The 144,179-nt window shown below is 37.2% G+C and overlaps 1 protein-coding gene across 3 annotated transcripts; it reads right to left on the bottom strand.

The window, feature by feature from the left end:
- Window positions 1–53,379: 53,379 nt before the first annotated feature.
- stai (stathmin) lies at window positions 53,380–110,287 on the bottom strand. 3 transcript variants are annotated; one of them, XM_083142330.1, is made up of 8 exons: window positions 110,084–110,287; window positions 94,243–94,304; window positions 70,079–70,248; window positions 68,505–68,696; window positions 66,013–66,153; window positions 62,424–62,564; window positions 57,896–58,051; window positions 53,380–54,696 (listed from the first exon to the last, which is right to left on the bottom strand). In XM_083142330.1, the coding sequence occupies exons 2-8, from the start codon at window positions 94,262–94,264 to the stop codon at window positions 54,616–54,618; spliced, it is 903 nt and encodes a 300-aa protein (XP_082998456.1). In that variant the 5' UTR covers window positions 94,265–94,304; window positions 110,084–110,287; the 3' UTR covers window positions 53,380–54,615. The 3 variants fall into 3 exon arrangements, with proteins under 3 accessions (XP_082998456.1, XP_082998455.1, XP_082998457.1); XM_083142329.1 differs by lacking the exons at window positions 94,243–94,304; window positions 110,084–110,287 and adding exons at window positions 86,680–86,754; window positions 87,112–87,234; XM_083142331.1 differs by lacking the exons at window positions 57,896–58,051; window positions 62,424–62,564; window positions 94,243–94,304; window positions 110,084–110,287 and adding exons at window positions 86,680–86,754; window positions 87,112–87,234.
- Between the last annotated feature and the right edge of the window lie 33,892 nt (window positions 110,288–144,179).

Genomic DNA, 144,179 nt, shown 5'->3' on the forward strand with positions numbered 1-144,179 from the left:
TAAAATGCACACACTCTATGTTAACAATAATATGTATGTATTACTTAATGAAAATTCTCATTTATACTGTAACTCGATCCGACGATCCATTAGTCTGAACACCTCCATCACGTCGTCGTAGAATCGGGAGTTTCTGGTCAATGTCTTTAGCAGCTCCTTTTCAATGGATATCAGTCCCAAGTCAGATTTCCTTGCCTGAGTCTGTGTGCTTCGTTGAAATGTGTGAATCCTCTTCAGTGCAGAAAACTGCTTTTCCACCGACGAGCTTGAGGCAGGAACAGTGAGGAAGAATTCTGTTAGTTTGTACACTTGTTCAACAGCTTCATTCAAATGGGTAGTACGCAAGTACGCATGAAGTTCAAACACACTCTTTACTCGATATTCGGCTTCAGAATAAATTACCTATAGCTCAACTTTCAACTGGTAGCAATTGACAAATTTCGCATACAGCTTAGTTAAGCACACAAACTCTTCTTCTGGAAAGGCCATGTCATATTTTTATTCTTATAATTATTTTTCTTTCACTAAAAAGCCATTTGTGGGAAATGCGTAAGATACAATTTGCAAATGCAAATGCATTCGAAAATATTACTCATTATCATGGTTACGATATTTGCGCACATTTTGAAAAGCATATCAAGCACCTTAGACAAAGGAAAAGGTAAAAAAAAAATCTGTAAATCATAACACTAAGTATTACGCGCATGCTTTTAACATTACGGGCAACTGGGATGCACGCGCTGCCGGATCTAGAATTGCCTGACATTCCTCTTTTATCTTTAACTTCGCTGCTTCTAATGAAGGTAATATCCAACATTAAACCATCTCTTTATGAACTTAATAGTTAGCTTACACATTTAAAATGACACCCGTTTTGTTAGCTACACCTCCCGTCAAGCATTGTTGAAACAACACAGGAGTCGATTTTCTTGGTTCTCTTCCGACCGTGCAAACAGACGCAGAGGGGACAGAAATCTCGCCAGACAGCACCCACTCGTAATGCACATTACAGTGCGTGAGAATCGGGGCGCCCTGTCATTGGTTGATAAGATACTACGTAAGCAAACACACCCGCCATGGGCGAGTCCAAATCATTTCTTCCATTCACCCGAACAAGTCCTCTCAAGAGGCCTTACAGAGAAACAACTCGAATCAAAACAAGTCCTCAATACTACCACTAGTAGCCCATATTTAGACCACAATTTTGAAATACAACATTTTACCATTTTTTGGAAATTGCTTTTTTTTTAAAAAAAAAAATGGAGACCTTCTATACTTTAGCATGCTATTACATTTAAGTATATATTTCATAGATATGCATTTTAAAGGCAGGTGCTTGATATATTAATTTTTTCCTCCGAAAATGACAAAATAAAAATGGGGGGGCCCATATTCAGACCTTTTCCTCTACATTTTAATATAGACATTAACACATTTATTGTGATTAAACCACTCACTTCTAGTTAACAAGATACCTTGTAAGATACTCATTTCACAAAACTCAAACGATCAATATTATTTTAAGCTGAGCTAATTTATTTCCGATGAATGCCTGCTTGTGTTTTGTTTTCTTGTCAGTGTTTGGAACATTTCCTTCTCGCGCGCTATTAACACGGACGTAAGTGTCTGTCTGGGCTGACTTCAAGCTCCTCAAGAAGTTAACAGTTATATATGTTCGGGTGCGAAGAATTGCACGAAGCATTGAATCTGTAGTGAAAGCTCTCGCATGCATTTGTCGTCCTCCACAAAGTTGCTGAATCGGCTGCCCAAATGCGTGGTGGGAAAGTAGCGTGCTCGCATTGGTCAATATAATTTTCTACAAGATAGTCTGCAAAACCAGTCAATTTTTCATCGCGTTTCCTCACTCACTCCAATTTTTTTGTATTTCCATATTGCTACACTTTATTCCACATTACGCAAGTCACTTTATTCCCAAGAGTTCAAATTAATGTCACAACTGCAAATGAAATAAATGGCTTCACAATTTAACAGATTTCACATTAGGTCGAACGTTATTGGCTGAAATCTATCACTTCACTGCTCTGTGCGCAATTCATGATTGACATCCACCTGCGAGCGCACCTGGGTCTGCTCCTATCATGTGCCGCTCTGTGCGCAATTCGTGCTCGGAGATTAGCGAATCCTTATCAACATTCATCTCTGGCAAGGTTTTGTGCGCAATTCGAGTTTGCCCTTTTGATGTGGGTCTATTTCAGGAATGGGCCTAATGCTGCAGCATCAATAGCACCCACCTTAATTCGTCACTGGACTCGGGTATGCATTCGGGTCCATGCATTCATGCATGAGATTCGAAGGATTCATTCATTACAAAAATATTGTGTTCAACTAAGTACATCAAACATTTAATACACTTTTCATTTCGGCTAATCATATTTGTCACGTACAAATCTCATCGCTTTGCATAAATACCTAAATATTAATGAACTGAACACGAATGCATATCATCTCTGTTATTTCTTTTATCGAGAAGCCAACAAAAGCAACCACAACTCGGAGACCATAGGCGAAAAACTTCCTTTGGGAAACTCACAGATTATCTTCACATGGCCAAACTTCGCTCTGATTGGCTGTTCCACAAAATCCAGTCGAGGAAAGCCAGTTGCAATTAGAGCATGGCGTATTCCTCAAATCCAGTCAAGCAGACAGGCCGGCGGCCATGGTTTCCACCCAGGTAGCCAGTTCAGAGCCAACTAGGGCATTCCTACTGGAAATCCAGTTCCGTGCGATTCGGCCTTTACAGTTGGGAGGAGTGAATTTCAGTCAGGTGCCTCACCTCACCGATAAGCTTTTCTAACCTCCACTTGCACTGTTTTACATAAACAATTTATCGTACTGTAAAACGAAAACAAGCTGGTTTCCATGTTCTAGAGATTAGAATATTTTCCCATAAAAATAGGTATGCAGGGCTGGAATAGATAGTTATCATTAGACCACGGATTTTTAGGTTCTAAAAAGTGTGCTTTTAGGTTCCTAAAATAGGCTCTAAAATGCCAAAATAGGTTCTAAAAATCCTAAAATAGGTTCTAAAAATCCTAAAATAGGCTCTAAAAATCCTAAAATAGGCTCTAAAAATCCTAAAATAGGTTCTAAAAATCCTAAAATAGGTTCTAAAAATCCTAAAATAGGCTCTAAAAATCCTAAAATAGGTTCTAAAAATCCTAAAATAGGCTCTAAAATGCCAAAATAGGTTCTAAAAATCCTAAAATAGGTTCTAAAAATCCTAAAATAGGCTCTAAAAATCCTAAAATAGGTTCTAAAAATCCTAAAATAGGCTCTAAAATGCCAAAATAGGTTCTAAAAATCCTAAAATAGGTTCTAAAAATCCTAAAATAGGTTCTAAAAATGCCAAAATAGGTTCTAAAAATCCTAAAATAGGTTCTAAAAATCCTAAAATGGGTTCTAGACATCTTAAATTAGGCACGAAGAATCCTGAATTAAATAGGTTCCAATTGCTTCAAAATTCCTGAAAAATGCTGATTTGCTACATCTTCAAAAACAAAATTTTAAAGGAACCGTAAGATATTTTAATAACTATATGTAACAATCAAATATTAATCAAGTATCTATGATTTGCTGCACAATACCAGGGTGACTAGTCTCTGGGAATTCCTTGAATTCCGGAAATTGTCCGTGAATTATTGGCTGCGGGAGTTCTGCGTGAATTTTTCTGCATAGACGCGAAAATTTTATTAATCCAAATATCATTGAATTTATAATTATTTATAAATGCTGACGCATTTCACAGTTTAGCTTTTATTTTTATCGAAGAAGGAAAGGAAAAGAAAGCTGCGTGGAAAAAAAAAGCGAGGGAAATCGACAGAAAATGTGTTTCAAACACTTCAGTCATTGTTTTTTTTATATCAAACCGAGCAAATCTCTCTGTGTGACATAAAAATCCTGAAAAACCTTAAAAAATATATAAAAACCTAAAAAAAAAGGTTTGATTTAGGCGCATAAAACTAAAATAGGTTATTTTACTATAAAACTTCATAAGTTGTTGTCTTTTTTAATTAAACGCTGATGTAACTTGTTATTTGTTATTTACCTCCAAGGGAAAAACTAGGTTAAAAACCTAAAATTCGAGGTCTAGTTATCATTGTGTGAAAAGGAAAAAAGTGTGAGTAAAAACTAGATTAGGTACATACTGATTTATTGAATACGCGTATTTTCCTGGAGCAAATATTTATTTCTTGAATTTGTTTGGATGAGCAATCAGGGGGATAGAACTATTCTCTCAAGAGGTTTAGGGTTCGATCCCATTTTGAGACATATTGCACCTTTGTTAGGATCCAAATTTAAACTGTAGGTCCAGTTGCGATTGACCTATCTGAGGATAGAGTTGATTTAAATCAAACTTTTAAAAAATTTCTCTACATTGAAAGTGGTGATAAAAGAACATTTGAGTCTTCAAAAAATATTAGGAATAACAATATATCCAAAAACCTGCCAGTTGGGAGGGTCGAGAACAATCAAGGCCGCCCGCAGGATTTTTCTAAGGAGGGCAACAGGGCTTAAAGTGGACTAAGGATGGGGTGATGCTTTCCCTAAGTTAAGAGAATTCTCACAGAGCATTCCCAGCACTAGGATAATGTGCATAGGTACTTAATCTAATGTCTTTCACAACGCCCAATGTCCATGTTAGAAGCGGGGAGTTGCGCTCCCTAAAGACGTCTCATTTCAGGACCGTGCCTTATCTACCAAATCAGCGGAGACGATCATCTCTACAGGAATCTACAGGTAAACGAACATCCTTTCTATTGTTATCATGATCCCGCCCCCCGCCCTGTTCAGTCAATAGAAGTGTAAAGTATTGAATGTCGTTCGTGTTCTCCTTATTTCACAGGGGTGAAATAAGGTACAACTCGTAGAGGCGAGTTGCCTTAGGCTGGCACAGCCTAGATTCGATTCCGAAAACCCAGTGTGAGGTTTTATACGATATTATGACAGTTCAAAATTGGTACTTTACAAGAATGTAGGCCTGCTTAGTTTAAACTTTAATCTAAAGTCCTGTTTATAAAGAAGGAGAAAATAACACTATGTAAGGTGTACTCAATATGGCCTACATAGGAATATATCGTGAAAGACATGCACAAATGTGACATTTGTTGCTTTTATGTTCACGTAGAGTGTGTAGGAGTCAGTAAGGATGATGAAGAACCTTTCACTTGTCCAGACTGTGACGTGTAATCCAAGTTCTTCTGGTGACAAATTATGAGAAGTCACTTCTTGTTTATTGGTTTCTAAATGATGTTATTTCTTTGTGTAATCTCATTATGTCGTTAAGTAATAAAACGTAAGTGTATCAGTGTACTTTTCTACCTATAAAATAACATTGTGGCACTTTCTTGACAATTTCTGTTGCATTTTCTTATGTGTACCAATATGGCCTAAACGTTATTATTTGGAACTGCCTCCAATTTTCAGTAAACGCCCAAATGTTTCCTCTTTTGAATCTTGCGATTAGTTTTAACTTTCTGACTTTGTAGACCATTACAAACAGTCCCAAACCTTAGGTAGGCCATATTGGGTTCATGTATCTTATGTGTCGACAGTACCACACAAGGTTCTTTCGTAGTGTCGTGCTGGGTCCCCAACCCAAAAAACTTAATATAATAATTGTTAGAAGTAGCGGTCATATTAAAATAGTCCAAGAAAATGGCGAAATATGAACATAATGTCATTAATATTTCAAAACTTTTCCCCGAGATATCACTTTCCGAAATGTATCTTCCAACCCCCCCCCCCCAAAATTTATCAAATTACCCGTGGCGAAGATAAATTTTATTTTTGTACTTGCGTGTTATACCTAATATATGCAATTATGTACAGTCACGGTCAATAAAAATGGGGCACCTATATCCTGAAATGCTCGCTTCCCTGCAAGGCGTATTGCCTAAACTATACGGCGATAAGTGGATTTTAATAAGACATTTTCAATGGCAACATCAACCACAGCCGTAAAGTTAGGCAACACACATAACGCCTTGCAGGTCAATGGGATTGTTACAACCCAGAAGTGTCCATGACTGTACATGAATAATACTATAATATTTGATAAAATTTCCATTAAAAAACAAACATTCGGTAGCGCAAAAGTTTGCTCTCAAATTATCGCTCGTTAACTGTTGGCGATTTCCTTAAACCCAGAAATTCATGCTTGGTAAATGCACTGCTCTTATATTTTTGAATTGAATATATAAAATTGTATCATGCTTCATCTCGGATATTGTAGGGAATACCTGTAAGTACAGTGGGATCCATGAATATTACCGTGCAAACTGTTCGCGACTATTTTCATTAATTTTTCTTAGCCTTAATGTGCATAATGTGGACTTAAAACGCCAACTCAATCAATCAATCAAATCATTAATTTTTCTCTTACATCCTGTGTGTTTTTAAGCGATGGATTTTTATGTATGCTGGTATAGAAGTTGTCAACAGCTTGTTTTGAGTTTTCTTTTAATTCTTGAAGCTGTTATTGGGTCAAATAAAGTGCACGTTGCACGGTAATACCATGGATCCCAAATACTTGGGTATCTATTTGTTCATTATGGGTGTGTGAAGCATAGGCGCAACCACGATTTTTTGTGTGGGGGGGGCAAGTACCAGGATAAACGTACCAATAATAATAATAATTTTAATAATAATAATGCTAATAATAATAATTATTATTTTAATAATCATAATGCTAATAATAATAGTGTTATTATTATAACATTATTATTCTTGTAATTGTTATTATTGATTTGCTTTATTTTACTTCGCTTCTTGTGTCACTTTTGGCTACTTTGCGAAGATGGGGACGAGTGATGAAATTGATGAATGAACACTCGCTAACATCCATTCCCAAGCAGGGATTCGAACCCGGGACCAACATTATTAGTATTATTATTATTATTAGTAGTAGTAGTATCAAATATGTTATTACCCTTGTAAATTATGCAAAAAGGGGTAGAAGTTGGTGCTAAAGCATTTGTGTTCGAAGAAACACACAAAACGCGAAGTAAAATAAGGTAAAAAATCAATCAATACATAAATTGTCTGAAATGTGCACGCTCCCTTTCTTCAAAACAATTGAAGACTAAAATTGATAAACGCTGTAAGTGCCACAATAATTCAAACACAGTTTTCCACGTTAAACTGTGAAATGTGCCATGCTTTATAATGTGGTAAACGTGAAATGTGGCTGGTAGCCCTCTAAGTGGTTCAAAGGGCGTTCAAAGAAGTCACTAGTGTGCACGTTCCTACGGGCTGATGTGCGGAACGATGCGATTTCCCAACACCTTCGCTTTTGGCACTTACAACGTTTACCACTTTTAGTCCTCAATTGTTCATGCATAAATCCAAATCAATTAAGATAAGTCTTATTTCTCTGTCTCGTAATTAACAATGCATTACAGAGAACAATGATAAATTGCGAACGAAGCGAGCAAGACAAATTTTGGATCTAATCTTTTTGCAGGCTGAAATCATTATTGATTTAATAGGTCGCAAATAATTTCACGGGACGCCAATGCATTTTCCCTTTTACATCTTTTGTGCTTCCCCGATGGTGTAGTGGTAACATCGTCGCCTTGTGATCAAGGGGTCACGGATTCAATACCCGGTGAAGGCACATGGCACAGTGGTTCGGATCCCTCTTTAAACTGTAGGTCCAGTCCCGATTAGCCTTTCTGTGCGTAAAGTGGACTTACAACCACAAATCAATCAATCTTAAAACTTATTTTCATATAGATCATACCGACTCCCGCCGATACCTAGCTACGGTTCTGAACTTGTTAAGACTAAAAAAAGCAGGTATTGATAGCGAAGCGAGCAAGAAAATGTTTTGAAAAGTATTTGTATTTGCATAAAATTTGAAGTTGTGGGCGGTAATGGTCCCCTGCAGGTACGTACACTTGGCCGTCAATGTTTGCCCCCCTTCCCCCTTATAACTTATTTTGGTCCAAGGCTGGGGGGGGGGAAGTTCCTCCTGCCCCCTGAAGAGGCATGGGCATCCGGAAAGGGGGCGGTCTACGCACCCTAAGTACATATTTTACACATATAATTTTACTTTGGTCATAGTAATTTATGTCAACTGTTATAAGAGCGTTGCAGGGAAATGATAACTTGAAACTGTGGTTTTTTGAGGAGGCACACTATTATGCGGGGAAATATGCCTCGTTTGCCCCCACCGGAAAAAAAACTTGATTGCCCCTCCATGGAAAAATCTTGCAGACGTCCATGAGAAGAGAAAGCAAAGATGACTTTAGGGGAGAGGATGAATTCATCTCAGATAGACATCTACAACATCCTGACGAAATTCATAATTTATTTATTTTTACCGACATAAACTCTTTATTTATTGGATTGAAATAATTATTTAGACCCCTGCACTTCGACACGGGAAAGGAAAACAGGCATATAAACTATCGTTTTACAAAATAATGTAATGTAATAATAATTATATACAGTGCTAAGAAAAAGGCCCCGATGTTCTTCTTCAAGTTGATTGTTATTGCTATCGTCTTAGTTAGAACAACTCAAAATACGATGTGGCATGTTCATAAATGATAGTGCATTCATATAGAACACACAGAGAGAGAGAGAGAGAGAGAGAGAGAGAGAGAGATTGATTGAGTTGGTGTTTTACTTTTAAGTCCACCTTATGCGCAGTAAAGCTAATCGGGACTGGACCTACAAATTTAAAGTGGGATCCGAACCACTATGCCTCTCCTTGATTGCAAGGCGACGACGCTACCACTGCACCATCGTGGAGGCCCAAAGAGAGAGAGAAAGAGAAGCACTCACACATACATTCAGTGGCGCCGATTAAGTGGGGGCGAGGGGGCAATCCCCCCCCCACTTTTTGTCACTTTTGCTCCCGCAATATGCTAAACCTTATCTACCAAGGGAAAGTAAACTGTCTTTGCCCCCCCCCAGTTTTGGAACCCAATCGCCACCACTGCATACATTTCATTAGTTAAAATCAATCAAATGTTATTAGTTTTATTCTCACCTAAAACAAAAAAGGGGCCAGTAAGGTGTACTGTTGCGTGACCCCAAGAAAAACAGCATTAATTATCTACATTTTTGGAAAGCTTGTGAATATTAATACATTTATTGGTAGCATGAAATGTACGTGTGAAATGGGATGGGAAGAGAAAGGGGGGTAGTATTAAAGCGCCATTTATGACGGCCTAACAGCCTGCCAAAATTTAATATTTCCCCCCAATTTTCTTGACATGAGCACATTTCTACAAATAACTAATGAACAGCTATTTGTATGGATTCAAAAAACAATCATTAGATAGCACCTATACAATATATATGCCAGGCATGATAATTTTTGAACCTTGTTGAAAGAGCGCATGAAAGTCTACTTTTCGTATCTTGGATAACGCTTTTATCAATTTAGATCAGACTACTTAACGTCTAACGTACTCGCAACACATTATAGCGTCGTGTTTTAAGCAGTTTAAATTATAAAATTAAATTTAAATTAAGTTAGTCCCGGTTAGACTATCTGACAATTAGACTTGGAACAAACTTTGACTTTGACAAACCTTATATCTACTTATGTACCCATCTATTCAATCTACCCTCGTCTAGACACCCCTCCCCCATCATCCCCCCCTTCCACACGGTGCTTTTATTTCTGGAGGTATACGCAACAGCACGCCGTACCAACACCTTTTTATCCGTGATTATTTATGAACATACCACAATGTTTTGGGTAGTTCCAGTGGCGGCGATTAGGGGGGGGGGCGTGGGAGGGGCATTTGCTCCCCCCACTTCTGCCCCCGCTCTATGCTAAACCTTATCTACCACGGAAAAGTAAACTTGAATGAAGCTTTCCGCAAATATGTATGTCTATTTTGTAATAAAACGTGAACATATACCGCATATCCTATGAATGTCCAGGTCGGGACATTCTCTGGATATCCGAGACGGGATATCCCATGGACGTCTTATAGATATCCACAATCTCTATGGATCTGACCTGGACACTTGTGGATATCCTACGTATAGATATCCCTTGGAGATTTGTGCTGTATGGGTTATCGGAGGTCCTTTAGGACGCCAAGAGGATACCAAGCGATCGGGTCTGTTTCTCTTTACACGAAATACATAATGTCACTCCGCCATGATTCTGATTTCCTGCACCTGCAAGCATTTCACAAAATTTGTTCTTCATTTACATTCCAATTCTTGTAAATTACTGGGTACGACGATCTTGCTACTGGTAGACACTTGAGTTCTTTTCAGTTCACGGCTTGCTGCCACTGATAATTCTATTGCCCTTCTCGCCAGGAGTAAGATCAAGTTATTTAGGTGACCCTTCTTGAAGCCTAGAGGCTTCTGTTCGCTTGGTGAGCAGGCATTAATCTAACCTTCACTCTCTCTTCTTCGTTATATTTTAACAGCCCGCCTTTCTATGGGACAGTAACTCCAAATTGGATATTAATTCGGTCAACAAACCTACAGACCATTAGTAACTTATAACAATTAATTGTAGTGATTAGGCTAGCAGGAACTCGGACATAAAATTTATGTTGGGAATTCTACCCGGTTTGTCTTTGTATGTTCTGCAAGCGCTGTCTTGTACAAGCTGTGTAAGTAATGATCTTTTTTATATAAATTGTTACATTGATTTATCCTTATATTTTCTTGTTTGTAACTTTTCACATTGTGCAGTATTTTGTTCTTTGGGCTAAATTTCATGAATCGTTATTTTTAGAGACAATCGCACTGATTTAAGTTTCTTGTCTCGGTTAGTTTTAAATTATAACAATATTTGAAAATTAATCATTAAAATGTATTAATTTCTACCAAGATCGATCGGTGATGCAAAAGGTTTCTTTCAAGACAAATACCGATGTTGCGGCTCCCGTGTGGCGTTAGGTGAGCACTCGATCTCCTGTCAGAACTTCGCCGCCTTGCTCGGTGAAGCAAAATGTTCGGATAGAGATGAAAAATGATGGGAAACATCCATTTACACGTGGTTTCATGTAGCTAATGAAATCCATTCCGCACCATAATTTATTTTGGGATATTTCTTTGGAAAACGTGTTCGTACACACGTAAATATTATAGATTATATTTTCTGAAGCCTAAAACACAATAAATGTTGAATTTTCGGGGTATTTTTCGTTTTTAAAATACAAAATAAGTAGAAATTCGCGAAAAGGCCATTTTATGTCAAATTCGCGTTATCTCGCGATTTTGAATGCATGAAATATGTATTTATGCACTTACATGAACAAAGTTTTGCAACAATAACATTTTTCGGGGTTATCGTATTTGAGAAAAACCAGGGTCCTTACTGGTGACGTGTAACTTGGCTGATGTGTTTCGCAGGGCCAAAATTGTGTGTATGCGTGTGTGTGATAATTAGGGAGAGGATTTATAGGCACATTATTTCTTAATGTGCAAATAGGCACCAAGAATGGCTAAAGTAGGTATTTAAAAAAGCAAGAAAAATAAAAGTAGACTAACTATAAACTTGTAATTAATTTTCTTTGCCAGGACCTACATGATGTGTTTCATTGTTACGTTATTGACACGTGGCAGGCAAAGTGGGGTGAGATAATGGGAACAAGCTTCGAGCGATCAAGCCCATCAGCGGTGCTTGGCGTTCCTCGTTCCGTCCCTCCCGCCGAGAAGAAGTCATGTTAACTCGGCTTCGAATTGGACACAGCCGTCTCAATAAGAGTAACTTGCTGCAAGGACTGGACCCTCCGTTGTGCCGTACTTGTAACGTTCTTTTAAGTGTTCGGCACATTCTTCTCGAATGTATCTATTTTAATTACCCCCAGACCATGGGCGTCGCTAGAAATTTTTGCAGGGGGGTAGGGCAAATTATAAAAGTTGTATAGCAGAAAAATAATACTTATTATTACCACGGTTATAAATGTTATTATACAATAATAAATATTATAAACCAACACAATATTTTTTTTTCGAAATGACAATTATTTGTTATTATTATTATTATGTAAATGGGGAGACTCGATCCGCCAAACGAAATACCAGCACAACTATTTTTCATTATTTCTTTTGCATTTTATGCAGTTAGTATCTGAAATGCATTTTGATATGAACTTTTGCAAGTCTCGTTCAAGAAAAGACTAAATGTTAGGGGATTTTTCTCTCATAAAGTTTGTTGTGTGACCTCTACCTACAACTGTAATTACATGTATTAGAATTTTGAAAACTGTAGAACCATTTGTTCTTTGGATGAAATGGTAGAATATAACCTTCTTCCTGTATTTTTCACTCAATGTTTTCGATCCAATGCATTTTTACTTTTATTATTCTGTTCTAAATAAATGAACTTTTTTTCCTGTTCAAAACAATAAATAACTTTCGGCTTTCTTTTATCTTTAAATGAACGATGTCAATTTCCGGGAGGGTCCACCGACCCGTTCGACCCCCCTCCCGACGCCCATGCCCCAGACATGGGAGACTATATCAGTGTTTTAGCCAATGTTTTGACCTTTTTTCTCCACTGTCTTTAAGGTAGTTTTCTAACCTTACCTTTTTTAATGTGTTGCGTTTGTCCTATGCAGGTCCATTTACAACCTGCATTTTTAACCTTTCCCAAGGGTCTTTTTACACTGATTTTTTAACTTTTGGAGGTTAGGGTTTGATTCCCATCATATTTCATCTTCTATCCGAGCCAGGCGGCGAAGTTCTGACAGGAGATCGAGTGCTCACCTAACGCCACACGGGAGCCGCAACATCGGTATTTGTCTTGAAAGAAACCTTTTGCATCACCGATCGATCTTGGTAGAAATTAATACATTATAATGATTAATTTTCAAATATTGTTATAGCTTAAAACTAACCGAGGCAAGAAACCGTTAAATCAGTGCGATTGTCTCTGAAAATAACGATTCATGAAATTTAGCCCAAAGAACAAATACTGCACAATGTGAAAAGTTACAAACAAGCAAATATAAGGATAAATCAATGTAACAATTTATATAAAAAAAAAATCTAGATTGAATATTAATTCGATCAACAAACCTTCAGACCATTAGTAACTTATAAGGACAATTAATTGTAGTGATTAGGCTAGCAGGAAATCGGACATAAAATTTATGTTGGGAATGTTTGTCTTTGTATGTTCTGCAAGCGCTGTCGTACAAGCTGTACGTACAAGTAATGATCTTTCCCGTACTGAAGGGTGCGACGCATCCAAAATTTATAATTCAATCAATCGATCGATTTCAATGTTTTACATTTTATTGTATTTTCTTATTCTACGTAGCTTTTCTGATACTTTTGGTTAGTCGTGACGATGATGATGAATCGGGAGATTTATGAAGGAACACTTACAAAAGTATCCTTCAGTAGTGAGAACATGAGTCGACCACTGAACACGCTACAACTCCTAGGAAGTTTATCGATTTCATTTCAACTAGCATTAAAAATAACCACTAGGAACTTTTCTAAATTTTCCGTAGCAAATGAAGTTGTAGTGTCAGTTAAAATTCTCTTATATTGTGAAGAAGTTCTATCTACTTCACATGAAGTTAATTTTGAATTGATATTTTAAGTCCACTTTATGCACAGAATCAGGACTTGACCTACAGTTTAAAGTGGGATCCGAAACACTGTGCAATGTGCCCCCACCAGGTATCGAACCCGGGACACCTTCATTATAAGGTGAAATTAATGGGCAAAATTAATGCATAAATTGTAAATACCAATGAATTGTATTCATATTACACTGTGACTCCATTTTAGCGTTGCCACTGGCAGGAAGAGTAAAAACCAAACACCGTTCTTTCCGTAGAAACTTCTTTCCAGTGCATGATCTTCCGATTGTGAAAGCCAGTTCCCTACGCAGCAGTCTTCGATAGCAGAGCTCGCACGAAAACATTCTCATCAAATTCTTACTCATAGAAGTGTTGCCAACTCCAAGGTCTCATTCTTTTTCTTATGTCCTCCGAAAAATTCCCTTCCCGGAAACAAGAGAAATTCCCTTTCAGCAGACGAATAAAACTCAAGGGAGTTCACACACCGAAGTAGCAGAAGTTACAACACCAGAACAACCGCGGAAGGAATAACCGCGTACATGATTAATCGCGAAATGAAAGTTCAGTTTGGGAACAAGAGCCAAAGAAATTGCCGCGAAAATTTCACTTTCGTGTCTTATTCTTTTCGCTATTCTTCCGGTTAACCAAAGGCCTGTGCACAGTCATCACTGCAGGTGTTTCTGAAATATGACTTTAATCAACAATTTGTCCGTTGATGGCTGAAGGACTTGAAAAACCATAGGCATTTAACATAAATTGTTTCTGAATTGAACAAGTGCTTCCATCATCTTAGTTAATCACTCCTGGTAGATTTTTATTTTTCACTCCCTTCATCTTCTTCTTGTAACATCATACTTTACATTTCTTTCTATCCCTTGCTATTTACTTAGCTCTTACTTTCCTTGTCTTGCACTCAACCATAATATAAGCATCCACCATCCATCCCGTTTTCTCCTTTACTATCTTTCTTCTTTTATTTCTCCCTCTGCGTCTCAGCACTTCCTTTATCTCTAATCCGCCCTCTCTCTCCTATTTTCATGCCTCTGTTTAACTCTCTATCTTCTCATGTCTCGTTCATTTCCCTTTCTTTTATATTTCTTATTTGTCCCTTCTCTCATGCCTCTTTTTAACTCTCTATCCTCTCATGTCTCGTTCATTTCCCTCTCTTTTATATTTCTTATCTGTCCCTCCTCTCATGCCTCTTTTATTTCTCTATCTCTCTCGTTACCGGTATCCTGTTTGTTTCTCTCTCTCTCTTCTCATTCTTCTTTTGTTTCATTCTCCTCTTTCACACCACACTTCTTTCATCTCTCTCTCTCTCTCTCTCTCTCTCTCTCTCTCTCCATTGTTCTTGTTTACTTTCTCTCTCTCTCTCTCCATTGTTCTTGTTTACTTTCTCTCTCTCTCTATACTCTTCATTCCCCCTCTCTCTCATTTTTACTGATTCTTCTTTCTCTATATCCGTTTGTCTCACCTCCTCCTCTCATGCATTTCATTTCTCTCTCTGTCTGTTCTCACGTTTCTTGTATTTCTAAATATCTCTGTGCGTGTGTATCCTCTCTCTTTCTCTTTGCGTTTCTGCGTCACCAATTTAATTTTTTCTTTTATACCTCTCTCTCTATTTCTTACTTCTTTTATTTCTCTGTTTCTCTATCTTTCTTTTTATTCCACCTCTCTGTCTCTTGCTTTCCTATTTCTCTCAGTTTCTCTCTCTTTCTTTCCTTCTCTATCTTGTCCTTTCTTTGCCAGCGTTTAAGTGATCGACTTTCGAACTCGGGCGCGGAGGAAAAACCGTGAAACTTAACGCAGGATTAAGCGCGAAAGGAATAAACGCGAACAAGCGCGAAAAGTTTAACCGCTAACGGAATAACCACGAAGGATTAAGCGCGAAAGGAACAACCGCGAAACCAAAATTGAACACCGGAACAAGCGCGAAAGGAACAACCGCGAAATGGACTAAGAGCGAAGGAATAAAAGCGAAAAGATTAAGCGCGAAATGGATTAAACTCGAAACGGGTTAACTGCGAAAATTTCACTTTCGCGCTTAATCTCTTTCGCGGTTGATCAGGCGACCCTTCGAACTCGCCATAAGTTCCCGGGTTTGAGTACCGGTCTGGGTTAGGGATTTCTTTGTAAGTGTTACTTGATATAATCATCACTCATCCTCATCGTAGCGATTGGCCAGAAGTAGTAGAAAAGCGATCACTCTACTCTACTCTTCTACCCGTAGAAATGCATGCATCAATTCAAGACAACATTTGTATTTCAACTTAGAAACTTTTTTGCTAGCGTTCATGATTATACGTGTGACGGTGGCGTATGCTGAGTCTAAGACCTGGAATAGCTATGGAGGAAGGGAGAAGACTAGGCCCATTCTTGAGTTCTTCAAGGAAGTCACGTTGCCATCCCAACGGTAGTCAGGTTGCAAACTTATAAAAATTCAGTTTGCCAACTCCTAAGAATTCAGGTTGCCAACTCCTAAGAATTCAGGTTGCCAGCTCCTAAGAATCCTGATTGCCAACTCCTAAGAAATCAGGTTGCCAACTCATAAGAATTCAGGTTGCCAACTTCAGAATTGCCATTATCTTCTTTTTGAAATAATTCACAGTTTCTAATGGATTTTTCTTCAGTATTTTTACTTTCTAGGCTTCAGGCTTCGCAGATAGCCTAGCTAGCCTGGAATATAGGCTCCTGACGTGTGAAAGTATCTTTTAGACCTCTTCATTAGATAATTTGGCCAATGCTCTTCAACACATCGTCGTCACCATTATTCAGTGCCAAGTTTGAGTTTGCACATGCACAGATCGGCTAATCGGAGCTGGACTTACAGTTTAAAGTGGGATCCGAACCACAATACGACTCCACCCTTGATTACAAGGCAACGACGTTACCACTACGACATCGGGGAGGCCTGTCAACACGAAGGGAAAAACCGTACGCAGCAGGGTGCGAAATCATTGAAGTTTGGTGGAGGGGAAGAAAGACCTTACTCTACCTACAAACTCGCCACCCACATACTACATATACATGTAATGCATAGGCGCCGACTCCATGGGGCTTGGGGTGGGGGGGGGGGCTCGAGACCCCCAATGTTAACGATGTGGGCCAGGGCCCCCTAATAATTTTGCTTAAGAGGATCTAATGTATTATTTTGCTTCTATTGTAAAGTTTACTCAGAATTGTGCCACATGAACTTAACTTTAAATACACATTTAAAATGTTCTACACCATCAATTTGGGGGGCTGGGACCGCTGAACCATCAACTTTGGGGAGGCTATGACCAGAGACAGCAAAACACATGACTTATTACTATATACTAAGTATGCAATTATGAGTATTGTTAAAATTTTTACTAAAAAGACTTTCAAAAGACGATGTGCATGAACTAGGGTAGTGGATGGGACGTTTGGGCTACAAATGGCTGTAACATGACATTCAGAACGAGATCATTGATATATAAGGGAGATCTGTTTTGCGCTCCGTGGTAGCAGATATTAAAAGTCGGGAATATTTTGCTATTATGGTTGACGAAACTTGTGACATATCCATCCGTGGACAATTAATATTCTGCATTAGAACTGTGAATAAAAATTTTGATATATTTTAGGAATTCATGGGCTTTTATGAGATTCCGAACACTGAGGCCAAAACTTAAAAAAGGGAGAGAGTGAGTCATTCATTAATTTATTTCAGTGATCAGAGCCCCCCCCCAATAATTTTGACAAGTCGGCGCCCCTGATGTAATGTTATTAAATGTAAAAATAAATTACTAAATAATTAAAAGTATAGGGTTTTCCAATAAGAACGATATGATTTTAAAATGAAATAAAATAAAAAACTATTTCAGATACAACCAAACTTTTTATATTATGTTGAAGCATAGTTTATTACATTATGTTTTGAATAACACATCATTTAAGTGTCCACCTCGACTTCGTGCACACGAGTGAATTCGATGAATCCAATTTTCGATGACTTTGTGCAATCCTATCTCGTTTTGGAGGGAAAAAATGCTCCTATGATGCCACCATGCCATAAACCACACCATACAGTGACCCTTTGAAGATGCAATGGCTTCTAGTGAATCTTTTGTGGATTGTTTTCACACCAAAATCGACAATTTTGTTTGTTAACATATCCACTTAACCAAAAATGAACTTCATCTGAGAAGATAATTTTTGTTCAAAATTATGAACCGTTTCAAGTATCTCTAAAGCCCAAGAACCAAACGTTCTTGAAGCGTGTATTTAGACATGATGAATTGTGACAGTATACTAAACACAAATGACAACTAGTGTCAGTTATAACAAGAATAGTTATAACATTTGAAGCATAGTTGCCAGTTCATTTCAAAATCATATCATTCTTATTGGAAAACCCTTTACATCATTATTATTATTAAATACATATATAAGGAAATAAATTTGTTACTTTTGCATATCAGATATCTATAAAACAGCAAACTAATTTATTTACTAACTGGTTAAAGATGTCAATAAATTATGAAATAATTGAAGTGCTTTCATTATGTATATCTTTATATTTAGTTTTTGCTTTATGTTAATACAAATCAATCAGATTTCATAGTTATTATTGTCTTGCATTATTGTTTTACTTTTATTGTGCGCATAATTAGATCTCGTAATGATCTCTGAGTGAGTGAGAGAGAGAGAGAGAGAGAGAGAGAGAGAGAGAGAGAGAGAGAGAGAGAGAGAAAGCATTCAACGCTCACAACCACACTAATCTGAGTGTGTTTTCGATATTATTCTTAGTAAAGTATATTTTAAATCAAAAGTAAGTTCTTTTATTTTGTTTGTTATATAAAAAACTCTCCCCCCGCAAATTTTTGGTGGGGGGAATTTTGAGGCCAAGATTGTTGGTGGGGGAAATCCCCCCAATCCCACCCTGGTACGCAGTGAAAGTACAGATGTATTGTTGAACGATGTAAAGTTTCCGACACGGGGGCACTTGGACACAAGCGAGTTTGTCGGGGGCTTCTCATCTTGGTTTAGCTGGAAATTGCCGTTACGTTCATTATAAATATGCCCATGTATTTTAAAATCTGAATCAGTAAAATTGTATTCATTACCGTCAAATGTGTGATAGCCGTTAACTCTTTGAAAACAGACACGGTCGTTTTTACGATAGTTGTATATCAACGGAAATAGACCGTCATTTCTTCAGTAAGCATTTTACAGTGGAGACTGACATAACAAATCTGTGAAGTTAATATAAGTGTGGCTGGAAAAAGAGCAGTGACGGCGCCAGCCTGAAATAAGTGGGTGGGGGGCTACAGATTTTGGACTCAAATTCTCGGGGGGGGGGTAACTAAATACCGACTAATATGTACTTACTTCATACTTTTAGGGTATAATTTTACCGCTTGCATATTTTAAAATCAGAACTCAAGATAAATCAATGAGATGTTGCATTTTGTTCCATCATACACAAAAGTACTATTAGGCACGGATCTTTTGTCAAATAAAATGCAATAATTATATTGTTTCTTTTCCTAAGCCATTATTGAAGAGAACAAAATAAACCATAGGAACTACACTCATTACATTATCAACTCGCTGGATATTCGTATAAATACTGCGCGTAACACTGTTTCTATGTAAACAGTGTGACTAACTTGTTGCTAAAATGAGAAATGAGCCACAGCAAGAAACTACGATAAGATACGTCTGTTTTTTATGAGCAGCCACAACCTTTTTCAAATCCAAAGATTTTGCAAGGTCTTCAAAGGACAGAACAGATAGAGCACTCAACCTCGCAAGCAACAGTTGATGGGGATATGAACATTTCATTAACACAAAGCTTATAAAGTTCGTAAAAGGAAATTTTGAATGTTTCAATCATTGCAAGCAGCTGCTGAAGGTCTTTATTTTGGCTTCCATTCTGCCTCATAGTGTGCCATGACTCTAAACTGTCCAAATCACAACAGTAGGGAGCGTATAAAGATTGTAGCTTTTCATGCTTCAGAAAAGTGGCACTAACTTAATAAAGTAGGCATCAAATAAGCGAAAACACCCTTGAATAGAAACTGTATTAATGATACCATTTTCTCTTCCATGATGAAATAGCTTACTTTTCTTGTTCAACGACTGGAATTCAGAACTTAGGGCTAAAAATGGGGAGGATGTGAGAAATATCGTCTACTTAGGACGTGCCACTCTCAAGGAACAAAAATATTTTCACTACAAATCCACCTCCACTACTAGACAAATATATTGACATAAAATCAATGAATATATGTAGTTGCAACTCTTGCACTGGGTATTTTGGATAGAGAAGTGACTGCTGAAGATTATAATTTTATTTCAGAATATATTATGCTCTGAATATTGATCAGAATTGGATCAATAGTTTTATGAGATGTGCTTCAAAGATTGATTCTTCCGCACGGAATCAAATTTGGCCACTTTGACGGTACTGCAGAAATTATTTTCTAACATCACAAATAATAATTTATTAGCAAGTAGACCTAGGCTTGCGAAGAATGAAATTTCCCCAAGCGTGCTGATTTTTGCATCGTATGCAAGAATATTTACTTGATTGGATTTATATTAAGATCCACTATATACACAGAAGCTAATTGGGACGAGATCTAAGCTTATAGTGGAATTCGAGCCACTTAATGATATGTGCCTCCACCGGGAATTGAACCCGGGACCCCTTAATTTCAAGGCAGCAGTATTGCTGCTAGATAACCAGGGCGGGGAGGTCCAATTTTAATATTTCCAATTCTTAACATTTAAGAATTAGTTACTTTGATTTCTTAACGTCCTATTTCTCCCTCTTCAATATTTGCAACGATAAGGATAGATATAACGATGAAAACAATGAGAGAACATTGATAATGCTCATGCCATTGTCGGTACTCGAATGAGGAACTAACAAACAGAAAAGAACACTGACGGCTCTTTAGACATTGAACGTTGTCCTACTTAAAAAAAAATCATTTTACACATCTGTTAGATTTATTCAGAAATTTAGCAATATGATTTATGGAGCCTACTAATGTACACGTTTAGCTGCATATGCCAGCAATTAAAAAACAATCTCACAGCCACTGAATACGTCGTCCACCTACGAGGAAGGTAACAGATTTCGTAGCAAGTTTGGCTGGCACTCATGATTGGCCCGTTACGTAGTATCAAATGGTAGGCACTGCTATCCAGGCATATCTGCATATACCCCTCCCCTTGATTTTAGAACACATCGTATTAAAATTAACTTTGCGATCTAACGGAACTAGAAAATGTACTTGAACATTGTATTTGCCTCAATGGAATTTTAATAATGGAAAATGTAAACTTAAAATTTTACGTTTTCGGTCAAAATGTGTCTATTGTACTACAAAAATCTTGGGGGGCTACAGGGGGGGCTTCAGCCCCTCTAGCCCCCTGTAGCGCCGTCCCTGAAAAAGAGTAGTGTTCGTTGTAGAACCAAGAAATAATGTAACAAGTGCATTGGTATATAGAGAATTTGTGTGTTGAAGTAAAGTTGAACATACTTGTAATCAGCTAATTAATGACTCAACAAACTAGAAGCATATTTTAAGGCAAAGACACTCATATTGAATAATCTCGAAATTTCAACAAATGAACATTTCACTAGAACTAACAAACGTTGACAGATCCATTTTTGAAATTAGCAGAAGACTCGAGAATAAAATAATTAATAACACAACTAGAACAAACTACTGTACATGAAATATTCTAGAAATCCAACGAATGAAGAGCCGCTTAATGTACGGGATCAATAAAGTTGAAAATGTCAAAGCTTTCAAATATTTAGGTTCTGTAGCAATCACAAGCTGTAGGAAATTCAATCGGACCCTGTTTGGATATAATAATCTCTTCGCCAGTATACCAATAACCAGGAAATCTAAATTAGAAACTCTAAAATACCTGAACAAAAGATTTAAAAAAAAAATTGGAAGAAAATATTTGGACCATATACGTTGAGTGAAGAAAGCAAATAGTGAACTATTAAGTAGACGCATTAAGGGCCTCCGTGATGGCACAGTGGTAACGTCGCCGCCTTATAATCAAGGGGTCTCAGATTCGATACCCGGTGGAGGCAATAGTGGTTCGGATCCGACTTTAAACTGTAGGTCCAGTCTCGATTAGCCTTACTGTGCATAAAGTGGACTTAAAACACCGAATCAATCAAAATCATTCAACAAGTAGACGCCCTGATAAAACAAAAGAACACAGTGAGAGAAATAAGAAAAAAGAAATAGGAAGCCGGCGTAGAAGAATGGAAAGTTGGTGAAAACAAGCAAAAGACAGGTCCAATGGCACAAGATTGTTGAGTTGGCCATTGTAGAGTCGTGTGACGAAGAAGAAGATATTGGCGTTCATTTGTGTCACCAAAGCAAATTAACTCGAGAAGGGTACCGGAACCTTCTCGCCAGAAATAAAGAACTGTGATACATAGTTTATCACGGTTCTGAAGATGTGACGTCAGCTCTCGAGAGCTTGAAAGCATATCCGGAACTGACCTACACATAGAAAAATGTTTGTTACGAAATTATTTCCCGAAACTAAACAAAGGGGACAAAGAAATTATTTTTCACCAGAGCCAAATTCGTTTAGTAATCGTGCATATTTGCTTCGATCGAGTTACCAAAAAATGTAGTCAAGATTACCAAATTTAGTAAATATTACCATATTTTTGGTTTACGATTATGTCTCTTGTTAATTCAAACAAATATATATTTTCTGTGGAGTTACTATCATGAGAAAATCCCTTTTAAGCTACTATTCACCGCAAGGAATGCACAAAAATTACTTCAATTATGATCCTGTCAAAACGCTTCCCTATTATTTTGTGGGCACACCACCTAGCATCAGGGGTGCCCATCCCCCCCAAAAGGTAGAACACCCCCCTTTACGCCGAATTACTTACTCAAATTAGTTTGATCAGACAAAATTTGCGGAACAATATAATACAGACATATTTAAGCAATATATGTTTAATTTACGCATAAAATTAAAAGACGAAATAAAGAAAACTCACGGCTCACTTTCATGTTTGCTAACACAAAACGTACAAAACTGCTCAAGATCACTGCCATTGATAGTGTACCTAACATTCTTAATAGTTTGTCTGCTTGACTAACCTTGTATTAATGCGAACAGCACGTCTCCCCCCTTTCCAAACCGATTCTAAAGGCATAAGAGGTGGTGTTTAATTTCAACCCCATCCCCGCGATCACCCGCCACAGGCAGGTAGAAAAACTGTAGACAATAAGCATAATTAGAAATCAATAACAAGTCAATCAAACGAAACGATCCTCCCATTTTCGAGTGAAGATTGTAATGATGCGATCATTACTGGATCCTTTTTATGTTATAAATTGTGTATGTCTATGTCTATGTCCTGTACGTTTGAGTTCTTGGCCGTTGGGGAGCGGTAAGTTTCCAGTAACGGTTTAGGTCATTAGCGGGGCCTATAAAAGGAAGGGAAGGGAGCAGTCGGCCTCAGATGTTTTGGTGCGATACGGCGAGGTAAAGAGGTGTCTCTTCTCTATGGGGCGAAACGAAGACTTTTCTTGATAATATGAATAGGCGGATACTTTAACTTTCTCTCTTTCTTTTAGTACACACACTTGCTCTTTTCACATTATTCCAATAGTTTATTTCATGTGGGAAACCGGGTACACAACACACATACCTTCAGCCACCTTTTTTGGTACTGAGGGTTATATTTTTTTTTACTCGTGGAGCCAGTGGCTACGCGAGTCTACACTCTCTCTTCGGGAAGGGGTGACAGGGTACACCGAAATGTAATTGTGAATAACGGCCAAGAATTAACTCCTGTAAATATAATATGAATAAACCTATATATATCTAAAAGGAAATGGGCGTTAAGTTGTAATTTGAAGAGGTACGTGTCTATTGCCTAAACTAGCATCCACAGAACTTCAGGTACTGCAAGTTTTGAACCTCGGGACAAGGATTCAAAAATGTATGGTTGTGTATATTGTGTATGTTGCTGAGAATCAGCTTAAAAGCACAAAATATACCGCTACAAGATATATATAGAATTGGTAGCTAAACTTTAAAAATTTGATTTGTCTCCCACAAAAAAAATCCCATGACGCAGGCGCGTCATGAATTTCCCCCTGTGGGCACCCCTGCCTGGCATAACAGCCTTAAATACTTCATTACAATCCAGGTAACGTAATACTCGTAACATCAAGTTTGATTTTGTACCAATGAATGATCTGCTTCATTTTACTTCGCTTTTTGTGCCACTTTTGGCTAATTTGCGAAGATGGGGATGAGTGATGTATGTACACTCATAAACATGTATGCCCAGGCCGGGATTCGAACCCGGGACTCATGGCGTCGTAGCACAATATCCTAACCAAGAGGTCCGGCACCTATGAATGAATAATGGGTTACAAGTTTTTGGTGCGTCAGCACATATGGTTACTTTGCATTCTTCAAAATATAGAGGTAAAGTTCCTTGTGCATACAGCACTGTGCCATGAAGGCATATTTAGGGGATATTGGGTTAGGGCCCCATACATTCTTGATCTCGGCCATTTTGGAGGTGACGTGATTAGCACCACGCTCCGGCCGCCTTTACTTCCCAGGGTTGCTCCCGGGTACCCATTGGTTTGAGGCTGGGTGAGCCCCGGAGCAGCTTCATGCGGGGACAAGGCCGGAAAAATTTCGACCTTAGATCACACACCTTATCCTCGGCTTCATCCTTCAAAATGTACGAGGGAAAAATCTCTTATCTAAAACCCTTAATTTAAAGTTTAAAAAAGGGATGTAAAAAACCCCTTGAGAAAGCAGACCTGCACAGGGCATACAGCAAACACAGTTACTTTCCCTTGAGGGATAAGGTTTAGCATAGTACGGGGGGAAAAGTGGCGAAAAGTGGGCCGCCACAAACAACACATTAAAAAGGTAAGGAGAGACTAAAAACTTCCCCAGAAGCAGTGTAAGACACCCGCTCTTCTCAGAAAGCTAAAAAATTTGTTGAGTCAATTGTTATTATTTTTTGTTTCGTTATCGTATGCATTTTATGGCCCATATTAGACATGCAAAAAAATTAAAAAATGAACATATACGTATTTAACTCATATTTTGACAAGTGTACCTCTATAGGTGTGTTTCACCTACGTTACACAGTGTTGCATTGTGGGATCGAGCAGCCATGATTGAGGCCGGTTCTTATTGTAAACATACGCAATTCAAGCGAGAGGGCGGGAGATTTTAACCTTGTTTACGATGGTACTCTGCAGTTTTTGGTTCTTTAACAGAAACTCACGTTTATCCTCGAATTTTCCGAGAAAGAGCAGAAGGTGCGCTTCAGGGCACGTGACTCGATAATTGTTGATCAGAAGATACCGCGTCGTCTGGTTGGCGAAAGTAAATCGTGCCAACATTAATGAAGAAAGTGAGCATTACAGAGTATGCAGCAGGGGCGCCGACTTATCAAAATTATTGGGGGGGGGGGCTCTGATCACTGAATTAAATTAATGAATGACTCTCACTTTCTCCCTTTTTAAAGTTTTGATCTCAGTGTTCGGAATCACGTAAAAGCCCATGAATTCCTCAAAAATATCAACATTTTTATTCACAGTTCTAATGCAGAATATTAATATTGTCCACGAATGGATATTTCACAAGTTTCGTCAACCATAATAGCAAAATATTCCCGACTTTTAATATCTGCTACCACGGAGCGCAAAACAGATCTCCCTTATATATCAATGATCTCGTTCTGAATGTCATGTGAGAGCCATTTGTAGCCCAAAAGTCTCATCCACTACCCTAGTTCATGCACATCGTCTTTTGAAACTCTTTTTAGTAAAAATTTTAACAATACTCATAATTACATACTTAGTATATAGTAATAAGTCATGTGTTTTGCTGTCTCTGGTCATAGCCCCCCCAAAGTTGATGGTTTAGCGGTCTCAGCCCCCCCCCTCCAAATTGATGGTCTAGAACATTTCAAATGTGTATTTAAAGTTAAGTTCATGTGGCACAATTCTGAGTAAACTTTACAAGAGAAGCAAAATAATACATTACATCCTCTAACGCAAAATTATTTGCGGGCTCGAGCTCCCCCCCCCCAGCCCCATGGAGTCGGTAACATTTCCTCTCAGGTAAGTTCATATGCCACCTTTGTCTGTGACTTTTAGTACAAATGGATCGAACTGGTGTGTTTAATCATACTTGCAATAGTGTTTCCTTGTTTTTTGGTAGAAAGGTGCTGATACTTCCGATAATAATTCATCTTGATAATTGTACTTTTCTACTTGATTATTTATTATATTTCGTTCGTTAACACGAACTGTTATTGTTATTCGATTCATGAGAAAAGGTGCCGGTAGTAGGCTTCGCGTACTGTCAAAAAAAACCACTGCTATCAAAGTATCCCAAATTGATTGGTTGGTTTGGTTTATTTTACTTCGCTTTTCTTCTAGTTTTGGATAATCGTGAAGACGAGGCTGAGTGATGACATGTTGAAACTGATAAAACGAAACTCACAAAGAACACCCATGCTCAGGCTGGGATTCGAACGCGGGACCCCTGGCATCGTATCCCGCTGTGTTAACCACTCTGCCACGGAGACCAGTATATCCTAAATTGTTAAAGCAAGGAGTAAAATTTCTGTTTTCGAGCACCTCAACATTTTAAATTACAGCGCTTCAACAAACCTTAAAATGAACCAAAGACGCTAATGGCGGATCCTTGGATGTAAATATTTCAGTTAATCTTTACTGGATGTAAAGATTAACTGAAATATTTACGAATCTTGACGTCACACAAAACCCACCTATACCAATTATAATATGTTTTGTATCGAGGACATTTAGTCGGGTGTCAAGCTTTCCACCATCTCTTTAATGCCTCACTGAAGTGCACATATTTCTGGAATGAAACAGACGAAATCACCACTTTTGGGAACATGTACTTGTGCTTGGCAACACTGCATCTCAGCTGAACCCAAGAGTTGATGCCATTGGCTTATACACGCTTGACGTCAAACTGACAAACAAGAGTCAAAATAAAAGAAATACACGTAACACAAAAATAGGCGAGTGAAAAGGAAGCCCTACAATCGGAACAAGTCTTCAACCTGTTCGTCGAAGCATTTTGTAGCTCGTTTACAGCACACTCTGGTGGCCGAAACGAAGTGTAGCGCAACCAAGTATATCCTCACGAGCGCCCAAGCTGAAAGTGAAGCACAAACACGGCACGAACCATTATTATTAAAGTACCGTTACATAAGTGGCTTGCGTAGGTAATGCCGAAGCTGGTTAGCTTCCGAGAAGCCATTAAAAGTTGCTGTCGCTTGGGAATGCGATATGGCTGTGTGACAATGTGAGAAAACATTCACGGTTGGTTTACGATTCTTGCAGTGCTGTGAGCTGGGCTAGCACAAGTCGATCGAACATGTAACCAATTGTATGATATCGTGTACAATCGGCGACCAAGATAAGAGCAGGAAATGCTTTTTTCGTTATTCTTCTTCTATATACTTTTTTTAAGGAATGGAATTATATTGACCAGTAGACATGGCCATTCGCCATTCTTTTTCAACAAATCAAGGAAAAGGAAGTACGACTTTTTTCGTCTTCGGAAAACGATGTATCAGCTTCCGTGGTTATCACAGCGCGCTAAGTCGCCAGGAGTCCCAGGTTCGAATCCCGGCATGGTCGTTTATGAATGTTCCTTCATCATCACTCATCCTCATCTTCACGATTAGCCAAAAGTGGCAAAAAAAGCGAAATGATCAGACATTGTCAAAAGAAATTATCTCTTAACACAAAGTTTTGAAAACAAGGTCATGGAGCCAAATAACGTTTTGCGAAACACAAAAGTTTTTCGAAAATTAAAAAATCGAAAGACGAGAAAAATTTGGAAATGAAAAACTTTTCTATGAACAAAAACACCGAAAACGAAAAACTTTCGAGAAAAAAATAATCGAAATTAGCGAAAAACGAAAATTTCACCTTCGAAAACCGAAAAACATATTTTTTGAAAATTGCAATGCCTAGTCGGCACCAGATATCTCTGCTTTAAATTTTTGGACTATTATCATGTTTGCCGTCGGCTCTACTTCGAATAAAATAAGACTTCATTGTCTTAAGGCTGGTTTACATTGGTCGAATGAGCGGGAGAGTTACGAGTAGCTGTTTACACACTTTCTACTCGACTCCAGCAAAGTGGGATAGTAGCTGCATAGGGTGACCAGATATGTGTTGACCAAAAATAGTATAGTCGATAGGTTGAAGGCGCGCATGCATTTTGCTCTTTCACGAGGTCCGCAAAAATCCCGCGCGACTTCTCGACAGTCTAATTATCCTGGAAATTATGCAAAATTAAAACTTCCTTTTTATTTTACACTCATTTTGCACAAAAAAACTATATTTTGTGACTACATAATATCTATTTTAATATTCTAAAGCAAATTTCTTGGTATGTTGATGCATATAATTGGAGGATAATATTTACACACCAATATTGATCAATATTTTGAACAAATTTTAATTATTGCAATTTTCAAGTATCGGCTCAGCCCTAATCATTATCATTAAATTCCAATGAATTTGAAATATGTTTTGCTTGTTGATGGAATATGAAAATGACACTTGAAATTGTTCATAGGAAATTCTTGAGTCAAGGAGTAAATACTTCAGTTTATTGACATCTTGACGTTTTCCGTTCTGTGGATTTTAACACATATTTACGCGTAAAATAATGAATGAAATTAAATAGCAAGGAAAAGAGTATATTCGGGGATTTTTGCAAATTGAAAAGAGTATAAAGTATATGAACCTCTAAAAGAGTATAATACTCTTAAAAAGAGTATGTCTGGTCACCCTATAGCTGCAGCTGTTTGGTGCTCTTTTCATAAAATGAACCCATCGACGTCGATGTTTTAAAAAAGTTCTGAAACGGTTTACACACCTTTTTTTCACGAGAAATGAATACAATAATGCACAAGGACATGGAAAAAGAACTAATTTCTTTGATTTTCTATTTTCGATCATTCTTGGTTGAACATAAATTCCTTATTTTTAATTCTATTCCTCCCACGTCAACTCTCTACTCTTCAACTTCATACACCCGTAGTTTATTTTGTTTGTTCCTATAATCGACACAAATTCCATGGACAGTCACAGACAGGGGTGACCACAGGGGGGTTTTATGGCGCAGACTGCGCCGTCGAGATTTTTTGGGGGTATTTTTTTTTACCTTCAAATAATATAAAATTCAACATTTATATATTTTTCTAAAATATATGTAAAAAGTTTACACCTTAAATCCACCATATTGAATCCATTAGATGAAGAAGAAAAGTATATAGGGGTAGGGGTATTTCTATAATTGAAATTTCAATGGTAATTCAAACTTGTGTCCAATGCTACATTGTTCACGTCAATTAACCATTGCTGCTATACCTAGGTATAGATAGGCCTCTCAATTTGTAGACTTCCAAGGGAATTGTAACGGGTAATATGTGTTATTGGGGACCCCCCCCCCAATATCCAAATCTTACATATTAGGCCTTAAATTGACACTTGGATTCTGGGGGGATTGAGAATTAAGTGTTGGGGGGGGGCAATACATCCAACTTTTCAATATCAGCGTTAAGTCTTCGATTATGGCGGATATTTTAGTTATACCCTGGAGCAAGCGAACGAGAAAAAGTTTCTGCGCAAGTAGTGCCCCGAGACGGCTCCACCAATGAACACGTGAGAGTATTGGGATTGCATGGAAGGGGGCGGGCGGAGCGACTGCAGTTACCAGCCTTCCCAGCAGCGTGTACTGCTTCGCTCTGCCCAGTCAATCCCCCCCCCCTCCCTTCTCTGCCGCTATGCGCGACCTTGCTACAGAGATTTCCGCGACAAGAGTATAGGAGGAATTGAGTATTAAATTGAGGGGAGTAGTATTGATGTACGCTAACGTCGGTCGCTCCATGGGTGGTCTTAATTTGCACGTACTTATAACTAATTTGCACGGGTTTTAATTAATTTGCACGTACTTAGAACTAATTTGCACGTACTTAGAGTACTTTACATTTATGTATTTGCATGTTTATAACTTTTTATGAATATATAATTATTTATTTTATGAAAAATATGTATATAGAAGGTAATTAGAGGTACTAAATGCTATGCATATGGTTTTATATTTATTACTGCAAAGTATGTAATGTATAAAATGTTAATATTAATGTTTATAATATTGAAAATAAGAGTTTATGGTTTATGAACCGCTATGAACGGTGGTAATGGTACGAAAGAAGACGGTCCCGGTACTCGAACCCGCGATATGTAATATTATTAATTAGTACTATGTAATAATGTATGTTATTATGGTATGAAACACGGTGGTCTCAGACGCTAGACAGAATACTGTCTCAGAATCTCGACTCGGCGGTGAAGGTAGACGAGAAAGGAATTTGGGGAAGTGCGGTCAAGGTCAAATGACGTCACAACGTCAGAACCCGATTGACCAATCAGAACCGGTTTTTCCAAGGTTATCCAGTACGCAAGAACAGGAGAAAGGTATGCAATGCCGTAGGGCAGGGGAGGGATTCAACCAGACAACAAAGGATGTCTGAGAATGCGCAGCAATGGTCAAATCTCTGAAGCTATGCGTCGCTTGTAGAACCGGTTTCCGCCGCCAATTAATATTCCGCTCAGGGTTGCCCCAACGCACAGGACGCTTTAGCGCGGGTTTTTTTTATCTGTACTATGAAGAAGGGAGAGCTATCAGTTTTCACCATTTGCTTTTATCACGGGGTAACGAACCTAGGACCCTTTGATTATTGATTTAGGTAGTAAATGTATGTTACTGTGTGCTATTTAACTTAATTTTGAGTTTATTTTTTACCAAACTTTGACTTTATGTCAAACATTTTCACAGCTTATCCTTATTTTTACAAAATAACACTATTTATACTATTCAGGCAACATTTTTTATTAAATCTTGGACTCACAAAGACATTTTTTCAACTTTTAACTTATTATTTTACAACTTTATGTTAATTTTTTACCAAAATAACACTATTTATACTATTCAGGCAACATTTTTTCATTAATTTTGGATTCACAAAGACATTTTTTTAAACTTTTAACTTATTATTTTACAACTTTATGTTAATTTTTTACCAAAATAACACTATTTATACTATTCAGGCAACATTTTTTCATTAAATTTTGGATTCACAGACATTTTTTTCAACTTTTAACTTATTATTTTACAATTTTTATGTTAATTTTTACCAAAATAACACTATTTATACTATTCAGGCAACATTTTTTCATTAATTTTGGATTCACAAAGACATTTTTTTCAACTTTTGACTTATTATTTTACAATTTTTATGTTAATTTTTACCAAAATAACACTATTTATACTATTCAGGCAACATTTTTTCATTAAATTTGGGATTCACAAAGACATTTTTTTCAACTTTTAACTTATTATTTTACAATTTTATGTTAATTTTTTATCAAAATAACACTATTTATACTATTCAGGCAACATTTTTTATTAAATTTTGGACTCACAAAGACATTTTTTACAACTTTTTAATTTATTATTTTACAATTTTATACCTATTTTTACCAAAATAACACTATTTATACTATTCAGGAAAGACTTTTAGTTATATCTTCGACACACAAAGTGTGTTTTTTCAACTTCTGTCTGTTTATTTCACAAGTCCAGGCTTATTATTACCAAAATAACACAATTCAATCTGTTCAGGAAAGACTTGTAGTTACATTTTCGACACACAAAGTGTGTGTTCTCAACTTCTATTTGTTTATTTCACAAGTTTAGGCTTATTATTACTCAAATAACACAATTTCATCTATTCAGGATATTTTGTATTTACAAAGACATTTTTTTCAACTTTTAACTTATTATTTTACAATTTTATGTTAATTTTTTATCAAAATAACACTATTTATACTATTCAGGCAACATTTTTTATTAAATTTTGGACTCACAAAGACATTTTTTACAACTTTTTAATTTATTATTTTACAATTTTATACCTATTTTTTACCAAAATAACACTATTTATACTATTCAGGAAAGACTTTTAGTTATATCTTCGACACACAAAGTGTGTTTTTTCAACTTCTATCTGTTTATTTCACAAGTCCAGACTTATTATTACCAAAATAACACAATTCAATCTGTTCAGGAAAGACTTGTAGTTACATTTTCGACACACAAAGTGTGTGTTCTCAACTTCTATTTGTTTATTTCACAAGTTTAGGCTTATTATTACTCAAATAACACAATTTCATCTATTCAGAATATTTTGTATTTATAAAGAGATTTTTCAACTTTTAATTTATTATTTACAAGTTTATGTCTATTTTTTACTCAAATAACACAATTCTATCTGTTTAGGAAAGATTTTTAGTTATATTTTCGACACACAAAGTGTGAGTTTTCAATTTTTATCTGTTTATTTCACAAGTTTAGCCTAATATTTACTCAAATAACACGATTTGAACGTGTTTTTTTTATTACATTTTGGACACACACACACACACACACACACACACACACAGATATATTTTCCAAGTTTACAGGATTATTCTCTAAGTTTACTCAAATAACACATTTTAAATGTGTTTTGAATTAAACTTTGTACACACGAAGTGTGTTTCGTCAATTCAAGAAAGTTTTCAATTATATTTTGGATGCAAAAGTATGTTTTGTCAAGTTCTACCCTTTTATTTTACAAGTTTAGGCTTATTATTATTCAAATAACCAATTTCATCTATTCAGACAACATTTTGTTTGTTATATTTTACTCACAAAGACATTTTATCAATTTTAAATTTATTATTTCTCAAGTTTATGTAATTTTTTATTCTAATAACACAATTTTAACTATTCAGGCATCATTTTTGTTGCAATTTGGACTTACAAAGAGATTTTTTTAAATCTTTGTATTAAATTTTCTATTTATTGCGTTTTGTATTTCACATTTGATATTACAAAGTTCTAAGGTGTGTATAATATTTCAAACTATTTTCAGGGTGTATTTGTTAATGCATTTGGATAATAACTATTAGGTTTTTGGATGAACTAATGTTAAGAATATTTCAACCAATCAGAAAATGTGTTGTTTTTATTTCCACCAATCAGAAAACGCGTCGGTTTTATTTCATCCAATTAGAAAACGCGTTGATTTTATTTCAACCAATCAGAGAAGGCGTCAGATTTGCTTATGAGGTATAAAAACTGCGTAAAAGCAAGCAGAAGCTATTTTGAGAAGTATTTGTGAAGCATTGTGTCAAAGAAGACATCAAGTTGTGATTATTGGCCGTGAGTTTCAGACAAAGAACTCAAGAGAAGCTATAATTAAGGTAAATGATTTTTATTATGTAGCGTGTTTTTAAATAATATGTAAATGCTAATATTGAAACGAAGAAAACGTCAATACAAACCAAAAAGAATATGCGTAATGTGAACAAGTACTACAACTATATTTCTATTTTTCAGACGCTTCTAATTTTGTATGTGTGACTGAAAGGGACCATTAGTGAAAGATGGCGTCTTCAACCTCCACAAACAAGGCTAACCACACCACGGTGAGTACCTCGCAAGAGATTTTACCATTGGAATGTATATTTCTCCACTAGTTTTTTGAAATAATATATAAATCCAGAAAACAAAGAAACGAAAAAGTAAATACAGAAATGAATATGCGTAATATAAACAAGTACTACAACTATGTTTCTATTTTTCAGGTGTTCTTATTTGTGTACCTGTGAGTGGAAGGATCTATTACTGGAAATAACGTCAACGAAGTAACCGACAAGGGCATGAGTAACATGATTTCAGATGTTATCCATAAGGATTCTGTGTTGGAGATTTTGAAGAGGTATACACCTAGCAAGTATATTATATGCAGGGGTTGTTATCTAAATGTAGGCAACCATTTTTATGAGTGCGAGTGCGTATGCTGTAAAGATGAATTTCTGATTTCCGAATGTTTTTCTATTTGCCAAGGGAAAAGCCGTTTGTATGAATGCCAGCATTGTGTTGAGTGGATGTGCGAGAGAATCCAGTGTTATTTGCAGGATCAGGACAATACAAAACATATTTTTGATTTTTATATTACTAACCATGAGGATGTTGCGGATGCTTTGACGGCACACGAGGTACAGACAAAATACAAAGCTTTTTATAGTGTGTTATGTGAAATTTCAAACAATATCGAACTAGTGAAAACTCTTATAGATTCTATACGCTCAGCAGAGCTTACTTATGGTAGCACAGGATTTTTGTGAGAGTTGAATAAAGAGAGACTGACTAATAACAGCGAAAATGGTGCAATACATTATTGATGTACAAGGATTTATTTATAACAGAAAATTTATATTGCGTGAGATTTGTGTGAGTTCTACAAATTTGGACACTGTGTATTATGCGCTTGTGAGTGTTCCCGATTATTTCAAAGAGAACAAAGAATCGCGCTGGGTTAAAGACAATCTCCATGGATTAATGTATGATATTCCTTGTGGATGTGAAATATACTATGTCCGGAGGGCAGTTAGGAACTTGAACTGTCAAGGTGGTACATTTTTCTGCAAAGGAAAATCCCAAATTATCAAAGATTTGTTTAATATTGATAACATTGTTGATTTACAAACTGTAAACTGTCCATCCCTTAAGAATTTGTATATGTTTCAAGGAGGATTGTGCAAGTATCATTCTGATACTTCTCCCCCAGCTGAACAAGGTTGCGCATTCAGAAATGTTCAAAGACTTGTATGTTGGTACAATAATAAAAATATTAAGGTGTAATGTATTTTAGTGCAAATAATAAAGATTTGTGAAAAAGAAATGTTTTCTATGTTGTTATTTAGTTTTAAAGCCTGCATTCAAGGTATTTTCAAGTATTACCGTTTTTTTTTTTTGAGTGATTGACTTAATACCAGGAGTTATACGAGCCGTATTTTAACTACAATCACTATATGTCTATGAGGACTAAAATCCACTGATTGAACCTTAAAGCTTAGGCTTACTATGTATATTGATTACTCACAGGACAACACGAATCTTACAGAGGATTGTAGGAGGCATAGGCCCACACGCCAGAGCTTTATTAGCCTGCAAGAACAACTTATATGTTGAATTGTGACTGTTTAGAAATAATATTTATAAAGTTTAAATCATTTTCATTAGATTACATATATATTTTGGATTCAAATAAAACACTCAAGTTAAGTTTTTTAAGTTTATTTTTATTTAATATACAAATATAGAATATATCAAATTTACATATATGAAAAATACTCTACCAAAGAGCAAAAGTCACATAGGGATTACGATTTAGCCGATGCTGAAATTCTTCCATGAGGGATTTGTAGTAAGAGAGAAATTTTTGCCATTGGTTAAAGTTGAGGGTGACTCCACCAGAGATGTTGGTGATTTCCACTTTTATGTTTTCTCCACTGCCCTCGAAGGTGAAGTAAAGTTCTTCTATAATGTTTATAGATCTGAACCTGTCTTCTTGTGTGGGGAATCTGTTTTTGTAAGTGTCGAAGATCGCATCTGATTTGTACACGCATGATGGGTACTCTTCTCTATTTAGGACAATGTAATTTTTCATGTTTCAAAATCAATTCAGTGTTTGTGAAAGTACCTCGAATAATGATATCCATGTTGGCAACGATGATGAATCTGGTTTCTGGTTTTATGTTGTTCATTTGGTGGGTACCTCGGATAGATTGCATTTTGGTTTGCTTTCAATAAAAAGTTTTAAAAATATGCAACCAGTGCTACAAAGGGAACGGAAATTATCGACAATTTCTGGATTATAACTAAAATTCAGTTTGCCTTTTACATATCCAATATTTACAGACCAACACTAACTAGACTTCGATTTATATAAATGTAGCGGGAACTATATTTCTGAGAATCAAACTATATTAGGATTATATGTTAAACTTATACAAAACCAGATTATTCTATGTAAGTATATTTATATTGACTGGATTATTTAACAGATCAAACAGAAAGAAGGCAAAATTCACTAAACGTAGGTGATTGCATGAAAATAACTAGGTCAAGGAGTGACCAACAGTGAGCTGAGGTTATATATAGAGGGTCGCTCTTCATAATTCTTACCTTCGCTGGATCGGCGAAGGAACGCACTTGTGGGCGGTAGAACCTGAATGGGCTCCACCAAGACATCGGAGACTCGAAGCAGATGTCTTGGTGGATGAACCCAAGTAGGGTCATAGGCGCTAGGGTCAATTTGGTCATTTCTTCTTGTATGAGGAACCAATTTGGCCAACTCCCAAATTAACTTACATTGCTTATAACTAATTAAATTTGAAGAAAAATTATAATCTCTTAGACTGTAAACATATTTTATATTTAGGCTGCACAAGATCCAATGATAAAATTAAAAAATGGTAACCGCCCAGACAGGGACTCGAACCCTGGACAGATAGGTTAAAACCCTAATGCTATACCAACTAAGCTATCTGAGCACAAGGTATTCTTTTTTTGAAAAGTTAGTTATGTTAAGAAATATCGTTTGAGAACACTTTTGGTCTGGGTCGACAGAGAAGGAGACAGCATTTCCAAAATATTTTCAGACTGGATGTATTTTACCACCACTATAGAGGTCTTTACTATATGTAATTCGAAACGCTAGAGTTCAGTTAGCTTTCAAAATTGAGGTTACATAGTACAATATGTTGAAGATTTTGTGTTTGGCACACTTAACAAGTTACACTATATCTAATTACGGACATATAATACTAAAACTTTGCTAGTAGTTGATGAGTTGACAGTAAATTTGAGAGTTTTAGCATCATTTGTCCTGAAATGGATATAAGTGTAACTTGTTAAGTGTGCCAAACACAAAATCTTCAACATATTGTACTATGTAACCTCAATTTTGAAAGCTAACTGAACTCTAGCGTTTCGAATTACATATAGTAAAGACCTCTATAGTGGTGGTAAAATACATCCAGTCTGAAAATATTTTGGAAATGCTGTCTCCTTCTCTGTCGACCCAGACCAAAAGTGTTCTCAAACGATATTTCTTAACATAACTAACTTTTCAAAAAAAGAATACCTTGTGCTCAGATAGCTTAGTTGGTATAGCATTAGGGTTTTAACCTATCTGTCCAGGGTTCGAGTCCCTGTCTGGGCGGTTACCATTTTTTAATTTTATCATTGGATCTTGTGCAGCCTAAATATAAAATATGTTTACAGTCTAAGAGATTATAATTTTTCTTCAAATTTAATTAGTTATAAGCAATGTAAGTTAATTTGGGAGTTGGCCAAATTGGTTCCTCATACAAGAAGAAATGACCAAATTGACCCTAGCGCCTATGACCCTACTTGGGTTCATCCACCAAGACATCTGCTTCGAGTCTCCGATGTCTTGGTGGAGCCCATTCAGGTTCTACCGCCCACAAGTGCGTTCCTTCGCCGATCCAGCGAAGGTAAGAATTATGAAGAGCGACCCTCTATATATAACCTCAGCTCACTGTTGGTCACTCCTTGACCTAGTTATTTTCATGCAATCACCTACGTTTAGTGAATTTTGCCTTCTTTCTGTTTGATCTGTTAAATAATCCAGTCAATATAAATATACTTACATAGAATAATCTGGTTTTGTATAAGTTTAACATATAATCCTAATATAGTTTGATTCTCAGAAATATAGTTCCCGCTACATTTATATAAATCGAAGTCTAGTTAGTGTTGGTCTGTAAATATTGGATATGTAAAAGGCAAACTGAATTTTAGTTATAATCCAGAAATTGTCGATAATTTCCGTTCCCTTTGTAGCACTGGTTGCATATTTTTAAAACTTTTTATTGATAGCAAACCAAAATGCAATCTATCCGAGGTACCCACCAAATGAACAACATAAAACCAGAAACCAGATTCATCATCGTTGCCAACATGGATATCATTATTCGAGGTACTTTCACAAACACTGAATTGATTTTGAAACATGAAAAATTACATTGTCCTAAATAGAGAAGAGTACCCATCATGCGTGTACAAATCAGATGCGATCTTCGACACTTACAAAAACAGATTCCCCACACAAGAAGACAGGTTCAGATCTATAAACATTATAGAAGAACTTTACTTCACCTTCGAGGGCAGTGGAGAAAACATAAAAGTGGAAATCACCAACATCTCTGGTGGAGTCACCCTCAACTTTAACCAATGGCAAAAATTTCTCTCTTACTACAAATCCCTCATGGAAGAATTTCAGCATCGGCTAAATCGTAATCCCTATGTGACTTTTGCTCTTTGGTAGAGTATTTTTCATATATGTAAATTTGATATATTCTATATTTGTATATTAAATAAAAATAAACTTAAAAAACTTAACTTGAGTGTTTTATTTGAATCCAAAATATATATGTAATCTAATGAAAATGATTTAAACTTTATAAATATTATTTCTAAACAGTCACAATTCAACATATAAGTTGTTCTTGCAGGCTAATAAGGCTCTGGCGTGTGGGCCTATGCCTCCTACAATCCTCTGTAAGATTCGTGTTGTCCTGTGAGTAATCAATATACATAGTAAGCCTAAGCTTTAAGGTTCAATCAGTGGATTTTAGTCCTCATAGACATATAGTGATTGTAGTTAAAATACGGCTCGTATAACTCCTGGTATTAAGTCAATCACTCAAAAAAAAAAAAACGGTAATACTTGAAAATACCTTGAATGCAGGCTTTAAAACTAAATAACAACATAGAAAACATTTCTTTTTCACAAATCTTTATTATTTGCACTAAAATACATTACACCTTAATATTTTTATTATTGTACCAACATACAAGTCTTTGAACATTTCTGAATGCGCAACCTTGTTCAGCTGGGGGAGAAGTATCAGAATGATACTTGCACAATCCTCCTTGAAACATATACAAATTCTTAAGGGATGGACAGTTTACAGTTTGTAAATCAACAATGTTATCAATATTAAACAAATCTTTGATAATTTGGGATTTTCCTTTGCAGAAAAATGTACCACCTTGACAGTTCAAGTTCCTAACTGCCCTCCGGACATAGTATATTTCACATCCACAAGGAATATCATACATTAATCCATGGAGATTGTCTTTAACCCAGCGCGATTCTTTGTTCTCTTTGAAATAATCGGGAACACTCACAAGCGCATAATACACAGTGTCCAAATTTGTAGAACTCACACAAATCTCACGCAATATAAATTTTCTGTTATAAATAAATCCTTGTACATCAATAATGTATTGCACCATTTTCGCTGTTATTAGTCAGTCTCTCTTTATTCAACTCTCACAAAAATCCTGTGCTACCATAAGTAAGCTCTGCTGAGCGTATAGAATCTATAAGAGTTTTCACTAGTTCGATATTGTTTGAAATTTCACATAACACACTATAAAAAGCTTTGTATTCTGTCTGTACCTCGTGTGCCGTCAAAGCATCCGCAACATCCTCATGGTTAGTAATATAAAAATCAAAAATATGTTTTGTATTGTCCTGATCCTGCAAATAACACTGGATTCTCTCGCACATCCACTCAACACAATGCTGGCATTCATACAAACGGCTTTTCCCTTGGCAAATAGAAAAACATTCGGAAATCAGAAATTCATCTTTACAGCATACGCACTCGCACTCATAAAAATGGTTGCCTACATTTAGATAACAACCCCTGCATATAATATACTTGCTAGGTGTATACCTCTTCAAAATCTCCAACACAGAATCCTTATGGATAACATCTGAAATCATGTTACTCATGCCCTTGTCGGTTACTTCGTTGACGTTATTTCCAGTAATAGATCCTTCCACTCACAGGTACACAAATAAGAACACCTGAAAAATAGAAACATAGTTGTAGTACTTGTTTATATTACGCATATTCATTTCTGTATTTACTTTTTCGTTTCTTTGTTTTCTGGATTTATATATTATTTCAAAAAACTAGTGGAGAAATATACATTCCAATGGTAAAATCTCTTGCGAGGTACTCACCGTGGTGTGGTTAGCCTTGTTTGTGGAGGTTGAAGACGCCATCTTTCACTAATGGTCCCTTTCAGTCACACATACAAAATTAGAAGCGTCTGAAAAATAGAAATATAGTTGTAGTACTTGTTCACATTACGCATATTCTTTTTGGTTTGTATTGACGTTTTCTTCGTTTCAATATTAGCATTTACATATTATTTAAAAACACGCTACATAATAAAAATCATTTACCTTAATTATAGCTTCTCTTGAGTTCTTTGTCTGAAACTCACGGCCAATAATCACAACTTGATGTCTTCTTTGACACAATGCTTCACAAATACTTCTCAAAATAGCTTCTGCTTGCTTTTACGCAGTTTTTATACCTCATAAGCAAATCTGACACCTTCTCTGATTGGTTGAAATAAAATCAACGTGTTTTCTAATTGGATGAAATAAAACCGACGCGTTTTCTGATTGGTGGAAATAAAAACAACACATTTTCTGATTGGTTGAAATATTCTTAACATTAGTTCATCCAAAAACCTAATAGTTATTATCCAAATGCATTAACAAATACACCCTGAAAATAGTTTGAAATATTATACACACCTTAGAACTTTGTAATATCAAATGTGAAATACAAAACGCAATAAATAGAAAATTTAATACAAAGATTTAAAAAAATCTCTTTGTAAGTCCAAATTGCAACAAAAATGATGCCTGAATAGTTAAAATTGTGTTATTAGAATAAAAAATTACATAAACTTGAGAAATAATAAATTTAAAATTGATAAAATGTCTTTGTGAGTAAAATATAACAAACAAAATGTTGTCTGAATAGATGAAATTGGTTATTTGAATAATAATAAGCCTAAACTTGTAAAATAAAAGGGTAGAACTTGACAAAACATACTTTTGCATCCAAAATATAATTGAAAACTTTCTTGAATTGACGAAACACACTTCGTGTGTACAAAGTTTAATTCAAAACACATTTAAAATGTGTTATTTGAGTAAACTTAGAGAATAATCCTGTAAACTTGGAAAATATATCTGTGTGTGTGTGTGTGTGTGTGTGTGTGTGTGTGTGTGTGTGTCCAAAATGTAATAAAAAAAACACGTTCAAATCGTGTTATTTGAGTAAATATTAGGCTAAACTTGTGAAATAAACAGATAAAAATTGAAAACTCACACTTTGTGTGTCGAAAATATAACTAAAAATCTTTCCTAAACAGATAGAATTGTGTTATTTGAGTAAAAAATAGACATAAACTTGTAAATAATAAATTAAAAGTTGAAAAATCTCTTTGTAAATACAAAATATTCTGAATAGATGAAATTGTGTTATTTGAGTAATAATAAGCCTAAACTTGTGAAATAAACAAATAGAAGTTGAGAACACACACTTTGTGTGTCGAAAATGTAACTACAAGTCTTTCCTGAACAGATTGAATTGTGTTATTTTGGTAATAATAAGTCTGGACTTGTGAAATAAACAGATAGAAGTTGAAAAAACACACTTTGTGTGTCGAAGATATAACTAAAAGTCTTTCCTGAATAGTATAAATAGTGTTATTTTGGTAAAAATAGGTATAAAATTGTAAAATAATAAATTAAAAAGTTGTAAAAAATGTCTTTGTGAGTCCAAAATTTAATAAAAAATGTTGCCTGAATAGTATAAATAGTGTTATTTTGATAAAAAATTAACATAAAATTGTAAAATAATAAGTTAAAAGTTGAAAAAAATGTCTTTGTAAATACAAAATATCCTGAATAGATGAAATTGTGTTATTTGAGTAATAATAAGCCTAAACTTGTGAAATAAACAAACAGAAGTTGAGAACACACACTTTGTGTGTCGAAAATGTAACTACAAGTCTTTCCTGAACAGATTGAATTGTGTTATTTTGGTAATAATAAGCCTGGACTTGTGAAATAAACAGACAGAAGTTGAAAAAACACACTTTGTGTGTCGAAGATATAACTAAAAGTCTTTCCTGAATAGTATAAATAGTGTTATTTTGGTAAAAATAGGTATAAAATTGTAAAATAATAAATTAAAAAGTTGTAAAAAATGTCTTTGTGAGTCCAAAATTTAATAAAAAATGTTGCCTGAATAGTATAAATAGTGTTATTTTGATAAAAAATTAACATAAAATTGTAAAATAATAAGTTAAAAGTTGAAAAAAATGTCTTTGTGAATCCCAAATTTAATGAAAAAATGTTGCCTGAATAGTATAAATAGTGTTATTTTGGTAAAAATTAACATAAAAATTGTAAAATAATAAGTTAAAAGTTGAAAAAAATGTCTTTGTGAATCCAAAATTAATGAAAAAATGTTGCCTGAATAGTATAAATAGTGTTATTTTGGTAAAAATTAACATAAAAATTGTAAAATAATAAGTTAAAAGTTGAAAAAAATGTCTGTGAATCCAAAATTTAATGAAAAAATGTTGCCTGAATAGTATAAATAGTGTTATTTTGGTAAAAAATTAACATAAAGTTGTAAAATAATAAGTTAAAAGTTTAAAAAAATGTCTTTGTGAATCCAAAATTAATGAAAAAATGTTGCCTGAATAGTATAAATAGTGTTATTTTGGTAAAAAATTAACATAAAGTTGTAAAATAATAAGTTAAAAGTTGAAAAAATGTCTTTGTGAGTCCAAGATTTAATAAAAAATGTTGCCTGAATAGTATAAATAGTGTTATTTTGTAAAAATAAGGATAAGCTGTGAAAATGTTTGACATAAAGTCAAAGTTTGGTAAAAAATAAACTCAAAATTAAGTTAAATAGCACACAGTAACATACATTTACTACCTAAATCAATAATCAAAGGGTCCTAGGTTCGTTACCCCGTGATAAAAGCAAATGGTGAAAACTGATAGCTCTCCCTTCTTCATAGTACAGATAAAAAAAACCCGCGCTAAAGCGTCCTGTGCGTTGGGGCAACCCTGAGCGGAATATTAATTGGCGGCGGAAACCGGTTCTACAAGCGACGCATAGCTTCAGAGATTTGACCATTGCTGCGCATTCTCAGACATCCTTTGTTGTCTGGTTGAATCCCTCCCCTGCCCTACGGCATTGCATACCTTTCTCCTGTTCTTGCGTACTGGTTAACCTTGGAAAAACCGGTTCTGATTGGTCAATCGGGTTCTGACGTTGTGACGTCATTTGACCTTGACCGCACTTCCCCAAATTCCTTTCTCGTCTACCTTCACCGCCGAGTCGAGATTCTGAGACAGTATTCTGTCTAGCGTCTGAGACCACCGTGTTTCATACCATAATAACATACATTATTACATAGTACTAATTAATAATATTACATATCGCGGGTTCGAGTACCGGGACCGTCTTCTTTCGTACCATTACCACCGTTCATAGCGGTTCATAAACCATAAACTCTTATTTTCAATATTATAAACATTAATATTAACATTTTATACATTACATACTTTGCAGTAATAAATATAAAACCATATGCATAGCATTTAGTACCTCTAATTACCTTCTATATACATATTTTTCATAAAATAAATAATTATATATTCATAAAAAGTTATAAACATGCAAATACATAAATGTAAAGTACTCTAAGTACGTGCAAATTAGTTCTAAGTACGTGCAAATTAATTAAAACCCGTGCAAATTAGTTATAAGTACGTGCAAATTAAGACCACCCATGGAGCGACCGACGTTAGCGTACATCAATACTACTGAGGGGGCATCCAATTCTTTGTATTACTCTTGTCTGCGACTGTTGCGCAAATTCTGGTGCGGGGATTGAGAATTATTTGTTTTGCAGGAGGCAATATCCACTCTTCAACATAAACAGTAAGTCTAAAATTGTCATGGAAATTTTGGTGGGAGGATTGAGTATTAAATTTAAGGGGGGGGGAATGAAGCTCTTGATAAAGAGTTAAGTCTTGGATTGTCAAGGGATTTCTGTAGTTGGGGGGGAGTTCGAATATTATATCACAGACAAACACACGTTTTTGGCACCGAACGTTCGAAAAGAGTAACTATCGCGGGATCCAGAAGAAAGTACTGACACACCATTAAATTAATATTCTTGAAAGCCTGCAAAGAAACGGGTGGAAAAATTTTCTTGCTCGCTTCGCTCGCAATAGTTTCTTATGGAGATAATTGCTTTACGTTTTACTCGGGTGAATGTGAAGTTTTATACTATCGCTACAGAGGTGTCCACAGGGGGAATTCATTACGCGCCTGCGTCGTGGGAACTTTTTTGGGGGACAACATTTTATAGTTTAGCTGCCACTTATACATACAACCTCTGACAATAAAGTTCGGTGAATGATCCTGAATATCGAAAGTAGACGAATTCTTAATGAAACCTATCTTACTGTCCTTTGAAGTAGTCCCCTCCCATGGCTATGCACCGTTGAGAACGGCTGTACATGTCCTGGAAACTTTTAGAAAAGTCTTCTTTCGGGATGGTGTTCAAGACCCTCGTCACGTTCCGTTGGATGTCCGGAATATCCTCAAATCTCTGACCTTTCAAAGCGATTTTGAGGCGTGGGAAGAGAAAGAAATCTGGAGGATTCAGATCCAAATTTCTTGCAATGCATTGCTACAGAGGATGAGAGCTGGTGTGCGAGGTACGACGCTGAAACGAAACGCCAAAGCATGGAATGGCGTTCTCCTGCATCACCCGTCGGAAGAAGGCCAAGGCGGAAAAATTGTTGTTCCCTCCGGCAGGAATTCCTTGTGGATCATGCCATCAATGTCAAAGAAAGTGATAGCATCGTCATGATGCGTGAGTTTTACGCCTTGACCTTCTTCCGACGGGGTGATGCAGAAGAACGCCATTCCATGCTTTGGCGTTTCGTTTCAGCGTCGTACCTCACACACCAGCTCTCATCCTCTGTAGCAATGCATTGCAAGAAATTTGGATCTGAATCCTCCAGATTTCTTTCTCTTCCCACGCCTCAAAATCGCTTTGAAAGGTCAGAGATTTGAGGATATTCCGGACATCCAACGGAACGTGACGAGGGTCTTGAACACCATCCCGAAAGAAGACTTTTCTAAAAGTTTCCAGGACATGTACAGCCGTTCTCAACGGTGCATAGCCATGGGAGGGGACTACTTCGAAGGACAGTAAGATAGGTTTCATTAAGAATTTGTCTACTTTCGATATTCAGGATCATTCACCGAACTTTATTGTCAGAGGTTCTATCTTCACACAAAAATGGGAGGATCGTTTCATTTGATTGTTTTCTTGAAAGGTTTCGAATGTTATGCACATGGGCGTCCGGAAGGGGGGGCAAGGGGGGGCCGTGCCCCCCCCCCCTGGAAAACGAAAGTCAATTAAAAATTACATATTTCACACATATAATTTAATTTCAGCCTCAATAATGTGTGTTAATTATTGCACGAACATGATAAATTCAAATTTAGCAATGTTTTTTGAAGGATGCACACTATTTTTGGGGAAAATATGTCATGTTGGCCCCCCCCTGGAAAAAAATACCTTCCTTGCCCCTCCCTGGAAAAAATCCTGCGGACGTCCATGGTTATGCACCTTTCTATTATTGGCATCTCGGCCAGTAGTAAACAATGCCTGGTGTTTTTCGGACACTGCAGACTTCAGCCTTAGTGCTGGATGATTTCAAACACGATTTGTTTCGCTTGCAGTGGCGGAGATTGAGGGAGGGAGGGGGGCGTGGGCGAATTGTCCCCCCCCCCCACTTTTTGCCACTTTTACTCCTGCATCATGCTAAACCTAATGTGGGAAAGTAAACTGTCCTGCCTCCCCCCAGTTTGGGTACTTTGCTCCCCTAGTTTTGGATCCCAATCGCCGCTACTGTTCGCTTCATGTGTTCCTGTGCTACGACTGACTGGATTGTATAATACTGTCAGTTTTCGTTATCTAAAGCTTACTTTTATTGACTCTGTAAATTGAAAGGGGAACATTCATTCCAAAGAGTCTTACAAGACTCTTTGGTACAAGTACAAGTGTGTGGAGTTCACATGTAATACCATTCATTGCTAGGGTAAGTGGAAAAAACACTATGAACTTAAACATGAATATAAAACTAAAAATAATCTTCCCATAAAGTACAAAACTGTGGAAGTTAAATTTGGAAGTGGGCCTTGGCTAAATTACACCAATGATGAAAGTGCTTCAGGTTCAAGTTCAGAACAAGGTTAACAAAATCAGCCTAATGAGATGAGCCACGAGAAACATGACAGGTAATTATTTTATAAGTTTTTTATGCTATTCTTCCTGTTCACATGGCTTGATTGTAAAGTGTTTCTGAAGCTTTGCAATGGAAAACATTATTAACATTGAGTTATTTAACGTCGCTTTCTTACCTTGTGGTCAATCGCGATGGGGAAGATGAGATTGAGAAAGTTAGAAAGTTCAGGTACACACGACATGACGGGTTCAGAATAAGTTATGGATCTACAGAAATGGGTTAAGAATGGATTTCTTAAACCATACAGTGTTGTTGTTCAGTTTTAGATCTTTCCAAATTTTCAGGTCTTATATAAAATAAGTTGACAAATTTCTCTGCAGACCGCACAATGAGTGCAATTAGAGCCATTAAAAACCGACATATCGGCATAAAGGGGGGGACGTTCTACCCATTTGGGGGGGGGGAGTGCATCATAGGCCTTGGGGGGATGGGCACCCTTGTATCGCTACATGTGTGAAATGTTGCTTCAAACTTAACCTGTCGCGGGACTGCAGCAAGTTATTCGTTTGGTCAGGTTGAATTTTCTGTCTTAAGTTATGTAAAAATTTGTGTTAAATGTGTGGATTTTATAAATCTTATTCTCCAATTCACAAACACTGTTTAAATGCATATTTATATAATTTAATTTATTACATTTAAGCAATCAACATGCTAGCTTTCAGTTATTTCGAAAAGTGAACAATTAATAAAATATGGACAGTTCAACATGTTATTGCATTCAAATAAACAGCAACTACGTATTATGTATTCATCCAAACTATTGTGGGGGATTTTTATGAATACATTAAGGTGGGGGGGGGGTATTGCATTCATGACCTTGGGGTGATGGACATCCCTGTTTAGAGAGGAGGTACAGATAAATTATAGTGTTCAATAAAGCTAAAAAAAATAGTTACTGTCAGTAAACATGCTGTCCTAATTAAATACTTTATAGAGATTATAACATGGTTTGAGGGGACGAATGACGTGATTCGGGGCCCAGGGGGACCCCTTTTTGTGATTTGAGGGGGATGGGCTCCCCCTGCTCACAGACACAACACAACACAGACTCTATACTGTCCTCAGAAAGAGTTTACTTGGTCGAGTCGCTGTCCTCCGTGGACAACCACTCGAATGTCCTGACTACTGGAGCGAGTACTGGCTCCAGTGCTCTCCCCAGTTGCTTACAGGGGGAGAGTAGCTCGCTTTACCCTACTCACTCCAGCTACTCGACCAGTGTAAACCAGCCTTTATGTATCGACATAGAGAACTAAGAAATCGACCAAACCTTATAATGTATTGGCACCAGGGTTGTTAAAGGTCCAGGAATTGTAAATAAATCCAATTCAGGTCCGAAAGAGGAAATCAGTAAGCGTAAATGGGTTCACAAAAAGTCCACAAAGATGTTCCATTTAAATTGGTAACTTCATTCTCTGCAGAAAGTGGTACCATAATACTGGGAAGAGATATTATTATGGTCAATGCTGTAAAAAAAATCCAATTCTGGTCCAGACCGTTGGCAAAAGCAGTCGTTGCTTCGTCTCACGTAAGTGTGGTATGCACGTTCGTAGAAAGCGTGATTGGGAGATTTTGGGCTCAAGATATATTGAATATCATTCCAGACCTAACGAAAAACAATTATTCACCTGTGCGCATTGACTAATTTAACTGCTGGCTCAGAATACGCAGACACAATAGTATACATAATATGGCCTAAACCTGAGGTTTTCTATTTTAAAAAGCGAAGTGTGAACAATAGTTAATATATATAAAAAAATTGCAATCAGCTGTCAGTCGCATTTGAACTCGCTGGCTATTATCGAAGAGCCGAGCGGTGGTGCACGACTGTCAGAGAATTCACACCAAAGCGACACATGTCGCTAGAGGATTTCACCAATTGAATGCAACCATGTGTGCCCTGTCATGCTGCCGCAGTGTGAAACCTTGCTGCCGATTGTCTCAATCATAAGCGGCATTTGTCACGTGTCGTTTCAGTCTGAAATCTCCCTTTACTTAGACCAATGACAAAGGGAATTTCAGATCGAAGCTACAAGCGACGTGGAGAATTCACACAGAGATGGCAAGCGACACGAGTGTAATGTTGTAATTGTGGTAATAGAGTTTGTATTGCAAAAGTCCGGTCTTTTTTTAACAGCACTAATCATATAAAAAATGTGGCATGTGAATTCTTCTTTTCCAATTCTTTCTACAAAGTGTTATCGAGAAAATGTCCAAATACAATTAAGTTTAATTTTGCCCATTCAATAAACATTGCCTCTGCAAAGTGAAAGTTGCAGTATGGCTGCAGAGCATAGGGCTACAGGGAGCTGAAGTGTGCACTTGTTACTTATTGCACTTCCCTCCAACTCACTCCACCTGTGTTGCAGATTCGGACGATAGTCTGAATCTAGGGTGCGATGGTGCTCTAGGTGACAGCTGCTACAGATTTCGGGCACAGCCCTAGTCCACCATTGAGTTTAATGATCTATTAGTGTAACAGAATGCATGTGTGCAGTATTAACAGCTCTATAGGTATAAAATAAAAAAAATGAACATGAAATCTCAATAGGAGTTAAAAGTTCAGAGAGAAGCACTGGGAAGTATGCAGAATAACTATCATCACAATGAGAATATGAAGGGCTGGATTTATTCAATGATTGTCTGGAATGTGAACTAGTTCCTCAGCAAATATGACAAGGGCAGAGATAATCACATTGATTGACGACCATGCAATCCAAGTTTGATGTTAGTGTATTTTTGGAGGTCACAATGAAAGTACATGAATCATTTGCCCACCTTAGAATAACAGCAATGATAGAATTAATTCTATGGACATGCACACCAGTGCGCAACATATGAATTCCGTATACATAAATCTAAAATTGTGTACCTGCCAAGTTACACTAACAGGTAATAAATATTGACATTGTTCTCCTTGGAGCCACATTCTACTAGGGAATCTAGCACATGCTCAAAAAACTTGTCCCACAGTGGGCGTATGTGAAAAACACAAAATGTGAAACATGCTGTAATATTCATATTTCATGCTTTTTCCTACCGTTTTGTCACGAAATTATGCAAAATGAACTCTGACACTAAATTCAGAGTTTAATTTACAAACACATTTCTCATGTCTTAATTATCCTACGAGTAAGGCAAAAACCACAGAAAATTGATCATTCCTGTTGTAAAAATGTGAGAAGCAAAAATGGATTTGTCATCGGGAGATGCAGCGAAGACAAAAGCAAAATAATAAAAATATTGCATTTTAAATATTATACAGAAGTACACTCTGTGGCAAAAAAGAATCGCCCCTTGTGATAAAATCTAATATTTTCATTCAAGCCGTATGTTTTATCTTCTTGTAATTATTTTGATAATTGTTCATTCTGTACGTAATTTTAACATTTTCTGATATTTTACATACTCTAACAAGGATGGTAATAATGAAGAAATGAACAAAGAAAGCAGTTTGTTGATTAAATTGTTAAGCTTTATGGCCTTTATTGCCTAACGCTATTGTTAATATGTAATTATAATTTATAATTAATGTAATTTGGGTCACAATAGTAATAATATTAATAATGTGCAAAAATGTAGGAAATTGTTAGAACTCCCTACTTCATCTACATAGTGTGTACTTGAAAATATCACGCACTCAGTGGCACAACCCCCCCCCCCCCCCCAACCTTGGATGGAAGTCAATTCTAGCGGAGGCGATCATTGACGACCAAAAGGACCTGCAGGGGAGGGGGCACAGAGCAGAATTGCCCCCTTCGATTCCAAATTTTATGCAAAATACATTTCGTATTATTTTCTTGCTCGCTTCGCTCGGAAGACCTCAGTTTCGGCAAGTTAAGGGGGCGGCAGGAGTCTGCCATGGATGACGAGCTATCTAAATGAATGAAGTTGTAAAAAGGAGAATGCCATGGCAACCAGTGAAATTATTTGTGCACCATTTAATCAATATTGTTTTAAATTTCAAAAATTGGATCTAAAAATGTTCTTGCTCCCTTTGCTCGCAATATAATTGTTTTCTATAATGTAATGTTTTTAAATAATATGTGTTGTATATATGTATTGAATATGTACATAATTTAGTGTTAGCATGTTGCATATGAATTTTCTTATTTTATGTCACTCCATGTTGTATATGTGTAAAACATATGTTGCACATGAAAGTTATACACCTTGTATTATATGTACAAAAAAAATATCTTTAGGAATGCATTTATCATTCATTTTCTGCCATTCAAAAATACAAGTTTGTGCGCTTGTTTTTAATTATTAGCTAACGTGAAATTGACTGTGTTGAAAAAATATTTCAAAAACGTTTGACCAAACAAATGCTATAGCACCAACTTCTACCCCCTTTTTGCATAATTTGAGGATGATAACGTCTTGGATACTACTACTGCCACTAGTAATAATAATGCCATGACTATTATTATTATTATTGTTGTTGGTAAGTTTATCCTGGTACTTGCCCCCACCCCCCTCAGACAAAAATTCGTGGTTGCGCCTATGCACACACTACCTGTTGTAAATATTACATGGTTGAAATAAATCCACAAAAGAAGAAATACTGCTTCAAAGCAGGGGCAGATGCTTCTTTGAATATTCACATACTTGTGTGAAATTAGTCAAGGGACACCATGAAACAGCTAGAAATATACAAGAGATTTGCTAATTTTTAGTGTATCAAAATAACGAGTTCTGCCTCCCATTCCCACTACATTTCCTGTCGAGTGCAATGGTGTCAAGCGGTCCAGCTCACTGCAGAAAATGTGTGAATCCAAGGTCCTTCGCCCCTCTCGAGACCTTTTTTTTCAGCCCCAATGTTTTACAACCCCATCAGGGTTTATGTGACATCATAAAGATGAAACTTCTGAGTGTCTGCTATTTCCAGCACTGTAAAGCATTCAACGCTCTTGTTTAAAAGAGGAAAAACATATTGAAGAGCATCACAACATAACTTACATAGAATACATAAATGTAATGATGCCTGGCCGGTAGCCAGGAGCGGCTCAGCCCCCTGGCAGGGCCACCAGCCCCCTTGACATTAGGTAAAACTATTTTGTGGAGGCACACGGTGGTTCGGATCCCACTTTAAACTTTAGGTCCAGTCCCGATTAGCCTTACTGTGCATAAAGTGGACTTAAATCAATCCAATCTAATTTCTTTGAGGTGAAGAGTGGAAATGTAAACAGCAAATAGCTATTATTTTGTTCACAAGTTCTTGAGGGATAAATTCACAGAACATAAACAGAAGCTATTAGATATGTTTATCTTGTTTGAGAGTCGAAATCTAAGTACCAGCAAGTGTTTAGAAGATCCTCAGACTTTAGAAAGTACTTGAATAGGGGAGCTTCTTAATCTGTAACTTTCCTGCTCCTGTTGCAGCCTCTCCTTTGACAAATATCTGGGACTTTAATGTCATCATCCACATTCCTTCCACAGCTGCATCAAATGCCAACAATCTATAGTTTTCAGAACGGAGGAGTTTTATTGCTTCGGCCGGGGCACGGTAGGCACTATGATTGAAGTGAATATTGTACATTTCTACTTGTATCGTCAAAAATAGTAAAGTGTGTGTATTAAGGCATGGTGTCAGTTGTAGTCAATTAACACTTCAATAGATGTTTTAGAAGATATAGAAAAATAACTTATTTGCATATTTCTAAATTTTATGTATTATAAAAACAATGCCTCCCCTCAATTTACCTTGATTTAATACTGTTAAAACTTTTGAAAACTGGACTTTGTTTACAAAGCCCACCCTGGAGATCAATTCTAGCAACGGGCCTGAATGGTGCATAAAAAAAATTATAAGTAAAGAAAAGCATAATTTTTCCCACAGTTAAGTGCTGGAAAGAACTGGAAAAAAAGCAACTTTCAATCCATTGTATTTGCTTCATAGTATTTCTTTTCAATTTTTTGGATTCTGCTGTTCAAATCGGACTGAACCTCTTTCCTAGCACATCTTACCTTCACACTAGGGATGACCAAAAATAACAGAATTCCAATAAACTATAAATCTAGATTGGAAATATTACTACCTGGATTTCGGAGAGAGAGTGTGTTTTAACGATTTTTCAGGTAGAATTTATTAATAAAGTTCAGTCTTCCTCATTTTACGATCATATACTCCGTAGGAAAAAAAAAATCAGGATTTTGTCATCCCTACTTCACACGTCATGTACGGACACTACTTATCATCATTATTAATGTTGGAATGGCACCTTTCTTCAGTCTCCTCTTTGGTGCAATTTCTGGTAATTTGAATTTTAAATGTTCGTAATATGGTAGTAAAAATGTTAGCAACCTGAAATTTTTAGTCAGAATTTGCCCTCCCAACTTTTCGGAACTTCTCATCGGACAAAAATGTATGGTAAACAAACTCAGAATTTTTAATTTTTTTTATAGATAAAGTGGACATGTACTTACAGCACCGTGAGATATTATCAGAGATACAAGAATATGAATCTCCTAACACATGGCCTTTGTGTTTACAGTGGATAAATATTCAAAAGCGTACTCCATGATGTCACCTGGGCACTGCAAACGGGTTCATAGGTGCACAGCTATGACCTTGAACCTTGCAAGCACAAGTGCTGCCACCTGTCGAACCATCCGCACACCATTAGACTCCACACTGTCCACATATTATATGTTGTAATTGGGAGCGGTTATATGAATCACCTGCAGCATTATTGGCATTCATCAGGTAAGTTTTATGAGAATCACCTTGTATCATAAAGGAAATATTTGTATAAGTAGTGCAGTTTTCGAACCAAATTTGAGATCATATTCACAATTTTAGTATAAAAATTTAATTTTTATACCACCTTTGATCCTAAAATGAGCATTCTTTTATCAAAATCTTGATCTATTCACCATAAACATGTGGCTCTAAAAGTAAAAAGTAAAGTGTTCCCCTGTTCTTGGCACCATGCCCTCAAGGTGTATAGGGGGTGTGGAGTTAGGGTCCCACACTTTCTTGATCACGGCCGAAGGAAGGGGTGATGTGATCAGCACCATGCCCCTGGCTGCCTTTACCCCCTCAAAGTTTCCTCCAGGTACCCACTTTATACGATGATGGGTGGGTGATGGAGCTACTTGAACAGGTGGAAAAAATCCAGATTCTTTCCCGCCGGGGATTGAACCAGAGTCTCTTGCATGATAGTAAGATGCCTAACCACAGCTTCAAACATGTGGCTCTATATGTTATTTTAAAATGAGGCAACATTTTAAGGCAAAGAGGGAGTTTTGGCATATAGCAAGCCAAGAACACTCAAGGCAATTTCAATGTAGGTTTTGTTTCAGTATTGTCCAGATAAGTGAGATGGAAACTAGGCTTACCGTGCCATAAAACTATCAAAAGGTAACTAAACAAATGCAAATCACATAGATTCACTTGAATGTTCTCTAAAAGGAATTCTAAACAGTTTGGAATATCAGCGACTGCTGTTACAGGCAAACGCTCCAGTGCTTCTTTATGAAAACATTATTGAAAGGGAGTCCACACACATTTTAGTGACATGGACTAGAAATCATTTTGCAATAAATTTAAAAAATCATAATGTTTTGTTCAGGTCACAGGAAAATTAAAAAAATCAATTTTACTGGAATGTTTTATTTTTTGGTTATAAACTAGCATTCTCTACATTTGCCCTGCAAGTAAGTTCTAAGACTAAGCATTTTATTACCAGAATTTGCACGAACAAAATCTTAAAAAGTAGGCAAAATTACAAAACGTTATGCAAAAATAGACATTTGAAGAAAACACACAGAAAAATCAACTCCACGAGAATGACCTCCCCTCACTCATTAGAAAGGGACAGAATTCCCAAGGCAACTAGAACAGGAAACAGGATTTTGGTAGAACATTCCTGAACGACGGGATCGCTAAGGTAAGGGATCACATGGTACAACAATGGGAGACAGCAACTTACAAGAGTTAAACCTTTGTGAATTACATCACATAATTCACAGCACAATTCTGAGGCAAAAAATCTGTGGAAAAACTTATCTACAACTACCAAGATGGAGGCCTCTCATAATGGCACTTAAATTTTGTTTATTGAATACGATGCTTCTATGTTTTTACGTGACAAAAGTGCAACTTTGTTATTTAGTCTTGTGATATTTTGATCTTAACGAAAACAACCTAGAAAAGCATTGTTTTGTGCCACTTTGCATGTTTGCTTTGTCATTCAAAATGTCTGCATAAATGCTAACACACTTTTCCAAAAACATCACAAAGATAGCTGGAGAAACCTACCATATGCATATGAACATGTTTTAAAAATATCTGCCAAACAATACAAACACACCCATTTACTCAAGCATTATGTTGCCATATACTTCAACAAACATTACACTGCCAAATATTATGTGTGCATCATTCATCGAAACATTTTTTATACTGAAACATACCTTCCATTATAAATATTTTCAAGCACTGCAGAACAGTTATGAAACTACCATATGGCAAGAATGATTTGTCATCCACAAAAAGATTGCATTATTTTTTCCTGATTATATTTAGCAAAGAGTATTTACAATTTTCTCTGGTAATCTTGCAACTTTCAGTATTCTTGGCCAATTCCTTTTACGTAAAAAGCAGTTACGACCACAAAAATGCATACAAAGCCACTGCAGTCTGCAGAGTAGGAGTCCTACAGTCCCGGACAACCACACTACAAAGAGCAACTTGGAACACTGAGAACAACGAGATATATGAACTGGATTTAGAGAAATGAATCCTGATTGAATGAGAAAGCACATGACAAGATCAAAGCTTCAGCTTGGGTTTGGCAGTGTTGCCTTGCAACTTTGGCAGTGGCTTCCATTCTAACCGGATGAAGCTGTCTGTTCATCTGGCTCAAGTGCTAAACGTTCCTTGTTTTGGCGAACGACCTCAGCACGGCGTTCCTGCAAAACGTAACAGAAAAGTCAAACCACCATTAAAAAAAGAAGGAACATAAAATTAACATTTCCATTAGGGCTAGAATATGACAGATTAATCAGTATACCACAATAGCGTAAGCACATTGATGTATTGGATTGTTTTACTAATCTATCTATAAATAGCCTCTAGTTTATTTAAAAATTATCCCACTTTTGTTATTTTACAAGCATTACTTCATATGCCCATCTCTTGCAAAACAAATGTCTAAATAGTTCGCACAGATGACGCTCAAGTCTGCTCGACCAAAGAATGGACTTGAGGAAACAAGACTTTCCGCCTCCAGTTCAAGGGGGGGGGAGCGGTGTTGCTACATGCCTGATTTTTGTCTGGCCCTACAAGACACTCTTCCTGTCAACATTTCTCCTTCGCTCGCATTTCACGGAGAGGCAGGCAATCAGACCCATTCGCTTGCTACATGGCGGCAACCCTTAGGCTTTGCTGTCCTTGACCCTGTTGAAGGTGCCACCTGTTTCAAAAACAACTCTAAACGAAAAATTTAGCAACGCAGAATTCCACGAGAATTTCCCCTCACCATGGGAACTGGACGATTGAAGCCCAGTAGTACATGTATAACCGTAACTTGTCTGTGGTAGTGGGCCCTCAAATATGGATCGTGAAGTGAAAAGATGCAGTGAAATTGAAACTTACGTGAACATAGTCATCATCTCCATTTTAAAAATATAGTTTAGTTTATCTTACCAATACATAGCGATGTGAAAATGAAATTGGCTGAAACTACCAGGTAGAAATTTTATACATATATTTCTACGATTATTGTCGCACTGAAATGATATTTTGATTTTATACACTCAAGCGTATCACACTCAAGTGTGGGAGACTCGAACGAGTATGATCGAGCAAAACTGATTCCATGCAGTAATCTGGTTACATATGTTTATGAAGGAGGCTAAATACACATACCATTCTTGGCTATGTAGAGTACACCATTCTACACTAGTCTTTCATCTGTTAAAAGTGACTGGAGTCTTTTGACATCCTGAGGGAAAAATGATAAGCTCTCAAATTTAAGTGATGATGTGAGGAAACAACCCAAACATCTACAAATTGTGTGATTTCCACAAAGCAAAATGTTTCAAGTTAAACAAGAGTGGGCACTTACACAAGACACTAATATTTATAAATCAAGAACATGTTCAGCATAAAGAATGAAATCCTAAAACTTCTTTATCAATGAACTAAAATCTGAAAATCACTTCATTTTAATTGCTTGAATACCGGGGAAAGGAATTAAAAACAAGATTAGCAGAAGTGAAGCAGTCAATTGTTTTTCAAACATTCAACATAACCATTATTGAATATTACAAAATTAAATCCTACTAATTTTGAATATGGGATTCAATCCAGTTTCTGAACTTTGGATGGCCAAACTTACTGCAAGATGCACAAAATTTAAAAAAAAAGTTTTCCCCAGGACAACTATACAAGGATTCCAAAAATCACTTGAATTTGTAGTTTGCAATATTTAAATAATAATTTCTCATCTACTATGCAAGTTGATTGTATTTATGTAATACCACCAGTGTTTTAACTGGCCTCCAAGAAAACATTTCACTTTAACTTCTAGAAATTTGATGTTGATTTGAGGATGCTAAGATTTTCCATTGCCACATGACCATTAATGCTACCTATCTCCAATGGAAGCAACTAATTTGAACAATAAGAGAGCTACATATAAATAACTTTTCTTGTTACAGAGGATTTGAAGTTTGTTACAATCTTATCAGTGAAGTAATTTCTGGTTTTCAATGAACCACATAGAAAACAATATGGTCATAAATGTAAATATATACAGTGAAATCCCAATTTTATGTTCTCTGATTTTACATTTTCCCATATTACACATTCAAGCTTGAAGATCCCAACATAGCAAAATGTTATAAAATTTCCCCCAATTTTACATTTTCACACATTTTAAGTTTTTCCAGCTTGGTCCCCTGAAAAACAAAATCAATATACACACACACACAACTGGTTTCAAGATTTAAACACCTGGATTCCTTAATTTCTATTAAACAGAATTAAATAGAACATTTTTTCAGAAGACCATGGTGAAAAGAAAGAAAGAAAAAAAAAACAAAAAAAAAACTTAAAAATTATGAATAATGTTACCTGAAATTTGCTCTATTGCAATCATAAGATTGAGTGTATAATGCATGAAAATGTAAAATTGAGGTTCTGCTGTGCACAGTTTCTGAAAACTAAAATGTACATACTTATGGATAGTGTAAATTCTAATACTGATGTGATTTGCACACTTCATGGAATAAAGGAAATAAAAATTAAGTCCTATAAATTTTACATGCCATTCGAGGAGCAAAAGATGGGCCAAGTGGCACAATTCTATTTTTCTACTAAATCAATTCATTTACATTTAACCACTACTGCCTCCAGGTGATACATGCTGGAAGATACATGTGACTATACTATTCACAACCAATCCCACTTCCCAAGTGGAATTTTGCAGGGGGGGGGGGGATGAAAAGAAAAAACCTCTTACCACTGGCAGTCTTATGTATACCCTCTATAATAACACTTTGAAAATTGCACTTCGGTTTTAGAAAACATGTTTATATATTTGAAAGCATTCAAAGTACTTAAGTAGGTGATTGAGTCATTGTTGAAAATCTAACTCAACAGTGAATGGTCAAAAAATGTAAAATTATACATTTTTAATCATTCCATGGTGATGCACATATACTAAAAATCAGTTAAATCCACCTCAGGGTTCAGGTTACTAGTTGATGTATGATATGATTGAATTATTGTTTTAAGTCCACTTTATGCACAGATTGGTTAATCGGGACTGGACCTACAGTTTAAAGTGGGATCCGAACCACTATGTGCCTCCACCGGGTATTGAACCTGGGACCCCTTGATTACACTATACCATCGAAGAGGCCCATTTACCTTATGTGCAACATTTCAATACTGCATTCTCAGTGCCCAAAGATTAACACCACAATAACATGCACTCTCATGGGGGGGCAATAAATATATGGAGACTTCTACCAGAATAATTTAAATTAAAATGTAATTTTAAGTTTCCTAGTAACTTACATTCAACATACCATTTCACAACGAGTACTTATTATTCATTCATTACCTGTTGATTCCCTGAAACACCACACAAAATAAACTTACATGCTTCTTCAAAACTTCTAATTTCTTCTTCAGTTCCTTCTCCCGATTTATTTCTGCTGCCTCCAGTTTTTCCTGAAGTTCCTTTTCAACTTTCTCCTCCAGTGCCTTAACAAGACTTTCCCCAGTTTGCCTCACCTCCTGTATTTTCGCAGTATTCTGCAACCAACACTCATGCAATGTAACAGCAAGCAAACACACATGCAGAAAACAACAAAAACACACTTTGCAAAACATATGAAAGGAAGTTAAGGAGAAAGAAAGAGCAAACTCTCTAACTTACACATACACTTTGGAAAAATACAGCATGAGAACGACCCAAAGTTGGCCTTTAAGCTGCAGTGCTTGGAAAGTACATGCAGATTGCGATTCGGAAAACTAAAGAATCATTTGTACTTTAATAAATTCTTTTGGGGACAAGACTTATCAGGCAAGATATTCAATACTACAAGTTTGTTTCTCGACTTGAGTACAGTGCCATTTCTTTAAGTAGCTGATGTTCAGTTAACACAAATTTCTGGAGTTCCAGCATGGATTGAACCTGCAAACATTTAGACCAAGGGTAAAAGCATAATTGGGGGTAGAAAAATACAGACCACCCAGCTACCACGGCACTTGAATTTTAAATTGTTCAAAAAATATTTTGAGTTCGCCTATGGAAATTTCCATTCCTTTTTTTAAACAAAAAGTAATGAGTACAGCGTGTTTCTTAATGTTTGTGTATTTTCTGTATCACTGTCATTAAATCATAATATACATGCCATTATAAATTTTGCACTCTTACTAGCCAAATTTTAAAATCTGCAGTGGTATGAATGTATTACATAGTTATTCGAGCTGTTACCAGTTGAGCGAGCCTTCTTTACGAAGGCCACTTTGGTGCAAGAATTAATTTTTAATCCAATCTTGTATTAATAAATTAAATGTTTTAAGATCACACTTCATAGATCATATTTGGGGGAAAAAAAGGTAGCTGGAGAAAAAGGGGCTGGCACGTGAATTATTATGTACCCCTGACCATAACTAGGATTATATAGAGTCCCATCCATATCAGGCAACAAATACAAAAATGTTACTTCTAGAATGTATGCATAGATAAAAATTAAATGGTATAGTCACAGCAGCTACTTGGAAAGCAATTGTTTGGAAGAATTAGGAAGAATCCTAGAATAAAAGTATTTAGAATAAAAATAACTTTCAGAAGCATGGTGTTGAACCAAAGTAAACTTTTCCATGGCAATTGTTTAGAAATTGTGGAAATTTGTATGACACAAAACAGCTGCATGGATAAATGATTGTCAAGTCGTGAAACTAGAACAGATCAATGTGTAATCTGAAATTATGAAAATTTACTTTAAAATCAACACTTCCAACATTTAAGTTGAGGAAAAGGATGACTCTCTTAAGTTGTTAATTAACACAATGATCCAGAGTCAGTTATACAGTTTTCACTCTTTCTTTCTCCCTCAAATACCTACCTGATGTATCTCTTCTTTCAAGGGAATCTACATTTTCTACATTTCCATTTTTCACACGCAAAACCAAAACAGAAAATGTGTAACAAAAGATCACAAGCTGCACTGAATATAAACAAACTTAAAATTGCTGAAAGCACTTCACTCTTGTAACAAAAACATAACATTTGTCAACATTGCAAAATTCGTACCTAATATTCAAATGAGCTAGGTTTTGTAGGGATATTAAATGGTTTTAAAACTATTACAACATAATTACATTTAATTACTCCGTGATTAAGAGAAATAATAAATCAAGTTCTATACTTGCAAAAAAAAAAAATAGTAATTCACGTGAAACAAAAGTTCACTTGTGAAATAGCCATTAGAAGTTTAAACTCTAGAGCAGAACAAGAATTAAATATTGATTTTCCCATGGGATTATTCAGGCCTAAAATATTTATTAGATTTGTTCCAAAAAATGGTTTTCAGAAATGCAAGTCGAAGCATGTGATAGAAGTAGGTGATCAGTGTAATATGAACTATACAAGTTAAGGAATTGAAAAATTTAAGATCTATTGAAAACTAAATGATTCTGTGTAATGAACGGAAGATGCTAAAAAATTTAGAATGAAATCTTCAGAAGGTGAGCATGGCTATTTCACTAAGTTTTAACATGTTATAGTCTTAATTTGACTACTATATCAGAAACCAGATACATATAGTATTCAAATTAAACCCAACACGAGGGAGGATTTGGTACTACCACACATTTCACAACAGTTGCAGTATTATAATGCACAAGATAACCTGGTACAATATTCAGTTCTGAAACACAGGAATGTACACAAACTATCTGAAACAAGCACAAGGAAAAATTACTTCCAACTTTGGATTGTTGATTTTACAATGTTGACAATACTTTGTCAAAGAAAAAAGAATCATTGGTAGTCTCAGGCAACATTTCAAAGTACCCATGCTTCCAAATTTGAACTGTTTTTATATATGTGGGAGGAAAAGTGAGTAAACCGTCAACACCACTCAAAAAGAAAATTTCTATATTTTGCAGTATCGCCGCATGTTCAACAGAGAAACAAAGATGATGTCATATTGCAGTGTAGCCAGACAATGGAAGAAGATAACATGGCAAAATTGCATTTTCAGTGTGAATGGTGATTGGTAGAGGCATGCATATTTAGTTTTTGACAAAAACGCGAAATGTGAAATAACACATTCTAATGTTAATTTTTCAGGTTTCTGAAAGGTGTGAGGTGCATTTTTCTACCGTTTTGTCACAAAATGATGCGAAATGCAAAATAGACTCTTAAACATGAAATTTACCGTTTATATACCGATGTGACACTTTCTGAAGTATCCTGCGAGTTATGCAATTCATGGAAAATTGATTATTTCTGCTGTAAATATTTGAGAAGCAAAAATGGACTCCTTTATACAGGAATAAACTTAATATTCTGGTAATGATTTAATGTGTTATTAGAAGGGATATGTTTATTTTGTGTAATAGTGCAGTTTTAAAATCAAATTTCAGATTATATTCACATTCTTTAAAACCAAAATGTAATTTTATATGCTGCATTTCACCGCTATAACAGCAAAATTTCATTTTATTTACTGCTTTTGAACCCAAAATTGACCATTTTTGTGTTTAAATTTTGCTTTTTTATTTACCAAAAATATGTGCCTCTAGTGATTGGTTAGGATGGAAAATGTCCAGCATATGGCTGGATTGAATGGATGGGTATTATGTTGAGGTTGGTTACTGAGATCAATTATGAATGCTACCATAGCTCACCTGCTCAGTAACCAATTCCATCCCAACCACACATTTCAAACATTTTCCACCCAACCTGCCCACCATCTAGGAATAGTAATGCAACTGGTTAAAGTGCCTTTTTTGTCCAATGTCAGTTTCAACCATCCATCATCATTTAGCTATACTGTAGTATGAAACGCAGCTTTGCAAAGCACACAGCCAAGATGCAAATTTTTAAGAAATTTTGTTTTGCGATGCAATTGTCGCATTTCCTTACATTATAACATATACAGTGCTACCTCAATTTTACTTTTTTCAAAGGAGCAAAATGGGAGAACAAATTATTTTACTTTGCTTTTCTGCCGCTTTTGGCTAATCGCGAAGATGAGAATGAATGATATGATGAAATTGAATTCAAATAGAACCACCATGCCAGTATTTGAACCTGGGATCCCCAACATCATAGCAGTTAATTTTGTAACATTATGCACAAAAATGTAAAATCTGGCTTTCATTTTTACATATGTTTTATGAAGTTAGTACAAAGCAGGTCCTACAAACTGTAGATGAAAATATGTAGTGCACTGTCACCAGGTAGGGAGGGAAAAAACTTACAAAAAAGTTTATTTTGAAATCCAGACCTCACTTTACACTGCATGCAAAAGATGATATTCTCCTCTAGATCCACATAGTAACAGGCGACTCATTGAATAGGCATGAACTCTGTAATTGGTACAGCAACAGCTCTACAACTAAGAAAGCCATTTCTTGAACCTGACTCGTATTGTGCATTACATACAAGATATAATTGTTTGTTGCTTTTGTAAACACTGTAATCCTGTAGAAAATACACGTGTGGAATGACAATACTGGAATTACACAATTGGAATCTGGGTCTTGAAAACCTTTAACACTAACTGCCAAGCCACATTTTGAATTGGCTTGTGGGAGGCTGCAACTAAGTAGTGATTGTACAGAATTTAGTATTTTATAAGGTAGTTGCTATTAAAAATGAGTTGTACACCCTCTGTCAGAAATCAAGACCTTTCAAGGAGGCCAGGAAATTCAGACATACCTACTTGTTTTCAAAGGGGCTGTGTGCAAGAACTATTGAACACTCGCTGCAAGTTGTATTATCAGTCTGATATACATGGCAGTTAAGTTTTTAATAAAGTCCATCTTTTGTAGGATTTGTAAACATGAAATGTGATCCATCATCATTCATTACCAGGGAATGCTGAAATGTTGCCTACAACCAATCACTGTACTATTAGATGTAATAAATCCTAATGCTATTACTCACGTGGATTTTCAGCTTCTCAATCTGCTGCTGCTCGATCTGTAGCCTACGATCCTCAGCCTGTTCCAGTTTCTCCTGGATTTGCTCCTCCAGCTGAGTGACCTTTTTCTGCATAGTTTGCCTCACCTGATGGCAGTAGTTCTCCTGCACATGCACACACACTTTTAGTTTATCAACTCTACTATATGGTAAGGTCATGCAAAAAGCTCCTCTTGCACTTTTGTTGGGGAAGGGAGGACTGATTGATTTAGTTTATTTTACTTTGCTTTTTTGCCACTTTTGGCTAATTGCAAAGATCAGATGAATGAAGAGACAATCACAAATATAGGAGGATGACAATGCAAATCTCGCAGAGGATTATACTGGCCGTGAATCCAGGTTGTAGTTTGTGGAAGTGAAGTTCACATTTGGGTGACTTTGGTAAGATTCACCCCCTTACACCCTGGATAAGAGAAGAGAGGATATCTTGCAAAAATGGAAGGGTTTCTTTTTTTTTGTTTTTTTTACTTTGGATTTTTTAAATTTTATTATATTGACTGGAATTAACAAAAGTTGTGGATATAATTTTTGTCATGAACTTTTTATTGCCTCAAAATCTTAGGAGGAACACAACTTATTCATGAAAACTGGAGGATTTTACAACAGAAACAAACTGTCTTGAATATAGATTTAAGAACTACTATAGCTCAATTTTGCTTCCATCGAGGCCTAACAAAATGACAACTATGGCCATTTGTACACATTCACATAAAATATCTGCCACTATTAGTCAATCACCACCACCCAGTCTTAGCCAATAACTCTATTTTTCAAACTGACAAAAAATTTCAACTTAAAATGCAAAAGAAAAGTTCAGGAAAAATGGGACATTTTTTTCATAAAAGCAGTATGTGGATCAATAACTTTCTAAAAAAAAAAGAGTAAAACAAACAAAAATTAAAATGTCTCGTGGAATGTGCAAAAGGGTTTTGCATGATTAGAATCGTAACATTTCACTGATACAAACTAACAGAGGAGTTAAGAATTGTAAATAAACATAGAAAACTTACAAGAAAATAGTGCACACACAGACATATAAAAAAGTTTAATAAACAATCAAAATAATTATTAAACAAAACCACTCTAATTTGCCAGTCTATAAAACCAAATTTAAGTTTAATGAAAACTGGCTGCAATATATTAATACTTATTTGCTCAAATCACAAAGGAACATTCTCTCTGGTGCAACTGGAAACCAATTCCTAAATTAAACAAGAAAAACTATCAACGACATTCTACACATCTTCATTTCCCATCAAGATAACTAAATTTCCTGGTGGACAAGCTTTTGAGGGCCAAGTCATGCCAAGTGTATTTTTCACCGAGTAATGCATGGCCAGTGAATCTGAGTTCTTTGTCACAATCTGGCTTTAGACACGAGCCCACAACAAATTACTTCCAAGGAGCTCTTGAATTGTCTTCACAGTACTTAGTAAACACTGACATTTTGGGAATTCAAACTGCAGACCAAATCTCTGAATGCTTGAATTAATCATTTGGCTATGCAGGAGCTCATATCAAATACCTCCAAGTGAATAGTCATTACATGATTTGGATCATCAGAGGAATATACCAATATATTTTACATGGAGATTGTGGCTAAAGAACTAGAAAAACCTAACAGTATGGGAAAATGTAAGGCTTGGCTGGACATTTGGCTGACGCTAGGGCATTTTTGAAGTTTCTCCTCGTTTTGAAAACTCACTATTATATTCTAAAGTCTGAAAAATCACATGCTTAGAATTACTTCCTTCTCTAGTATTTGCATGAATCTTGACATGGTTTGCTTTCATTGTTGCCTAGATATTCTCAATAGTTTCATAGCAAAAGCAAACCACACGGTTCACATGAATGTTTTACAAGAAATTCTAAGCATATCTAATTTTTCAGATTTTGAAATACCATAATGGTTTTTCAGGAGGGGAAACTTCAGAAACCGCTGCCTTGGCATCCACCAATGTCACTGTGCATGAAAATTTTATTTTTCATTCGACAGAAAAAGAACTGACATTACAGGATTGAAAGCGCAATTTAGATTAGGTTACTGTTAGTAGTAAAATTATTGGGCATTTCTGTCAAAAATGAATGTCAAATCTAAGTAGTTAAGCCATGTGATTAAGAAACTAACATCTTCAGTGTTGAGAAATGACCTGGCAAGCTACCAGGCCATACCACCTGTTCCTAGATTACTTGTATGCCTGTACATTCCAATTTTATTTTTCAAGCAGTTGTTCTTGCATACCGACTGTGCTATGAAAATCAGGATCTCCACAAGGAATTCAACCCAGGAAACAGCAAACTACAAGATATCCAAAAATTGCATATAAAATATGCAAGATTTTGGTACCAGTTCAATAGAACTATCTGCTCTGGTTCTTTTTCCTACAAAGTGGAAAGAAAAGATTGGAGGCTGCAGAACTAACTAAAAAATCTGCTACGTTTTTCAAAATTAACTATAAACACACACTTAGTTCGTGATTTTGGAAGGTAAATGGAGTTAAGTTCATTAGCTACACACTATGCAGTGCCTCCATTTGGACATTGTGTCGTTGAGCGCATGTTAATTAAATTGAAAGACCGCACATTTCGTAGCTTTCTAAGCCGAGATGTCATGAAGTTTCTCTTCGATTTGCACACTGTGGAAAACTGCAACAGAGTTAACGCAATTCAACACCATGTTATCGAGATCAATGTTGCCAGAACGTGGGACCTCTTGTGTGCACTTACTTTCACATGGGTGGATGTGTTGTGAAGAAAGATTTATATTCGCTTTTGTGTAGTTTGAACGTAAGTACACTTAGAAAAAACACATTTTTAGCTTATATTAAAAACTCCTGCAAAAGTGAGGGGTAAGGTAGGTAAAGTTCCCCATGCATGTAGGACAGTGCCACGAAGGCATATTTAGAGGGTGTGGGGGTAGGGTCCCACACATTCTCAATCTCTACCATTTGGAAGTGATGTGATCAGCACCACTCTCTGGTGACCTCTACCCAGCAGATACCCATTGATTTGAGGCTGGGTGAGCCCCAGAGCTACTTTATGCAGGAACAAGGCTACAAAAATTCCGACCTTAAATCACCCACCCTGGGAATCGAACACTGGTCTCCTCCACAGACTAGACCACCGCAGCTCATATGCAGACATGGGGGCAAGTTTTTAGTGAACTTTCTCTAAAGATGTGAAAAATCTGACAGTAGAAGGAAAATATTTCCATCTTCTGTATAATAAAAAAAAACGTATGTAATATTTTAATTAAAATTTTAAAAATCTATATGCTTAAGTTGAGTGCACAGGCTGGTGGGTGATTATGGCTGTTACACAGGCATGCACTCATAAGCAGCGCAATTCCATAACAGAGGCACTGTACATTGAGTGCTGATTACTGGAAATCAAACACAAGGCAACCTTTATCATCGACAAGTATACAAAATAATGAAAACCTTTTATTAATTGCAGCCAGTTCCGTAACAGTGAAAAACACAAAGAAAGATAAAATACAAAATAAAAACTGAAATGAAACTCCTCTGTTAAGAAATATCAATGAAACACTTACATGTCTTTGCAATCTATCTATCATCTTCTTCAGATTCCCATCACGCTGAGCTGCAGCAGTTTTCAGCTTTTCCTCCACAGCGGTTCGGATTTCTTCAGTTTGCTGATCGAGAGACTTCTTTGCTTTCTCCACTCCTTCAATCTTTTAAAAATTAAAACATGTGCAAAAGCAAAGTTAGAAACGATTTACAAAAACCAATGTTGTTATCAAAGAAAATAAAACTGAAGAGTACATTGAAAAGAAAAATAACAAAAAAGAGCTAGCACTGAAGCACATGTGAAAAAAAAAAAAAAGAATATCCCCTTGGAAGATAAAACTGATCTTCAAATCTTACATAGGCATCATGCAAATAATTTCTCTAACAACTACAAATGTGGGTCCCTTACCTTTTGTGAATCTCAAAAAAGCATTAGTTACTTTTATTTTTTGGTTGTACAGTGTAGTTTGTGATACATTGATCAAGTTACACTTTGCAATACAATTTCCGTTCAACTGATAGCAGTGTTGCTTCTAAAATTTTAAATGTTGGTTAAATTCTAATGTATTTTGTAAGTATGTATATTGTTCAAACACCATTGAAGCTTATTTCCACTCTCATTTGTATGGACCTCGCATATGCTAATACATTTTTATTATTGTTCATGAATTTCTAGTACCCACAATGCCTCAACAATAATTCATTTATTTTACTCCAAGAAGGGTCTTTTTTTAAAAGGAAATACAGTGTTGTGTCAGTAATCTCTGTACGTACAGGTATTTAAAACAACAGTGTGTGGTGATCTTCATTCATTTGCTTACATCTACTTTGAAGTTATTAAGAATTAGGCTAATTGTCAGTTCGAATATAAAAAATATTAGGCCTGAGTCAGCAGTATTGGCTGATTTGATTCTACCGATACCAAAGATTTCCAGTGGCTAGAAGAGCAGGAAAACTAAACTGCTCGTCTCAACATTTGTTCTTTTTAAAAGTTCGTTCACCCGTCCTTGTGACAGATTGGGAGACCAGCACAAGAAGTTCCATAGATATTCCTAGAAACCCCCACCCTCCTGGGAAGCACATAACAATATCAAAGGCATGGGTAAGTGAAAGCTGAATCCAAACGTGACCATGAAGCCATGTAACTCCTTGGTTAACGCTGTAGAAATAAAAGAAACCAGTCGTTCATTGCCAATTCTTGCTTGAAAGCTTGTGAGGCAAGATAGGTCGATGTTTTCAAACCACATGCCCGCTAATGATGGGTCAGGTACTTACGGAGTTCTTGGAAAAGAGGGATGAAGATCTTGTTAAATTAGCTTTGTTTTATGTACGTTCAACCGGGAAGTTAATTCAGCAATTTCATGTACTCTTTCCTTCTAGGTAAGTCTCTCAGTTACTGCTGGTATCAGCCAATTCAGGGTTATTCATTTCGGCCGAGATTAGTTTGGGACCATATGGCTTTGAATGACACTACTAAAGAAGATTGAGTTTCAGTTTGAAGTACACTTATATTATATCACATTATATTAACATATTTTTATTATATTTCTGAGACACCTGGCTTTGATCGGCTCACCAAATTATATCAAGAAACGTGCCTGGTGATGGACGAGTTAGTACGACTGAAATTAGCCTTTGTTATTTTGTACTGGAATTATATACGTATTGGTATCGGCTCAGCTCAAAAAAACATGCAAGAAAAATCTGTGAAGATGGTGAAACAATACTGAAATCTTATAGGTGGACATGAGCATAGTCAGTAACTTTTGTAACAGGGCTTGGGTAATTATATAGAGTTGAATAGTGGAAGTATTAATCAAATAATTATAAACTAGTACATAATAAACTTACTTTTGTTGGCAAGTTATTGTATCTTTGAGAATACACCTGCCACAATTGTTCTTTATTATTTCATATTTCATACCATTAATATCCTGAATGGCTTTGTCATTTTACTTTGTTATTAACTTTCACACAATTTATTCAAGAAAAAAACAGTCAGGATGACACTTCAGTCACTGTTCACATGTGACCACCAACATAAAAATCCAGTTTGTGGAATTTTTGTTTGATGAAGTACCAGTGCAAATCATAAAGTATTACAAAAGTGCATTTTAGCAAATAATATTTGACTACAAGTAAATATTATAATGCAAAGCATAAAGAATATTGTAATAAAAAGAAAACAACATGCTTTATAAAATGTGTCTAAGAATATACTTGAATGCAGTCATGCAAAGTACTTGTAGAAAAAATAAGCAAGCTGTATTTAATTGACGCTTGCATACTTCCTGGGCTATTAAAAGAAAGCTCGCAATGTAATTTACTCATGAAATCACCTACAAATGAGCCTTTGGTGCAGAATGTTTGAATGAACATCTTTGTAAGCAAAGTACTTACGTTACATATTCACTTAGGGTATTGGTATTGGAATGTCTACAAAAATTCTTTAGATTCTACAATATAAAAAATGTTTGAATAGGAAATCAATGTAACTAGCAGGAAATTCACATACATGATCTTTGAGTTTTGCTTTCAAGTCGCTGAGATATGCTTCTCTCTTGCCCACGTGCGTCTCCATCTTCTGCTCCAATGCTTCACGTGTTTGGGAGATGAAAGTTGTGGTCTGCTCATCCTTCTTCTTTGAGGCTTCTTCAATCCGCGAGAGCTTTGTTGCCAGTGCGGCCATTTTGTTTGCTTCTAAAGACTGGAATCCAGAACAACACAATTTAATAACTCAAATATATTACTCATAAATGACCAATTAATGTTAAAAACTGTCATGTTATGTTAAAGCTCAGGTGGACCTTTGACCCAGAAGCTGAGTTTGAATTTTTCTTTTCAAAAAAACACAGTCCAAAATTTGAAAAATTACATGTGTTTAGAAGTCCATGTGAATCTTAGTGTGGTTTGCTTTTTCTGTTGTCTCGATATTATCAATAATTTAATAGACTTATGCAGTCACAAAACTATTAAGAATAGTTCTTTAAAGTATAAGTTCATTATTGTTAAATTACTACTTTTCTATCATCATTGTTACTATCCTACAGAGTAAAGTACAGCATGGAATCACTTTTGCTTTGGGTCTTCCATGCTTTGAGGGTTTACAATGGAATATCATACTAATGTGACAATAATCATATGTGAAATATCCATCCTGGCAGTTTCAGCCCACAATCATCATTTTCATTTTTATATTTCACCGTATTGGTAAGATAGACTAAACTAAATCTTAACATTGAGATAATGACTACACTGAAGTTTCAATTTCACTGAATCTTTCACCTCACAATCCATATTTGACCACCACAGACAAACTATAGTTATACCTGTACTACTGGGCTTCAAGCATATAAGGCTCGTTTTGCCTGTTCGAGAATTCACTCGAGAGAAGTAGCTCTCGATTCTATATGCTATCTAGCACAGCTTGTGCAAACTTTTTGGCACTCAAGTGAAATGCTCTTCCTGCAGCACTCTACTACTGAGCTTTGTAACTAAAATATTCACAATATTGTATATCCTATTGTTCTCATACTGTAGTTGTTGTTAAATTGTAGTTTTTTCTTCTGCCTCTTCCGATTCACCAAGGTTATACTGTAGTGCTAGAGTTTTTTTGTAATTCAAAGTAGTGTCTGTCTTGTCCATCTAATTATTGGGAGTCTACTGTACACACAAAAATAATTGCACCAATATTTTTATAGGAGAGGTAAGGGAGGGTTACATTCCATATTGTGCAGGAACCAGGTTAGGTTAGGTTGGTCTTTGGTCACCTTGTTTTTCTTTATGTAACATGAAGACATTTGTGACCAAAGAAATGTGAAGTACAATTAAAGATATACTGTGCAAAACAACTGGCTTTAAAATTTAAGCATTTAGCCTTGCTTTACTTGGAGAGAGAAAAAACAAAAAAACACCACAACCCTTGACATCTTTGGACAATTAAATTTTTGCTTGTCAGGCAAGCATTATATAATGAATTCCTATATAAATACATGATCTGAGGTTCACCACCACAAGGAGCAATTACATTGTCCCAAGATTTGATCCCAATAAATTACTGGAAAATAATTAGTTTTAAAATCTACATACCTGCCTCCTCTCTTCAGCAGCCTTAAGTTTTTCTTCAATATTTTCCACTGATACAGACTTAGAAGAAGGTGAGGGAGGTCTACGTGGGGGAGTTTCACATACTGGATCTGCAAGTATCACCTCATAGCTCAAACCACCCTTTGACTTCTCCTGGCACCTGATTTCTGTAGCTGAAAAACACAAAGATCTTCAGTAATCTGACACTTATATGAAATAAACCAGAACAAGATAAGCAAGACATTAAATCTTTATAGAAAAGAACCTGTAAGAGACTGGAATAAACTTTCTTTTGTAATGCTGATGACAGTCATTTTATAGGGATCAACACCACTAAATAGTCATTGAATCTGGCAGTGTATGGGAAAGGATAGGACAAACTCAAGGATTTTATGTTATACACAATTTAGACACACACGTGTATGCTATAAATGTATATGCAACTGCATATTATAAAATACATTTCTTTTAAAATAAGCTTTTAAAGAAATAATTATTTGAGCCAAATAGACACTGAATTCAAATCAACCCACTTCAACAAATTACGCGAGTTTTGCAGCTAGACTTATTTTTTTTAGCAAATGGTAGGAGCTATTGCGTAAAATTTCTTCCAACAATTCGATAAATCTTATTCCTCATTTCTTAAAACTCTTCCAGCTAGAACACAGGTGGTCACGCTGAATCTCACGGATTTCCAGTAGAAATGCCCTAGTTGGCGCTGGACTGGCTACCTGGCTAGAAATCATGGCAGCCGGGCTGGCTGCTTGACTGGTTTTGAGGAATAGGCCATGTTCTAATTGCAACTGGCTTTGCTTTTTCTCCGGAACAACCCGAGCAAAGTTTTGCCATGTGAAGATCATCTGAGAGTTTGGCAAATGAAAGTTTTTTGTCTGTGCTTTCTGAGTGTTGGTAGTTTTTGTTCGCTTCTCATCTCGATAAAAGAAAAAGTAACAGATGTGCATTCGTGTTCAGTTCATTATTATTTAAGACTTTATCCAAAGCTATGCGATTTGTAAGCGACAAATGTGTTTAGTCCATAATGAATCCTTATTATTACAAAATGTTTCACATATTTAGTTGAACAATTTTTTTTCATGAATGAATATGCATACCAGAGTTCATTAAAAAGCTTGATCAGGACTCATTGATATCCATATTTTCTTTCAAGCCAATTTCTAGTTCCATACAGAGACCTGCACATCGGGCAAATTCACTTACTATGCCTGCCTGGCTGGCGAGCGAGCGAGTGAAACTGTAAACCTGAGTTTTGACCCGTGAAGCATAGAAAGCGCATGGGTAACTGGAAGGCCTTGCAAGTCCAAGCTCGCTTATCTTCAGTGAACACTAACTCCGGTTTTGCAGTCTCCAGATACAAGAGTCACGCGGTCACTGTTGCCAAACTTTAGATTCTAAACTGGTCAAGGAGCACTTAAAATGTTCATCATGTTTATCAATTTGAAATTGCAGACATTTATTCCTTGGTAGAAAACATTTGTATCACTCACACCTAGTGGTGGCGATTGGGTTTCAAAACTACGGGGGGGGGGGGGGTGAGGACAGTTTAATTTCCCTTGGTACATAAGGTTAGAGTGTTGACAAAGTGCCAAAAAGGGGGGCATCTGCTCCCTCTCGGCCCCACCCCTAATCGCACCCACTGCTGACACCTGTAAAGGAGTACGAACCAGTTTGGCAAAAAGTGCCATTGGAACTTAGTGTCACTGGTGGTTGTTCTGCATTAAACATTTTTGGGGGGTGCTCCCCTATGGCACCTTGTAATCAAGGGGTCCCGGGTTCGATACCCGGTGGAGGTACATGGTGGTTCGGATCCCACTTTAAACTGTAGGTCCAGTCCCGATTAGCCTTATTGTGCATAAAGTGACCAAATAAATTAATCAATTAAACATATTTTCTCTCTGGTGTAATTTTGTCAATTCAATATCTGAATAAGTTGCTCAAGATATCACCCCTCAACACTAAGGCACAATGGTTCATAAAATGAAACGTGAAATCATTTGCATTATAAAAGGTTTTTGCATATTGCCATATCTTTCAACAAATCGTCGTTCGCTCATGTTGTTGCTAGTTATCTAGTTCTACAGACCGCATTGATAGTAATACGATGCAAAATATAATTGTTAGATTCCATCTTCATGCAGGTGCAAATAGCAGGCAATGCTATTTACACATTTCAACAAACTACGTAAAAATGAAAGTTTTCAAGACCAGAAGTGTGACATAAAATGAGCGACACACAAACCTATTTCAAGACCTTCAAAAAAAATTAGGAAAATATGTGGTAGTCTGTTTGACATAAAAATGAAACTAATTTGAGAAGTTACAAAATCTTAGTAGTGGCATAGCAACATATCGCGAGGCCCTAGGAAAGATTAGAATGCAAGGCCGCCTCATCTGTTTTGTGAATCGATACACAGTCATCAAGGAAACGTCAGCAAATTCTCCTATTTATATAATAGCCTAATAAAAATAATAAATTTGACAAAAATTATATTTAATAGTACGCAACAGAAATTTACACTTGGCAGAGGTACTGTAACACGCTGCTGCAATTTTCATTAACCAAATCAGTATTAATAGCACATTTTTTAAGATGTTCTTTAGACAGTAAGACGCAACTGAAATATCCTTAAATTCTGCTAACTTTTTTTAAAAAATCAGAAACACACACTAAGAATTTTTAAATATAACCTATATATTATTTAATGAGTCGTTCTTTACTTCCTCATTTCAAAATTTGTAGGATGGTTTCAACATCAACAAATCTTAAAAAGATAAGTCATTTGCCCCATAAGTATAAAATCTTTGGTGTAATCAAGTGATACAGCTAATTTGACTTTTTTAATTAGCAATTTTGACTTTGTTGCACATTAATTGTACCAGTTAACTTTGAATTTTAGGACATAGATGATAAAAATAATTTTGAATCTCATTTTGTTGTTATGCCTTAATGTTCTTGTAATATTAAATATTTGATGCAGTGGCGTAACAAAATCTTAAAGTACGTGTCCGCTAGAAACAAATTTGGGTCCCTCAAGTAGTCAGATTCTTCCACGAAATTTATGTGATTACTTAGAATGGCTGGTTGTGGCTACACTTACATTTATAATGATACAAATCGCCGCTCTACCTTTGATTTTTCACATACTACAACATATCTTTCTTTGACATTTATGTATTCAAAAGAAGAAAATACAAATACTTACTTATCCCCTCCCCTGCCCTCTTAACAGCCGGGTGGATAAAATTAATGATTTTTACTTATAATTTTTGATAAATTTTATTTAAATCGATCTTTTTTTTGGCACCCTACATATAGAAAGGCTTCTTCTGTTAAACTACCCTGTAAAATATTTGAACAGTTTGATTAAAGCAAATAACAAATTACATGTAAATATGCATTTCTCTGTTTCTGGAACTGAGCATAATGAACCTAATATGAAAATGTTTGTTGAGTGTGCTAATGAAACTAACTTTTCTTACAGTGAAAATAATATTCTGGATGTACTTTATAATTTTAACTTAAAATAATTTTTACAGTCTTTGTAGGCGAATTTTAGTGTTTTTAATGATAGTTAGCCAAATATCAGCTGCCATATTTATTTACAGTTTAATGAAAATTAAACTATTTACGGTTTAACATGATTAGTATTTTGTATATTCTATTTAAAAATGTGCTATTTTTGCTTATAAAAATTATTGAATTTTAAGTGGGTTTTTTTGTTTTGTTTTTTCAGATGACATATTACATTTACTTTCGTATGAGCTTCACCCCATCAGTACATACATTTTTCCTTTATTTCCTTTCTTAGAGCATAATATACACCATTAAATGATTAAGAGATTAATATACTCACAAAAAGCTATTCCAATATCTACAAATTTCTTGTGTACATTATTCCGTAATTTTATTTAAAGTTTATTTCGATAAGTGACGTTTTAAAATAGAATTCCCCAATTTAAATCTTGATTTAAATCGAACCATCTTGCTTAACAGAAAGCTGGCTTCTGGGCAGCGAATGACACTTTTACATTAGATCTTGCCTTTTCTCGTTCAAGAGTGAGATTGCTAAGTCCGCTACATTTGGGCTCAATCATACCATTAGACACTACCTCAGAGGTTTTTCCTAAGTTTCAATTTTGAGAGAGTTATTTTTTCGTGGTTGTTACTTGAAGAGTAGGAAACAAACAGAAGGCGGTACAGGATACAGAGAACACTGGAAGCTAGTGTAGAGCTATCAAGGAGAAGAAACATTGCCAAAGCACTTTATTTCAGATTCAAGCACTTTCTTGAAACATAGAACTTGGATCAGGAAATTCGGAAGATAAAAATTTTTCGTGACGTTACAGAGGGCAATAGCTGCATCTGAAGTTGTAGGAAGGAAGGAAGAAAGAACTGCTAATATTATCCATACCCTTCTTCAGTTTAAAACAACGGAAGCATTTAAATGCTCCATACTTTGCTCCCTGGCAGTTTGAGGTGCTTTATCATTAACATTAAAATCGGGTAGGCTATGCAAGGTCACGAGACAGAAGAAAATCCAAGACAAAGCGCTTTTTATTCAAGAAAATAATAAATTGATAAAAATGTCCAAGCAATTTTTACGTTAATGTTTCACATGAGAAATGAGGATTATTTTTACTTTTCTCGGGGTCCCTTAGGCTTAGAGCTCCCTCCCGCCTCTGATTCGACGTATTCATTTAAATTATAACGTTAAACTAGAATATAAAGCCAGATACAAAAAAAAAAAAAGGTTTTAATTTTATTGCCCACACAAATTAGCCTTTTCTATCTTTCTCACTTCCATTTATTTTCTCGTATCAACCTCATGGGACGCGAGGCCCCTACATGCGGGAGGACCAGGGTGGTCGCCCACTTCACCCACCCCTTGCTATAATGGTTATACAACCTCAAGGCACCTGCGCCTAGCAGAAATTCAAATATTTCCATGTGTAGTGAAATATAATGGCCGTTGGCAACACTACATCGAGTCTCACGGGTCAGAAAAACCTGGCAGGCATCGATGCCTGTGCACAACTGTGACTGCGTGTTGCATATTATTGCAGGCGCGCCTCCTCGCAGACGGTTTTTTTCCGGGTCTTGTGCAGGTCTCTGGTTCCATACTTTTCTTTTAATAATTTAAAATTTTAATAACACCAGTAGCTAGTCTCTTACAACGTTCTTCATATCACTAGTCATCTTTTTATCTTGTCTGCTCTGTGCGATATCTTATGAGAACAAAAGTATACCGACAAGTACGGTAACAAGGTTCATCCTAGGCAACTGAGCCAGTACCACACAACTAGTCCAAGTTCAACTGGAACATCCAGCAGGAGTTCTATACACACTGCTGCGAAAGCTGGTAACCGCAGTCGTTTTCCCCCATACACGCAATCCATCCCCTCTCACGTGATCAATGGTGGAGCAATCTAGCGTCACTACTTGCGCAGAGACTTGTCGTTCGCTTGCTCCAGAGTTAATCGGGACAAGAGTATAGCTTCGTGTGATTAAGGCATTACTCGGGCAGAGGTTCCTAACGCCCACTACTTGCTTCAAAACGATCGATTCTGGATTGTAAATTTAAAACCGGCCTTCATAAAAGCCTTGGCCGATTTACATTAGCAATCAGGTCTATTGTTCCACGTTCACTTCGGGCACCTTGGTTTAATTTTTATGACTTCGCGTTTGACGATTCACTGCTAAAAGGGTTTGATTGTAACCAACTTCAGTAAGGAATTGTTCGTTCCACACAAAGAACAGAGTGGGGTGGAAGGTTCTGAAGGTAACATGTTGGGTGCACGAATACTTTTTGTGTCCCATTTTTAAAAGGGTTGTTACTATTTTCTCCTATAAGTACAGGGTGATTCAAAAGTCGCCATACACACAGCACACTACTGTTGTTTTTTTCAGGTAAAATGACGCAATGGCATTGATGAAGGACGAACGCATAGAGATCAAACGCATTGACATGTACATTCACAAAAACTGGAGTCATATTTAACATGTTACGTAACAACAAAACTGCTTTGTATGCTATGTATGTATACTTTTGAATCAGCCTGTATTTTCATTAGTGTAAAGTCAAATCATAGCATTGCTTTTATCATACTTCCTAATATTTACTGGCATTCTGACAAATTTCTGCAATAAATTACCTTAAATGGAAAACTTAGAAGCATACTAATACTTTTTACACTTGCTGTACGTCATCATGTAAAAACATGTTATTTCCGTGTGTAAGTTCCTAATCTGAATAAACTAAGGCAATTTAAGAAACCTTTATATAGGAGACGCAAACCCACACACAGTCACTAGTCTTCATCCCAACGGGAAATGAACAATTTATTTCTTCCCTTCCCGAAAGAAGGCGCGGTGGGGGATCTAACCTTAGCCAGCCAGACGCTATCGATCCAAGACGGCGCCGCTATGTCTGCTTCATGGATGACGTCACCAGCCCGCAGCAGGGGAGTTCCGACACACAAGCCCTGCTGCAGTGTATGGCGTTATCCGTAGTGTGGCAGCAAATCCTAACACACTGCTGAATAAGGCACATTCTCCAGCATCCGGGAACGGTCCGCTGTTTTTGGCCACGAGTTGCCCCTTGGCATGTTCACCCTCTCCCCTTTCCTCAAACGGCACGAGACCCATCAGTCAATTCGCATGTGGCAGAGACTGAATGGTGCACGCATTTGCCGTACAGGTCATTCCCTTTATCGCGCGGAAGCACTTTATTTTTACACGGACGAGTATGCGTACACAAATACATATGCAGAGTGAACTTCCTGATCACAACCCCCCGCCCCCCCCCCACACACACTATTTAAATAATTTATTATGCAACAAATAACGTTAAATACTGAAATAACTCTTAAAAGCTGAAGTAAGTTAGAACTCACGACCAAAGATGTGGGCAGTTAAAGCGAAGAGTGACAGTTTCGCACACCAGGTATGCATTTATTTCAATAGAGAGTATGAATTTCTCCCCATGTTGCAAATTGAAGCGGTTTTTCAAAGTTATTATTAAACTAGATACGATCTGTAAAAAATATGATTATTTATAGACTCCCATGTATTCCTTATGGAGAAGCAATTAAACTAATCAAATGGAAATTTCGACTCAACATGTCCTCTTTCCCTTCGTGTGTTTTTCCTACACCATCGGAAGTTGGATATTCCCAATTTTTCTTCTACGTCCATCTAGTCTAGCTGGACGTGGAAACTAACCTTCGTGCCCTTAACTGCAAGCAAGAAGAGCGAAATCACGACAGTGAGATTAGAAATGTTGTGGATAGGTATGGGTGGGGGTAAGGAACATAAAATAAGGATGGCGTCGAGGCGAAAGTTTGGCAGTCTCTTGTCTCGAAGTATATAGTAAAGCGATGTATTTATACAGTGTCACCACAAAGCACAGCCATAAGTCTTCTAGTAAAGTAATTTTGGTTCTCGAATATCGCAAAATAGTGTACCAAAGTTTCCAACTAGACCTAGAATTTGGCACAACGTCTCGTCTCTGTACCATTCCTGGTCTAAAAATAACTCCCAATATTTTCCTTCGCGAGATCTGATGCAAACACAAAGAGTTCTTTGTTATGCACTGCCCAGCAGTAGTACACATTGTTCTTCCTAGTTTCCAAATTTGCTTATTTATTCAGATTCAGTTTCTCTCGCTATAAACCAGGGGCAATTAATTGCCCAAGATCAGAAGTAAACGTACCGACTATAAAGGCTGGCATACATTTGGCCAGTAGACAGGACAGTAACTGGGCGAATTGCTCGACTGTCTTCGAGAGTCTCATTTTCTTCTACGAGTGACTGTTTACAAACGGGTATTTCTAACTCAATCGCAACGAAGATCCATTCTTATGGTTATGTCTATGTCTACAGCAACTAGAAAACTAACGAACTCAAGACACTTATGATATAATGAGTTTAACTTACACTTAGTTTGTCATGGCGGTCCTCAAAGATAATAGAAAAAAAAATCCCATTTCTACGATACGCCATATCATATTTCTCTTGCAGTTGCTACTTACTATATGCAATATTGAAAGCAGTGCACACAGTTTTGATTCTCAACTGCATTGAACATTGATTCCTCTGGAACAAAATGCAAACAACTTCTTGGAATGCACGATTTTGTGACTTAACACACAACAGTTCTAGACGTATGCAAAGTACCCTAAAGACACAGGGGATGGGTGTAATTTCACAACAGGTATTTTAACTTCAATTAGAAAACAACTAAACACTGACCTTCTACCTCCATGATACACAATGTTTAAATACAAGTACTACATTTAATTTGTCATGGTGATCTTGAAGGATAAATGGAAACAAAAAATCTCCCATTCCCTACATACATCATACTTTTCTCTTGCAGTTGTTGCTATACTATATGCACCTTCAAAAAACAGTGGACACAGCTGATCCACAACTGCATTGGCAATTGTTTCCTCTGGCATAAAATTGCTCTTGTTCAGTGGAACCATTGATGTAAATTTTAATGTAATGGCTGAAGTTGTAATATACAAATAATTAAATTTAGTTTGATTGCTGAAGTAGGTGAATGTGCTCAAATATGATGTTCATACTTGAATATCAAAGAAACTCTCACTTCCAAAATATAGCCCATAATCCTTGCCCATACTGCAAAACGTTTCTGCAACTGCCCTTCCAGAAGACATTCCATTTCCGTCCAAAAGTAACTAAACACAGATCACAGCGAAAGTTTGGAAATTAAATTCACTGTGATAACGACTCATTTGCTATATATAATTTATTTCAGTGTGCAGGAAGCCTTCAAATATGGGATGAAATGCATACGCAGAGCAACAAAGGAAGATGTTCTGAAACGCACAAAGAATCCTGTGGAAATTAATCAACCAGAGAAAATGCCAGGTTCATATCCTACCACATAAAGAAATAATGAAAACTAAAGTAAGAACAGAATGAAAATACCAGATTTTGCAGTCCTAGGATGGACTGCTCAAGATGTCAATTGCAAGTGCAGCAAAGAACTGAAGACAGGAATAGAGGAACAAGTTGAGAAAGCAATGAATTTGAATTTAAAATTTTGGGTGCGTCAGCACCAGGCTATTTTGCACCAGACACATTATACAGGGTCCAGCCCCTTACCATAACTAAAATATTATAATTGCAGTGTCGTGTTAATAAAATATTCTGACTTTCGTTAAAAGCTGAGGCTGTAAAGGGGCACTCAGCACACACAAGGACACAAAGCAGGACAACACACACAAAATTATACTGGCCATAGTGCCAGTAGCCAGAGCCTCGTTCGTATGCAAAATTCAGTCCGGGGTGTACTACGTGGGAGTGAGGTTGACATTTGGGCGCCAACGTGGAAGGTCACACCTTACAATGAAGTAAAAACAATACGTATTAACAGTTGTTTAGACTCCTTCCCCATATACAAATGCACAGAAAACAATGAAACCAGGAAGAAAGAAAAGAGGGGAAGTATGAAGTGAGCATTGGTTAAAATAGGCGAAGGAAAGTAAAATGTTTTGTATAGAAAATGAGAGGTCCAGGAAACCCGCCTCGACGTTTCAACCAATAAATTTTCATCTTCCTGAAGCATGCGAAAGGCTGGCCCCTCCGTGGTTTATTTCCGGCCCTCGGGATTACTTTCCTTGTAAAATGCTTTCAAATCTCTCCTTCCACCTCACCCTGGGTGCCAAGCGAGCAGATTATGTTAACGCCGGAATTATGAAATAGGGGTTTCGCATAACACATATTTTTAGTCCCTTGGTTCGTTACACATGTACATAAAGTGAATAAACTAGTTTATAATGGACAGTACTGTAGTTCTTAAGAGTTAATTCTTAAATCAGAACATTTCGAGTAGGATTATATGGGTTTATTTGACGTTGTTATATATTATATATATATATATATACACACACACATATATATATTTACATAGCGTTTCCATGTGTGTCTTGCATACACCAAATTAACAAAACTCTAAATCAAAAAAATTGCGCACCTATGGCTTACACCATCGGCACGTCCTTTACCACAGAGTTAGCAAAACTATGTCTGCGGGCCTACCCTCAACTTAAATGATATTCAGTTCATTACAAATGAGTTTCCTTACGCCTTTACTCTTTCATTTGGGCATCAATTTTCGATAAGGAAATATCCAAATTTTCTAAAGGGGACTTTGGGACAGCAACAGGGGTTGGTTTACACCAAATGCTACATTTTATAATCAGTCTAGCCACCAAAAGTAGACAAAACTCTAGGAAACGTTCCTCGCCGTCGAAGAGATGGGATAAAACTGTTTTGTTCTTTCCTAAAGCCCAACTGTCCTTTTTTTTATATTCGGGGAGGTACGTCAGTGAACGTGGACCCCATAGGATTTTTCCACTGCAACGGTCTTTTGAAAGACAGCTCCCCCAACTGGGAAGCTAAAAAACAGGGGAATCTAATATCCAGTACAGCACATACACTTACATGCAACAACATAAAAGTACACTCGTGGAAACATTAATTAACCTTACACCTTGTAGCTGCCCAGCATTAATTAATACAATAACACAAAACCAGTAATGGTCAATCCGACATTACAAGCAGTAGAGGCTATTCAAAAGCGTTAGGGAGTACAACTTGAAAAGGAGCAATAGGATAGCACAGGCAAATAGAAAAATAACTAAATATTATTTTACATCATGATACACTATGTTTAAATACAATAACTTAATGTCTGTCATGATGGTCCTCAAAGATGAATGGAAATAATCTCCCATTACCACGATACACCATGTTTATTTTCTCTTGCAGCGTTTAACTTACTGTATGCCATTTCAAAAACTGTGCACACAGCAGATACCGAACTGCATTAGCCCTTGTTTTCTATGCCTAGCGCAATCAATGATGTACATTTTAATGCAACCTCTTTAGATATGAGACACAAATGAAGACATTTAGTTTGACTGCTGTACTTTGTGAATCAGTTGATGTATGATGGTCTTATTTGTATAAAAGGAACAATATAGCCCCTATTTTTTGCCCATACTGCAAAACATTTCTACAAATACAGAAATACACGTTAAGTTTCCATAAAAAATCCGAAAATACGTGACTACCTTAAACCACATAATTTACAAGTATGGAAAAGTATGACAAAACTGTTATTTAAACACACACCTTAAGCAAAATGAAAGCAAATAATAATAATAATCATCATCATCGAAGTACAGATGTCTAGAGAAACTAAAGAATGAACATGCTGGAATATATCAAACAAATTTATACATTTACAAGAATTTACAAGGTTGTAAAAGATGCAAATATATTAAGACATCAGCATAAGACAGGAGTGATTATGAAATGCAACAATATAACACCATTACAAGAGGGCGTTTCACAGATAACAGCGAATCTGCACTGTGGACCAACTCCCAAATGTGTTAGCGCAGTGGGGGTAATGAATGTAATAGATAATTTGCAGCAATAGCGATATATTTGGGCGGAGCGAAATATTCCACTTCTGCCAATGAAAGTATGGTTTCTTAAGACAACCCATTCAGAACTAACTTAGAAATATTCCCCATTAACTTCCTGGTCAGAAAGCACAAGGTAGTTTACTTGTTAAAATTCTGAAATACAAATTGAGAAGAAACTGACTCCCGTAGTTGTTTTAAGGGGATGCGTCAACTTATAGATTGAAATAATGTTGTTTAGGTGCTCTAAAATGGAGCAGCACACAATTTGATTTGGTTTATTTTACTTCGCATTTCTGCCTCTTTTGGCTAATCGCGAAGCTGAAAATTATGAAGGGACTCTTACGAAGAACACCCAGGTTGGGATTTGAACCTTGGACGTCTGGCGTCGTACCGCGCTGTGATAATCACTTCGAAACTGAGGCCGGAGGAGGAGCAGGCGCTATTATTACAATAACCTTCGAGGGGACGACTACGTTGGTCTTTTAAATGATACACACTAATATTTCAGCATCATGATAATAGGCGATAAGTCCATAGAACTACACTCCTTTTAGTAGGTAAAGCCATTGAAAATTAATTCTGGTTGTACCCTTTTGACAATGGACAATGTTATTTTAACATCGCCGGCGAGATTAAAACAAGGAAAAAAATAACGTCCACTGATGTGCCTGAAAGCTCTCAAATAATTAAGAATGCCTTATTCGCAACAGCGCAACTAACATTACATTGTCCTTTGTGCTTCTTGTAGCGTAAGACCCCGTCAAAACAGTCTGTTTTCGACCAGACTTGGCATTTTTTCTTAATTACGTAACCACCGCACCGTAGGGACTCGCTCTAATCAGTCCGATCGAGCGAACAAAGCATAACGCACCGGAGGCCATGGCACCTGGACAGGCCATCCTCGGTTTGTGCAGCAATGGTGTCTCAATCATTACGGTACAAATATGCGATGCGATACAAGAGTGCACTCTCGGGTGATTTCACCGCAAATTCAACGAAGCAGTCCAATTCGGGGAGGGGAAGTGGGGATAGTTTGTAACCAGATACACAGATGAACCGGTAGCTGTTTTGTCATTGGCTTCCATTCAAAGTACAAATTCATCTCACGTCTGTTCAATGTAATATGGAAGAAAAAAAAATGAGAACCGAGGATTTCCAATGAATGTGTAGGAAAATCCTAGGATGAGTCACTGTACTCGCACTGCAAATCCACCATTCCCATCCTTAGTTTTCGCAGCTCCAATAAAAGCGTCTTTCTAAAACTCTGCTTTCTGTCGCTAATTTATTAAAGGAATGGGGTACACAACATGGAAATCTGTGGGAGAAGGGAAATCGCTAACGTGTGATGCGGAAAAATTATCAGACTTCGGGGGTTCGTATTGCAAATATTTAAAAGTTGCGCTTGATCAGACACACTTAACTCGAAAGAAAGCTGTTTGGTATTCTTGGTAACTACAAACCAAAGAAATCGAGGCCAAGATAGACATGCGATGATCAAGGCGGCTGAATAGAAGTGGATCATGGAAACCTCTTCTTGTGTTTCAGTCTGTCTGCTCTGGAGGAATGAATCATTGCTTCATGTATGTTAAAAATGAACTCAAAGCAAACGAAATCAAATTTGAGTAAAAATTTTTCGAGAAGAAATACTCGTTCAGAATAAAAATATTCCAATATAAAATTCTACGATGGAGGAACATTTAACACACATACCGAGGAAATATGCATTATTATTGACACATCGATATGATATGTTTGTATCTATACGGTTATTTTATGCTACTTATAACTTCCTAGGTTAATCGCGACGTTGACCGATGTGGTTTATTTTAGTTTGCTTCTGTGTAATTTTGGGCTAATCGCGAAGATTAGGATGATACTGATGAATGGACACTCACAAAGAACGGCCATGGGCAGGCCAGGATTCGAACCCGGGATCATAGCGCGCTGTGGTAATCACTCTCCGACACGAGTGTCAGCGCGACGTTGAGAATGAGTTGATGTATGAGTGTGAATCACTTCGAAATTGGACCTTTGCTTAACAAACATCAGTTTATAATAACAGAACCACAAAGAATTGGATTACAATAAGATGGTGTGGGAAAACTAGGAATATGGGAACTAGCAAATTCGGAAAGTAAATCTACTCGTACAAGGCAAGATAGTCACAGCTCAGGAGAATAGAACAAAGGAAACCGTACATATGAGACTCATTGTAGTTGTTATTGGTGTATAAGGTGTTATTGAACGCCCTGTGGTGAACTGATGAGAAAGTGCACTTGGCATGTGATCATTAAACCGCCTCATTATTCTGAACTACCCAACGAATAGTGAATTCTCAAGAAGTGCTTCTACTGGTTGTGTTCCATGTAGTGGAAAATTCCATTCTCCAATATTCTGAAAGTTTATCGAATCCTACCTTCATATATACGTCTTAACTCTCCTTCCGTGATAGAATATCAAATATTCAGTTAACGCTACTTTGTTCAAACAGAACGCAAAATGACGCGCGCTAAAGGCAGGCCATTTCTTTAGTTCATGCCAGTGAATGTATACTGCTCGAATTCCCTACTTCATGTAGGCCTACGTATGTATAGAAAAAATTATCGATCATTTAGTCCTCGTGTTTCATGTATAGTTTGCGACAACTCTTCTATTCCTTCCAGATAACTGCCATGAGGAGGAATTCGAGATTGTCTTATCAAATTCCAAGCTGTATTCTCGTACTTTATATGAATACACCCAGGATAGTCACATGCGGTATTTGTGCTGTCAGCTACACAGCCTCTGTTATTATATACTATGGCATACAGAAGGGAAGACTGATGTGGTTGAAGTCCTCCCCAAATGCATGAGCGTATAAGAAAACGGAAATTTGCAGGAACACACGAATACATATATTGGCAAAAACCACAAAGTTAGAAAGTAAATAGTTTAACTTGACTATCAGTGTATTAAGTACCACCAAGACTTTTCAGGTTTCCAGAATATGGAACGCAGCACTATCTCAAATTCTACTATTCTTTCCTATAATTATGGAATATATCGGGTTCCCAGGTTTAGCTCCTCCCAAAATAAAACTCTGGATACGCCACTTGACACAGGTTTTTATATATATATTTTGTCAGAATAGAAATTAAGGCACTCTCTTCACAGCATATCCACGTTATGCGCCGAAAGCAGTTATGCGTCAAGAAAATATCACTGGAATTTACCATTTTTTTCAAAATTGGAAACCGGTTATTTCATATTTTTTAAGTTTTTTCGCCTGGTATTTGGGAGAGGGGTGGTATAATGTCGAAACTAACCGGAATTGCTGTAATTACATTTAAGGCAGGCGCTAGTCTTGTAGAGCGTAGCAGGAGCATTGCCGCATGATGCGGTCGAGGTTACAGGACTGCATTGCGCTTCGTATACAGCTATAAAGGAAATTAAGTGCTCGACTTACTCACGAACCTCTTCGGAGTTCTCCGCTGGTCTTCGTCTAAAAAAAACAACACACACTGATAGAGGTTATGAGTCGAAATAGCAAAAAGTGTGGCAATTTCATTTCCCAAACACGAACCACACTTATCCATGTGCTTCCAAAGTTACGACTTCGTTCAAATATATTTGTTAGAGTATGGGTTTTTAAGTTCACTTTATGCACAGGTAGACTAATCGGGACCAGACCTACAGTTAAAGTATGCCTCCACCGGGTATCGAACCCGGGAGCCTTTGATTACAAGTCGACAACGTACGAGAATACTTGCTGGGAAAAAGTCGAGACGTAAGCATCTCAGCTACGGATTTTTAAATTCTGTGCAAATCTTTTACCGCATGCTCCTCCCTTCCGGGGACTCACACGTAGCCAAGTGGTTAGCGGTCTTGCCTTTGATGCGAGTGGTCATGGGTTCGATTCCTGGCGGGAGCCCTCAAAGTTTCGATACTTACCCAGTATCATTAGGAAAATTGGGGAACTACTTGGAAGTAGTGGGCTCCGGACTAGAAACTTAGAAAACAGCGGCGATGGGATACTTACGAGCTGGTCACACGCCACCTAATAAAAAAAAGTCACTCGGCAAGCCCTGGCCATCAAGAGGGATGTTGCGCCCCGCAGTTTCGTTCTTCCTTTTCAGGAGAGGCTATAAAGTTCAAGTAAAATTACATAAGTTGCGTGAAATTTGATTCAGAGGTTACTCGTCAATCATTTTGCTTTAACTTCTCGAACGAAATCTGACATTCCGCAACTTGAAGCGCATGTGCATACATCACCATCGTAAGTTTCACAGTAAATCTTCTTTACCCTAAACACAAGGAGTAATGGAAAAGTAACCCTTGCCCGAACCAGCGAAATGAAAATTAGCAAGAAAATGAAACATGTGACCAACAGATGATCATGGAAGTTTTACAGATATGGGCTTTTCTTGGGGTAAGGAAGGTGGGGGAGGGGGGTATAAATACGGGAAGAGAAAGTTGCCCTCCTTGTAGACACGCAGTCCCGACTTCGACACCAGTGGTCTCGATCTCACTTTAAAATGTAGGCCCAGTCCTGCTGTTCATAAAGTGGACTTTTATAAAACTGTAGATGGGGTATACGAGAAATATGCACATTTACTGGTCTAAAATGAACGTGGTGTCAGCACCACTCTTGCTTAACATTTCAAAGTTCCAAATCAACATAGCAGCATCTCGTAACCATGAAGAACACCCACCCCAACCATTACACGAGTATCGAACACGATACATAAGTACGGGATTCAGACGCCTAACAGTACGAACTCTGCCGCTGGGCGTAATTCGCGCTTCCGTCTTGTCTTTTACCGCAAAATAATATTGATTAGCTCAAGTGAAACTTATGGGCGCGCCACGACACAAGAAAGAACTAAGAAAACTATGCCCAAAGACGAAGAGATGCTATATGAGGGAAGACTAGTGCACGAGGGGAACGTGAAACTAGACAAATTAGCAGCATTGCAAAATCCTGACTCTTTACATGAATGTCCATGTTCAATGAAGAAGGTATTAGTTTGCGTAAACTTTTTTAAAACTAGTTCGCTCGCCGGCATGTACGCTTTGAAACAACTTCAACGCAACCTGTAATGCAAAGATTCAACAAGACTAACGTTCATCAGAATACTTACTAATAAATTTCACTTTCTTGGGTTGCTTCGAGCGTCCCTTGGTCTTGTTCTTCTTCATCGGCGCATTGTGTCTATCTGAAAATCAAATCGGGCGAGTGTGGGTCAGGATTCACCGGCTATTTTTCGTCTAATCTCTATTTAAAATAACGAACTCTGAACTAGCGCGAATCATCACCACCCTTTCGGTCTACGTGTAACAATACGGATGTCATCAAGTCAACGAAAAAAACAGCACCCCCTATCCATTTTCCGCGAAGTGAATTATTTTTAGCAATTCATCCGGCACTCCCGTTCTTTTTTAATTAAGCCGAGAACACCGACAGCTATTTCCGTACGCACACTGTTGAAAAATCACAAAAGCCGGCCCCACCCTACAGCATGACATATGCACCGCGTGTCCCAGACCACTTATCAAACGGCACGAGCGCTTACCTGTTTTCAGCGGTGCTCGGCACGAGTGGCAGAAGCAACGCAGCACCGAATTTTTGACCAGCCCTATCAACATGGTGACCTGACCCACTCCGCTCTGAACCGAAGCTCCGACCCCTAAGCAAAAGCACCACGCAATGAGCGACGGCGGCGGAAGGGTAGGCAACCCGCCGGCGAATCGATACTGACCGGTCAATACGCGATGTGGCAACGCCGCGGGCCAGGTCAGGATCCCGTGTGCTTCCCCCTAGTGTAGCGCCACGAGCCATTCATCCTTACGCGCCCGCAACCCGCCAGACTTGCGTGCACCGCGAGGGAGTATAACTGGCAGGATAAAATTTACGTGCAAGCGAAGGGTGAAATTGCTGAATGGGGAACCCAACGAAAAAATCTTAATTTTCTACGAAAATTATATATATTCTGTGCGTGAAAGTTAAAATATACAAAAGAACGGTAACAATATTGAATACATAATCAAAATATTCAAATTATACACTAAGCACCGTCACTAGTTATACATAAGCCCTCTAAAGCAATCAATAGAAAAATTTCGAAGGCCAAATGAAAAACTATGTACGAAAACAAAGTAACAGAAGTGCCCTTTTTTCACAAGGTACTCATCTAATTTATCATGTGCTTCGTTAGTTGGGATACATTGAAGATCGTCCATTATTCACCTTCAGAATAGGAAGATTTGTCCGTAGAGAGCTTCTGAATTCATTACTGAACCGATAAACGCCATACATGATTCTCGAAATGACGCGGGTCAATTAACTCCTCCTCCCAAATTCCAGAATCAAAAAATTACAGCTAAAGCGTACTTCGACACTGGTGCCACTATTGTGTTGCGATTGACAGAGCTGTTGACACATTGGAAGCTACTTCAGCACCGTGAAGTCTAGGCTAGATTTGTCTCAAGCCAAACAAATATGTAAAATCCACCACCGCCCATTTTTACTTAAGGGAAAGAGTGACTGTTTCGTACCAGTTGTGTATTTATTTCAATATCGTCCGAATGGGCAATGCTAGTAAAAAAAAAAACGTGTGTAAAATAGTATGAATTTCCTCATGTTGCAAGTGGAAGTTTTTTTTAAATGTTGATTATTAAGCTAGACACGATATTTGAAAAATATGATGAATAAGAATTTTCAGAATCCCAGGTATTCCTAATGGGAAATCAACTTCAAGTTACGGCTAATCAAATGTAAGTTTCGATTTTTACGCCTGTCAAATCTTGAATCTGTTCTCCTTCGGTGACATATTTTTCTATGACATCGGAAGTTTGATATTTCCAAGAGAACAAATAAAGTAATACTCCCATGAGCGCAATACATTTCTCCTTGCCTCCTTCGGCAATCCTCGCAGCGTTGCCAAATCTGATGCGCGTAAAAGAGCTAAATTTCACCTTAAATGGAGTTAAAACTGAGACTTTCAAGGAGCTAGATTTACGAAGGCTGGATAAAGTGCCTCCTAGAGTAATTTTAGGTGTCAAAGGAGTGGGAGGTTAACTTTATAGTGATAAATTATTCTTAGTTTTCATGGTCTACGTCCAGCGGCATCTCCTATCTCAATAATCCACAGATGGTTGTATGAAATCGAAAATGAAGGATTCCCGGATAACAATATGTCATTCACGTCAACCACGGCGATATATAAAAGTAGCTGGGGAGGTAAGAAGGGGTGCAGCGACGCAGCCAATATAACAATATCACGTTATGTGCAAAATGTATACTCATGGCAAAACTTGGTCAATATGAGCCGGAGCCAGTGATGGCATCATATTGGGACGACACGGGGGCGGGCGCACCAGTTCACAGCCAAACGAGTGCACGAAAGAGCCAGACCTGGCTCCAAAAGAGCTAAGTTTGCAACAGTGCCGTGGAGCGGAGGGAAGAGCCTCGCGGAAACTGTTCCTCATGCTCTTAAAGCATTTAATCACATTATGAGTGATGTTCTATACCACTTTGGGCACCCAATTACTTTATGAATTGTTTTAAGAGCGAAATAATATGCCGTCTCTTGTGTAATTCTGGGCATAACTGGAAACTAATAAGATTGCTAGCAAAAATATCAGTTCACAAAGTGTTGTTCGCCTCGGAGATTTAACACCAGACAAGCGACACTAGTCACTTGGGAACGAACCAATCAACAGTATCGTTTCACACCGCAGCGGTACGACACATCGCACAAGCGCACATTCGGTTAGTAAAATCCTCGAACCCGGGGACAAACACTCCTCCCCACGTGTTGCTTCGAATAAGAAATCTGCCTACACTCTCATCTCGCCAAAGAAAACAAACTGCCGACCCTGCACTAATTACTATTACAACATCAAGGAAGATATAACATGGGTTCATTCGTGATATAGCCCTAAAAGTAGAATTAAGTCTACAGCGAGTTTTGTTTTCTGGTCACCTGCACCCACCATTTGGTTTGGGAAGGGGAACAAGATGCGACAACCATGCGTATCGCAGCCCTTCCCTTACTTCATTAAGCCTGACGGGGGTGATTCCATTAGCCTGCGGAAGAAAGCAGTCTCTCGAGAAGTTACTGCAATGGACTCTTACTTCCTTTTCAATCAAAATGTTCTACTCATGAGGCTTGCTCATCGCCACATTTCTGAAATATTTACAATAGCTGCATTGTTACAAGCGTATTTATAGAGAAGGCTGCATATGATATGATACCCATTACACATGGAAGTGGAACTTATTTACGCAAGCATGGGTCAATATTGATCCTTCCACATTCCTGGCGCCAGGTTACCCCCGCCTACTTGATTCACACCATCCATCACTCATCAGCGTCTGCACGTAATACAAATGGTGGGTGAGGGCTTGTGGTGAATCCATGGCTCGCCTAGAGGTGGCAAAATTGCACACTTTTAATGTGATCCAGCCACTTTTACTCCCCTTCATATTCACCTTAAGCTATTTTCGAGATAGTTGTAATGGCGTAGAGTTAGGTTTATTTCGTGTGGAAATGATATGGCTAACAAGTGTACATTCCTCTAAACTTTATGTACCAGTCACTCTACCGATGGACATACTTATTTTCTATGCAGCACCAGTTAACTACTCGAGCAATTGGTCGCGGGCCATATAACTATGTACACTAAATATAATGCATCAGCATAAAGTACGACGTTTTACAAGTACTAATGTGGGCTGCATTAAAAGCCCTGGCTGGTCGGATGTAGCCGATGTGTCGTAGTTAGGACTGCTATGATCTACAGCATATTGAAAATATCAATGAAAAATTTGGATTTTCTGGTTCCTCTATTAAAATCTCTACTTAAGAGAGTCTGTTAAGGAGTCTGTTTTTGTGCCAACTTCTAGCAATTTCATGCAAAGAAAACCATTTAGAATTAGAATCAGGGTGTGCTTCCTCCTCTCTTATTCGTATTTCGGAAACCTTAAAAGTGCGTTTTAGAAGAGGCTCTGCAACTGGAAAAAATTATCTTCAAAACAGTTTTAAAATTCCTAGTTTCATGAAACTTATGTACAAAGATGAGTTTCTATCACTACTTCAGTCACACAAGAATGGGCGTCACCAGAAATGTTTGTAACGGTGGTCATGCAATTGACAAAACTTGAATAGTAAAAATAATAATAATCATGATTATTTTACAATAACTATTGGACACATTTATACTATCACTCCCTCTGTCCCATAATTATTGTAAGGTACAATTTTGTTTGTTGTCCCATAATAATTGTCTCATAGGCAAACTGTGACATTGGCGTATACAGAAGAAGAAAATTAAACACAGGAATGAGTCATACAACGTTATTACTCAAGGATCAGTACAAATTGGCCGATCAAGTATCCAAAAGAACATAAATGAAATGTCACCATTTTGGCATACCCGACTATAATTATGGGACAGAGGGAGTATATACTAGTATCGTCAGATGATTGAATACAACTGTAATTTCGTACAGTTACTGTACTGATGTGTTATTAATTTTTACACAAATTGAACAAATAGCTTGTTGGTTATGGGAAATTTCACTCGAAATAAGTGATGTGGGACCTCTCACTTCAAACTCAAATTTTTGAATTTTCTTAAAATTGTGGAACTATTTACTCTTTGGATTTAATGATATAATACGAAAGAAAACTGGTTCCTGTATTTTACAGTTTAGCGAATGTCCCGGAATGCTCTTATTATTAGAAATCCACACATTAGCACAAAATTGAAGTATACTGATCCTAGTGAAAATTCTTAAATTTTAAACAAAAATTTAGAGTTCGGTTTCTTATTTGTCGCTTGAAAATATATATTCTGCTGAATGCAGAGTCGAAGTTACTTATTTCGCACAACCTATGTCCATTCTCGGAACAAAAATGCACGATTTTTCGATCTATACGAAATTCCATAGACATAGATTTACATGCAACAACCACGACTTCACAAAAGTAAACAGACACGTCACGTTCCCGGTTGCATCCCTGGACGAAGAAATAGCACAGGTGGGATCAAGGAACCTACATTTTTAAGTTGACAAGAGGAGACCTGTTTCCAAACAAGCTAGTGGACAGACCAGCTATGCTGGGAAAAAAAAGTGTGTGTACTTTATTTGCATCCTGAAGGGAAATGGCAATTGGATGGTAATGCTCTCGGGCATAACTATTAAACCAATGAACGTACTCATCGCCGCTCACAACTACTTTTTTTTTTGTCGTCACGAGAGCCGTAGAAGTGCAACGAACCTTTGGTGACAGTCCATGGGAAGAAGCTGAAGTCGCTCGTCTCTTGGCGTAGCTGCGTCACCAAATACGCTACATGAATTGACATTAAACTGAGATCAAAAGCCTCAGAGTATGACAGTCCAGATTTTGCTCTAAATGCCTATTTTGTTGCAGTTCAGACTTTTGGCTGTATGTTCCTGGGTACAGCCATCTATCACTACATAAAAACTGAAGGGGTCTAATTGCTGATTTTTATTTTTGTTATTTAGCGTCTCTTTTCTGAAGTTCCTGACTAATCGCAACGATGAGGATGAGTGATATGATGAAGGGACACTCACAAATAGCATCCAGGCCGGGATTCGAACCCCGAACCCTTGGCGTGGTAGCTTACAGTGGTGATCACTCTGCCACGGAGATCGCCACATAATAAGGCCTGCAATTGCCTTAAATCTTTAAAAAATGAGGGACAGATTAATATCAAGCGCGAAAAAGTTTTGTGAACTTAGGTTCGTAACTGCAATACTGGAAGCACTGGTTCCACAAGTAGGTTGGAAGCAAGGTCCTTGGGTTGGAAGTGCCTATCTCAGTTTGAAGATCAGAACAATAATTCTTAAAATACCATAGGATTAAAAGGTGGTCATCCCTTTCATGTTATTTTCACTTAGCATAACAGGCGACAACTGCAAAAAAATTTAATTCCCACGACTCATTAAAAAGCCCTGCTTGTCTCCCCTCCCCTCCACAGGCTTCCAGGATACATTTTTTTGCTGTCGTTCGTTATTAGCTAATAATTGAAGATTTAATTTTAGTTGTAGACCAACGGCTTTCTTTTAGGCTTCTCTAAAAGCTTATTGCGATGAGTTTTTAGAGTATTTTTTTAATGAATACAGGAGATTAGACCAGAAGGTCTGTCAGTTTTGAAAAACCAATGATTAATGTGTCAACATATGCTCCTCTCTTACTATTAGTTTCAACAGCAACAACTTCCTTATCCCCATGTTGTAGCACTGTAGGGGAAAAATACAAAAAAAGGATAGTAAAGAATCAAAACTAGTTTACTGGTCAATTAGTTGCAATAAATTCTGACACCCTAACATTTGGTGAATCGTGCTTTGTATTTCACGATTCATAGCCCTGTAATAAATAAGGAGAACTGCGCAATTATTTCAAAATTTTTAAATTTTGAGGGACCAAGTACTTGTCCTCGGAACTCCTCAGCAAAACATTTTTTTAAAAATGTACTTTATTAATGGAAATTTTACTAAACGATCTCCCTTAGAGGTAAATTTTCTGTGAGATGAACAATGCTTCCGATACGACATAATGCAGCAAGATTTCAAAGTTTACTATACTGCACAGCGGATTTAATATGATTTGATTTTTGCGTTATTTAGCGTCTTTCTGCCTCTTTTGGCTAACCACGACGATGGGGATGAGTAATATGATGTAACTGATGAAGGGACACTTACAGGACACTTGGTATGAATACAATTTACCAAATGAAATATTACTTCTCTTCCCCCCCAGCTGAAATAAATAATACGACCAATTGGGATAAGAATTGCGTGTCATCCCCCACACATACAGTTTCAAGACAAAAGTCGTATTTGTGTATTATTTCTACGTCGCTATTCTATCACTTCTGGGTGATCGCAACGATGAAGATCATTCGATTAGCTGAATCCGCACAAAGAAGCACCCGGACTCAAACCAGAGACCCTCGATCTTCTCGACAGAAGCGGCCGCTCAAAAGCCAAAATCAACACACCTGCTTTACGTAACTAAGGTTAACGAGACTATCCCTGTTTAAAAATTACCCTAGCAAACCCACCCAAAGCAGAAAGTTAAGGATAGGCCAGAGCCTTAATGAAAGCTTATTTGCGCACTTGTTGAACCATGCAACACTTTTACTTCAATGAAAACATCGCGCTTAAATCATGGTTCGAATAAGTCGTCACTATTCGAAGACCACTCAAGTCAGTGTTTGCTATCAACGGAAACGCCACAACGAGATGTTGGCGTCTTGGATCAATGAACTAGAGGACAACTACCTTGCCAAGATAAGAGCATTTACTTGTACTAATTAATACAGAGATCACATGGGAGGTGAGGGCGATGAAGGACTTTCCATTCAGGCCATTAACCAGACACGCACCCTATACCTCAGAAGCACGTGTATCAAAATATACAAGATAACAGAGGTGCGAATGTTCCCAAAAGAAACGACTGATGTTGCAATCCCAAAACACAGTACCCTACAACATGTAGACACGCAGCAAACGTTTCAACTGCGTCAACCCAAATGCGCATCCTTGACAGGACTCGACACACTGGCGTCGGTTGCAAACAGTAGGTACAAAAAAAACACGGCTCCTGAAATTACAGTCCCTGCTCGTCTCCTTACACACAAAATGACCTCGGGAATTAGAATCGACCTACCTTCCGTCTCCACGTTGGCCATGGTTGCAGACGTCCTTCTGTACCACCTAGCAGGTCGTGCTCTGTAAAGAAAGAAAAATCAATTTGAACATGGAGCTCCAGAAATGAAACCGAGAGGGGCGGGGCAAGCTGCGTCATGTGCAGCAGACCAGACGGCATGTACCCACGTCGTGCACCACCTACCTGCCTTTTGCTACACTTCATGCTCCGTCTGGCTTCACTTTTAACTTTCTGCTGCCAAAACCCTACCCTTGTTATATGCAGAAATGCAACACTGACTTTTTTTGCGCATAGATACATTCCCTATGACAAGGGGTGACTAATTCAACTATAATATTGCACAACAGGATCTACATATGCACATACTGGTATTTTACATGCCTCAAAATTACTGCAATAACCGACTATTCCTACATTCGTCTCAGTATTCATAAGTTACACGAATATGAAAATTTGCCAGTCTATAATACAATGAACAAACACTTGTTGCCGCGAAGCATTGGAGGTTCACCATTCAACTCCGCATTCTCATGCAGCACATTACCTACCTTGACAAGCATTATTAATTGTTTACATTTACGAAGTAGTGCACACGTAGTAATGCACTAAAAAATAAACCTTACTTCATACAGGATGTCTCTAGAGTCACTGTATATTTTCTACCCTATATTGGCAGATTTCTATTCTTCTCAGTGATGTCAATGTCAGAATTCGCTCAACAACTACGTTGCGTCATTATACCGATATTGCGTCACGACAATTTCCAAGCACCAACTGAAGGACAGGCGAAATTTTGACTTCACCACAAACCCACATTATCTCAACGCCAAGGCCAGGGTTTTAATCAAGTGGAGCCACATTGCACCTCTGATTCCACTTCAAACTGTAGGACCAGTACCGATCAAGCTATCTGAACCACTAGCGTATGCAGGATTATTTTCTTCGGAGGGCTGGAATCGTAAATATTGCATAGTTTTAAAGGACGAAAATGATAATTCAGTGTTATTTTAAGGGTTTTTGCAAAGTTCTCAGTTTTCATTTGAAAATTTTGATTTTCTCAAAATTTCGGGAGGGGTTCTAGCCCCACCAGCTCCCCCTGCATACGCCAGTTATCTCAATGCAAAGTGGACTCAAAATAAACTTTTCCTCAACGCTAAGTACCAGAGGTCTCGTCCATGGGCGTCATTAGAAGAGGGGGGGGGGGGGGTCATCAATAATTGAGAGAAGATAGATAAAGGGCATTGGTGACTGCCTAAAATCAACCAGACTCTACCAAATGAAGAAAATATGACATTGTTGTCTGTTTCAGTGAAGGGAATAAAAGAAACCCTATTGGTTGAAAACGCGCCAATAAAGAAAATAAATTTTATAAGAAAGAATAGTGTTACCGATATTCTTATACGGTGGTCGCGATTAATCTAAAAGGTAGAAAATTAATAAACGCTAGATTAAAAATTATAGGAATATGTTATTTCAATAATAAAATGAAAGCTGTACAGATAAAAATAAGTTTACTGAATGATATCCATACCGCCCGCCACAAAAGGGAAACAATCCCCCCTCCCCATAATTGGAAGTTAGCAACACCTATGGTCTTACTAGAGTTGATGTTCTGCGACGCTTTAATATAGGCTTCAAGGAAATAAATGGCACAAGAGAAAGACCTCGCGTATTTCTATTGTCGCTCCATTTTCCTTCATTAGCCGACCTCCGCGACAGAGTGATTAGCACTAGGACGCCAGTGTCCCCTAATCAATTTCATCATATCACTCACCCTCGTCTTCGGCATCAGCCGAACGTGACAGAAAAGCGAAGTAAAATAAACCAAAGCAATCAGTCCTCTCTCTCTCTCTGTCTTGTTTTGGCTACTTGCGACGATGAGGATGACTGAATTGATTAATTGATTTGCTTTATTTTACTTCGTTTTTTTGGCCACTTGGCTAATTTGCGAAGATGGGAATGAGTGATGATATCATGAAATTGATAGGACACTCGCAAACATTCATGCCCACGCCAGGATTCGAACCCAGGACCCCCGGCGTCGTAGCACGATGTTCTTACCACTCCGCCACGGGGGCCGGCGATGATGAATGAATTGAAACAAATGACAACGACGAAGATTGAACTGTCAATATTTTAAGCAGGATTCCAACCGAAAGTGGATACAAATCTTCTGCAAACATCACCAAATGCGTACAGGAAGTATTGCCAACTCATGGGAACTACATAACACGTAATTTTTCGTTTGTCCAATGATGATCTATTAGTATTTTTTATCTTTTATACACTATTACAGTCATTGGATCTTTGACATTTCTAGACGTCGAAGGAACCAGCGATTACCCACCATATTTTCTCACGTTAATTGACGAATTACGTTCTGGACATAGAGAGAAGGAAGAGTTGGAAAATATTTAAGAGGAGTTTGCATCATAAAATTAAATAAATAATAAAAAAGTTTAGAAATATAAGAGACCCCTAACGTAACCACCTCCCCATCCCCACAAAATTCCTATACATGCTACTGAAATGTAACAATAATCTTCATTAAACTGTCTATTTGTGAGTCTACATGGGTTACGTAGGTGAAAAATATTATGCTCTGAGCAAAGTGAAATGTCCTGGGAGATAACTTATAAATATCATTATAATTTCATTGATTTAGAGATGAACAGTCTCAACATTCAAAATAACTGTGTAAAATGTTTATGGTCCAACCGTAAACACAGTTCAAAATCAGTTTCTTTTTTTATTAGCTGTGACAACACTAAAACACTTTTGGTTGACCATGACTTGCTGAACAATATGCATGTCTTCTGAAATGTACAATTGGAAGAAAATTGCCATTGTTATGATATCTTTAAATTCTATCTCAGGAATTTGTTTCTCTTTTCTATTTAAAATCTCTACTAATGGCCATTTTTTCTTCACTGAAAGATGTTTCTCCATGAAAGTATTGTCCTGACCGACTGCAGAAAATACTTCAGTGGTTCCTGCAAGCTATGTGACACTTTCAACATGCAGCGTTGGCTAGTCAAAGTGAATGAGAAAACTGAATATACTAGTGTGTTATATGTAAACAGTGAATCAACTTTTAAACTTTCCATTAAAATATTTGAGAATAAAAATTTCCAGCCTTTGCTAACTATCTTAGAAAAACAGGTCTGAAGTGAGAGGCAATTGAATCATGTGGAAAAGCTGGTAAGTCAATTGGTCATGTGACAATATATTCAGAACGATTATGGTAATTTAGATTGTCTAGACACCTGCGCACACAAAAAAAATCCCTTTTTATCAACGTTTTTCAATTAAATTTTTAGTACCTCTCAAAATCACAACCAAGGAATGAAACAGTCTGCTAAGACAAGCTGTGGAGGGAATTTACATGGAAAGAAGCTTTACCATTTGATGTGCAATTTTTTTTATTTACATAACTTTAAATGTGAATATTGCAAGTTTTATAGGCTATTATTCTATTTGTAGTGAACATTATTAACAAGACAGAATATTTCTTTCAAAATAAAGTTTGCTCTGCCTCCGGAGACACCTCAGGTACATTTGCACTGTAAACTGTACTGATGGGTCTGTTGGTATATGCCTCCCTTTCATGCAAAAAAAGTACACACTAGTTGTTACTACGTCCTGAGAAAAAAATACATCAATACAAAATATCCGGAACATTACAGTATGACCCTACAGTTGCATATACACAACTGTTTCAATTTGCTCTTGATGTACAGGTCAATTGTCCCGCACCGTTCAAGTCTGCTGGAGGAAGCGTAACAACCTTTCTCTTGACTTTGGTCAGTATATGAGACTGACGGTCACCCACCATTGTGAGGAAATAGCTGAGCTACGAATGAATAGCATAACCCATTAACAGAAACCTATAATGGCTGGGGGTATATGTGTTGACTACACATAGCTGTAGCTGGCTGGCTGATTGCCCATTTTGGTAAGGCATGTGGGAATGAGACTGGCACCACAGGTTATTGCACGTATTTTACAGCTCAATCAGGATACGAACCACCCTGGCAAACTCTGAACTAAATTTGACAGGCATTTGTTTTCTCTCGCTTCCCTTATCTCCCAGTGTGTCCAAGTTTGTTATATGTGTAACTTCCCTCACTGGTTTCATTGTCAGAAACTTTAACAACGTTCAATATTATGTTTCTACATTCACTGTACATGGTTTTCCACCTTCATGATGAACATTTCAAACTGACTGAGAAAGGTGACTGACATGTTGAATGCCACACATTCTGGCAACACAGAGGCAGGTTTACAGTACAAGCAGCTGATTGCATCACCCATGCTCCCTCAGTTTTCTTGCAGTTGAAAGTTCAATAATGCACAAGTGTGTTTCTCTAATCTTTGTCAAGCTGTAAATATCAAACCGTCCCAATCTATGACTTAGGGGATGAACTTACAATACAGGGCCAAGTGTCATATTTTTAAATGAATGTTTGATAATGAATCTGGTACACACAAGAAAGGTTGTTTTTACACTTAGTTGTTAAGAAGTTCTAGGAATTATATGCGGATTAATTTGATAATTCTGGGTATTAAAGGAAACCTAAGTATATTTTAATACCAATTACTTTCATGCAAAACAGCATTTTTTAAACCACATTTTGCTAAAAAAAAAATTATATATATATATATATATATATATATATATAGCAACTTTTGGGAAATGAGACATGAAGCTCCTACATGAGGCATTCTTTCATTAAATTAAATGTAGATGTCATATTGGATGTAATATTTTGACAGACCTTATGTAGCAAAAATAATGTGTAAGTGAATAAAACAAAGAACGATACTTCATTTTCCCCACATTGGAAAACAATTTTAAGTTTGATAACCTTTAGAGCCATGGTAGCTCAGTCATTAGGGCATCTACCATGCGAGATATCCGGGTTTGATCGCCAGTGGGGGAGAACTGAGAAATATAAAGCGGGTACCAGGAGGAAACTGGGGGTAAAGGCAGGCAGGGGCGTGGTGCTGATCGCATCACTCCCATCTTCGACCGTGATCAAGAAACTGTTTGGCCGTAACCCCACACCACCTATACACCTTCATGGCACGGTGCATAGCACAGGGGAGCACTTTACCTTTTAACCTTTAGCGGGCGGTAGCCTCTTTTAACCTCTACAGGCAGGAAGTACTCAAGCATGCACTTTTCAAATATGCAGTGCCGCACAAAAGTGTAATAGAAACTATGTATTTTACACAGTTGGGGTATGTATGGTTTCTTCTCTTGTGAGAAAGGAAATTTTGGTATGCCCTTCCCTTCTAAAAATAGAAAAAATGAAATTTACAGAAAAGTTTCTACTTTGAGATCTGTTTTGGTCCCTCTGTAGATAAACTCTCAACCTTCGGTAGATCATGAGCACAACATCTCAGCTACTGAGGTAAATTACATTGCAAAACTGGCATGTGGTACTTTGCTCATTTTGAAGCACTGAAGTGGGTCATTTGAAAAAGAGATATTTCATTTGCATGGGCAAAGAGGCTGAGACTTGGTCAGACGAAGCACCCACTAGGTGTACGAATGTTGCCAAGTCATGAAGGTATCTGGTGAGAAAGTTGAAAAAAGACCATGTTTCCTTTGAATACTTGCTCCACTATGCCAAAGAAATAAATTCTGATCAATTCATGAGTTTTTGTTTTAAGCCCACTTTATGCACAGAAGGCTAATCGGGACTAGACTTACAGTTTAAACTGCGATCCGAACCACTATGAGACCACCAGATATCGAACCTGGGACCCCTTGATGACAAGGCAACGATGCAACAATGTGCCATCGAGGAGGCCCGAATTAATTCATGAACCTAATAACTTTAACAAAATGTACCACTCTTTTGAGTAGGCTACTTGTTCCATGCCAAATAAACAAACATCTGATGATTTTTACTAATGACCTAATCTTCTCAAAATGAATGGGAAAAGAAGTAATTGGAACAGGCGAAAGATTCTACAACGGAAATATTAACCTGACTCCCTACTGCTAGATACTACACTGCAAGATTTATGGTTGAATTTTTGTGTGGTAGGGGTGAAAATCCATGAAATAAGATTTAAATGAAGAATGGCAACAGAAAACCACTCAAGATGAATTGGGATCAATGACCCACCCTCCCTACTTAACCAAAGTCTTTGTTTAACCCTGACTTAGGTGTGTCATTTCCTGTAACATACTTAGGCATGTGGGGTACACCTGCCACCCAATCCTTGAACTTTCATTAAGGTATGAAATGCACAGTGTAACTGTGCATGCATGCTGAATGTTCTCCCTTTGCCTTTTTCTAAGAGCTGCAATTTTCTACTGCATTTTTTAAGTAACGTAATATTATAAAGTTAATATAAGTTGCATGCTTGATAAGACAGTCATCCCCCATGTGCAAAAGTATGTAACATCTCTTTTGGTCACTTTCACGTTCACTTGTGGCACTAACACATGCCTACGTGTCTTTCCCATCCTCACAAACCCACTTATGTATAACATCTGAATCTGCTACATGCTCCGTACCTGATATTTTCCTTGTGATGTATTTAGGCACATGGGGGCAGCTGTACCCCAACTTTATAATATTACGTGGCTTAGAAGTGCAACAGAGCAACACAGGTGAGCTTACAAAAAAGAACATTCAGCTACACAGAAACATCCATGTGTAATATTATTCACAGTATTGTAATCTTGCAATAAATGGGGGACGCTGGTACCCCATGCACCTACCGGAGTATTTATCAACAGATTTTGATGTTCTACACAATATGGTTATTTGAAATTTATGAATTTAAAATAAACTAAGGTATCTGGTGTTAAAACATAACCTACCAAGTGAAATTTTCCATTGCCCAGAGCATTTTCTCTAGTTTCTCTCTCATGAAATATAGTTTGTACACAAAAATAAAACCAGGAGACACATACAAATACTAGCAGCATCAAACAAACTCTTAACATAAAACAGACAAAATGTAGTTGTCGAAGGAAAATATGTAAGTACCTTCCCCCAATGTGGGGCTGACATATGTGACTTCTGCTAAAAGGGTCAATGTTAGGCAAGCATGGAAACAGCAGTAGTTTAGGCCAAATGCAGTGTAAGTGGGATATCCCCATCTCACTGGGATCTAGTATCTCAGCAAGAAAAAAATCAACTCTCCCCCACCCAAATCAAAATAAAATAATTACTAGAATTTTTACATTTAAATCTGTTCACAAATCATAATTCCTTTCATTTTTCAAACTATTGGTGACCCCATCAGAACATTGTGAAACTGGTATAACATACAATGATAAATGGGCATCAGAATTTGTTATTGTTTGCTGCAAAAGGACTAACATCATCATCAAATTAAATCATTGCAGGAATTCTAACTTCACAACTCTCACATTCAATCCTTGAAAAAGAAAGCAGAGTTTTATTCGATGAAAAGTTTTTGGCAGTTCTTCCTCTAAAAAAGTTCAAATATTGTGGAACAAGTAAAATGGCAAATTTAGAATCTGCAAAATGCAACAATTATTCATGAAGCCATATAATTCAGTAGAGCCTTCAGTAGGATAGTGAATGCTCTGAAAGATATCTGAATTAAGAAATCTATGATTTGTTATGTGGCTTTCATTTTACCATTTTCTTGTTGTTGATAATAGCTATTTCTGTCTAAACAACAGATCAAATTTCCAAGCATAAAAGTTAAATCACACACTGTATGTACCTATGGGTAGTTTAAGTTTGATATGGTTGCAAATAAAGACCGAATCACACGGAACTGTATTTCCAGTAGGAATGTCCTAGTTGGCACTGGACTGGCTACTTTACTATAGTGCAGCCCAAGTTAAGAGTTCAGTATGGGCTGTTATGGGCTTTTATCTTTGAGATCACCACCCCCAAACATGTGTGTTTCCGTCGGAAACAAAAGCCATTAACATTCGAGGAGAAAATAATAAATATACAAAAAGCAGAGGAAACTTAAGGTTTTGATGGTCTATACCTTCTTTTACAATTCAGACCATTCAAGAAAGGTGCTTTCCTTTCTTGGATTTAACCACGATTTGGGGAGTTAAAAATAACAGCCGCCTGTTGCCACTCGCTGCAAACAGGTGTTGGGGAGAGGGAAGGGGGTGGAGAATGGCCAGGCAAAAGTTCGTGAATAGGCTTCCGCGGGGTCAAGTGGTTTCTTATTTGTGTGCTCATTTTCTCATTTTAGGTAATTCTCCAAAAAGAGGCATATTGTATGCATTGGCGGATCTAGCGAGAGACCCCCAGGTTCACTTGATCTTCCCAAAGGATGAGTAAGTATTATAAAAAGTAATGATAGCATTATACTAAATAAAATGATCGGGCAGTTCTTTTACAGATAGTAGTTAAAATAATAAATCAAGGTTTGACGCAAATGCATAAATAGGGAATAGATTTATGAGATACTAAAAGTAAATTTCATCAGAGACTTGTTGCTTGCAAGGCAATAACGTTAACTGATGGACACAAAGCGAGAGCATTTTAGATTGAATATTTCCGACGTATTTCTCTTTCTTTCTGTAATCATTGTTCACTCAAATACAACAGAACTTCATCTATTTCACACCTCTACTAATAATTGGTTAATTGAGTTATGAATCCACTTTTATGCACAGATATGTTAATTGGTACTGGGCCTACGGTTTTATGAGAGATATGAACCACTATGAGCCTCCACCGGATGTCGAACCCTAATCCCTCGATTAAAATGCGACGACACGGGGGGGGGGGGGGGGGGGGGGAGAGGCCTCCCCGATGGTGCAGTGGTAATCAAGGGATCCCAGGGTCGATACCCGTTGGAGGCACATAGTGGTTCGGATCCCACTTTAAACTGTAGGTCCAGTCCTGATTAGCCTTTCTGTACATAAAAGAAAAAAAAACACTGCCGACGCATGTGATAAAATAGACAGCAAGACGTATAAAAGTAGATATATTCGGAAAAAGTTATTTTTAAATCTTCCTCCACGGGCCGTCGTTATTCTGGACCAACAGCGGCAACAATGAACAGCTTCCCACCAAATCATGCATTCTTGTATTGAACAGTACCCGTTGACCGCTAACTTTTGTTGCAGCATGTACTACAGCAGACGCTCGATGCATGCTGGAGCTCTCTTCTACTGCGCACCATGCGGCAACACTGTTGCCATAAGCCCCATACTGAACTCTTAAGTTGGGCTCACCAATAGTCTTGACGACTAGGCCATGTTCTAATTGCAACTTTCTTACTCTGCTAGATTCTGTGGAACAGCCAATCAAAGCAAAGTTTGGCCACATGTAGACAATCTGAGAGTTTCGCAAAGCAAAGTCTTTTTGTCTGGTTTCAGAGTATTGGTTTGATTGTTTTTGTTAGCTTCTCGATAAAACAAAAAGTTAACAGATGATGTGCAGCATTCGTTTACAGCTCATTAATATTTAGGAATTTATCCAAAACAATGAGATTTGTATGTGACAAATGTGATTAGCCAATAATGAAAATCCTTATTATTACAAGCGTATTAAATGTTTGACATATTTAGATGAACAAAATTATTCTTATAACAATTGAATCCTGCAAATCTTGTGCATGAACATGCATACCAGAGCTCATAAAAAAAAGTTTGTTCAGTATGCATTGATTATCTACCATATTGTGTTTCTAGCCAATTTCTAGGCAATACTTTTCATTATTTTAATTTTTAGTAACAGTAGATATTATCCAATGTTCTTCAAATTGCTCGTCCATCTTTTTATCTTGTCTGCTGTGTGCAATGTCTTGTGGCAACAAAAGTATACAGACAAGTACGGTAAGAAGTATCACGTGAGGGAAAAATTCACACAACTAGTCCAAAGTCCAACTGGAAAATCCCCTCGTCTGATTCAGGCACAAGAAATCAAACATCCACTGAATGCCCTTATAATTTTCATTTTATCTATGGCCTTCATTACATTACACTTAGTCATACATATCTGCATTTTTCACTGATAAAATAAAAAAGATGAAATTAGAAAGTTGAAGCCAGTTGGTAGATCAGCCAACAAAACAAGGACAATTTTTAGAATGAAAAACTAAGGTCCCACACATTTCGCTACTTCTCTAGCATACACGTTTCCATTTCATGCGGATAAAAAGGTGAGAACCTGTTGACAAAGTTAAGGCTTACTCCCCAGTGATTATCTGTTCCCATGGCATGCCCGCCTTTCAGAAACTTTGCAGGTGTTTACACCCACACACATGTGCATGAGCATGTACATATCTATATCCAGGGAATTTTTTTCACCTGGCATCTGAATTTTCAAATATATTTCTCACGAAATATATTTTAAATATTTAGAATTCACTTATAAAAAAAATGTAAAGGAAATTTCCATAACTAGTACAATGTGAATTTTTAAATTTTTGCATTTTGCGGCCATACATTAGAATGTATTGCATAGTTACTGATGCTGTTACTGGTAGAGTCTTCTTTAGAAAGGACACCCAGGTGCAAGAATGAATTTTAATCCCATCTTGCCTTAATACATTAAATTGTTTTAAGAATGTATATGAAAATGTGTAGCTTTTTGATTGTTGGATTTGCAGCTTTCTTCAACCATATTTGAGAAAATAAAAGGCTGTCTCCTGAATTATTATAAGTTTCTTCTACCCCTGTCTACATCTCCATGTCATTCAAAAGTTTCGTAACAGTTCTGAATGTTTCATAGAAAAAAAGACTAAGTATTGCAGAAATTATTGTCACATTAAATTGAACCTTGATGAAAAGTAATTGCCACTGTTTTAGAGTTCGAAAAGTGCAATTTATTGGGGGAAAAAAAGACAAAGTACCTTATGCTAGAATCTGTGCTTACCATCCCAAAGCATTTTTTTGATCATAGACCAAATATTGTAGAATAGTGGAAATGATTGTGAAAGTAAATTTGAAGCTTCCTGAAAATAATTAGCACTGTCTGCAGTTCCGAAAAGTCTTATTTATCACCAAAAAGAAGATGTAAAAGGTACGTAATGCAAATATCCCAGCTTCCCATTGACAAGGCATTCAACAGATAACTGCCGATATAAGGCTCAAAGGGGTGTTATGCTTGAGACCAACACCAACATTTTGCGATGTTGAAAGCATTTAAGGGAATTATTGTAATGCTAAGAGACCTACACATGGCTTGCCTAACCCAACCATGAGAGAATTTAGAAACGTTATTTGAATATGAAAAGCCCTAAACCTTACTCTCCTAACCTAACTACAAAATCCCCTTGCACGCCACACATGTGAGCTCGATGGTAGCAGCAGTCCATAACCAAAATGACAAACGAATGGCTCATTGCAGGAAAAGAATCCTGTAGTAGTATACAGAGGTGGAAAAACTTTTCCAAGCAAACACGCAGTTAAGTAATCGCTAAAACGCCGAAGTATGCGATAAATATAAATTGCACCATGTAAAAAATCCCTGTGTACCATGATGGGATGGGAATTAAACAATCTGAACTTGGACCAAAAGTTAATATATCACAGGAAGTAGCTTATTGGGAACTATATGAGGGAGAAATTGAGAGTACATCCTCACTTCTTGAGCAGTTATGAGACCATTGACCTACAGTATATCCTGGAGATTTTTTCTATAGATCTGCAGATTTCAATGTTATATGTAATAGGAGAATGGTTCAGCGTGCGGAAAACACAAATAATGGAGATATTTGATCCTAAAGTGTGGCATGTGTAAGTAAAAACCTACCATTTCAAAGGACATTCGCACTTTATTAGTAAAACCAGTTTGTACGCACACTTAAATAGCAAAAGAACACATCCCAAACCTAACTATGTAAAATTTAGCCACTGTTATAATCATGTTGGGTGCCATATTCACTTGAGTGAAGCCTTCACATTGTTCTGCGTCATGGTATGGATTTTCACTTATGAAATGTAGCAACCCTATTTGAACCCCAAACGATTTTTGTTTTACTTTACAATAGCATTACCATGAACCAAAAATAACTGAAAACAAACAATCTCCATAAACCATGCAAAATATTTCACTTTTCAAGGGGGTACAGAGGATCAAGGGTACCGCAGTTACATATTAGTGGCATGTAACTTTGTTACAGCAGGCGTTCAATGTACAGGGTTTCCACATAAACTAACTGCACTTTCCCAGAATTTTACAGAATCCGCACATTTTTTCCAGAGAACTCAATATCCAGTACATTACTATTCTAAATATTATTTTACAATGGCCTATGGTGCATCTCTTTTATCAGTAATATTACCGATCTGACATATTTATAAACAATCTGCAAATTAGTGTGATATTCTGCCGTTTAATTTATAAATAAGAACATATAGAAGACTTAAGCGAGTACTAAAAACTTACTTTTCGCAGAAAACATTTTAGTAAATTAAGTTTCACGGAAAACATTTTAGATTAAAATTTCAATCTCTGCGAAATGCCTCAAATTTGTTTATTTTGTTACTTTTCACATTCGTACTTACATATTCTGCATTGCTAAGGATTCTTGAAGGTGGAATTTCACTTTTTTCATGAAAAAATTTCAATTTTCCACATATCGAGTAATTATTGTTCGTTCGTTTTTCGCTTGCAATCTTGACTAGCATTGTCTATCATCAGTGGGTATGCAGTGTTTCAAACCTTCTTCACCGAAGAATACCTACTTTCCCCACACACCATCTACAGATAGCCTAACAAGCCATTCATAAATAGTCCCATGAACCATGCCCGGCAAGGTTAGGCAAACATAGATAAATTATCATGTTCTTGCAAAAAAAAAAAAAAAAAAAACGCATTGTTGGAAACATTGACTTGGGGTTACATCATCAAACGCACACAACATTTGGTTCACGTAGTGGAAGGACAGAGGCAACAGCTTTTGTGCATCGGAGAGACATTAATCTTGAAAAATACATCTACTGGCCAAATAAATTAAACGATGGGAAAAAAACCACTTCCATGACCTTTCAAAAGTCTACAGAAACTCAGTTCTGCAAGTACTTTCTTTTGTAAAATTGAAGAAATAAGTTTCCCGGAGATCAAAATTTTCCTCATTTTAGTACTCACTTAAGTCTTCTAATTATCAACCGCATTTTTTATCCCCCCCTAAGATGAACATAATTAATGTCATGGTTTTGTAAAGTACATGTCTAAATAGGCAGTTTCTTTTGAAAGGCAAAAAACCACCACAATCACCTGGTTATATATATATTAATGAAGGAGGTGAATGAACCAATCATCGTACATTCAAGGAGCATTTGCAATTTTATATCAGATCAGTAGGCCTATTAGTAAATTTTGTATAGTACTTTATGAGTGTCAGCCAATAAGTAACTAAAAATGAAATGACACCTGTGACCCCCCTAATAAGTTTCTCTTTCTATAGGGAATTTTGATACAGAAGTGATAGAACATTTGTCCTTAGCTTTCATAATGAAATGGGGTGATTATGAAAACCATGGCTGTTATAGCAGCCTGGAAGATAGGGAAGTCAGCTGGTGAAACACAAGAAGTTAGTAGGAAGGGTCCGCAGGGGCCACATTCTGCTTCAATCATGGTATGATGGGAAAGGGGGCATTACCATAGCATCACTGAGCTCCTTTTCTGCAAGAAAAGGGGTTGAAACATCAGCTCGAGTGTACCAGGAGACAATGGACAAGGATCTAAGCAATACTATTCCATTGCCAGGAGTAGAGTTTTCAGCAGGATTGTGTACTACCTCAAACAACCCATTCAGAAATGGGTCACAAGCTCACCGTACAGAAACTGTAGCCAAGAGAGATCGAAACATGGTAAAAATTTACTATCCTTCGGACACCTCTAATTTTTTTAGTTTCGGCAATTTTTGACATTCGTACTTACATATCTGCTTCACGGAACATTCCTGAAGGTGTATCAACGTTGTTTTGATGAATTTTGAAATGTTTCCTAACCTAACCACGTGCCAATGGTTCGCAATTATTTCCAATTTCTAGATCCTGATACTAACACGACACCAAATTTTAACTATGTTTCCTAACCTAACAGAACTAACCTATCCATGCACCAATGGTTCGTGGGGCTAGCTATTCTCCGTCGGAGAATTAATTTTCAACGAACAACATGAATTTCAGCTATGAAACATTCCCACATCACACAAAACACTTTCCCGATGTTCGACAATGCTACAGGAACTTATTACGGTAAGTAGTTTCTTCTGTAAAAATAAATAAATGTGTCCGAAGGATAGTAAACTAGTACCTTAAATACAATCAACATATTTAGCAAATACATGGGTAATAATAAATGGATGCAACTACTGTTACCAGGTGGTGAGACTAGCACATGAGCTACTTTCAACTGAATTTTCATATACTTATGCTATAGTTTCACACGCTGTCAAATTTTTGTAAGTTAAACTCACATTAGCCATCAAGCATAAAGTGGAAAAATAAAGATGAGTTGTTATTACTATTACAAAGAGCATTTAACCTATTTCATCTACACACTATGCAAATTTATGGTTTATATTTTAGCCACAGGGAACCTAGCTGCTTAACCTGACCAAGACGTGCAAAACTAAATTTTCCAACAGAACATCTATTATGCAAAATAAATCCCCCAAACAGTAAAATCATGAGACCTGTTGAAGGCGGTTACTGATAAATCTAATAATGTACATTAATAGTACAGAAACCATTTGAAGAGTGTTGAACGTGATCAGCATATCACTAGGAATTGGAGGCAACTTAATTTTCCTCCTCATACACACATTCAGTCTGTAGTTTCACTTACGCCCGTGCAATCTTAACAAAGGTAACTCCTTTGCACTTAAACAAAAAGGTACGACCAATACTCCAACTATTACAAATTTAGGCTAGAATTTACAATATAGAGAAAGTCTCCAATTTCGTTAATTTGCGGTATACTAACTAATTTTGACCTCCTAATCATGAATCTGTTGTAAAAAACCGGCGGTCACGTCTGGAAATTGTACAAAAATTTTCGTTAGCGCCAAAAGCCATCCACGGGTAGCCCCACAAACCATTGACGTTAGCCCCAAAAACCATCCACGGGTAGCCCCACAAACCATTGACGTTAGCCCCAAAAACCATCCACGGGTAGCCCCACGAACCATTCACACGAGGTTAGGTTAGGCCTGTTAGGTTAGGTTCCATTAGCACTCATTTCACCCCTAAATTCATCGAAATTTTCAGACGTGACCGCCGGTTTTTTCCAACAGATTCGTGATTAGGAGGTCAAAATTAGTTAGTATACCGAAAATTAACAAAATTGGAGACTTTCTCTATATTGTAAATTCGCTCCCAAATTTAAAATAAGTTAATTTTTTGGACAGATCTGATCAAAGAAACTACATGCAAAAAAAAAAACTCCGATGGCACTCTATAATCAGGGATAATGACAAAATCCAGACTTATCCCAACAAACGCAAAGCACACGCCATGCTTTATACATCGTAAGCCTAATTTTGAATTTCTTTTTCGGTACCAGAGTTATCAAACCATGTGTGTATTCCTCTTAACCAACCTATTATAAAAGCAGACAAAATCCAGTCTAAAAACTAAACATATTTACAAGAAAAAGAAAATTAACAAAAAACCACGAGAATCACGTGGTGAAAACTTCTCGAATACATTACCAAAAAAAATATAAATATCCTCACGATAAACTGTCTTCTTTGTTAAGCCGGAGACAAGTCTTGTCTTCGAAAGACAAAAATTTAAGGCACTTTCTATAAAGAGCTCACGTACAACAAAGCGCGCTAGATTCATTAACGTACATTCGACATAACGTTTTCTTGTACAAAAATGTCAACTGCTTACTTTCTAAATTATACTCACCTTTGCAAGTTATATGTATGTGATGCTTCAAACACAACTGGCCACTATATAACCTTGTAGTATAAATTTCACCAAACTAATAGACAACGATTTCTGCCTTCGTATTTATATTATCCACCATTACAAGTTGCACTGCCACTTTTTAGAGGATGAGAGTAATTGGCGAATTTGAATCGCTGTAAGAAAGCCAGTTCTTGATTGGAAGCTCACCCAGACTGCGGGCGGGAGAAGTGTACACAAAGAGTACAAATGCAAGTAGTGTTGCCAGCTTAATATGAAGGTTACCATACCAGGAAAACTGTGTCAAATTGTAATATTGAAGTCTTGTTGATTTAGACGAGGATAATGATGGATCACTCTAAATATGTTGATCAACTGTTTAAGACTATTCAAAATTAATATGCATACATAACTAACTTATTCGCTTTCTTCGGTTCGGTGAAATGATGAAACAAGGAACGGAGAACCAGCTTCAGTTTGAAACACTGTCTCATGTTTTCCGTAAGCGGCGTGCGTCCAGAATGGAAGAAGGGTCGAGAGCAGGCCGTGCGCAGGTTAAAATTGTATATTCATACATGTGATTTGTTTCAGGCACAGTAATTTCCGATAATTATTGCATGGAACTAATAATTAATACAAGACTGGTACAAAACGCGACAACTACAATCTACAAACTGAAGCAGTGTATCGGGGGAAATGCCTTTCTTGCCCCATTGGAAATAATTCCTTTCTTATCCTTCCTGGGAAAAAATCTGCGGACGCCCATTTACGTAATTCTAATTTTATAGATAAAAATGATTCTTAATGTAGCTTTATTCATAAGGAAAAGGAACTAAATATAAAGAAGCGTGTTGATTCCTCCATTCAATTTATTTAGTTTATTATCCTTTCACCGAAGATGCAGTCTAATGTACTTTTTCTACTTCATTAGATTAATCACGACGATGAGGGAAGTAAATGGTGACTAAAATTGTCAAACACAAATGAATATCTCGATGACAATCGGTACGTCGTCAACATGAGTTTGGCCCCCGGTGGAGACACATAATGATTCGGATCCCACTTTAAACTGTAAGTCCAGTCCCAATTAGCCTTTCTGTGCAAAAAGTGGATTGAAAACAAGCTGGAACAAAAGAATATATATGCCTGGGCAAGGACTCGAACCTTAAACCTATGGTGGCGCAGGGGGTTTATTTCACAATTTTCCATCTGGAAAGGTAAGGTCGATTTTCATTCTTTCTTTGGATGGACCGCAACGGCAAAAGTGTACGATCAATTACTATGTTGTATATTGTAATTACACGATTATATAAACTGGAAGTCATAATTAAAACTACATACGCATTAGAAGTATGGCATTTCAATCTACAATTTACATTTAATAACAATACGAGAACGGTTGATTTTACTTGATTTATTTCCCTTCACTTTGCCGCCACTTTTGGCTAATCCCGAAGATGAAGATGCATGATGATAACATGAAATGGATGAAGGGACAATCACAAGCATACACAGTGTGTCTCATAAGTAATAGCGCAAACTGACACAGGTGAAAGTACACGACAATAGAAGTAAAAAAGTCTCAGTAAACACGGGTCTGCAAACGAGCCGTTTTCGAGATAATCGCGAATGTGTGATTACAAGCCGCCACTGACTTCATTGTTTGTAAACGTCGTCCTAGTTGGTAAAATGCTAATAATACAGTAAGAAAAGTGACTCCCACAGTACGATTAGACTGTGTACTGATTGTATTCATCCTGTTTGATTACAACACCACCTCTCGGAAATGTTATCTTTTGTAAACAAAGATCAAATCTCGGAACGCGCAAGGAGTAAAGCACTCGGTGTTTACAAAATGCAATTAGTGACGGCTTCTAAACACACATTATTAGCATTTTACCAACTAGCACGACGTTTACAAACAATGAAGTCAGTGGCGGCTTGTAATCACACATTCGCGATTATCTCGAAAACGGCTCGTTTGCAGATCCATGTTTACTGAGACTTTTTTGCTTCTTTTATCGTGTACTTTCACCTGTGTCAGTTTGCGCTATTACTTTTGAGACACCCTGTATACTATATATGGACAACGCAACATGAGTCATACTCGCTGTGAGCTTAGGCGCCAGAACCTCGCTAGTCTGCAAATTGCAGTCCAGGGTGTGCTATTTGGAAAAGAGGTTGACATTTGGGTGTCTTTGGAAAGGGCCACCTCTCACACCTACAGGAAAAAGGAAATTTGATTAGAGGATTATAGAAAAAAATAAACAAGAGGATAAATACAAAATTAAATTCAAGAAGGAAAAGTAACGAAGCAAACGTATGCATGATGTTCATATTGCCAATGAATGAAACTAAAGTTACATTTACATTGCTTTAGAAACTCCTTCCGGTCAGCGACCTCCCGGATTTTCACTTATGAAATGTGGCAACCCTATTTGAACCCCAAACGATTTTTGTTACAGTCGAGTTAGGAGATTAATATAGTAACATTTGCGTACATAATAGGCGTCACTTGGGGGAGAAGGAGGTACTCACTCCCTACATTTTAAAGTTTGTTATAATTTGCAAGTTACGGGTATTTTCTTAACCTCCTAGGACATCAAGCATTGGCGAGGGGTGTCGAATTCCATTATCGCTTCGTCGGATAGTCGGTTAGATAACCTCTAGCTACTATTCTGTTTATGCGATGTAACTTACATGACTCACATGCGATTGGTCCTTAGATGTATCCGCAAGTACTCCTGAAAATTAACAATGTAAAATCTAAATCATTCATTTACTTTTGATACAGTTTTTTTTCGTTATTTCAGGGGCCCGTGGACATTGATAATACTTCACACATATTGATGTTTGCACACAAGTAAATCTACATCTTAGAAAGTCAGATATGTGGAAAAAATCAAAAGAACGTCCTTTACAGTAAGAGTTCTTTTGCATATAAACTAGCATATTAATTGTATGCCATAGAATGGGTACTATACTTCAATACACATTAATATACTTAATGCAATTTGTCTAATAGTATCCCTCTCCATCCACAATTTTCAGAAGGATTAATGTAAGCTACACCCAAGTGCACAGTTTCTTGATTTCTGTTTCCCACAAAGCCAGGAATGTTGAAATGTCTTTATAGCAAAATAAAGCAAGAAAGAAGTGCTGAGACATGAGAACAAAACATGCAATTAAACGAAATTGTAATTTGAAGCAGGTAGTGAGCGTAGTATAAATACAGTAATGCTAGAGCCTTTTAATTAATTGATAATTGTCCAATTACTGGGTGAAAACAGTGTAAAATCAAGCTGAGGACTTCCGCGAGTTTCTGAAATCTTCATAGAATAAAATTAGCTTTAAGTGTGGTATTTTTTGTTAGGTATTGTTCTGATATAAATGACTTGTTAGCTTGAGTGAAATCAGTGGATTGGTTTCATAATAATACAGAGGCCTAACATTGAAAATGTGCTTACCGCGATTGATGCGTGATGGTATTGAATATATAGACCTAATTGTTGCGTTAATTTGTGTATAGTGTGCGGAGTCAGATTATCGACTGACTGCACCGTTCTCCAAGTGATGTCTGAAAACTTTTAATTGTGCCTTTTTCTGAGCCTCGGGGCAAATGTGATTCTCAATCCTCATCCTTTCGATATAACACGTAATAAAAACAGGACACTAAAGCTGTTTGTACACGATCAAATGAGACACGAACAAGTTGTTGAATTGAACGCTTAAAAGCAAATTACGTTAGAGACACGTCACATTTCTCATTGGATGCAAGATTAGGCCGAAGAATTTCTATTTAGGAACGGTTCTAAATAACGCCATCCAATCCTGACAAGCATCGAGGCACAGAATGCTATTTATGTCTATTCTGTGGTGAAGAAAAAGCATGATTGACTGATTTGATTTGCTTTATTTTACTTTGCTTTTTGTGCCACTTTTGACTAATTTGCGAAGATGGCGATGAGTGATGATGTGATGAAATTGATGAATTAACACTCACAAACATCCATGCTCAGGCCGTGATTCGACTGAAAGGAATCCTTACTTCAATCAAATGATGCACTTTGCTGTTTCTTTCGTGACATACAAAAATGCACCAAATGCATCAAATGTGAATCTCATTCTTTGAAGAAGCCATAATACACACTTTACTGCATCAACCGATGCATTCTGGTGCATAAATCGATATGATGCATTTAGTTCTCTGTGTGTAGCGTCGTCGCCCGATGTACTAACCACTCCGCCACGGGGGCGGCTCAAGAGAAAGCATGAAAGCAACGTGGGAAGTGTAAACACGTGTTTGTGACTTGCGAGAAAGGAAAGGAGGAGCGGTGGGACATTCTGTATTTATTGAATTGCAATTATGCAAAAGAGAATGATGAATATTTCTACAGCAGTGAGTAATGCGATAATAAAATATATTCGACAACCAGCCGTAAAACATAGTATTTGAGCTTAAATTGAAGTTTAGATAAACACCGTGAAAAATAACAATCTGTATATCTGTGGATATGAGATTTTTATAAGATTATTTTGTTGTGTTCAGTTTTTCTCGTGTCTCAGATTACATTTAGACTTAATACCGAGAAAATGCATCAACATCACACTTCTTTCGAGTGTCTAATATGCGCTACATCCTCCTTTGGAAATAAAATTATTATCGTTGTTACAGTTAATCGCTAGCCTATTTATTTATTTTCGTGTCGTTACTTATTGACCGACCCTCGTATGTAGAATGATCTCTCCCAAGCTTCCATCTCATGGCATTTTGGATTTGAGTTGTCCTAACATTGGGGAACATTCCTGGAGAAAATATTTTCCTTAGTATTTAATTCCGGGTTGGAGCAAAATTTTAGCTAATTCCACCTTACTGATTGTCTTCGAAATAAATAAAAGAACCACTTCCGCAAAGAAATGTACTACTGAAGTATTTTACATATAAATCCAACATATTAATAACATTTAGTGATTCATGAAAGTCTGTGCAAATTTAACATTATTAGGTAATCTATAACAATAAAACGTATTTTTATGTGAGAAAAGTGTAAATTCCAGAGGCAAGTGTAACCTGTTCCCAAGGTGGCCAGCCATGGGCACCTTAGGAACTCGCCTCTGGACTAGGTTTTTCAACAAAAATAGGTAGCCTATCGTTACTTTGACACAAAAAACATTTTTTAATTGTAACTATATGATCAAAAAGATAATTAAACGAACTTTCAAAATATGTATAAAATATTAACATTCGTTAATTTCAATGACGTACACACACACTTTTCTTACTTACCTTAAAATAACAACGACAACTAATCTGTTCGATTCCTGAGACAAGAACTTACATAAAATGGCTGCTGGCAGCCAGAGACAGTTTGTTTTCATCATAGTGCACCAGAGGGGGGTTGGGTACATTGATGTAGTGCCATTTTTTAACTTTGTTAAATACTAAGATGATTTTCATGAAGTCACCTTGGGAACTATAGCCACTTTTGGCTCACCTACCGTACTAATAGAATGAGCTAATTTATCACACCAGGTCAGTACCCAGGATTTATGAGGAAGGGGAGGAAGCAGATCTGAAAATGTACAACAAAGAGGATATCCGAAATGCTGATTGAGTATTAGACGTAAGATGTAACCACCAACGCTATAGCTTATACAATTATTGTAGAGTTGCAATATTATGGTCCAAATTAACGGATAAAATTCAACTCACCGTTAGACCACCCTCTCCGTGAGCCGATAATCAGCAACACAGACAAAGGCCGTGTACACCATGGCGTACAGCTGGGTGCTTATTGTTTACATTCAATTATCGAAAGTATTCGAATCATAGTCGTAACTTGGCGGGGAAAAGGGTGTACTTGCTCCCCCACCCCCATTTTCAGGTTTATTAAAATTTACAAGTTAAGAGACCTGAGGAGCAAAGTAATAAAGGGTAGGTAATATTTGTGATTTCGCAAACTGCACAGTTATTTAGCAAATATACTTCGACACTATTTCTATGATATGGAAAACTTTTCGAGTTCCTTCCCCCAAAGTTAAGTCCTAGATTTCATTCTGCCTCTCAGAATTAGGCCCCAAGTCTGATTCTGTCCCCTCAAAATTAAGCCGCAAATCTGTTTCTGCCCCCTAAAAATTAAGCCCAAGTTTAATTCTGCCCCCTCAAAATTAGGCCCAAGTTACGCCGCCTATGATTCGAATAGTAGGCTACTATATTCCACAAATTAACAATGTTTTCAAATTTCCTTTAATTTTCTTTTACCAGTATTACTGAACAGCCATGACAATTCTATGTTTAGAATATAATATACCTGTATTTATAAATTAAACGGTAGCCTATGTATTAGCAGTGATTCTTATAGTGAAAAATATCTCTGAATGTGTGTTAACAAACAAACGGGGAAACTCTTGCACCACGACTGCAGTCAGAGAAAGTTGGGACAGGGATTAAAAAAAATGGACTACACCGACTAAATAGGGACGTCTGATAGCCTTACGTCAATGGCTATAAAACTAAACTTACCAAGTAGACTATTGCAGACGGCAAACTTCTGGAGCCTCTCTCCTCTCTCTCTTCAAACAACCTATTCATCTATGCAATGACAAAAATCGAAATTCTTGCAAAATCTGAAAATCGTCAATGTTATTTTCGTAGGTTTTATATGTTCACATTAAAACATTTCATAGTCTGTACCAGGGGGACGGGCAAGCCCCCCCCCCCCCCTTTGTATGGATCTATAGCCTATCACACGGAAAATAAATATGTTAGTAGGTTAGGCACAGGAACAATACCAAGGTTTCAGGCAGCACTTACATAACTGTCCAATCAATAGCTCAACCGCATAAAAACGACTGCTAGTGAACTTCACAGTTTAAACTGATAGGTAGTGAACAAAATTCTTGCAGCAAAGATATAATTCGATCAAGGAACAACTCTCGTAAGTATATCTTTGAGATTTATTTCAGAGCATTGTCTGAAACCTGAAGGTTATGAATAGCGGCCGAAGAAGTCATAAATGTTTAATTTCTGGTTCTGAAGGTTACATATTTGTTATCTTTTCTGCAGATATGTATTATATTATTTCACCGCGTTAAAAAGATGAAATTGTTAACGCTCACGAAGTTTCTGGCTTGTGAAATGTCGAGCTGGTGTTGCGGCATCCATGTGCATCGAGCTGATGTTGGTCGGGACTATATTCCCGCACCGTTACCGTACACCCCCTCAGGGTCGGATTAAGGTGGGTGCTATTGATGCTGCAGCATTAGGCCCATTCCTGAAATAGGCCCAGACGAAAACAGACGAGAATTTTCCGAAAGCTGAACAGTTTTCTTTTGCTATATTAACCTGAAAATAAATCTTAGAATGAAATTTGGAGCCCCAATTTCGGACGCCTAGACACAGCGTTACTTACTATTATTCCTTGCGCTGTGACTAACTATAACGTCGTTGTGTTTATTGTTCTCCGAATATTTCAAGTTAATGCTATCAATTGATGCAGCATCAGGCCCACTTTCGTCTTAATCCGACCCTGCCCCCTTGAAACAAAACGTTGGTTAAGTGTAATGATTGGAGATTAGCTCTCATATTTAGAATCAATCATATCCCCAATAGCTAGTCTACTAGCTAGTCTACTTCTTTTTCATAAAGCTTGTGGCTCATTAGAATATTCGGGCCTCCCCGATGGCGCAGTGGTAGCGTTGTTGCATTGTATTCAAGGGGTTCCGGGTTCGATACCCGGTGGAGGCACATGGCACAGTGGTTCGGATCCCACTTTAAACTGTAGGTCCAGTCCCGATTAGCCTTACTGTGCATAAAGTGGACTTAAAACAACAATTCAACATTCTTTAGAATATTCACGATGATGAATATGAATAATGATTAGACAAAATTAATGAAAGGTCACTCACTTAGGAACACTCAGACCAGAAGTCGCATCCTTAACAACTCACTCTCGAGGCGACATACCCCTCTTCTTAATTCTCAGAAGAAGGTCAAAGTTTCATATTTGTGACCCTTTCGTCTCCTACCACCTTTCAAATGTCTTGTTTGTTTTCATTTTATGGTCCTGTTCGAAATAATTTTCTTCAGTGGAGCCGTCTATAGAGACTCTATTTAGCAGGCCAATGTTGATATAAAAATGAAAAGTAAAATAAATGTAAAACCATAGGTGTGCGCACGGAGGTTGCCAGGGATGTCTGGGCATCCCCTAATGTGTCTTAAAAAATCTTAAAAATGTAGGAACTACTATTGAAATAATGAAAATAATATCCATGTTAAAAAGTAAGTGATTTTGTCTCCTCAAAACAGTATTGTTTACTATAATAATTAGACTAGCCTTTCTGCGCATAAAGTGGACATTCAATCAACATAATAATTAGTAGTCATTAGTAAAGAATGTGTTTTTCACTTCCAACAATCGACCCACATTTATTCCTCTCCCTAGCACAGCCTCGATTGCTAATGCAATCTTCTTCAACTCACAAGGCTTATTTGTTTATTTACATTTATACATAACAAGAAGTTTGGAGTAACAATTGAAACGGCACCCACAAGGAAAATAAATGTAAACGGATTTATGAAGGAGCTCTGTGCAATTTATAAAGTGATAATAATAGTGGTTTAATAAAGTAAAATAGTAATTATGAGAAGTAAGATGGATGAAGATTTGTTTTGACGACTTACTTGCAGTGAAACTAAAGTCAAAACTTATATTCAGAGACTATAATATTAAAAAATCAACTTCATACACCTAATAGTTTCTGAGAAAAGGGAACATAAATGGCTAACAATGGCACGATAGGCAACTGAAACTCCCCTTAAGGCACCCACAAATAAATTAGTCTGCGTACGCCTCTGAGTCAAACTAAACAAAGAATCGTCAACATCCATTCTTACTAAATACGACCCTTGGTTTGGCCATTTTTTAAAGATATTGCGAAGAGTTTTTGCAAAGAGAAGAAAAGAGAAGCTTGGAAAATTTTCAAGGGCATCGTTTTTTACTTCTTACTTTTTTATTTCTCTCGGAACAATGATGCCAAAGACTTAAAAGAAAGTGTGATGCTTAATACAAAATGGAATTTATCCTGTCCTTGGAATTGCATTTTTTTCCTTGTGCGTTTCTTTTGCTGAGCAATTTAGATGCTGTTAATGACGAATGTCCACGCTGAGACGTTTCTTACTACTGAAGCAGCGTATTAAACCAATTTTCAAGAATGCTGCTTCAAAAACATTAAGCAATGCCTTCACGATAAGCATACAGTATCCTCGCAATGTGCTTGCTTGAGAATTTTCTGAATTTTCAATTAATATTCCAACGAACGTTGGATACAAATTAACCTAAATCTTGAGACAAAAATAATATTGGTTGGAAAAATTGGCACAGTGATATTTTCCCAAGGCAATTCTGACAATTCAGAATTGACAGGCTTTTAGAAGAAATCTCGTCATGTCGTGTTTGCGCAGTAATTGTGATTAAAAATTCCTATACTTCGGGAATTTTGTTTACAGTTGTCAACCTTGGAGGAAGAAACATCAACAATAATAAGAGGTTCCTTTGCTGTCTTACTATTGGTCATTGGAGCAGCAGAAAATCTAACGTCTTGACGCTGCTGTAAGAAATTGAAGACTAAAAGTGGTTAACACTGTAAGTGCCACAAAAATTGAAACACCGTTTTCCACGTTAAACTGTCAAATGTGCCATGCTTTATAATGTGGTAGACGTGAAAAGTGGCTGGTAGCCCTCTAAGTAGTTCAAAAGGGCGTGTAAAGAGGTCGCTAGTGTGAAGGTCCCTGCGGGCTGATTTGGTGAACGATGGAAGTGCCAAGCGAGGTGGCAGGCGTGAAAATCGTAAATGTTGTAACTGCCAGATATGTGGAAAAACAGTTTTTGCCATTTCCCAACACTTTCGCTTTTGGCACTTACAACGTTTACCACTTTTGGTCCTCAATGTATCATCATTAGCTACACCCAAAGAGTAACGTATGAAATTATTGTTCAGAGATATAAAGGAAAACGTGCAGTTTCCAAACTTGTTTTTATTATTTGTAAATTAGCAAAATACTAAATATAAAAATAATAAAACCTGGAAATCGGGGGGGGGGGGGATATTTAAGAGTGTTTATAGTACGCACACAGTTATTAGTATCACTGAAACAGGTATCATTTCTGCAGTTGAGTACCTTTCCTATGGAAACAGTTCATCCTAACCGAAGGTCAAGAGGAAGAAAGTAAAGTTGTCCCCTGTTCCATGAAAAATCATATGAGGCACGGTCGTATTTAAGTGGGGTTCAACGGGTTCACCCCCCCCCCCCCTTTTGGTTCAGTAGATTTATCCTGTTTTAACCCTAACTCGCAGTGACTTGTTCACAAAAAATTCTTGTCACTTATTTATTCTTCTGAATTATTGCTGTACGGGAAAGAAATGAATTCCAGACACCCTGGATGGAAAATATTTGCGATTTCACGAGAATTTCTCTGGATGAAAAATGGTCTAAAAATTCCCCACATTTCGATAATTCTAAAATATTAAGTGTAACTTCTGCCCGAAGTAGTTTTTTAAAAAAAATTGTATCACGAATATTAGCATTTCATTGTAAGTTCCTGATTCTTATAGTATGCTGAATTTTAAAATTAAGCATTCTTTAAGAGCGAATTTTCTGACAATTTGAAATTTTCCGACTTTCTGATAATCCCAAAAGTCAAAAGGCCATTTCCCAAAGTCTGGATCGGTACGAGAAATTTTCTCTCTGATGTGTTCCCATTGAAGATTAGCTTCAGTTATTATTTCTACTCTCTCTACGGTGAATGTGAATTTAGAAAATAAAAAAAAAAATGTTGGTCAATGATACAATGGTTCTGCTGTAATGAGTGGTAGACTTAAGGGTGAGATCAATAATTTCAGAGAAGTTTTCAAAAGCATTTTTTTAGTGCATTGTGCAGCATACGCTTTACGGTGTTGCCCATTCGTGTGAAATTTTTGTCATAAGAAACTGCATTGGGACTGTTAAATGGGTTATATTTTTCTTTCCCGTGAGTCTTCTTCAATTCAGAGAGCTTTTCAGATTCTCAACTGTCTAACCTATGGGGAGTTTGTGGTATCTTTACTTGTTCTAAATAAAGTGTGTTCATACAGTATTACATTAGGTCGAGCATTTCGAAAGGTGGACAATAAGCACCGACTTTGGGGGAAGGGAGGGCAAGGCACCTTCTGCCAAATTCACGTAGAGGGCCAGTTATTATATATATATTTCAACATATAAAATATTATTTATTCCAACCTTGCCCCTCAAAATTTATTTTAAGTTGGCACCTCTGAGGAGGACTATGATATTGCTCAGTGCTATGAACATGCCAGTATTCTAATGACAAATTAAGCTATAGGCCTATTGAATACAGTTGCGGTCACTATAAATCTGTATGTAGGGACAACAGGAGGTGATTGATGTTTGGTAATCCGTTGTTGTAGCAACAATATATAAAGCATATTTTGCAATTGAATTTTGCGTACAATTAATGTCATGTAAGCCTAATGCATTTTATTTAGATAGATGAGCCACTTGCATACTGAAAATTGCCCGTTTTCACAATTATGAGTCAACACTAACTTCCATATTTTGGAAATGTAGATTTGCTCATCTAACACTTTTTTGGGCTCTGGCCGAGTTTATTGAACATGCTTCCTGAAGGAGGCTGTATGTGCCCGAGAAGAATCGTCCTTGGTTTGCGACGTAGAATTCGGGCATAAAAAAATCTTTATTTTCACTATTCTACTTTCTTTAAGCTTGGAGTTTGAGTTATTGACTTTTGTGGAAATACAGGATGTGATAGAGAAGAAATGCCTACTAAAAGAACATGAAAAGGCTACACGATATCATGCAATAATTTACAATTCGAGACTCGCAACTTCTGAGTTATTTTGATCTAGAAGCAGGCTAAGCCAACATCAACTTACCATAAATATATAATATAATAAATGTGTGTGTGTGTGTGTGTGTGTGTGTGTGTGTGTGTGTGTGTGTGTGTGTGTGTAAGCCGGTGAAGAGCACATCGCGCTACGACGCCAGGGGTCTCGGGTTTAAATCCTGGCCTGGGCATGGATATTTGTAAGTGTCCATTCATCAATTTCATCATATCATTACTTATAATCATCTTCGCAAATTAGACAAAAGTCGCACAACAAGCGAAGTAAAATAAAGCAAATCAATCAATGAATCATATTCATATATATACATAATATCATTTCAGTCAATCTTGTGAACACCCAAAGAATTACTTGACATCGGCATACTGAATATCATTATTATTATTATTTTATTTCTTAGCATGAAACTCGATATGAAAACGATCATATCGTAGATTATAACGTGTTTTCTGACAGACGTAGACCAAATACAACAAATAGTTTATCAGCATTTTCAAACTAAAGGTGCTGTAGCTCATTAAAAAGATGTAGAAATATTTGTTCAAAATCATTAAAAGTAAATTTTCTCGGAGAATTTTCTGGCTATTGGTAGAACATTTGACCATTGTGAAGTTTTGGCAAATCACTTAATAGATTACTTCCCAAAAATATAAATTGTAAAGGTTTCTATCCTACCGTGGGTGTGAAGTTCGTTGAAGCAGATCGACCAACAGACTTCACTTACCCGAGGGCGTGTACCCTTTTTGCCAGCAAGTCACTTGTTGTTCTTTGTTTCTGAGGCGAATGGAGGTTAGATCAAACCTGGCTAACATCTGAAAGGAAGTGGGCACAGATAGTTGCTTTGTCAATGGCAGTTTTCTCGTAGGAGTCGGAAAGCCGTTAGCAACGGTCACAAACCTTCCAAATCGGGTTGAAGGAACGGTTGCTCCTGCCTACGTTGGGTACAAATATGGAGAAACAAGGTCCATCCACATTGTCCTGGATTGAAGTTTCCATGAGAACTCCTTGGTTCGTTGAAAAAGCACCTGGCTGACTCACTAGCTTTCTGGATAACGTTTACTTAGTTTGTTTTTTCAAATTCAAAATATTTTTTCGCTATAGTTGTGTTTCCGTTGCACTGCTTTGAGTGGAAAGATTAGAAGGGGCCAACCCAATGAAGCTGCACGCGCAAATTAATGGAGAATATATTCATAATGCAATTTCAACACTTACTTGAAATATCACATATGTGGAAAATTGAAAATAAAATAGAAGATAAAGCCAGAGCTTCGTTAGTCTGCAAAATGCAGTCCAGAGTGTACTGTTAGCTATGGGGGTATACAGTGGTTGGGGGGGGGGGGCAAGGGAGGCCGATCGCGGCTCTCTAAATCTTCTCTTTACAAGTGCTTAGGAGATAAATTTACGCAAAATTATACAATTATACGAATAAAACATATACATTTAAACTAAATAAGTTCAGTGGCGCAGGAACGGGGGGTACAGGAGTACATTGTACCATCTTAAATTTTTGAAGGGGGTTACTGTACCCCCTAAATCCGTATATCTAATTGTACCCCCTGTACCCCCTTAGGTAATTTGACAGACGCAAGGGGCTACTGTTAAAATAACCTATTTTCAATTAGCTCAATAAAAGAAGTTTAAATTGTTTATAACTTATAAGCATTATCTTCCTTACCACAGAAATTCAAACCATTGTAAACTTATTCTACTACATTGTGCTTGCTATGATTTAGTTCATTGACCTGTGTCCTTGGAAACTTCTTTAAGGAGATGAAAATTGTTTAAAATGTGTGTGGAACATTGGAATCAGGTAAAATTTAGCCTACTCTCAGAAAAATCACTCTCCAGGCGAATCCTATTTTGCGTAAGGGGGGTACACTTTTCTTAAGAAACGGTCGCGTCTAATCGAAGATAAGATATAAATCTTAGTCAGAAGAGTATATGACTGACCTCCTTTTCTTTTGAATTTTTCAAATGGAATTTTTCGAAATAAGATACTTACACAAACGACACTACAAAAAATTTGAAAAATATGTTTTCTCTCAAATTTCAAGACGAGAATGAAATAAATCTCTGCAAAATCAAAGCGAGACGATACTTGATGTAAGAGACGACCTCGTTGGAAACTCTGGTTATCATGTTTGAAGAAATTGCTTAAAGTAAATTTAAAATGCTATGCCTTTTTCAGACATACCAAGAGCATATCTAATCTAATTTTCAAATTAGCCGTGTATTTTATTTCTTGTAATTGCAAAGTAAATCCAGTAGTGACAATTGCTAGCCTGTGTTGTCCGTTGTAATCTATTCAGGATAAAATTCCGTCTTTCGATGGTTCGCAGTGTCGAAACAAGATGTAAAGCAGAAAAACGTTATTAACTAAATTTAATTAAGGGGTCCCACATGCACAGTGCTTTGGATTCCACTTTAAACTGTAGATCAAGTCCCGATTAGCTTATCTGAGCATGAAGTGAATCTAGAAAAAGTTTGGATAACTTCTGATCCGAAACCCAGACAAGAATAAGCACAAACAAGAACGAGAAGACTCGTCTCATCGCGCTATCATTCCTATGTGAAATGAAATGCTTCCTACACATTAAAACAGTGCGATTTGTGATTTTATCAGAGTGAGGAGGACTTATTTTACCTATGTATTAGGTATACTTAGAATTAGACACTAATTGCTTAAAATCTAATTTGATATCCAATGAAACACAAACACAAAGCCATTTTAAGTTAAACCCTGAAGTCAAACTGTAAGAAAATCAGATGAATGTACGAGAGAAATGAGAATCACTGCAGGTTCTATGGTTTGCCAGTTTGCTTGTCAAGGGGACTGTGATGCTTAGACTTGACCCAACTTCTTGCACTGGGGGTCTTTTTATTGAATGGAAAAGTATGTTTAAAGCTTCTAAATGATTTCTCTAATCAGTTAAGTTAGGTTTATTGCATTGAACCCGCTTTCACATTCAGTTGATTTTGGATTGGATTCACAAGATCTTTGAGTGAGATGGGAATATTTGATCGATTGATTTGATTTATTTTACTTCGCATTTCTGCCACTTTTGGCTAATTACGAAGATGAGGATGAGTGATGATTATGATGAAATTGATTAAGGGACACTCACAAATAACACCCATGTCCAGGCCGGGATTCAAACCCGGAACACCTGTCATCGTAGCGCGCGCTATGCTAACCACTCCGCCACGGAGGACGAAGAATTGGCATGTCACCCTAAAACACACGCATGTACCTACATTCTACATTTAATACCACTACATATGAAAATAAACCTTGGCTGGCTGTTCATATTGTCCACCAAGGATTGAAATGAATGTAACTTTCGAGCGTTTGGCTTTCCTTGCTTGCTCTGAGATCTGAAGGATTTCGGTTTTGTATGTGTAATAATAGTACTTTCAGTGCTTGAACAGCGTCATTAGGTACAGCTAATTATATTACAAATAAATGCTTTGCCATGAATTTTTGAAATATATTTTTAGTAGGCATGGGACATTACATTGTTCTGAACTGAAGTGGAACTCTATAAGTATGATATATTCAATAATATGGTTTCTATATCCAGTAGATGGGAGATGATGATTCTTGATTGGAATGGCTCAAGATAGAGGAGGTATGGGGTGGGAATCTTCCGCACACCCTTTAAATCGCAACCTGCATTAAAACGAATCTTTGTTCGCAATTTTCACATTTCGAACTCCTGATTTTCAGTTCCATTAAATTCAAAATGAGCCCAGAACAAGGTCCAGAGCTCTATATGTTTCGGAATTATTATCTGATCTTAAATTATCATAAATTGTAAGAAAAACAAATAAATAAAGAGTATTTGTCCAAATTTAGCATTAAATAACAGAAAATTCGTGTGTGCTGTTCTAAAATGGAATATTTCCCATGCCTTCCCATTTAGGAATGGGAGCCTGTGAAGTAATATTATATATATATATATATATATATATATATATATATATGGGATGCTGAATTTTGTACCCCCCAAATGAAAAACGTTCCTGCGCCACTGTGTGCATGTCACAAATTTGCTACTAGAATTTTGTCTCTGTAGGATAGGTGGGTGTGGTGACACACATGCTTCGAAATGAAAGGAGTTAGTGTTATTAGCAAGAGAGCAAAACACACACCTTCCAACGAAATGAAGTCGGTCTAATTGGCACTGAATTCCCTGGTGGCCTTTGCTGGTTTAGTCGCAAATAGGAAGAAGGTAGGAATGCCTAATGAGGCGGATTTCAGTTCGTTTGATCTTTATACTTAGTTAACCTTGGATGCTTTACAGTTACTACTTAACATTCCAAACAATATATTTTGCTATCTAGAAAGCACACATCATGCTTTGAAATTACTATTTTCAACTTGATTTGATGATTTGGTGTTTTAAGTCCACTGAATGCACAGTAAGGCTAATAGGGACTGGACCTACAGTTTAAAGTTGGATTCGAACAACTATGTGTCTCCACATATCCACATATCACATCCATTGTCTTGATTACAAGGCGACGACGCTACCACTACACCATCGTGGAGGCCCCTTTATTTAAACTTGACAATTTAGTAAAAGTGAGAAACAAAAATTATATATCATATACTCTATGTGATCAAAAGTATCCGGACACACCGCGAAACGTGTGTTTATCATAGAGGGCGACACAGTACTGCCATCTACCCCGTAGAACACATAGTCAGCGAACTCAGTAGTCTGCAGACAGTGTGAGACAGCAGTATGGGATTGTCTGAGGAACTCACAGACTTTCAACGTGGTCAGTTGGTTGCGTGCCACTTGTGTAGGAGGTCTGTGTGTCAGATTTCCACCCTCCTAAACATCCCTCTGTCCACTGTTTCTGATGTTATAGTGAAGGCATGGATGTGTACAACCCAAAACCGTGCAGGCCAACCTCCAACGTTGACCTCCAGAGACCATCGAGTGTTGAAGAGGGTCCTACAGCATTATATTCAATCATCCATCGCCACCATCACACAGGAATTCCGAACTGCATCAGGATCTACTCCAAGCACCATTACTGTTTGGCGCAAAGTGCGGCAACTTGGTTTCCATGGCCGAGCAGCTGCCCATAAGTCAAACATCACACGGACAAATGCGAAACGCCGCCTCGTGTGGTGCAAGGAGCGTCGAAACTGGAACATAGAACAGTGGAAAACCGTTGTGTGGAGTGATGAATCACAGTACACAATGTGGCGATCCGATGTTAGGGTGTGGATGTGGCGAATGCCTGGTGAACGACATCTACCAGGCTGTATAGTGCAGACAGTGAAATTCGGAGGTGGCGGGGTTACAGTGTGGTCATGTTTCTCCTGGAGGGGGCTTGGCTCCCTTGTTGCTTTACATAGCAATGTCACGGCATAAGCTTACGTTGACATTTTAACAGCTTTCATGCTGCCTACCGTCGAAGACCGGTTCGGGGATGACCATTGTGTCTTTCAACACGACCGAGCACCCGTCCATACTGCAGGGCTTGTGGGGGAGTGATTTGACGACAACAACATCCCACTAGTAGACTGGCCTGCGCAGAGTCCTGATTTGAATCCCATAGAACATCTCTGGGAATTTTTGGAATGCCGACTTCGTGCTAGACCACACCGATCCACATCAATACCACTTCTCATTTTGGCGCTCTGCTAGGAATCGGCTGCCATTCCTCAGGAAACCTTCCGGCACCTGATTGAAAGTATGCCTGTGAGAGTGAACGCTGTCATCAAGGCTAAGGGTGGGCCAACACTGTATTGACTGCCAGTGTTCCCGATGGAGGGTTGCCCAAACTTGTACTTCATTTTCAGGTGGGTGTCCGGATACTTCTGATCACATAGAGTATATCGTGCAGTGTCTGTAATGTTAGTTTCTCAAAAGCGCCGTTACTGTGAAAAGCAAATTATTTTCAACTTTATTCTAGAAAAGATGTCACTTGTATAGCACATTTCATACTTTAATTGCAAGGGTGGCTTTCTCTTTGTACTCATGCCCATCTAATTATTAATATTAATCTCCATTAAATTATGCGCCTCCGTGGCGGAGTTGTTATCACAGCGCGTTTCGACGGCAGGGGTCCCGGGTTCGACTCCCAGCGTGAGTGTCCTTTCATTAATTTCATATCATAACTCGTTCTCATCTTCGGAGTTAAATTAAAGTGGAAGAAAAGCGACTTCAAAAAAAACAAATCTGCAATCAATTCACGATTGCAGCACATAAATGCCTGCAAACAAATGAAAACCAACTCGAGGAGGGCGAGGGTGGGCACGGGCTACCTAAAGAAACTTCCTTAAAAAATCACAACTGTTTCTCACATCAGAAGTTCATGTATGAACATAAAAATATGCATGTGCACAAATTAAATTATCATTATATTATTATCCAACTGAAGGTCTCGGAGCAACAATAAATGTCATATATTGTATAATTTTAAGTATATAGAAAAATTAATGTATTACTAATATCTATACCTTGTACCAAACGAAAGTCCATATTAAGTGTTACTTGTACCTAATTCTAATTAGTTGATTTCGTAATAATATACACGATTACGTGAATTGTTATGTTTTGCTTCTGTAGAATGTATCAACAGATAAGTTCGGGGCAAAAATCTATGTGACAAGTCACATTCTTTACAAAAAACATGGTATTTTGGTTCTAATTCTGATGTAAAACAAAATAGGTAAACATTTTGTAGCTGTAAGGAAATTTCGCCTTATTGCACACGTATCTTTGGAAATACATACTCAGTCAAAGTGATGTGCCGTAGACTATAAGTTTACGTGTACAGCGTTGTCTACGCGTAATCTACACGAAGATTACATTGGCTTAAAGTTTACATAGACTACTGTAGACAATGCAAACAGCAGGGAAGAAAGAAATCCCAGTGCTCTTTCAAGGAGAAAGTATTTTTTTCTTCAAACATGTCGATAATCTGGGCCTATAACCAACTGAAGACCATCCGACGTAATCAAAGTTATCGAATTTTCACTAACTAGGGGAAAAGGTCTACCGGAAGAAAAACAAATGACAGCCATAGTGAAAACTGACATTAATTTTTACACTGACAAAAGGGAAGGCTAAAAATATTTTTGTGTCTTACTACTACGTGCGTCTATTTCGATCTTCAGCCGAGAGATCGGGAGAAGCGTGGCGGGCGGCGCTGACGGAGATGCCGACATTTGCGGCCTGTAATGCCCGCTTATTTTTATGGACATATGCAGACATTTATATAAATATTGCAAAACGAGCACTAACCTGTGTTATAATTTATCATCTGTAATTCATCCAAGTTTTGCCCTTATATACACAAAAAAATACGCTTTAGAAACGATGTTAAGAGCCACAGATAATAGAACATTTTAATCATAATTTTCCTGCTTAAGTTTATATCCTTGAAAGAGTTTTGTGGTTTCGAATGTGCAACACTGTATCAAGATTACGCTGCAGACGAAACCGTTAAAAGTGAATGGTTTTCGTGAGCTTCCTTGCAATCCGAATTCTCCGAGCTCGAGTTTTTTTGTTCCTTCGCGACTAGATGAAGACAGAGCTGTGAATATAGTGGCGAGCAATGTAAACCAAGAGCGTGTTAATTTCGTACTGTGCGCAAGAGTGTTATTCTTGGTTACTTGCAGTTACTTGTTTGTGTTATTGCAGTGTGTATGTGTGCTGTGTCAGTGAGACGATTGGAATGCCAGCCGCAAGGTTCACGTTAGAACAAAGATTTATTATGTATGACACGTACATGAAAACAGACTCGTGTCGAGACGTGTGTAGGCAATTTGTACAGAAATTCCCAAGCGTTTCAACTCCACATAGAGATACGGTTAGACATCTTGTCTTTAAATTACGAGAAACTGGATCGTTAAATTTTAAAACACCTAAGCAAAAATGACGGATTCTAACCGAAGCAAAACTCGATGATATTGATGCAGCGTTAGAACGTTCTCCAAACAAACCTCTACGCCGTGTTTCAAAAGAGGTGGGCGTGTCAAAATCATCGACACATACAGCCACTAAGCTACTAAAATTAAAACCGTAATCTTATAACACAGGTTAGTGCTCGTTTTGCAATATTTATATAAATGTCTGCATATGTCCATAAAATAAGCGGGCATTACAGGCCGCGAATGTCGGCATCTCCGCCAGCGCCGCCCGCCACGTTTCTCCCGATCTCTCGGCTGAAGATCGAAATGGACGCACGTTATATAGGAAAGTGAATGTTTCTTTAAAGCAGATTTTTCCACGTGTGAAATGGTGGAAATAAAAAGAAGTACAACAAATCTTGTCATTGAATTTTTTCGTGTAACCTATGTCGCGACAAGTTTATTTTGCAGTTCAATTACACCTAGTGAATTGGTTGAACGTAAATAAATACTTAAAACACTTATTTCTGGACCGTGAATACTTCACGCTCTCTATAACCACCTGCTGATGCTGTTTGCTGCTTCTAGAACGATGCGCGTGCCTTGCACGGAGAACGCCGAGCGCCATGTTGTCTACGTTACGTAGATTACATAGTTTACATAGTCTACATTCTCTATACGTAGAATGTAGACAATCGTTGTTTACGCGTAGACGCACATCACTGTCTGTCATCATTTCACCGTGTGAAGCACTTGATAAACAAACACAAAGCATATGGCATTTTATAGTTAACATGTCTAAAATTTTTGGGCTGTGACCAGTGGCGTGGCCAGGATATTCGAAAGGGAGATATTAGGTATAATTTTTTTATAGTCAGTCCTCATTTTGCAATCTACCGATGAACCAGATTAGTAAAAATTTATCACATCCATTGTCATTCAGTTGTTGTTATTTTGTTATTTGTGGGAAGAATCGTGCGACGTAACAATGAATATTGATACATAATAAATAAGAAATCAAAAAGATAGAAGAAATTTCGAACAAATGTTTTGCAAAACTGACAGATGCCAAAGAAACATCATCTGCTGATAAAATACAAGTTCAATGTAGACGTGTAGTAATACGAAATACAATCAAGAGAAATAACATGTTTTCTATGTACTACCAGTAGACTCCGACGAAATAAGTTGAAATTGCAAATGCTAAATGCATTCGAGAGAAGTTAATCTTTATTGAGTTGAGTTCCCCCTAAGTGCAAATGGCACGTACGGTATTGCTGCTGTTACGTGATTACTCGTCCGTGTCTCCTAGTCTAGTGAAGTATGTGTTTAACAATATGTGACTTTTTTAGATTAATGGGATATGATAAAGCAATTCCCCATTCTTAACCAGTGTTTAAATTCAACGTCACCTGGTTTATTATGGATACCTCAGTCTTATCGTCACATTCAGTCTCAGCTGCTGGCATGACTCATTCGTAAACGTTATGATCAACCCACCCTTTGTCTGAGGGTTCGAATCATGCAACGAAGGGCGTCTGAAACAAAAACTAGGGTCAATGTTCCTTTTGACGTGTTCTGGGAAGTATTTGGTGGCATATTCCGCCGTCCCCATTGACAAAGCCATTTTAGGACAGTAATCAGCAAAGCTGAAAAAAAGTCCTTATTTGTTCGTCGTCTACGTTCGCACGTGTCAACTAACAGTATCTCAGAATTGATATCGACACGAAGCTTTGCAGATGATCGTCTCAACTCTTGCATGAGGAAGTCTCATTTACGCTACGAACCCTCGCAAACAGGATTTTATTACGAATGTATTGAACGAGGCTGAACAAGTTCAAGTTTGCCGCGAATAGATTAACTTCTCATCAGTGGCTCAACCACGAATTTTTGTCTGGAGGGGGCAACTACCAGGATAAACGTACCAATAATAATAATAACAACAACAACAACAATAATCACATTATTATTATTATTATTATTAGTGGTAGTAGTAAGAGTACTAGTATCAAAACCGTTATTATCCTCATAAATTACGCAAAGACGAGGTAAAAGTCGGTGCTAAAGCATTTGTTTGGAACAAACGATTTGAAATATATTTTCAACACCGCCAATTTCACATTATCTAATAATGGAAAACAAGCACACAAACTGTATTTTTGAATGGCATAAAATGAATGGTAAATGCATTCCGTAGATAATAATTTTTGTACATATAACATGTATAACTTTTATGTCTTACACATATGCAACACCCGCTACGGGTCAGGGGTTCGAATCCCGACCTGGGTGGTTTGTTAATGTCCATTCATAAATTTCATCATATAATCACTCATCCCCATCTTCGCAAATTAGACAAAAGTGGCACGAGAAACGAAGTAAAATAAAGCAAATCACTACATATGCAACATTCTTAACATTAATCGTGTACGTATTGAAAGTTTATGCAATACATAATATGCAACACATATTAGTTACATTACAGAAGAGAACCATATTGCGAGCGAAGCGAGCAAGAAAATTTCTAGATCCAATTTTTGGAATTTGAAACAATATTGATTTAATAGCACACAAATAATTTCACTGGACGGAATGGCATTCTCTCTTATACAACTTTTCTCATTTAGATCGCTCGGCATCCATGGCCCACTCCCGCTGCCCCATAGCTAAGGGTCTGAACTTGACGAAACTGAGAAAAGTGGACTTCGCGAGGGAGCGAGCAAGAAAATTTTACGAAATGTATTTTGATTTGCATAAAATTTGAAATCGAAGAGGGTAATTTCTCCTCTGCGTCACTGCAGGTGTCCTTGGACGTCAATGTTTGCCCCCCTTTCCCCCCCTAGATTTCACTTCCGTCGAAGGTTGGGGGAAATGCCCCCCCTGTGTTTGCTCCACTGCTTCTCATACGATAAAGAAATATATGTTACCTGTATCTATAAAATCTAGTAAATAATCGTGAGATATTAGTCGCATACAGCTCTTGATGTGGAAAACGTTAACTGGGAGGATGTTTGGTCCGGCCTTGGATTAGCTGGGGGGGGGGGGGGTCCTATGGTTGAACATGGTGCCAATGAGACAGCTGAGGGATGCTTTGCGAAAATCTTGCAAGTTGGGGGAACCCCCCCTCTCCCCGCAACCCCCTTCACTTCGAGTACTTGTCGCATTTTGGTTTGCAAATAGAGGTCTATCATACATTTAGCACCGTGAGTTTTTCGCGTTAATTTCTTTACTTGTTTGTCTTTATGTATATCTTAAGTTTAATTTATGCACAGAAAGGCTAATCGGACTGGACCTACAGTTTAACGTGGGATCCAAACCACTATGTTCCTCCACTGAGTATCGAACCCGGGACTCAGTCCCGGAGACATTATTATTGTTGGTTTTCAAAAATCAGTATTATAAATAGATTTTCTCACTTTTCGCTTTATTCTGAGTAAAAACATCAAGATCATGAAAATTTTTAATTTTTTGTACTCGCTACAGAGCTTGAGGAAATAATAATAATAATAATTTGCACCTCTAACGTAGCAACAAGCAATATATATACATTCATAGCTAAATTAATGGTCATGAAAATCTAACTGAATTTTCTGTTATCTTCTTGTAGTGTCTCCCTGAAATCACTTTTGATGTAAAACAGAATCTTCGTGCACATGGGCGTCCAGAAGGGGGGCAAGGGGGGGCCGTGCCCCCCTCCTGGAAAATGAAAGTCAACCAAAAATTATATATTTGACACATATAATTTCATTTCAGCCACAATAATATGTATTAATTAACGAACTAACATGATAAATTCAAATTTAAGCAATGTTTTTTTGAGGAAACAACATTATTATTGGGGAAAATGTGGCTTTTTGCCCCCCCCCTGGAAAAAATACCATCCTTGCCCCTCCCTGGAAAAAATTCTGCGGACGTCCATGTTCGTGCAAAGAAAAATGATTTGCTCTCTCGACTTCTGTGCGAGATGTTGCGGGTGACCCATTGTCTCAAGTGACAATTTGGGTCTATTTGAAAATAATCCGTAGCCGAGTTTGGCCTAGAATACCAGAAAAGAGCAGCGGTAGACCGATTTTCGCGATTTTTTTTTTCGCAATATACGTATAAAATAAGGTGAAATTAGCTAGAGCTAAAAAATCTCCTACCTCAATGCGGGGTAGTTAGCACAAGACGCAACACGATACCAGGGGTCCCGCGTTCGATTAGAAGCCTGAGCTGGGGTGTTCTTTGTGAGTGTCCCTTCATCAATTTGACCACATCATCACTCATCCTCATCTTCGTGATTAGCGAAAAGTAGCAGAAAAGTTAAGAAAAATAAAGCCAAATCAATAAAAGAACTAATAAATCGCATAAAATACCAAATTTGCATTATTTCGCGACTTAATATGCTTAAATTTATCAATTTATGTACTTGCAATAACTTTGTTAACAATGAATGCTTCTTGGTGTTATCGCAAATACGAAAATTATGTTATGCTATGTTACGTTAGGTTAGGTTAGGTTAGGTTATATTATATTATATTATATTAATTATAGTCTGCCAATTCTCGCACAGATTTGGTCTCGTTCTCGGTATTTTCTCGACAATTCTCGAATATTCTGGTCTCGCTCTTGTCTCAATTTAAGCACAGGTCGTGTCGATTATCCATATTTGTTTTGAGGAGAAGTACATTGACGAAGGTTTGAAATAGCGTCCACCGAGCCGTCTCATCAGATTTCCTGTAGAACGTCAGGGTTTCCCCGGATCGATAGGGACCGCGTCAGACACCAGACACGCTGTTGCACGTGTACAGACTCGAACAAAAGATCCACCAGTTCAGCGCCTTACCGTTCTTCCTGACGTAATATCTCGCAGGAGGACTTGAAAACTTACAGAAAAAAATATTCTTTGTTCCACACTTGAACTTCTCATTTTATAAGGCATTCAAAGTTATGTAAATAGTTACAATTTTTTCAGAAATTGTTTTCGTTCTGATTACCACTTCTCAGATATGAAACTGCTTTTGTAAATTATTGTGGCGATTTTCTCATAATTATGCCTCTCTCCTGATGATACGTGTGAATACCCATAATTTGACTTCGATTTTCGACTGTTTTGTCTCAGTTTCCACAAACAGTGTATCTGGAAACATTCAGTCCAAACATTTTTTCTCTTTTTAACGGTATTCTCTGAAAATGATATCCATTTTTGTAGATTGGTGTGCTTGAGTACATTACACAATAATCATATTTCGTCCATTGACTAATAATAATAATAATAGCCCATGGCTCGACAGCCCTCGAAGGGCCTTGGCTTATCTTCTCCAGTTTCCCTCCCACAATCCTACCTAGAAGTATGGAGATCTTCAACCGGTAATGGGGTGTTGTGGGGTCAGCACGTCGAACCCCCAGCCGTTATAGAGATTTCCGAGACCGGGTTACGCTACTCACTCGTAGCTCCCCAATTTCCTCACGATGGTGGGTTGCCACCGGCCCTATACATTGAACTGAACCCTGGCGGACTCGAATCCATGCCGTCCGGCAGTCGGAGTCCAAAGCACAGCACCTTAGACCGCACGGCCACGGAGGAGAAGCTGGCCTATTGACTAACAACAACAACAACAACAACAACAACAACAACAACAACAACAACAACAACAACAACAACAACAACAACAACAACAACAACAACAACAACAACAACAACTAAAGCTAACATGCTATTTAAGTCATTGGAGAATTAGTAGCATTTTCTAAATGAAGAAAGCTTCCTTTGAGACGTGTGTTTTCAGAAACTTCAGAGGAAGCGTAGAAACTACAGGAAGTAAAAGTACAAGGGCAGAACCTTCTTCGTTTGTTACGCTGAACTTCCTGTTCGGTTGGATATTACACGTCGCTTGCCTTAAAGGGGAAACGACAATGACATCCCGATGTAGTGAGCTGACCTTCATGTTGTTTCTCGGTGCATTTCAGAAAGTGTTTTCCTTTGTTACACATTATCATTGCAGTTATTTTTAATCTCTCTTTAGGGCATCAACCCAAATGCGTATATATTGACTGATTGGTTTCTTTGACTTCGCTTTTCTGCCACTAATCGCGAAGTATGTGTGTGTGTGTAGTTGTTGCAAAGTAATGAGATGATGTGACCAGCACCACGCTCCAGCCGGTTTCCCCCCAATTCCATTGTAGGATTGCCACATTGTGAGAGTCTGGGTGAATCCTAGAGTCACTTTCCGGGCACCGTGGCAGAGTGATTAGCACTACGACGTCAGGGGCCCCGGGCTTGAATCCTGGCCTGGGAATGGGTGTTCTTTGTGAGTATCCCTTCATGAATGTCATATCATCACTCATTCTCATCGCCATTAGCCAAAGGTGGTAGAAATGCGAAGTAAAATAAACCAAATTAATAAATCAATCAATAAATCGTAGAGCCACTTATGCAAGGTCATTTTCCATCCTCAGCTTTCACCATGAGGAAGAAAATTCACTAAAATATGTTATACACCGCTTGTTACTGGTTCACATCATTTCTACTACTAACTAAACTGTAGTAAACACCTGGGGAAATATTTTCTTAACGGGTATCAACTTTTCAAAACTAAATAGCGTGCCATTAGCAAAACAAATGCACGCAGATACTCCAGTTCAAGACATATTCAAACATGGAATAACAAGTGCGAAAACAACAGAACATTTTAGGTCAACCCGGGTTCGATACCTGGTGGGGGCACATAGTGGTTCGGATTCCACTTTAAACTGTAGGTCCAGTCCTGATTAGCCTTACTGTGCATAAAGTGGACTTCAAAAACTAAATCAACCAACCAACTATTTTAGGTCAAAACTTGAACGCTCCATTGTAAGTTTTTGTTGGAGGAAAAGATTCTTTCCGTACAGGAGAAAAGAGAAATTCCTTCTACCAGTAGACGTCGAAAGTAAGCAGTTTTTTTCTTGCTTGTTTTGTGTAAGTTCAAGTATGTTAGTGAACTATAACAAGGTATTTAATATTGTTGGTTTATTATACTGCTGCTAATGGAAATTATAGTACACTTTTATTGCTATCTCTGTATTTGTACTTTCAAGGATTTGTCATTATTAGGGCTTGGAAGTTGAGGAAAAATCCTTTTTTTTTTTAGTGTCCAAAGACGAGGCCCAACATAATATATGTTCATTTTGGGTCATTGTAGGCCAGAAAAAGTTGGGTTTTATTTGTCCTTTTTTGCCTTTTTCGGCGTTTTTTGGTTTATTGGTCCTTTTTTAGCCTATTTTTTAGGTCTTAACGGCTTTTTTTTGCAACTTCACCTTCTTTCGATTAGGTTTTTACTGACCATTCTCAATTCGAATCATCATCAGTTCATCACCTCTTAAACATCCTTTCTGTAGTAAAGAAATAAAAAAAAGAAAGAAAGAAATATATTTGAACCATCCCTGAAACGAGAGAAAAAAACATTTTTTGACGACTGAAGCAGGTACGGTACAAGGTCCTTTAACGGTAACTTGTCTGGAAGGTGTAAGTGGCAACTTTATCTTGTTTTGAAGCTTTCAGCACGGTGTATACGACCAGACAGCACGCCCCTGCAAAGATCTCGAGTCAGATAAGGAGGTGCCGCGCATATTCATTAAATATGTAATTATAACTGAAGTTATTGATTAATTTGGATCACATTTATACGTCCTTTTTTCCGTTTTTAGGTCCTTTTTTGATATTTTTAGGTCTTTTCATAGGTCTTTTTTTTTGGCAATTTATAGGTCTTCAACTTCCGAGCCCTAGTCATTATATTAACCACAGCGGACATGGTTTAAAAGCATCCATCTTAAATTAAGATAAAGATTAGAAATGTTTTAGAAAATCAAAGAAAACAGCTAACCTTCATTAAAGATAATATACTGTCATCTGATAGTAAACACTTCAGAAAATCTTTTTTTATACGGGTATCAACTTTTCAAAACTAAATAACATGGCATTTGCAAAACAAATACACGCAAATGCATGTTATAGGTAAGGACATTGAATTTTCGCGATCCGCGAAATCGTGAAAAAAAAAGATGCAATTTTGAACATTCTGCACGTAACTACACCCCCAGTGATGAAATATGCATGAGTTTTATTCGCGAAGTAATGCGAAATGTGTTCTTTTCCACGAAATGAACGCTTTTTCGCGAAATAACCGTGGAATATCATCAAATTAAGTAGAAAACACGCAAAAACCGGCAATCGAGGTTGCGCGCGCAAACTGTCGATTTGTAACAAAACGTTTGCCTAAAGTTTCCTACCACTTGCAGCTGAAGAACGTTTTATCTTCGATCACATCAGGAAGATGCTGCAAATTTGGATTTCCCATGCACATAATCTCAGTTCGAAAACTTCCCTCCCTGTCAAGCTGCATTCCTTTCTTCTCCCGAATGTCTACTCAACTTCCAGTTTCATTGAACTTGCTAGCTGTAGCAGTGATAAGATTAGTCTGTTCCCGCACATCAAGGGAAACAATGGTGCCATTTGTGTTCAGTCATGAATGAATTTTGTTTATCATCATGTGATTTTCAACATGTGTATGTGCAGTAGTGATTATTTTATTTGTTGGACAGCAAGAATATCCTTTAAATACATACAATGAATAAATCACTTGAGATATGCAATTTAGAAGTGAAATAATTTTGTGTTGATGTTTTCTTTTTGGTTGGACACTAAGTACTTGTGTATGTGTACAGTATATAAAAATGAAGTAGTTTATCAATTTATAGCTCTTTTGTATTGTTTCCTCTCATAATGAAAAAGTGTGAGCCAATTATTTTTTTTCCACCGCTGGTATATACCGCTGATCTAACATTTTATTTACCGCTCTCCTCAGTTTTTATTTACCATAAATTTGTCTCCCTAGTTATAGGTAATCCAAAAAGTCGAAAAGTCAATACAAACATTACTGGAAATTTGCTTGAATAGAATTTTTAATGTTCCCTTAGCTTCCTATCTATCATCCCGCCTATAAAAATACTTGGTGTAGCTACTGCAAGACTATCAGCTGACTTTTAGCCTTGAAAATTTACTGACTTCCTGAGCATGAACTTCAACAGTAAATAACGCTGAGATTAACACATATTACCTTAGACGTTCTTTATTACACCATTCTTACACAACGTTAATTACAACTAAAATATACTACAGTCGCAATTTTACACATAAAAGCACCCGAAATTTTAAAGAAAATCAAAATTTTCAAATGAAAGTAATAAAAAACTCGGGTAAAACCAGTGTAAACTCCCCCGATTACCATTTTTGTGTTTGAAAAACTTGGAAACGAAGATTACAAATGTTAATTACGAAAAATTTTAGGGTGTATCCATCCCCTACAATTCCAGCTCCTCCGAAAGAACATCATGTGTACGTTAGCGTTGTTAGTGTTTTGATTTTCTTAAAAATTTCGGGATGGCTGTAGCCCCATCAGATCCCCCTTGCGAACGCCAGTCGATGACAATGATAAAATCAAATTACTCAAAAGAAATGCATTTCGCTCAAGGGCACCCGCAGGATTTTTTTCTCAGGGAGGGCAGAGTCATAGAAACTTTTATTAGTATTACAATTGTTATTATTACTGTTATTATTATTATTGCTATTATTTTTGTTGTAGTTGTTGATATTATTATTATTAATATTACTGCTACTACTAGGGGAGCTGCAATGAATATATTATATCATTTTATAGCTCTCGTTCTGCTCTACAAAATGAGACTATATAATTTTATGTAGTTGCTCAAGAAGAGTGAAAATTATTTATTTTTCTGTCCATTTTCCCTACTACTTTACAAATCATGAAATTCAAATCGAATTGAAAATACTTTGGCATCGCATACAAGTTCAGACTCGAGTCTATTATTTAGATAGATTTGGATTCGCTTTGCTTCCTTTCAATAAACATCCATCACTTTGTTGATGAACAGTTCTTTGTCTTTTTATAATTTTTCACAAGATATCAATGAAAGTCAGAGACCACTTAATCTACTGTCCTTCATTGTATCTCTGATCCATGGTTTTACGTGCCGAAGGGTACTGTAAAACAACAATAATAATAATAATTGCTGTAGCTTATGGCCTGTAAGTGACAGAAAACAATATTTTTTTTGTTATACAGCGTGTCCACAAAAACATTCCGTGATTATAAACGACCACAAAATTTTAATTATGTATATTACAAAATATATACCAATACCATTCGAAAGAACAGCTCAAAGAATTTTAGCGGATGTGTAATTGTTTGCGTTAACTACAACAATAGATGGCATAACAATAAAATAATTTTAAAAAAGCATTTAACTGCAGGCTAGCTCTATGCACAGACTTCATAGAAATACGTACAAATGTCTCCCGCACCTGTTCTACAATTTCCACATTGGCAGATGGTCTCTCGGAATGCCCTTTCCTATGATCACATATGCATCCTCGCTCTACAAAATCTCTGTACCATCTCAGAATCGTCTTGTCAGTAGGTGCCGCATGACTGAAGGTCCGTCGGAAGGCACGCTGAACTGTCACTACACTCCGCTCCGTGTGTTATGGTATTCGAGTACACACCAACTACGTTCCTGTGGGTTCGCCATGAATCCCTAATGCTACAGAATTCACTGAACTGAAATGAAAACCTAAACATCCAGTAAACATCAACAGTAACACAATTTGCATCTAACAACAATGCCATTTACAATAACCCATTAGATTTTTTCCCCTTTTTTTCATTATTTTATTGTTATGCCATGTATTGTTGTAGTTAACGCCAACAATTACACATCAGCTAAAATTCTTTGAGCTGGTATCGGTATAAATTTCGTAACATACATAATTAAAATTTTGTGGTCGTTTATATTTACGGAATTTTTTTGTGGACACACTGTATAATATCCCTACAATTTCACCATTTGAATTACATTAACTCTTTCCCCTCCCTGCGGACGCCCTTGATTGCGCTTCTGGGTTAAAACCCGGGTCTTATTGGAATTTGTGGAAGTTCATGAAACTTGCAGTTAATAAAATTTTGGAAATAGAAATTCTAACTCTCCCCCCTCCCCCCGCCGCTTGGCGGACAATATTCAAAAGAGTTTAGGGAGAGTGTTGATTTTTATCTTTTGGGATGTGCGAGTGCCATGGAAAGTACACCACTTAGTTACTTAATCGCGTAATTTACTTCGGTAATGGATTGAAATTCGTAACAGAAATATCATCACGAATTTTTAACCCCTCCTGCTTGCTTCTAGTGAGTGTTACCCGGAGGTTATTAGAGGGGTGAAGAGCATGGGCGCCCACAGGGGCGACCACCGGGGGAGGGCACTTGCCCCCTAAAGATTTTTGGAAAGAGTTAATGTATTTCGACTGGTGAAATTGTAGAGATACATTATAACAAAAAGTATTGTTTTCTGTGACTTACAGGAAGTAAGTTACAGCAACTATTATTATTATTATTATTTAAAGTGGGGTTACATTTTAGCGTACAGTCTACTTTACACTGATTCTAACTATAAAAAGAGCTTTTTGTCCTACATGAATTAATCTTAGGAGCCTCCCTGATGGCGCAGTGGTAGCGTCGTTGCCTTGTAATCAAGGGGTCCCGGGTTCGATACCCGGTGGAGGTACATGGTGGTTCGAATCCCACTTTAAACTGTAGTTCCAGTCCAAATTAGCCTTACTGTGCATAAAGTGCACCAACTCAATCAATCAATGAATTAATCTTAAGTTATGCAGATTGTATATAGATATGCAGAATATGGAAATTACAAATGTATATAATTTTAAAAAAACGTAAGTAGTAGTAGTAGTAGTAATAGTAATGTAATAATAATAATAACAAAAATAAAAATAATAATAAAAATTTATGTCACTCTCCCCCCCTAAGAAAAATCCTGCAAGCGCCCTTGGTGAAGATCAAAGCTTTCGATGGGGAGAGACAATGTAGCAAAATCCCTGCTTTGCCGTTTATTACTTTGCTGCAGTGAACCCGTTCCCACCCTCCCTCCCTCTCGGCCCCGGATCAACTTTCGCACCGCCGATGGAAGTGACTAGGAAAAAAAAACGCTGGCAGATTCCCAAATCCAACGTGCATCGAATGCAAACACATACAACCGCACTGCAGTTCTCCGATCCTTGTGGCAGGCCCACCTTGGATTGGGCTGGTCCGGGGGCAGCAGACGACGAACCGCTGAAGTGGGGGACGGGAGGTGACGTAGTGGGAAGGCAGACGGTTGAAGTGGCAGCGTTGCCAAGTGTACCGGCGGATGACTCATCCTCTCCAGGCGCCGACGGTTACTCGTCGTGTCGCGACACTTCGAACGACGTTCAACTTCGATGACAGGGGAGGAATTTCCGGCAAGGTTGAGATTTCCTGAACAATCGTCCAATTCAAAGTAAATTAAAAAACGATGATTGTAATAGTAATAATAAAAAGCAATCAATTATTTCCAAATGCTAAGCACAATATAAAACCAAACACAACAATAAATCAAAAGATAAAATATAATTGATTGATTGACTGATTTGGTTTATTTTACTTTACTTTTGCAACTTTTGGCAAATCGCGAAGATAAGATAAAATATAAACTGTAACAAGAACAACATATTTACATTTCATAACGTTTCATCCTGAACTTGAAATCTTCAAAAAGATCAGCTACTACACCCAGTCTCGGGAATCTGTAGAGCAAGCCTGTGTATAACGGTAGAGAAGGGGAGAAAGCGGGTAGTCGGAGAAAAGCACTGCAAACGGCTAGTAGTTGCAGCCGCATTTTCCACTCTCACGCGTTCATTGGTCGAGCACTGCTTGAGCAAAGACTTGTTTTCGTTCTCTTGCTCCAGAGATTCCCGGGACATAGTTAAGTGGTGGTGTGCTTTATGGCCAGGTCTCGAAAAATCCCGGGATCTCTTGCTGTAATATGTACGAAATTTTGAAGATTCTAAGTTCAAATTGCAGTACAGCGTAAGTTAGCAATTTTTTTTTTTTATCAACGTTGTGAACATTCCATAGAATCAGTAACAATTTCTTACTCTTTGTCCCCCATTTCCTGCTTTCTCAAATGACTTAGCGATGTTTTGAATATCGTGATGCTCAGCTTCTTATACATAATGTTTCAAAAGTCTCACAACCCAAATTTTGAAAATGTATATCATGGAAACCGTAAGAGATATTTACACCGGGTTTTCTGCATTATAAAGCCTCATCCATTGAGATATTTCCAATGCTAAAAAAATATCAGTTTACGCCACACAGAAAATTAGATAAATTAATAACTGCCAGAAGGCAGCGTTAACATTTTTCCAGAAATGCAGTTCTAAGTGAGAAAAATATGTAAGAAATTATCGAACGATCATAATTAGATGTCTGATGCCATGTCAATCTGTCATTTACGACCAATATTGGTCATGTGCAACATTTGATGGATTTTTGACTGACGAATTTATGTGAAAAAGTTACACTTTTGGGACATATCTCCGTAGATGGCAACACTAGCAGGTCGAAATATTGTCAACAGACGCACGCAAAATGTGCCTAAGTATTGGCCATACATTTACATGAAAAATCATAAATCAAGATTTTGTGCCGAAATTGAACTCTTGAGAGAATCCTAGACTGCTCCTGGTTATCCTGAATTCTCTTTGCTTACTTTCGCAGCTACTGTGCCTGTTTATTTTAATTGATTCAGCATGGCTTATACATTGGAGCAGCGCGTGTGCTTTGCTGAAGAGTATTTTATGATACTACTAATTCTTACACTCATGTGCAAGAAGTTTTCAAAGAAAAATACCCTGCTTCTGCTGTACCTCACAAAGCAACTGTTTTACGACTAGTCAACCACCAACAAATGATCCCACAAATTGTTAAGAGTTAGTATTTATTGTTGAAAATCAATTCTCAGATGTTTTCAGCAAATTAACAATGTTTTTCAAATAATGTAATTTATTTTATTTGGATACATGCTAACATAAATTTATTAATCCAGTGATAGCCTACATGACCAGTTTAGTGCAGAAAACCAGGTGTAAATATCTCTTACGGTTTTCATGCTATACATTTTCAAAGTTTGAAACACTCTGTAGTATGCACAATTGCTAGTAGGTGGTTTCTTGGCGCCTAATTTTCAGAGCTGGCGCCTAGCTTTAAAGACAATTTTTCGAGCACTGTTTATGGCCATGTACAGCCACGGCCACGTCTGTGTTGCAACGATTCCACTGAAGATCGTTGCAACTCAGGAGTGTCCGTGACTGTACAAGGGTATGCCGAGAGGGTTCAAGTTACAACCAATAATCAAAAAGTAATATCAACTTTATCCATTTATTTTATATCGCAG

This window comes from Lepisma saccharinum, chromosome 20 (genome assembly GCF_977018435.1).
Source record: "Lepisma saccharinum chromosome 20, izLepSacc3.1, whole genome shotgun sequence".
NCBI lineage: Eukaryota > Metazoa > Arthropoda > Insecta > Zygentoma > Lepismatidae > Lepisma > Lepisma saccharinum.

What these genes read in the sequence shown, in the direction of transcription:
- stai (XM_083142329.1), bottom strand. Translation starts at nt 87,184, where the DNA reads ATGTTGATAGGGCTGGTCAAAAATTCGGTGCTGCGTTGCTTCTGCCAC. An exon ending in CTGCTGAAGAGAGGAGGCAG is followed by an intron (nt 68,697 to 70,078) that starts GTATGTAGATTT and finishes TCTGGATTCCAG; the next exon opens with TCTTTAGAAGCAAACAAAAT. An exon ending in TAGAAGTTTTGAAGAAGCAT is followed by an intron (nt 54,697 to 57,895) that starts GTAAGTTTATTT and finishes TACGTTTTGCAG; the next exon opens with GAACGCCGTGCTGAGGTCGT.